General features: G+C 37.8%; 4 protein-coding genes and 1 long non-coding RNA gene across 7 annotated transcripts in view; 4 read left to right on the top strand and 1 right to left on the bottom strand.

The window, feature by feature from the left end:
- The window catches only part of rbm27 (RNA binding motif protein 27), a 17,555-nt gene extending 990 nt beyond the window's left edge, over positions 1–16,565 (top strand). The window contains exons 2-21 of one of the 2 annotated variants that reach the window (XM_042008516.1): positions 1,409–1,527; positions 3,063–3,187; positions 3,344–3,423; positions 4,280–4,479; positions 4,881–5,195; positions 6,166–6,393; positions 8,866–9,048; positions 9,708–9,854; positions 10,021–10,174; positions 10,654–10,801; positions 11,054–11,287; positions 11,409–11,543; positions 12,014–12,139; positions 12,300–12,374; positions 12,481–12,657; positions 12,868–12,972; positions 14,788–15,015; positions 15,112–15,195; positions 15,297–15,416; positions 16,096–16,565. In XM_042008516.1, the coding sequence (XP_041864450.1) occupies positions 1,409–1,527; positions 3,063–3,187; positions 3,344–3,423; positions 4,280–4,479; positions 4,881–5,195; positions 6,166–6,393; positions 8,866–9,048; positions 9,708–9,854; positions 10,021–10,174; positions 10,654–10,801; positions 11,054–11,287; positions 11,409–11,543; positions 12,014–12,139; positions 12,300–12,374; positions 12,481–12,657; positions 12,868–12,972; positions 14,788–15,015; positions 15,112–15,195; positions 15,297–15,416; positions 16,096–16,191 (3,079 nt within the window). In that variant the 3' untranslated portion in view covers positions 16,192–16,565. The remainder of the gene's footprint in view (positions 1–1,408; positions 1,528–3,062; positions 3,188–3,343; positions 3,424–4,279; positions 4,480–4,880; positions 5,196–6,165; positions 6,394–8,865; positions 9,049–9,707; positions 9,855–10,020; positions 10,175–10,653; positions 10,802–11,053; positions 11,288–11,408; positions 11,544–12,013; positions 12,140–12,299; positions 12,375–12,480; positions 12,658–12,867; positions 12,973–14,787; positions 15,016–15,111; positions 15,196–15,296; positions 15,417–16,095) is intronic. The other variant, XM_042008515.1, reaches the window with a different exon arrangement.
- A 6,167-nt stretch (positions 16,566–22,732) lies between these two features.
- pou4f3 (POU class 4 homeobox 3) lies at positions 22,733–25,254 on the top strand. Its single transcript, XM_042008576.1, has 2 exons — positions 22,733–23,027; positions 23,397–25,254. Exons 1-2 carry the CDS (start codon positions 22,905–22,907, stop codon positions 24,339–24,341), a joined length of 1,068 nt encoding a protein of 355 aa, XP_041864510.1. The 5' UTR covers positions 22,733–22,904; the 3' UTR covers positions 24,342–25,254.
- Positions 25,255–39,666: 14,412 nt separating this feature from the next.
- rad50 (RAD50 homolog, double strand break repair protein) lies at positions 39,667–73,738 on the bottom strand. 2 transcript variants are annotated; one of them, XM_042008445.1, is made up of 30 exons: positions 73,634–73,738; positions 72,218–72,355; positions 71,981–72,064; positions 71,526–71,677; positions 71,222–71,407; positions 70,855–71,059; positions 70,181–70,309; positions 69,828–69,993; positions 69,343–69,401; positions 68,992–69,126; positions 67,703–67,909; positions 66,757–66,939; positions 66,394–66,551; positions 66,106–66,281; positions 65,631–65,868; positions 64,301–64,490; positions 62,828–62,954; positions 60,224–60,417; positions 59,526–59,636; positions 59,219–59,311; positions 58,898–59,011; positions 58,347–58,474; positions 58,002–58,103; positions 56,590–56,712; positions 50,345–50,430; positions 50,087–50,229; positions 49,758–49,891; positions 40,069–41,213; positions 39,887–39,934; positions 39,667–39,780 (listed from the first exon to the last, which is right to left on the bottom strand). In XM_042008445.1, the coding sequence occupies exons 2-28, from the start codon at positions 72,344–72,346 to the stop codon at positions 41,027–41,029; spliced, it is 3,939 nt and encodes a 1,312-aa protein (XP_041864379.1). In that variant the 5' UTR covers positions 72,347–72,355; positions 73,634–73,738; the 3' UTR covers positions 39,667–39,780; positions 39,887–39,934; positions 40,069–41,026. The 2 variants fall into 2 exon arrangements, with proteins under 2 accessions (XP_041864379.1, XP_041864378.1); XM_042008444.1 differs by lacking the exons at positions 39,667–39,780; positions 39,887–39,934; positions 40,069–41,213 and adding an exon at positions 44,863–45,558.
- A 9,271-nt stretch (positions 73,739–83,009) lies between these two features.
- LOC121654620 lies at positions 83,010–96,972 on the top strand. Its single transcript, XR_006012977.1, has 3 exons — positions 83,010–83,154; positions 84,994–84,996; positions 96,962–96,972. It is a non-coding gene; the product is annotated as an uncharacterized LOC121654620 (long non-coding RNA).
- Positions 96,973–103,542: 6,570 nt separating this feature from the next.
- drd1b (dopamine receptor D1b) lies at positions 103,543–110,367 on the top strand. Its single transcript, XM_042009287.1, has one exon. It carries the CDS (start codon positions 105,068–105,070, stop codon positions 106,457–106,459), a length of 1,392 nt encoding a protein of 463 aa, XP_041865221.1. The 5' UTR covers positions 103,543–105,067; the 3' UTR covers positions 106,460–110,367.
- Positions 110,368–144,179: the final 33,812 nt, after the last annotated feature.

The following is a 144,179-nucleotide window of genomic DNA, read 5'->3' as shown; positions in this document are numbered from 1 at the left end:
AAATAGAATGCAATAAATAGCAATAAGATAAGTTAAATAAAACAATATAAACAAGCATTGCACACAGTAGAGGTGGTACAGATTCCCAGTTCACCATTGCACGTATACGTTTTTTTGTTATATGACGTGCTGTTGAAAGTATACTTGAACGCTTGTCATTATTTCCTAACTTTTATAGACGTTCTTACAGATTATTGACAGTGTGAAGTGTTTTATTCAGATTGCCATCGACAGGTTTCATGCACTTTGATCATAAGTTTTGTGAATTTGTATTAGGGCTGGGCGATATGGCCTAAAAATAAAATCTCCAATTTTTTTTATAACCAAATCCGATTTCCGATTTTAATCGATTTTTTTCTTTTCTTTTACAAAACATAAATAAACTTATTAAAAACATTTATTTGTTTATATAGGTGAATGCCAGCAAAAATAAAGCATATAATGTCATAGCTTTTCCACCATATACATGACTTCATATCTTATATAGAAATACACAATGCATCCGTGATCTCTTTCCATCTGGATCATTATCATACAGCATCCACTTCAGAAATAATTCCCCTGATGAAGGTTGTCTCTTAACTAGGGTTTGTGGGTTAAGTTGACTTCTCCATCTCATAGCGAGCAGCATTTCTCACTTCAGTTATACGCACAGCTAAATCCCAGGCGTGAGTGAAGGGTCGCTTCACTGAAAATCTGTCAGACAAACACCATTCTGGTGTGGAGGGAGGACTAAGTCTGCTGCTAACTAACTATGGGAGAAAAAAATCACAATTTTCATTAAAATAAATCTCCAGAAATAGAAAATTCGATTCTCGATTTTATCGATTAATCATCCAGCTTTAATTTGTATTTTTTTTAATGATTCTTTTAATTCCTAATCAGGTGTTGTTAGCCGTGTAGAATAACAGTAAATATCAGTATATTCTGACACTGTTGTTGTTTTAGGTCAAATGAAAAGTTATTTAGTTATTTATAATCAGGCTTTGAGCTCTTGAGAAAGCTATAATTTGATTGTTTATAGTCTCATTTGCTGGCTGACAGGATTATTAGTTGAGCTGCATTATATAATTACTTATTGCTGTGTTAGTGAACAGTGTTATACTTAGTATAAAATGGGAAACTTGAAGAAAAAAATGGAAAAATCTGTGGATTGTATTAGCGTACTTGTCAGGCTTTACATCTATCAGCAGATGTTTGCTGTTCACGTGTGTGTGTGTAGCTGAATACAGCTGGGACATGGTGTTTTGCAGTCAGTTCAACTATATATCTGGAATTTGCTGTTTGTATCCCCTTTTTCAGCTAGAGTTGCTTAACAAACACTCCCTTCCTTTTTTTGGTGTTATATTTATGTGATAAAGTCATATTGGTAAGCTGAAAATAAGGATACATTTATTTTAACCTGCAGATGTGATGCTGATCCCTCTGCATTAGCCAACTACGTGGTGGCTCTTGTGAAGAAGGACAAACCAGAGAAGGAGCTGAGGGCACTTTGTGCTGATCAGCTTGATGTCTTCCTACAAAAGGGTAAGATGTCACAAAAACAAAGTGATGATGAATCATAGTAGAGTTCTTTTAAAAGAATTTGAAGCATACAGGTTTTCATTTTACCTACTTTTTAACCCAATCTACCCTTTATTTAACAGATTCCAAGTAACCTCATAGAATGAAGTTGCTCAGATTGAGCAAAAACAGTGTTTTGAAGTTGTACAACAAAAACTAGTTCAAGTAATGTGTGTCACCAAGAGATAGTCGCACTTAGCCGGTCTGACGTTCAATGAAATTCACATTCTACAGGATATCATGTTAAATTAGTTCAAGGTCTCTGTCCGGAAAGGCTGGTTAAATATTTAGAAATGCAGAAAGTGGCCAAACATTTAGTTTGCTCCGTATATCGGGTAGATTGAGTTTATCATCATTATTACAGTAAACTGTTAAATCACATTCCTAATCTCCTTTTTTTTATCCTGATTGCCATGTTCACAAGTCAAACATTTCACATGCGCTGTTAATTATTTAATCAGTAACTACTAAATATTAATAATTTATTAGAGGGTAAATTGGATCAAATGTTGTAAAAAAAAAAAAAAAAAAACAGGCAAAATGTGTGTTGGAATTTTCTTACAGCTCTGCTCTCATATTACACGAGCTACATAGTGGATTCTACTTTATGATTTCATTCATGCTGACACTTTTCATTTAAAAAGTTTGAATGAAATTAAAACTGATCAACCAAAATGTTGACTGGGGTCTTTGTCGGACTTGTTTTGCTGACAGATCCCTCCTTGAAGTAAAACCAGGTATCCATAGTTCTATAACCTTCCAGGTTTTGCTTCATGATTTTTCCTGGTGAATAAATGTAGTCTTTATTTGTACCAGGAAACCTGATGTCTAGCAGGATGCTAATATCTGTAGTCCACAAATTATTTTAAATCTCACTGAAGTGCTTGTCAAGATCTACAGACTTTAAGTTAAGATAATATTCACCTTTTATATTCCCACTTGTACATTCAGCAGCAGCCACATGTCTCCAAATCCTCTATAATTGTAAGAAACTATGATCTGCTGTATGTTATCAGCAGTTACCACATGTGTATCCTCACTATGACCAGCAGAGGGTGTGTTACAGAATATAAAAGTAGTCATACAACCTGGTAAATTCAACATGTTGTAGCTTGTGATGAGTTGCGCTCTCTGTCCTTTGCACACTCAAACTTTATTTATGCATTTCAGCCTTGGTAGCACAGTAACGTGTGTGCAGGGTTTTATTAACGTGATAATCGATACCGCTCTGTGACTGTTTTGAGAACTAATTTAACCCTATTAACAGATACTGATTGAAGTCAGTTTTCACCAGTACCAGACAAAACATCCTCCAGCTTTGCACCAGATGTTTTCAGTTGTATTAACAGTTTAAACGGAAATCTATAGACCAGGATTTAGTCTTTTTTATGGTTTTTATCATAATACATTTTCTCCAAACAGGTTTTCCCTGTTTTACGTTGTGCTGCTCCTTTGTGCATCATGGATTAGCTCACACATGGTTATTTTTGCCCTTGCAGAGACGATTGGATTTGTAGATAAACTTTTTGAATGCCTGACAACTAAGAACTACTTGGGAAATCCTGCCAAGGAGGCTCCTAAAGAGGAAGTGAAACCACCTGTAGTCAAGGTTGATGTTGTTGAGGTGAGAAATGTACTTGCTTGGTAACATGTTAACACATTTTAAAAGGATTTTTAACATTTTTTAAGAGGACAGTCTGTTTTCTTTGGATCAAAGCATTTGATTAATATTGTTATCTCTAAATCTTTTTATCAAATGCAATTGCTGTTTCCCCTCTAGGCTGAAACTCCAGAGGAGGAGAGAGAAAACAGGCGCAGGAGAAGTCCCCTGAGAAACCGCTCTGAATTCAACGAATCCAGGTATGGTCAGAGGTTTAAGGATTTGTTTAACCTCATCCTAGTGATTGAGGAAAATGAAGCGTCACCAGGCCTTTTTTTTTATGTTCGTTTGAAGAAAAATGTATTTACACAGTGTAGTTGTGTAGAGATCGCAACATGTTACTCCATATGCATGTTTAGTTTAAAGCTCACGAGTAATGTTTTTAGCTTGATGAAGACCCTGGTGTCCATGAGCATGTCCCTTGGCTATGATGCATCAAGGCTCAACAGAAAGGACATTGTAATAAGAGTTGAGGGTTTAAAGGTAATTCAAAAATAAGTCCTTTAAATAATATAATCATGTCATGCTCATTAGTTGTTTTGTTTCTCCTTAAAGCACAGACGCTGTCATGTGTTACTGACTTAATCCTTTGGACTTTTTTAGGGGTTTCTGCACTTCCTGCTGTTGTCTTTTTAATGGGAAATTAAATATTTTTTGTATCTGTTATTACTAGAAAGCAACCTCAAGATTATTGTTTTGGAGTAGATCAAAATTTAAAGGGTTTCATACTACACTCAGCTCATCTGCACTTGTAGAACTTGTGACATCTTGGCTAAAAGTGTTTCCTTTTTCAATACAGTGAAGTAGAAGTGCTATTTCAAAAACTAATTTCAAGATCTATAATAATACATGAACATAAATAGTACCCATGTTTCTGTTTTTGAATTCAAACGAGAAAATGCTTCATTATAGAAACTTTAAAACATGTTTAAGTGATTAAGGCTGATTTTTGTCTTCCCTGCTAGAAACCTGTTGAATGTGTCTGATGGACTGCTTTATTTAAAACAAGCACACAGATAGGAATGCAAATGTTTCTTCTTACTTATCACCCGACAGGAACCGTGATGACAGGAGGCGAGATGAGCGTAAGCGCCGTGACTTTGAGCGGCACGGGAAAGGCTGCGGCGACTCCCATCGTGAGCGCCACGAGCGCCGCAGGGGCAGCCCCCGCGGGAGGAGCTACAGCAGAAGTCGCAGCAGGAGCAGGAGCGGCAGCCGAGGAAAGAGCAGGGACAGGGAACACAGAGGAGGCAGAGGTGAGAAAGTTTTCCAAGCAGCCAATAAGAACAGCACAGGGGAACAGACCCAGGTGTGTCGGAGCTGCTGTAGTGTAGTAAGTGATGCAGGAGCACTGCTGATAACAACCTGCATGTTAGCTGCTTTGGATTGTTTAAAGGAGGATCTGAATGTGGCGGATTGTATTGTTTTCTTTCAATTATTGGTCAGTGTTGTCAGAAATTAAGGAACAATGTGGACAGCTTTGCAGTCGCATCACTGGGGATTCAGCAATATGGGCTGGAATTGGCTTCATTATCCTCAAGGTTAATCTGTCACCAAAAACAGCAGTTGTTATTCTGCTTCTGGTATTAAACTTTATGGTAAATCTACTTGGTTCTCTTTTAAAAAAAAAAAAAATCTCTAAACTTGTCTTAAACAGAGTTCAAGTCAAAGTTTGAGGTGGAACGAAAGGATACAGACAGCTACAGCTCCTCTGCCACATCCAGCTCCCAACAGCAGCACTCATCACCTCTCCTGCCTCTTCCTACACTTCCACACCCGTTTCCCCCCTCTTCCTCATCATCAGTTGGAGTCTCAGGAGCCGGAGCAGTTCCGATCGCAACAGCGGCTCACCTGCCTGACAGCACTACGGACAGCTGGTCTGGCTACTACGCCGCTCAGAGGCAAGATGGCGTCAGCAAGCCGTTTAGCAACAAGAGTGCTTCACTAAAGCAGCGTTGCAGGGATTATGACGGTAGGAGCGGCATTTATCTTTTCCTCTTTCATTTGACTCCTGCTCCCTTATCACTGTTTTCTCTTTCTCAGAGCTGCTTATCTGTTGTGGCTTAACAGCATTTTACACTTTAGTATTATGGAGACGTTATTTCTGCATATTAAAAATAGGAGACATCACAGTGATTTTTTTTTTTTCTTTTTTTCCTTTAAAATTTTTTTTCCTTCAGTTTTTCCCGTCAATTTGTCTTGTATTGTCTCATTCTAGCTCGTCAGTTGTTGGTTTTGTCCTGTGTTGTCTTTCTCATATTTTTACACTTAGGTTGGAACCCCCCTTAATGTACATAACACCTGCTATTTTATTTTATCTATCCATTTTTTGTAAATGTATTCATTTTGCAAAAAGGCGTCAATATTAAACGAAAAGATTGAAATTAAAGTTGTTGAATAAAGTTTTGAAAGGAAAAAGAAGTTTAATATTGACAGTAAGTGTTGCTCATAATTTTCCAGTTAATGACACGGTCATTGTCGCTTTTTTTTTCTCTCCCCATGAGGAGTTTAGTGCTTTGTGGAGTCTCATTACTAATGACCACTGTTTAGCACTCTGTCCCGTGTCCCCTGTGAAAAACAGCAAAACAAATAGGCCTCTTCTACATTAAGACACAAGAGAGTTTAAACATAACCCGGTGTCCCTGAAGTGCACTGCTGTCACGGTGCTCAGACGCAGCCGTTAGGGACCCAGTGTCTTAATGAGACTGTAGGTACACACATGAACTGCTCCGTGTGTCTTACCTGCTTTAAACATTGATACTTGCTCATCTGGTTCATTTCTTTTCTTTTTTATTTTGTGCTATGTTGCTTTTATTCATGATAGTTTTGCATCATGTATTATAACTGGTGAAAAAGTACTGAATTCTCAGTCTTCAGTGACAGGTGTGTTTGGTGTCTGAAAATTATTTATGTGTTTACTTTTATTTCTGCCCTGCAAACAGAAAAAGGATTTTGTGTCCGCGGTGACCTTTGTCCCTTCGATCACGGCAGTGACCCCCTCATTGTCGATGACGTCAGTCTACCCAACATGATTCCTTTCCCGCCCCCACCGGTTATGCCTCCCACTGGCCTGCCCATGCCCCCAATCACTGAGCCACCCCCTTCCCTCAGGATGCCATCGTTGCCCCCCTACGGACAGCCGCCACCACCAGGCGTCTTCCCGATGACGGGTGAGTATTATTGTTTTAGGAAATGTGCAAAATGTTTACAGGTGAAAAACGACAGTTCACTTACTTGTTTTCTTTTTTTTTTTTTATTATAATTTATTCTGGGCTTATTTTGTTACATGATTTAAGGGCGTGCTCATTTGTGGCACAGTTGCTTTGTTCCTGACGCGAGTATGGTTGTCCTCACTTCCCTGCAAGCCTTCGCTCACAACGTGCTCAATGTTATAAGCGCTAGCTATGATGATGTCATCACAATGTCACTTTCTGGGTTAAAGAAAAGAACACAATAGAACAATCGGCTTTGTTATTCTTTTTAGAAGGGGGTTTATTTCAAGGTAAATTAACTACCTAAGTGAGCCATTTGCGTGGGTCCACATATAGCAGCTGATGTATTTGTGCCATCATTATTTCTTTCTTTTTTTTTTCTTACTATCATGTTTTTAAATGGTGTGAAGTGAGAACCCTCTGAGCTTTGAAACTGCAGTAAAAGTTTGGTTTGATGGGAGCTAGAGCACCATTTGGGATAAATATAAAACCTTAAAAGGCAAATAGAAGAAGACCGTACACATTTAGACAATTTTAAAGTAGTTGCCTGTAGTGCAGCCATTGCCTCACCTGAGGCCATTGGATCCTCTCTCCCAGATGAAAACATGTTTGTCTTGAAGAATTTTGGCCACTGACGGCCACCGTCTGTCCACAAATGTGCTTGGCATTTGAGGTCTTTTCTCTGCCCAGCTTCACCACCACCATTACACGCTGTACCTTCATTACAACCACTAAACTAGAAACAAATGGCCTTAATATAAAAGGGAGCATAAAATTGGCCTCTAGAGTAGGGCTGTTCGATTATGGGAAAAATGATAATCACGATTACTGTGGTAATGCCGACTAGTTTCTTTCCACCAGGTCCCCATAGCTATTGTTTATCTCAGACCAGCAGCTATGTTCCGCCTGGTGTGATCTGGAAAAAATAGTCTGGAGACATTGTGTTTTCACGTTGAAATCCGCGTCAATAAAATGTAGCGCGACATTTCTATACAGCTCTGGTGCGGCTTTACCACAGGTTTGTAGCGGTGGTGAAACATCGGACTGTCACCACGTCTTTCACAACACTCTCACTACACTCATCATACAGGGAAGAAAGAGACAGTCCACTAAAATGGTGTTGAGATGGCAGTGATACCGTTTGTCCAAAGTGTTGATGAGTTTCTTAAATCCCGGATTGTTCACTGTGTTAATTGAGAAAAAAGTTCTGTTTGTTTATAACGTTTGTCTCTCTGTGACTCTGGGAGCTGGTGGATTATTTAGTTGCGACTCAAAAAAATTGAACATTTTTCTATTTTTTTTGTGTTGCGTCGCAAGCCCCCTTGTGCACGTTTGTGTGCACGAACGCAACATTTTACATGCACGACTGTCGCCTGTTGCTTGGCTGGAGGAGGGCAGAGATTTTCGCTTCCTCGCGTAAGTTTACATAGAAAATGATGGAGAAGGAGCGACGCCGCCTCCCGTGTGTCCAGGTGTCTGCAACTCCTTCTGAATAAAACTAAAGCGGTCGGGGCTGTGGGAGGAGTCTGCAGCAAAGCGCTGCAATGACAGCTGCACTCGATTTGAAAACAGCACAAATCGAAGGACAAAAAATAATCGGACCATTTCATTTTTATGATCGTTGAAAACCCAGATCGTAATTGCGATTAAAATTCGATTAATTGCCCAGCCCTACTCTAGAGCAATTCTAAAAGATCAGATGGTCTAAGTTCAGATTTATACTGTTTCAGAGAGATGGTGCAGGAGATGAAGTGACATACCCATCATACCTAGCGTCTGCTTGTAAAAGCCTGTGGAAGCTGTATCATGATCTGGGGTTGCTTCAGGTAGTCAAGTTCAATGTTATTTGCACCTAAAAATTAGGCCGTGAGACTACCTGGATTTACTGAATGACCAGAGGTTTCCATTAGTAGCTCTTTATTTCTTTCCTAATGGCACAGGGATATTCCAAGATGACAGTGGGAGGATCCACTGGGCTCAAACAATGAAATGGCTGCTCAAGGAGCATGCAACATCATTTTTATACATGGATTGGCCACCACAGAGTCTAGACTTCAACTCCATGGAGAATTTCAGGACTTGCCATATTGTTCTGATTCTCCCACCATCAATTCAAGGCCTTCAAGAAAAATGAATGCAGTTTTGGATGGAATTAAATATGATATTGCATTTATATATATATATATATATATATATATATATATATATATATAAATATATATGTATCTTTTTTGTTTTTTTTTCCATGTTACTTTATTGATGTTCTGAACTTTAACCTTTATTATGGACCTGTGTTTCAGTTCAATACCACTTTCCCAGTCATATTAAAGCCCTCTTTGTTGAATAAGTAATCAGATTACAGGAAAGTCTAACTGTCTGTCATGAGCGTGTTGAACCTGAGACATTAGCTTGGGCTTGTGTCTCCCTCAGGACCCCCACTCATACCAACCAGTGGGATCGAAACCCCTAACCACCAACCTACAATCACTTCTTCCCCCCCTGTCGGACCGCCTGGTGTGGGGCTGCCACCTACTCTTCCTCCTCCTCCTCCTCCTCAGCCTCCCGCTTCATCTTCATCTGTGTCTCTTCGCCCCCAATATGTCCAGTCTGAATGTAAGGAGAGATGCTTTTCCTTTTCAGATTGGGGCTGTGTGTTTTGAAGGAGACATGAGCGTTTTTCTTTTTTTAAATTCATAAAATGTGTCTTTTACTGTTTTTTTATGTTTTGTTTTTAGTAATGGCTTTGTTGCTTTTTACAGACTGTTATGTAAGCTGTGTTTGTGCTTTGTGTCGTTTTAAGCTGGGTGTGCAGTTTGTGATGGACATGGGTGCAGTAACAATAGTTTTCCAGAGGGTAGTGCTGTTTAATAACCTCAGTGTTTCTGAGGAGTTGATGAAAACTCTGTCCCTTTCTAGGTTCATACGCTAAAGTATTTCTCTATTATTCTGCTCATGGATAGTTTTATAAAAACTTCTGGCCTAATTCAGACAATGTGTGTTTGTCATGAGGGGCTTCATTTTGTACTTTGCTTCTGTGTTACAGTAAGCGGCAGCTAAGTGTCATGTCATTTTATTTTGTCATTTGTGTTTTCTGTTAAGTTTCTTGAATCTTTTGTGTGTCTTTTATTTTTTTATATCAATAAATATTTAATTGTATCATGGATTTGAGCTGTATTTAACATGTCACAGGCAGCTTTAATTTTAATAGACACCATTTGAGACTTATGGGAATAATTTCGTATTCCATTTCTTTGTGTGTTTTATACATTTAGATAACTACGATCCAGAAGGCTACAACCCAGAATCTCCAGGCCTGACTGCCCCAGGTCATAATTCATATCGTCAGTTCATTCCTCGGGTTCAGACCCAGCGCTCCAATCTCATCGGCCTCACTTCCAATGAAGGGCAAGGCTCCAGAGGTAACGGCTATTTCCTTCTCAGTGCTCTTTTATTTCTAAACCTGAACCTTGTAATGGTTTTTGTCAATGGGAAATTTTCATTTAAAGAGAACACATTTACCAGCCCTCCTTACTCATAATTTTCTCTTTTTTTTCATACTGTATTCCTGTCTTGTGTATTTTATAGCTGCAAACATAGTAATCCAGACGGAGCCTGCCGCTGTAGTCAGCACTCCTGGAAGCAACGTGTCCCGTTTCAACACAGAACAGGACAGCAGGAAGAGAGCCATGGGACCCGGTATTACTGAGGGACCAGCAGCCAAAAAGCCCTGGATGGAGAAGTAAGAAGTCGTAAAATCATGCGAGAAATTAAAGTAAAGTGCTTTAATGAAACATTGTAAACTGTATTCTGTATAGCAGTTTTTGTTTTTTTTGGTAGATGTTTGACTAAATTAGCCATTTGAAACATGATCAAATTGGGGCCTGGCTCCATTTCCTAGTACTGCTAAAAGAGCTTTGTTTCAAACCAGGGTGACTCGGGTCAGCAACCTATCTTTTGTCTCGGCTGTAGGAAGCAGGCCCACACACACACACACACACCCCATAACTAGGTTGTTGGTCCATTGCAAACGCTCTACTTGTAATCCAACCTGCATGTAAGGCGGGTTGTAATAACTTTTCTCTATAGGTCTAACAATAATTATTTAAAGCCCTAAATGATGATAATAAAGGCAGAAACTTGGCATGTTGCTTAACGTCTGCGTTCCTTAATTCTTTTCAAACTAAAGTTCTCAACATTATAATCTTCCTGTTGTTTTAGGTCGAGCTTTAACAATCAGCATAATTTTCCCAAGAGGAATCACTATGTGAACACAAAGTTGGAGGTGCGCAAAATCCCACGGGACCTCAACAACATCACCAAGCTCAACGAGCATTTCAGCAAGTTTGGAACCATCGTCAATATTCAGGTGACGTGCATCATCTTTGTTACGGAGATCATTTTCACAGGTGTTAACCAGTAGGTAAGAAGCAGAGACATTGGAGTTGAAACGTGTTATAAATGAAAAGAAAAATGTAAATACAGAATCTTACCACATGTAACAATATCAGTGAGTGGTGTTTTTTTTTTCTTTCATAAATAAAACACATGATGTTAAACTCTGCATTAGAATTTATTAATTCACATAGATGCAGCTCACCTGTAGACTCTCTCTATCCAGGTGGCATTTGGAGGAGATCCAGAGGCAGCATTGATCCAGTACACAAAGAACGAAGAAGCCAGACGGGCCATATCCAGCACAGAGGCGGTGCTTAACAACCGTTTTATCAGAGTGTACTGGCACCGTGAGCTAGGCACCAACACTTCAGGTCTTCAGCAGCAGGAGCCGAGCCCAGGGAACCAGGCAGCAGGGTCGGTTCCAGGCCAGGGGCTGCAGCACAGCAACATGCACAAGGTGAGAACAAAGAGCAGAAGCATGCAGAAATCATTTGTTTACTGCTGAAACTACAGCCTATTCTTTTATATTTTAAATCCTTCATTCAGTTTAATCATTTTATTTCTTTCCTTATCTGTAGGGAGTCAAGCAGCACAATCCAGCTGCTTATGTGTTCAACAAGACTGTACCCAAGCATCACCTGAATGCAGCTGTCGTCGGCCCCACAAACACAGCAAAGACAGACGGCCTGAATCCAAACTCCGACGCTGTCACCGTATGTTTTAGTCTTTTTCTTCCAACAGAATACAGAAAGTCTTCCAATTCTTAGGTTTTTGTTGGTTAAGACAACAAAAATGAATGTCTCCATGAGACAGTGGTGCTCTGGGATACATGTGAATATCAACATAGTGATGTGTTCTTAGTGGATAATTTAAGAAGTCTGCCTTCAGGGCTTTTTGCAGGAAAGCCTGGCAAAGAGAAGCCAGATGAGGTAGTATGAAAATTGGCAAGGCAGTTAAACGGATGATCACAGGGATTGTTTTTGTTTTTATTATTGATACTGTCCGTGTGCTACACCCCACTAACATTAAAGTTGAACTGCGTTTGCCAGCTAATGTTGCATTGATTCATGAACTGCTTGTAGTAAACAATGGATTTGAATCAAGGTGTGCTCCTGTTTGCAGTCGTGTTTTAATCCATTGCATATGTCATTATTCTTTTATCGTGTGTGTGTGTGACTTTTAGGCAGCGGCTACACCAACAAACACCCAGAAGATCCCCTACACTTCCACACCTCTCATGTCATCCTCAAAGAGCCTTGGGAAAACAGGAAAAGCACTGGAGGCACAGGAAGCTCTAAAGAAGAAACAGGCATGCTTTTAAATTTCCTTCCATAATTTGACTGCTACAGGAAAACCACTACTTTCTCTTAGGGGCTTCCAGGGAGAGGTGGAATTCATTAAATGTCTACCAATAGCAAATAGTGAGTTTTTTGATTACATGTCCTTCTTTGTTTCTTTTTCCTGTTTAGGAGGCATTAAAACTCCAACAAGACATGAGAAAGAAGAAGCAAGAGATGTTAAAGACGCAGATTGAGTGTCAGAAAGTAAGAACTGTTCTACTCTGTACTTTCTCACCCCTCCCCTCCCCTCCCCCTCCACACACACCTTCTTACCTCTGACTGTTTTTTTTTCTTCTTCTTCTTCCTTCAGGCGCTGATAAATCGTCTGGAGAAGAATCGAGGTATGAAACGCGAGGAAAGAGCCAACATCATGAAAACCTTAAAGGAGCTAACGGAGAAGATTACCCAGCTGCAGAATGAAATGAATCCTGCCTCCCAGGTCTCAGGTGGAAAAGCCAACCACAGCCAGCCCAAAACAAAGACTGATGTAAGTTGAAAAAAAAATGAGAGAATGCTCCGACTTTCCTTTGTTTATATGCTCATTAATTTATTTAAGACTAAAAGTGCATATATTGGCTTGGTAGATTTTCATAAATGCTAAATTTCACTTTTACATTTTTCATTGACTGACTCTTTGGGATAAAAGGGGTTCAACAGTTAAATTTGAATGTCTGTTTTATACCTCAAATATTACCAGGCCCAGAAGGAACTGCTGGATGCTGAGCTGGACTTTCACAAAAAGATGAGCTCTGGAGAGGATACAACAGACCTGAAGAGAAAACTGGGTCAGCTGCAGGTTGAGGTAAAATACACTGTAACCAAAATCCTTAATCTGAATATTAACCGTCAAAGTCCTGTCTCCATAACAATAGAGTGACTTGCATTCACATGCAGAATTAATGATCCGAAAAAGTCATTGGCGCGGCTACAACCCACGTCTGCGTGCACACACACTTGCAGAGGCTGGGTGACAACATTGTGCAATGTCAGCGCTTTTCGTGAGAGTTGAATTTGAGGATGTGATACCAAGAAATGTCTCGGAGGAAGTTTACAGATAAGATTGCCATCATGGTCTGCTCTGCAGTGATGAGAAGGAAAGAAATGGCATCTGCACACATGACGACAGTTACCAGTAAATTAATGAATAAAACAAAAGATTAATTCCAGAAAAGTGGAGATGACGACGTATTAAAAGTTGAGTTTTAATTCACTCAGTCAGGTTCATGTTTTATCAGGGCTGAATTGCTAATTAGCATTTATGCTACTAATCAGACAATAACTTTAATAAACATTTCTTCACTGTAAATGAGTTTGAACTGTAATGGATCCAAATAAACGATGATTGCATTATAATTTTCCATAATGTTAGGACATATTTTTAGCCTGAGTGTTGGATCGATGGTCCAGTGCTTCTCTGATACATGAGCTAAATGTTCTATTTGGATTAGAACATCTTAGAATAATGCTCCAGTGTTTCAGCATTCAGCTGCAGTTTGCTATCATTTTTGAAGACACCTCTGTGCTGCTCTTGGGATGACCCACTAGTGGGAAAACGTTGCATCCAATGACATGATTTTTCAAATTATCAATCAGAGCAGATGGGGCTTTTCAGGAGTTGCTTTTATAGGATATATGTACATTTTAAATGTATTAAATAGTAAAATGTTTGGATTATTGCTTAGAAACAAAGTTGATAGTTTGACTAAATGAGTTTTTCTGTTCAAGCATTACCACAACTTTTCCCATCTCAAGTTAACAGATTGGTTTCTTTATTTTAACCATTTTCTATACACTGTTCACAACAGTGACAACATGATGAGAAAAGCACGTGGAAAACGAAAATGATGTAAATTCTGTATTTGTGTCTTAGTTTATTCAAAGTTGACACCATTTACTTTGACAACTTTTGCACATTTTCCCCTCCAAACTCACCGTAAACATACGCAGGAACTCTGTTACTCTGTCCTATAATCAGGATAACAACATGGTGAAAACCTGGTGTGTTATTTTTTTCCACTCCCCTCTTTCACCCCCAGGGTTCTTAATTAGCTTGTTGTTAAAAATGCACACACCCTGCCTGCCTCCCCCCCACCCATCCAAACACAGCCTTCCTTCTGCACATTACACTGCAGCCACTTAAGCAAGCCCAGAGGGGCAGCCGCTAACGAAGCCAAATCAGACACGAGTCCTTACACTGATGGAGCCCCGTCTCATTAAAGTTTGACGTGCCGGTCTGCGTTAGAAAGTTGCAGAATCACAATTAAAGGCAGAAGTGAGGGAGGAAGAAGGGAGGCGAGAGTGGCGGTGAAGCTGAAATTGCTGAAGAGTTGTTGCTTTAAAAATGAAGGAGTGACAACTAATGGTAACGAAGAGTGTCGGAGCGTAGAGACGAGAGTTCAACATGTAGAAAATGTTTCAGCGCTGCAGAAGGGACATTATTTGAGGCTGTGTGGCTTTTTTTCTTTTTTTTTTTTGTGTAGATGATAGACAGCATCAACACATCGAATCACAAAGTCCTTTTTTTAACCAGGTGTTGTATTCATGTCTGTGCATATTGAAGAAAATCAGCATCCCATCAGTTTGTGTGTGACATTTAAACCTATGGTTCCTGCTTTAGGCCACACGGTTGGGTTTGATCCGGCCTCCGGGGGGCCGAGGTCGTGGCCGGGGGAAGATGGCATCGGAGCCCGGCATAATGCCCGCAGGCCGTGGCAGGAGCCGCAGCCGGGACATGGTGGCTCGTGGCGGAGTCGTAAACCGCATGGTGGTAGACCACAGACCCAGAGCCCTCACTATTTTAGGAGTCACGCCGGAGGAGAAGGAGGAGCTGATGCCGCACTTCGTGGTGAGGACAAAACAGCAGGAATGTTCTTTGTAAACATGTTAAGATTTTGGGTCTTTAAGCTGAACCGTTTTATCTTTAATACTGTTTTGTTTTTAGAAATTTGGTGAGATTGAAGAACTCCGCGACCAAGACACCAACAGTGTCATCATGACTTTTAAGACAAGAAGCGAAGCAGAGAATGTGAGCTTTACCTATTTTTTTGTTCATGTTCAATCCTGCTTACACACCTTACTTTTGTTAGTTTTAATAAAAACTATAAGCTCTCCTGGTTTTGTTTGCAGGCAGCCAATCAGGGAGCTAAGTTCAAGGGTCGTGTTCTACAGATTTCCTGGTACAAGCCCAAGACGCCTTCTGTTACAACAGAGCCAGAGGAGGAAGAGGCTAAAGATGAGGATATCACGGTACAACACCTCACACACACATTCACCGGTTCTGGACCAGGAGACTTAGTTAGACTTCAGCATTTACCAACATATAGTCAGGAAGGGACGTTGGCGCAAGTTGAATTAGTAACTTTGGGAAGTTTTAGTTATGTGTACAGATTTTTACTTGTGCATTTCTTTCCAGTGCTTGTAAATATTTCACTGCAGCTCCCAATGGAAGATCAGGGTCAGCCTCTCAGTACTAAGAGCATCTCAGCCCCAGGAGTAAAACAGTGAGGTGAAAACCCCATACTGTAGTTTCATGTAGCAGTCTTAAATGAAGTCTTAAATCATGGCTTGAGGGCCAGTACCATCAATTTGATACGCTTTGGTCTTTTTAAAAGAAGGATGTGAAGTGTTTACGTACGATGAGAATATTTGGTGATTCCTTCTACCGACCCACTCAAACACTTGAGGTCCTCATAGTCTTTAGTTAATCAGCTTGTGTAAAAGTCAGGGGTTTCAGTAATGAAATATCTCCTGCAGTCTGTGATGCTGTCATTTATGTCTCAGTACCAGATGTTACATAAACGTATCAGACAGCAGCAAACACGCATGGCTTTAAATTCAGATGATTTCAGTCACAGTCTACAGGAATGGTCTGTAAACCAGAAAAGCACAAAGTTTAATACTCAGTTGGTGTCTTTCATCTGAACAGAAGGAAGCAAGCTCTTATTTGGGGGGAGAGGATGAGGAGGAAGAAGAGGATGATGACGAAGATGATGAAAACGAGAGCCGATCTTGGAGGCGATAAAAAGACTTTCTGTTCTCCAGCAAATTTTTTTTTCTCTTTACATAGAAAGGAACTCACTTTTTTTTCTTTACAGTGATTTTTAGACTTTAATCAAAGGAAAAACATCTACTTTAACCGACTCAGAAACGAAAAAGTTTCGAGGGTCGGTTGTTTTTGTGTCCCTTAACGAAACAATTGTTTAAAACATCTCACTTTTGCTGAGAAAGCTAAATGTTAAGTTCTCATAGATAGAAAAATCTATGGAAGTTTTAGAGTGCTTACCAGATGATTAATATCAGTAATGCACAACATTTGTGTCTACTGTGAATAGGTATTTTTAAACATATTGTATTTAATTTTTTTTTTCTCACCTGTTTTTGTTTTTTTTTTTTTTTTTTTTTTTTTTTTTTAAAATCTCGTCCTTGGTTCGGGGACAGCCATTCCATCACCAGTAAAACGTTCTCTGTTGCTTCCAGAGAGAGATTTATTTATTTTTTCACTGCATCGATGAGCTGTGCTGTACCTTCGTTGGCAGAGAATGGCATGGATTTTATGTGTATGTCAGCCCTGAGATGTTAAAGGATCCCCATATTTTTGATAGTGGCTCCGTACATGGGTTGGATTTCCCAGATGAACAGAACCACCCATCCCCCACACCAAAAAAACAACAAGTGATGTAATCATACCATGACCATACTAGAGCCAGTACAGATACAGAAGGATACTGATGCAATCCATTAACTCAAAACAATGTTTACAAATTGCCGTGTCCATCAGATACAGTTTTGTAGCATATATTTAAATTTCCCCACTTTTTTTTTTTTATTTTTTTTTTCTTGGTGTCCAGTGCCACTCTTTGTGAACACACACCCTGTATCTCCATTTGTGGTCTCCATTTTAAGAGTGTAACATCTTCACTTGTTCTATTTTGTCACATGGTCATGCAAGAAGCCTGACGGGAAAAAGATCAGATCACCCATTTAAAAAAAAAAAAAAAAGTGACGTCCATAGACAGGTGTTTGAATGTAATACTGAATAGCTGATTTGATTTCTATATATTATTATTATTTGCCTTACACAGCCTCAGCGGACTGCTGAGTTTTTACAGGATTTCTGATTTGTAAATTTTGTAAATGCTTGAAGAGATATTACCGTTTAACTTCTTATTTTGTTTGTTTTGAATTTTCCTTCCTTTCATGTAAATGACATGTTTGTATCAGGTTGAAGAGGTCAAGCATGAGTGCTTAACTCCTTATTCAAAAGAAATTTGGATTTCACATTCAACAGTCCACCTCGTTATGTCACTAAACTTCTCATTTTTTTCATTTAGAGCTGCTTGGAATTGTGGGAAAAACTCTGTTTAAAGATGCAGGGCCATGGCGTCTCGCCACTTTGATTTTTCTTAAGTGCAGCTCTGCCTCAGTCTGAATATTGAGTCTTTGATGAGAACAAACTGCGTTCTTTGCATATGCTGTATTTAAGTCAGAGCAAGAAGAGCCAAACCATTAAAATAAGGATGGAAATGTGCTTTAGGAAGGACGTTGAACACACAATTGCTTCATCGGAACTCAGTCCAGCTAATATCCAGTAAAGTCAGAATGAAGCCAAAACAAGGGAGAGATAACTTGTTAGTCTGTAGCTCAGACGTCCAGGCAGTGAACACACACACTGTATGTGAATGCAGTTAGTACAGACTGACTCTCTAACACACACTGGCACCACATACAGAAGGTTGAAACATGTCTTTGTCCCCTCCATCACTGTCAGTCAAAATCAAGGCTGGTGTGTTCCCCTTGGGATTTTTTTTTTTGAGGTCATGGACAGGTTTGAGAGACGAACCTACAGTGGCAGGTTTCTTGCTTGTGTGAGGATTCAGAGTGTGTGTGTGTCCCACATTTTTGTACTATCCTGTGTAAGCTACTATCACATAATACTAGTGTAAAAAATGTAAAATGTTTATTGGATAATAGTTTTGGATTTGTTACTGTTTATATTTGCAGGATGTGGATGTATTTTCTTCATGTATTTTGTTTGTAAAAATGGATTTCTAATTTACTAGCATGTTTGCTTTTGCCAATAAAGATGGAGGAATGAGGTGCTTGTAATATCAAAAAGACAAGAGAAAAAAAAGATTGGAGAGGGGGGAAGAAGCTGAATATAATTGACTAAAATGACAAGAAAATTGGCAAAAAAAAAAAAAAAAAAAAAAAAAAAAGCAAGCAAAAGCATTCCAGAGAATACTACCCTTAAAATCTTGTGTGGTCTCCTTCATTTTGCGGTTTGTAGTATATTTTACATACTCAAGTATTAGTATTATACTTCCGATATTTCCAGTATTAACTATATTATATATATAGAGAGAGAGGCTGCAACCTCTACTGGTTTTAGTTTTTGACATGTAAACTCTATAAAGTCTCACTCAACAAATAAAAAATGTGTGGGCTAAGACTGCAATCTAGTAAAATATCAATGAAAAGAGATTTTCTTTTCACTTTGGGAAGTCAAGTGAAAACACTCAGACTCTTAAGCTTAATGCAAGAACATCCAACCCTCCCCAGGAGGTGAGATTTTAATATGAAGCTTCAACATCACAATGCACCGTTCCATGTCACATGGCAATCCTATGATGGAACGTTAAGATGTGTTGAAAGGTTTGGCCATAAAAATAGGATATATTTGTACAATAAGACTTATGTCCCGTTTCTTTTAGGCTTTTTAAAGCTTTAATCAGTGTCGCAATTACTAAAGACGTGTCACTGTTGTCACTATAAAGGGAAACTGGAGACAGTGGCACCATTTTATTTTCTTTCTCATGTACGACTGAATATAATTGACATAAATGACAAGAAAATTGGCAAAAAAAAAAGATCTAACATGTGTACTAATAAATTATACTTGACATTTTTACTAATAAAAAATCTGAATGACTGGGGGTAATAGTGCGGAAATAAACCCATGCATCATTATTCAGTACTACAGCACAATACTGCCCTAGTATTTGATAATGGTGCTTAGGATTTTTTAAGACAATTAATATTACTTATTTTTATTTAGTTATTTACTGAAAGGTTTATTTAAAGTGGACATTGATAAAAAAAAAAAATAATCAAAAGGTAAAAATGTGCCAGAATTACTCAAAAGACTTTTACCTCTGTCGTCCATCAGAATTCTGAAAATAAAAATATATAAAACATACACCAAAATAAGAAATCTATAGATTAGCCTAAAACATACAATCACATGTCATGCAAACAGTAATAGAAAACAATAAAGTACCCGTTGGGTAGTATTGTGTTCAAATGATGTGCAGTTCTAGGTAAGGCAAGGCAAATTTATTTGTATAGCATGATTCATCAACAGGGTGATTCAAAGTGCTTTACAGAATGCAAGAAGCATAATTTAACATTAAAAAGCAGGAAAAAAAGAAAAGAAAAAGAACTTTGGATAAAAACAATATTTAAACGATCAAGTTTAAAATGAAAGCTTAAAGGAAACGGATGCAGCTTTAGATGTTTTAATAAATAAAAATGATTGAAATGCAGCAGAGAACAGGTGGGTCTTTAACTTGGATTTAAATAAACTGAGTGTTTCCGCTGATAAGCTAATAAGACCCGAGCATTATGACAGTTTTTTCTAATAATATCAGAGAAAAAGGACTTCCTCAGTTGTAAATTATAAGAGTGAAGTTTCTCTTTATACATGTCACACTGAATCTGAACCTGTTTCCATTGGTACTGTAATGGAAACAAGTAGTTTGTCCATATTTGCGTCTTCTAAATTGAACCATACAGTTCCCTTTTACTGATTGAGCTGATGAGTTCATCTTAATAAACTGTCCAAGAACAAAAGGAACAAGATCGTTCAGAATTTTGTACATTAGACAGCAGCTTGTGTACTTAATCAGATTGTTTAAACTTAACTCAATGAAATTTTGGTTTGAGCCTTAAATTATAGTATGTTATCAATCAGCACTCCAAGATACTTAAACTCAGACACCACTTGCACTTTTTCACCATCAACAATTATGTCAGGCATCCAGATTGTACTTCAAAAAAATCATTGGTGTATTCAGTGCAGACAAACTGACAAGGAATCGATCTAATCTGAGAAAAGTTGGGCCAACAACATAGAAACATCAGGTGCGTACGTTGGTCTTTAAACTGGTCTACAGTGGACCACCAGGTGGTTCAGGGGCAATTGTCACACCAGTTATTTCTAAACAAAAAACACAGTAACTCATTAAATTAATCAGAGCTCTTAAAATAGTGATATAGTTCTTAAGAAATTTTGTGTCAAAATAGCTGCTGATCTTAGGCTACAGTGTAACCAGCAAGTCAGTTTTTAAGCTTACTGATGTTTCTAGAAGATTTTAGTAATATTCTTCCTTCTTCCTTGTTTAAACAGATTACGTTCCCTTTATCATTTTTACAGAAACAGAATAAATGAGCTCATGAAGACTTAAGAATCTTCTTAATGTGTCAACAGTCATAGATATAGGCAGATAGATATTCACATGCATAACCTTCTGGTGATTGTGACACATTTTTGGGGCACAACAAACACATTTAGCCAAGTCACTCATTCAGCAGAAACATTAATTAAGTTGAACCTTGTTGTTACGGTGACTTTTCAATGATGTATAATACAACACCTGCTGATATTAATAAAAGGAGAGTCATAATTGATCAAACACATTTTTAAAGAACTTTTTTGTGCTACGTTGCTTATATTATTTTGTAACCAAAATACTAAAAATTGATTTGCTGTAATTTTAAATTTGGCATCAACTAAACTCTGGGCGGAAGAAGAAAAATAAAACCTTTTAAAAAAAGCTATTTTGTACATTCATTTTTTTTTTGTTTGATGAAGTGATCCTGCTTCTCCTTCACAGCAGTCAGAGAGAGAACCTTACTGAGCATGTGCAGAGTGAAAAGCTTAAATTTAGCTTGTTTCATATTGTAGAAAATGAGGGCACTACAGTTACAGACCTTCTTATATGAAAGATAAACTGTGTTGCAATCACATATATGCATCTGAGTGCAATTGTACACACACACACACACACACACTATATATATATATATATATATATATATATATATATATATATATATTATGTTATGGTGCTTTTTTTCTAAAAATAACTTATCAAAGTGAAAAATGCTCTGACAGACAGAGTGAAGCTGCAGCTGTTGGCCAGACGGGACAGTGAAAAGAGGAAAGCTGGCTACAGATTTGGCACCAAATATGCCAGCACATTTCATAATACATCAGATTCAGTCTTCAGGATATGAAAAGGACAGAGCTGACAGAGCTGTAAACAATGACCACTAAATGAATAAATTGCCTATATAAATGACTAAATAAATGGTCCAAGCAATATAACAGCTATTTAAAGAGTTAGATCAAAGGGGAAAGGGGACTTCAAAAAATGGATTAATAGTTGTATTCTAACTGGACTCATAATTTGCAGCATTCCAACTAGATCTGAGGCAACTGAAGTGATTATGTGGAAACTTAAAGTCTGGATAATGAGGGTGGTCTTTCACTGATGTTACATGCAAATATATATGAAGATACTGTATAATATGTTTATATTCACAGGCTGAAGAGAAATTGAGCTATTTGACCTGGTAATGTTGTTGAAATATGGGAAAGTTTAAACACATATTATTACTCAAAGCAGTTGTTATTTGTCTTGAGGCATTCCTGCAGAGAATCTCTATAAAGGCATCAGTCTATGTTATGCTATATGGATGCAAGATGAACAAATCCAGAGGAAAATTCAAGAGATCTTTTCCTCATCTTTCCTCCTGAAGGACTCCAACGTTGGCTGCAACAGGTTTGCATGGCGAGAAAAGACTTTGGCTGTTTTAATCTGTGTAATGAATAAGAACATGCCACCATGGTAATGTATGCCTGTGACTGTGCTGCTGAATTATTTAGAGTCTAGGGAACCAGAGAGGAGGCCTGCAGGATCGGATAGACCCGTTGTGTCATCAGCCCGCCTCTGCCCGCATGGCTCCTCTTTCGGGGCGTCCACCCGGGCTTCATGAGTTTTAGCCAGACGGCCATATGAGAAGTCTGGTAAAGCAGCACTGAGGAAGGGTGTACACATGGGAGGAGTACAGGCCAAGGCCGTCAGGTCAGCTTGTTGGCAAGCTGCAAGAAGAAGACAGAGATGGTAGAACCTAAAATACAGTATTTTTCGTTTAAATCATCCATCCATCAACCGTTTGACGCAGGGGATATAGAGATGCTGCGCTGTCCATGGTGCTGAAACACATAAGCATCAGCTTGACGTGCTTTGCAGTTTATAAGAGATTAGTTAAAGTTTTCTTATGATAAAAATGATGCATGAAGCTGATTTTAGCTTATACATGTTGTGGCTGAAAAATATTTCAAAGAAAAAGAAGACCAAACCAATCATTTCACACCAATTAACAACTTCTTCCTTCTAATAATATTACAAGAAATTAGATTTCGATGCTTGTGCTCGTAGGCCTCACGTTTGCAGCCTTGTAAGTTGAGCATAGGAGGTGGGACAGGAGGAGGAGGGGGGAGACTGAAAGAGGAGGAGGAGGAGGGGAGGAAGAGGGACAGAGGGGTGCCGGGAGGCACTGCCGACTGTGTAGAGCTCAGTCTGGTGAAGGAGAGCAGAGGAGCTGTGTAGCTGTCCGCTCCCCGGCTTTCATGTCAGGGGCCACGCTGCTTGCCAGGTGCTTGCGAGGAGGATGATGATGACCATGAACGGCAAACAGCACTTCTCCATGCACCCGGCCTTGCACGAGCCCAAGTATCCCGGCCTGCACTCAGGCTCGGAGGGCATGCGCAGAGTCTGTCTGCCCGCCCCACAGGTACGTTCAGGTTGGGGGGAGAATGGCTGAAGTGTACTGGGTGAGAGGAGGGGAATAATATCACACTGGAAAATGCCTGTAAAGTTGATTTGACAGGACTTTGTTCTACCCGCTATCTCTCCCCTTCGTTCATCTTTCTGTCTGTCCCCCCTCCTCCACCCTCTCCTCCCCCTCCCAACCTCCCCCTCTCTCATCCACATGTCTATTCAAGCAATGCTCTTGCTTTCATATTAATTTTTATGACCTGCGCTTTGAGGAGGGTTCTCTCCTCTCCTCGGCGCTGCTTGCCTTTGGAAAATGTTTTTTAGATCTTGAGAGCTGCCTGACAGAATTCCCCACTGACTCCAGTATGCGCACTCTTGCTTGCAGCTGCAGGGCAATATATTCGGAGGCTTTGATGAGAGCCTGCTGGCACGGGCAGAGGCTCTGGCGGCTGCTGACAGCATTGTCTCTCACGGCAAGAGTCACCCATTCAAACCAGACGTGACTTACCATACCATGAGCAGTGTCCCCTGCACTTCAACCTCCTCTTCTTCCTCTACCACCGTGCCCATCTCCCACGTTCCTTCTACCATCGCCTCTCACCACCACCACCACCACCACCACCACCTCGGACAGACCCTGGAGGCCGGGGACCTTCTGGACCACCTCTCCACCAGCCTGGCCGTGACCGGGATGGGTGCTCCGGAGCCTCCAGGGATGACCACGCCGGCGCACCACCACCAGCACAGTCACCACCATCTCCAGACCATGGGGCAGCTGCACCAGGCGATGGCCACGATGGCCCACCCTCACTCCCTATCAGTGCACGGCGGCATGGCGTGCGTCAACGACGTGGAGTCGGATCCAAGGGAGCTGGAAGCCTTCGCCGAGAGGTTCAAACAGAGGAGGATCAAACTCGGGGTGACCCAGGCGGACGTCGGGTCAGCGCTGGCTAACCTCAAGATCCCTGGAGTGGGGTCCTTGAGCCAGAGCACAATCTGCAGGTTTGAGTCCCTCACCTTGTCCCATAACAACATGATTGCGCTAAAGCCTGTTCTCCAGGCCTGGCTGGAGGAAGCCGAGGCTGCGTACCGAGAGAAAAGCAGCAAGCCGGACCTTTTCAACGGGAACGACAGGAAAAGAAAGCGCACCTCCATCGCCGCGCCGGAGAAGCGCTCTTTGGAGGCTTACTTTGCCATTCAGCCTCGACCCTCCTCGGAAAAAATTGCAGCCATCGCCGAGAAACTGGACCTGAAAAAGAATGTGGTTCGAGTATGGTTTTGCAACCAGCGGCAAAAACAGAAACGAATGAAATACTCTGCGGTGCACTGAGTTTTACACATCATGAATAAAATAGCCTACTACATTTTTGATCGAGTGATTAATAATAACCTCAGTAGCCTAACTTACAGGGATTTATCAACAGCTCTTCACGTCTAAACTTGGATCATTTCCAAAAAAAAAAAAAAAAGATAAAAAAGAGACTGACTTCCTTCAGTTTTTAATTTCGTGTCATTCATTCTATATCGCTGCACTTTTTTCGATTTTTATGTCAATATGGAAATGACAAAGTGTTATAGATCTGTGGAAAGGATTATTTTGATGTTGTTGATTATGTATCTTGCACACTAAATGAATTTCAGTAAATTCACACTAACAGTTTGTCACATTCAGGGATTTTTTTAAAATCTGTAAATTAAAGTTTACAGATTTATGCTTTATGGAGGACTTCACGTGATGTTATAGGAAGTTTTAAGGATGATTATTTATGAGATTCTAGTTTTCTTTCTGTAACACTGACTGAGATCAGATGTTCTCCACATCGTCGCAGACATCCACCATCATATGTTCAACTGTAGCTTCACTTTTTTAAAAACCTTTACAGGGATGTGAGCTCAAGGAAAACGAAATGTTAAAAAAAAATCACTTTTTTATCAATTTTTTTGCGAATGAATCTGCTCTTTTGTGAACTTTGTGGTCGTGATTTACGCACCAAAATGAGTATTTACAGCAAGTCTTTCACAAGGTAAAACACTTTGAGTCTGTTTATCTTGAATTATTTAGACATTGAAATGACACCGTCTTATACTGGGCACATCTATGTGGCTGTGGCAGCTGCTATATTTTACTATTTTGATGTGAAAATGTTTTGAAGAATTGCAGGTCAGCATTATATATTTATTATATAGCCTAGCTATATATCCTACAGTAGAATATGTCTATCACCTAATCTAAGTATTTATTTATTTTTCCCCTCACTTTTGTTTTCACTTGAAAAATGTGTGAAATTTAAACTGAATAAATTATTGGTTATTTTCTAACATTTATCTGGAGCGGCTGTATTTTTGTGCTATACTGAAATAATCTCGAGGCTGCGGTACAAAGGCCTGCATGAGGCGCATTACTAAATGAAAAAAAATTAGCGCATCCTGGTGATAACGATCTTGTAAACATGTTGTTTTATGGACTGTTTTATTTAAAGATTCCAAAACCTCTGGTGCAATGAAATATGTATTCTCGTATATAATACAAAGATAACAAAAAAAAAGAAAAAAAAAAAAAAAAAAGAAGAGAGGACCTCAATCATCACACTGATTTTCACACCGTGCAGCAACGAAAGTGTGTCTTTTACACGCTGCTAATGGCCCCCATTCCTCCTAATTAGTGCAGTTTCAATTATGGATGCTTTCGTGTTACAGGGTTATGTCGCGCATGTGGTTTTGAAATTATTAAGTAATGATGATGCAATATTAATTATATGTTGGTAGAAGTAAGGCGGAGGAGCTGGGAACTCTGGCGATTCCTGGGCCAAGTTGGATGCACCACATGTTGACCTAAGAGATACGAAAAAAAAACTTTTTTTTCTCCTTATTTTGTCTAAGGAGGCACACATTTGTCAACTGTCTGTTCCAATAGTATCTCTCTACTAAATCACCATTTAAAATTTTGATTCGACTAGATCACAAGATCACTCCATTTAAAATAGTTTATTTTTAGTTTATAGTTTTTTTTCCACACACACACACACACACACACACACACACACACACACACACACACACACACACACACACACACACACACACACACACACACATATATATAGGCTATATATAATTATTATTATTCACGGTGCTGCATATTTAAACTAACTTTTCCGGCATATTCTGCACATCATATCTATGCATGTCATGCTCCCTGAGTGTATTTTTTACAGCATGAAATGACAATGACTATATATATATATATATATATATATATATATATATATATATAAATGGACAAGTTTAATCGTGTGAGACTAAGCGCTTTGCGTAAATTAACAAGGATAAAAAGGAAGAAAAAGACTGTTTTCTCAACCGACCGCCACTATTGTTAATAAAAGATAAATTATAATAATAATTAAAAAATTAATTAATTAATTTTGAATTGGAAAAAAGAGAGATAGAAAGAGAGCGCGCGCGAGGCCTCCACCGGAAGCCTCCACAGCCAACGTGACCTGCAGTCGTGTGATTTTTTTTCCCTGTGAGACTTTAGGCCGGTTGTTGCTGCGGGATCGATATTTGCAGCTTTCCGCGGAAACGCGGTGGCTCTCATGCATATTCTCTTTGATGATGAGGCGTGATTTAATTACGTGGTGCTGACGGGGGTTTTTGTAAAGGGAACTGCAAACGCTAATTGTTCCACCACTGATGCATCTCCTTGTAAATTATACCACTTCTTCAACTGGACCTTCGGTTATTAGAGAAATAAACAGTTAAAAAGATTAAAAGCTCGTTTTTCTGGCCTAAATGTTTGCTTTGGCGGTGTGAATAATTGATCCTTGTAATAGGCTGTATTGATATCATAACGTCCTGGCTCGGCGGTAAGTTGAGCTGAAGGCCTGGAAGCGGTAGTGGCATGTGGAGACTGAGGGCACTTCAATTATTCAGCAGCAGCTGAAAGGTGTGTTGCTGTTTCTCATGCAATAATCGGGGTATTTTAAGGGGACAGTGTGTGTCTTATCTGGGCGAGACAACCCATTTAGAATCAACCCACCATTCACAGTTAAAACAAATGAATATGGACTGTATCCAACACCAAAGAGAGGAAATTAGGAAAAAAGTAACAGAGTTAAAGATACGATAAATGTAAGAAAGAGAGAGGAGAAATTGTGTTTACTAGAGATGTTTTCATGCAAGGAAGACCATTTTTGACAGAATGAGGATGGAAGCTCTGTTTAATTGCTGAAGAATGCTTGCACTTTTACAGCGAACACACATTTATACACACACACACACACACATGCAGTAGTGGCTGTCATCCATGGGAACAGACTGAGGGAATGTGAGGGGAGGGATGGGAGCCAAGACACCCCAAGCTCAATAATTTATTGGATGCCAGTAGCAACAAATGAGAATGTGACCAGAGCGAAGGAAGACAGCAACCTCTCTATTAGTCACCTTCGGTTATCATCAGAAGCCAAACCAGCGTAGGACCAACCTATACTGCTGGATTCAACACACACACCTGCATGCAGCATGTACGCGGTTACACACACACACACACACACACACACACACACACACACACTGAGATCAGGTTACTCTGTAGAAACTTGAGGCCAAGGTGAATGATATCTTTTAAAGGTATAGAAGGAGATGCTATCTCCCCTTCTCTTTGCATATCTGTTCCTATTCTCAACACACGTGTTTCTGTTTTCAGATGATTTAAAACTAAACGTTTGCTTGGGTTACTTTATTTCTCGACCTTTTGAAATTTAATAGACACACCTATATATATACTTGTTATCTTACAATTTAAAACCTTTAAAAGTTCAGATTCTTATCCAGTACCATTAGGGATGCACCTGAAATTTTAAGTACATTTTTATAACAGATATTTAAACACAAAGTTGTCCTATATCCCTGCAGGAATGTTCCTGGACTTGAGGAGCAATTGGGAAAGTTAGATATTGTCACTTTGGTCATTTAGACAAACCTGTGGTTGTATTTTTTTTAACCTTTTTTTGTGACGTTATAGACTAAATCAAGTAAATAAGCATGTGTAGTAGGTCTGGTACTATTGGGAATTATGTCATCATATTCTGATGTCAGTGTATTTAAAGCAAAGGACTGACATATGCTGCTTTGCTTAAACCTCATATTCAATGAATCTACTTCAAATATACCTAAAAAAAAAATAAAATAAAATCAATAACTCACATGATCAACTACGTCAGTTTGCAGAGTTGATGCAACTCTGCAAACTGATGTGGCAACTTCAGAGATGGGAGACGTTCAGTCTGTGCTTGAGGTCAAGCTGTCTGCACACTGTCACAGTGCATTGAGCAAATGCTACTGAGATAAGCACACACACGTCAAGATGGTCACACAGGGACCACCAAAGAGATAATTGTCTATACTCAAGTATACATTAAGTGCTTCAGCTATTTACTTTGGCTTTTTATTTTCTCCCACTGAGCGGTGCTATGCCGTACATTTGTGTTCCACTTCCTAAAAGACAAAACGAGAGCACGAAATGAGAAAGACAAAGGATTGGTGTAGCCTTCGTAGATTAGAGACACTTACAGAAAAGTCACTTATATGTACTTGCTTAATTCATTCAGCGGGTCCGAAGAACAGTATTATACACCCCATTCATTATTCAAGTCCTCTCCATTATCAAAGCACCCAGAGAAATAAGACTAACCCAGCCAGAAATAACTCACTGTGGCGTGATTTTTTTTTTCTCCCTACAAAGCACTTAGCTGGTCAGGTGCAGGCCTGCGCACAAACGCAGATGAGATGTATATGTAGATGTAATCACCACAGTCTGCCGAACATAATAATCCTCTCCAAGAAAATGTGGCAAACGGAAAGGAGGACGAGAAAACAGAAAATTTTATTTCTTTATTTATTTACTTTTTGAGAAGGCATGAGCTGGAGAACAGAAGAAGGGAGTGGTTGCATCCAGAAAGAAAACAAGAAGTTGGCAGGAAACGCTGAAGGAAGTGAAATGAGAAAGGTGAGGGTTAAAAGAAGTTGGAGGGAAGAACTTAAAACAGATGAAGTAGCATGAGAAAAGAAAGATGGACAACAGGTAAAATAACAGGAATCATAAGAGAAATGATGAGTTAGATGGAAGCAAAAAGTAAAAAGAAAGAAAGAAATTCCAAATCTCTGACTGACGTGTCTGTTATTCTGACTGTCTGGATTTAGTTCTTTTCATTTCCAGGTTGATCACGTCAAGGTGAGTGCATCTGGGGTTGTCTGACACTAAACCCCTGTGACAGCAGGAGCACCCGGAGGACCCACTACAGAGAGGACCAGCAGGCACAAGGAGGCTACGAACTCCTGCAGAGCGGAGAATTCATCCCATTCAAAGTCCTGTCCATTTAGATTCTGAAGGCCTGCTCATTAGCTTTTAACACCACATGTTTTATTTATACTCTTTAATTTGTGCGCAGGGCAAACAGCAGTGTGGTTTTTACATCAAATCGCTGCCTTTCCATCATATGTTTCTGCTCCCCTCTGTGCACATTGGGTGGAGGAAACAGAGCTGCAGTACCAAACTGTGTGATTTTGTGTAACATTAATCTTAACGGTGATCAACAGTTCGGTGTTGTCATCCTGCATCACCCTAGATACCGTAGGCTGATGGAGGGCACATGGGAAAATAACAATGGTAGCTCCACTGTCTGTGTAGTCTTGTCCCCCCTCCCCTCACAGGGTTATGCCTTTGAAGACAGACATGAAAACTGAGCCAGGACACAGTCAAGCCCCAGAAGGAGGTCCCCTAGCAGATGCAGCCACCCTCCTCCCCCCTGTCTCCTCCCACTGGCCACAGGCCCTGAAGACAGCCCCGAGGCTAATCGACCTGGAAAACAATGAAATAGTAGCAACGGCAGCCAGCTCTGAGTCACGTGTGTGTGAACAGATCAAGGAAAAGAACATATCAAAATGATTTCTATAAAGCCACATAAATACAAGTAATGACACAGAATCTGCTTGTACACACTTAAAAGATTTACATGTAACACGGGCTTACACAAACCTGGTCACAGAACAAAGATTTAGCTCTTGTTGTGAGATGTTTGACACCATTTATTGAATGAATAACATCATGAGCTAAATCCCATCAGATCAGCTTGGAAACCAAAGCAAGAACATATCAAAGTCAAACCTCACTGTATTGTTTATGTTGCACACTAATTATATAGATTCATATATAAGGCCTTTACAAAACACTGATGGCAGAATTTTTAAGGCTACAGTTTTTCATACTTAGTCACATCCTTGGATGCACATCAAGAAGACCGAGGGAAGTGAAATGTACAATTTCTGGATGGTTTAATCAGAAACATGCCACCCTAAATTTGAAGAGTGTGTTCTAAAATAATAATAAAAATAAACTATTTTATCAACATGTTTTATGTCAGGATTTGCAAAGAAGACTGAAAATAATTAAATCCAATGATAAAAGAAATGAATGTCCATAAATTAGTAATACATTAGCAAAGACATAACCAAAACTCCACCATACAAGAAATCCAAGGAGCTTCAGACTAAACTAGAGCACTCTGTGGGTGTTTTAGTCTTAGTCTGATTACTGAGAGAAAGGCACAAACATTTTTTGGCTAAGCTGCAGTTTTCCTGGGATAACATCCTCAGGAACAGTAAGTTTACGTTAAGTTTTAGGAAATAACTAATTATTACAACTATAGGGAGGTGGGGGGGCATGCATCTGGCCTTGGCCTTGAACTATATAGCTGCTATGGACAGGTGAAGCTCTTTGCAGAGTATCAGTTTATCTAGAGGACACCAAATAAAAACCAGATGGAGATTAAGATGAAAATGGAGAAAAATGGATATTCAGCGCATGTTCACTTTTTGTTTCCTTTAATTTTTTTCACAATATTAAAATCAGTCGGTTTTCTTGAGGATGGATTTTACATTTTAAAGGAACTTTGTGTGATAATTGAAAAACATTTTTTAAATCATTGTCTTTTAGAATGTGACTCTTGTAGAGACCATCATGTGTCGCTGTTGAAAGAGGAAGCCACCTCAAATCAGTTCGCTTATACGCCATGAGTTGTGTGTTCTCAGCTTAGGGAGTGTGATTAAATTAAGCTAGTTAGGAAAAACACAGAGAAACGAACGTTATTTCTGAATAACCTGAAAAGCTGAGCTGAAAATATTGGAAAGTAATCTCATGAATGATTTTGTCAAGTTATTTCCTAGGAATCTGTTTTGGTGGGCCAAATTGAACTAAGACAGTGGCACACAATAATGGTTCGAAGCAGAATCATAATCAGTTCTGACCCATACCGATAAAACCATTGAAAATCATCTTTGTGAGGGTGTGGGTCTATTTTCATGTGGCTTTCTGTTTCGATTTCCTTTTTTTTTTTTTTTTTGGTTTCTGGATTTCCTGTTTCAGTTGTATCTGTTTAGATTCAAGCCACCCACTGCACCTTCACTTCTGAGAAAATAATCTTCATAATCAGTCCGTCCTGAGTTGCTTACCTGTTATCTTGCCACTCTGCATGCAACATCTTCACTGTTTCCCCCATCATGGGCAAATCCTCTACAGCCCCAGCAACTTCCATTATTCAAAGCACCTTGCACATAATTTCTTCCCTCAGTCACCTGGTTGTCAGTTGCAGATTTTGGGTCCTGCCTTCTGTATAAAACCATAAGATATTGCTGCAAGTCCTGTAACAAATAACCCATCTGCAGATAAAAAAGATCTCTCAGAAGAACTTAATATCAACTTGTGGCTCTTAACTCTGAAGGAACAAGTGGATCCAGCAATACCCCCACTGCTTAAAAAAGGTGCCATATGGCCTTGCTGAAACATAGAGGACTATCATCAGGACTGTTTCTAAGAGTAAAAAAAAAAAACACGTTATCACCCATCTGTCAGAATTACGCTGGTAAATGACGCATGATGACTTTTGCCACAGCTCTGTATGGGCGTTTATGGTTGTTGCATTACAGAACTCTCATCCATGTTTATAAAAAATTGTGCATTGCAACTGGTGACATTTCTGGCTTGTGTATCAATTTTCCTATGGAAACACATCTAAGCTGTAATTATCACTGAAGCTCCTCCCATCTGTGCCACATTTCACGTTGATCTCCTGTTATCAAAAACATCTGCTGATACTCATCATTTTAATGCATGCCACAGACCATACGGGAAACTTGAGTGGAAGCATTTGTAGGTGTTTCTCACACGTGAGGTTTTTATGTTATTAGTCACCATGCGTTAGTCGACAAACATTAGTCACTTGTGGTTAAAATGGTCAAACAGTTACACAGAATTAAGTATTATGGGGCAAACAACCACAAATGTGATGTCCATGTTTGTTTATGCCAGGCCACAGGAGGTTAAGTATCAACAATTTCATAAAAATGTACACACAATGTGATATAATGCATGAGGATTTATTTATTTGTCCATAAGTAGGCTTCAGTAAATACATCTGCTGAAACTGGCTTCCTTCTGAGCACATGGAATATTAAACATTGAAATGTGCAGCTTTAACTGTATTTTGATGATGACACTTCTGCAGTCCTGCTCAGGAATATAAAATTTGTGAATGCATGACTTTTAATTTTAAAAATGGACTTTTAGATGTAGACACTGTTGATTCTTTAACTTATTCAAAGGCTATTTGTAGCGTCACACGTTCTACTGGAAGATGATCAAACAGTGAAGTGACTAATTAATCATACTGAGATTTATCTGCACCCAAGTAAAACTAATCTTAAGAGTTTTTGTTCTTTGAAGTCCTTCAAAAGAAGCACAGAAGGTTACAGAAAGTATCGGGAATATTCCAACAGTTCTATAAAAAGCACTGTTGAAAAGGAGAGTGATTCTCTTTATTAAGTAATGAGGGAGCCACGGTTCAGTAGCGCACATACACACAGCTGAATGCCACACGGAGAACTAACCACCACCAAGAGCAAGCCTCCCCAAAGCTCTCACATTGCATCAAGTCACTGAGTGACGGGTACATTGTCCGAGGCAAGGGGGAAAAGAGTGGTGAAACATGTTTCTCTCAGAGAGGGAACCAGCTCACCACAGCCAGAAAGAGCAACTACATAAATGTATTTCTGGGCTGCCACGATTAGCTTAGTGCACTGCACGAAGAGAGGATTCTTTGGAAGTTCGTTGTGGGCTGAATGATTTACAGAAGCATCAATATTTGAGTGATCATTTGAACTTCTAAACGTTTCTGTATTGCTATTCCAAGACCCATCAGTGCTTCTGCACACAAATAATAAATAGTAGTTCCCTCTGGTCCAATTGAAAAGTAAATAACCAGCAGATGGTCTACCACAATTTGAAGTGTTGTGTAAAGCTTCTTGATCTTCCTTCATTTTAAGATCATCTTGGTTTAACATATTTATAAAATGTATTCAGTTTGACTGCTACATAGAAATAAGCTGAAACAGATTTGAACACAAAGCCATATTTCCTTCCTCAGACTGACGAATCACTGAGTTTGCTCTCACTACCCGTCTGCTGTTGCACGGCACAATCATATATCCAATTCTGATGAGGATTTAATCTCTGGTACGATTGTTTCTAGTTTATCCAGAGCCACAGTTATAACGCTATTAAGTTTGGGTTCGTGTGTGGTACATTCTTTTATTCATAATCAAGAAATAAACACACAAGCAAACCATAAACTACCAGTAAGGACACTGAAGTCATGCCATTGTCAAGATTTTGAATGATTATTTTAACACACCAACTCCTGCCCTTCACTGTCAGATTGTTCTTGTTGTTGCCTTCACAGATTATGGATGTGGATTCAGGTCTGGTCCACAGTTGGGTCCATCCAATATGTTGATGTTATTTTGCAGACTACTTAATAATGCTCTTAATATAGTTCTCATAATTCTGTTTACATAGAAAATACTGACTGAGAAGTTAGCTGAAATACACTTTCAAAGCAGCTTGTTCACAACACAAAGCTGAATTGAAAGCTTTTCAATTTTTTAAAAATGATCTTTTAGATTTCTTTTATGAATTTGTAATGTAAGACATTTAAATAATTGGAGCCCTGTGTGCAGATTAATCTATTAATCTCACATCCAACCACAGAGTTGTTGACTAAAAGCTTTCATGCAAGCTCAGTGTAGAAACTGCTAAAATTTTAAGGATGATCTCAGTTTACTCCGTTCATCTTGGACAGTGTTTATAAAAAGACTATATGAGCGTTTTGGAGGAAGAGGTACCATAATACATACATGTAAACAGCAACACACTCTGTAACAACATATTAAGGCAACTTTTATTTCAGTTTCTGTTTTTCATTTTCAAAGAACTTTTTGTTAATTTAGATTTAAGTTAGAGTAGAAAAAAAAGTAAAAAATAAAAAAAAAAATATGTACATTTTCTGCCGAGTCAACAGAACAGAAACAACAACACCAAACATAGCAACAGGATTTAACTTTTAAATTCTGCATCACAGTCAGATGGGAGCACAATCTTAAAATCAGACTAACCCACAAGGTGCTCCCTGAACTCCTCATTTTTTTTACATTTACGTGAAAACACATTTTTTTATCTATCTAGTTTATATCTAGTTAACGTTTCAGATTTTTAACCTGGTTACATGGTTATAATTTCTAAACAATGTAAATACACAAGAAGCGTAAATGTTTTGTACATTTAGTAACACCACCACACATTAATCATAACTCATATAAATTGATTTTAAAAACAGCATAAAACTTCTGTGAAATGAAACTGTGCTTTTCTTAATACTGATTTAGCCACAGAAACATTTCCTGTGGTTTGAAAGTTGATAATCAAATACGACATTTCAGAGCTCAGAGTTAAAACTCAGCTCAGTGAGTCTGAACTCACCCGTCATATCGACAAAAGTTCATACGATTAAAGATTTTTAATGTGGAAAACAAAAATGTATAGAATATTTGTTCATTTTAGCCTTTTTATAATGAATAACACCATTTATCAAGTAATTAAATGCTTATAATGACCAAAACAGAGATAACACATACAGAATATATGGGAAAGATTACAGGGTTGAATGTTGTTGACATATACAGATGTACAAACATACTTATCAAATTTGAATTAGCAAGTAAAATTCAAAATTCAGTGATGCATTGTGAAAAGTTCAGAAAAGCAAAGGATAACATGGAGTATGTGTTTTTACCAAAGTTAGCACACAATCTGAATTTTTATGTAAACAGTGACTTCTGTTCTGATAGAAGACATCAACTGAGCAGATAAAAGTAAATAACATGCGTCTTGTAAATAATTAAACTTAATAAACTGTACTGTCTGTATTTGCTACACAATTAAAACAACCAAACAACCAGAGAGTAAGATCTGAAAGAGGCTTCCTATTTTCTGATTCGTTCACATTCTTCAATACCTCATCAGTTTATCTAAAACACACAAAGTTCAGAACATAAACATTCACTGAAAATGCTAAATTTGTTACACTACTCACTACTTCACAGCTACTCATCAGCTTTCAAAAGGCACAGTGCGGTAGCATGATAAAGCAACAATAAGAGGGCTTTATAACATATACCTCTTTTTTTTAACTTGGTAAATATAAACTGAAACTTCTACTTTTGTTTCAAGTGGTGCATAGCTCACGTGCCTCCAAAAGCTTCATGTCTACATGTGCGCTTGTGTTCCAGTGATGGTGAATAAAGATCTACTTTGCAGCAGAAAACATCCTATTGGAAAGATGAGCTAGATTAATGAATAGCAACATTTCTAAGTAAAAGTATAGGTCTATTTTAAAGACCACTGTACTCACATTACACCCAGCTTCAGCTTGATCTGTCACATCCTCCACAAAGTAGTCCTGCATCACAGAATAAATACATTAAATAAATATAGACCAACAGTCTTAATAGAATAATGCCTAATAAGCTGTTTTAGAAACAGCATGCTTACCAGCCGCTGTGCTTGACAGATGAGCTCTTACCAGAGAGAGACTTGTGTTGTATTTTGAAGCTGTGGCAATTACATAGTTGAGAGGTTGTTCTTTAGGACTGACAATAGCTGGGCTCACCAGCTGAAGCACAACAGTAACCAGAAAAAGTGTTGACTTATTGACTTCTCAGGAAGATCCTTTCTCGAGAAGCTGTTGAAATGCTTGACTGCTCCCTTAACAGCCTGTATTTTGAATTAAAGGCTTGACTAAAAGTACAAAAGTTATATCTGGTTTGCCCATGTCTCCACCATGTTTCCCTCATCACAAAAACAAATGTAGTCACACTGTGTGAGATGAGATGGAGCTGTAGTAGTTGATGAGCAAAGTTATGAGTTATTTAGGTTAGTAGGTGAACTAGTTAAAAAAATAGGTAAACAAAAACATCTGTAACAAGCAAAGATTTCAACAACAGCATTTGTGTTTTAAAGTCGTCAGGGGCAGAATAAGTAATTCTATCAGACAGTGGAAAGTTGTCTGACAGCTAATGTGATAGTTGCCTTACCAACAAATGTATTTCTAAAGGAGTAAATAACATTGTGGGGATAACTGACAACAATGTAAGAATGAATCTTTGTGTTAAGCTCATATAACCTCTAGCTTGCTCTGCTTGGTATGAGGGGGGGAGAAGCAGCTGGTGACTTGTGGGAGGAGATATCAAGCCATGTCCTTAGTTGAATTCTGTGTACTTCTGCTTCTGAAGCAACTGGAGGAACAGTGTTTGTCATTTTCCATGAGACCAAATCATACTGAGGCCACTGCTGTGCAACATAGGTGTGGTCCAACTGAAACAAACCATAAGACAAAGACAGCTTTGCCTGGAAAGTACACAAAATTACAGAAAGTACCAATGTGACAAATCATCATGTGATGTATTATATATGGAGTATAAAAGTTTGTGACACCCAGCATTTATGAGTATAAACTGTTGTCATTTAGGGACAGACAGGAAAATGAGCTATAGAATAAACAGAAATATCCAGGGATGACTCAACCTCAGATTATGTGTCAGAGCCGGTTACCTTGGCAACGCGAAATAGTCAACTCGGTCGCTTCTTGTGACAAACTTAGGATTTTAACGGTAAAAAACAACATTAATGTATTAACAATTGATTTAAAATTTATTTCTATAAGTGCTCATGGTATAAGCCGGATAATGCCCTTCGAGGTGTCCATTATCATTAATTAATGAACAATAGGGGGGCAGTTGCTTCCTCGACCGGGTGTTATCCCTTACTTAACTTATGTTAAGAAAAAGAAAAAGAAGAAGAAGAAGAAAAAAAGGGTATATATGGGTCACAAAAAAAGCTGCTACAGCTATTCTGGTTTAAAACATGAAAGTGAACACATAAAAGTAAATAAATGCAACATTTTCAATTTTTTGGACCACAGTAAAACTTAGCAAGTGTATTGTATATATTTACTACACAATAAAACAATCAGCTGTATAACAAAAACAGGGGGAAAAAACAAAAAACAAAAAACAAAAAAAACAAAAACAATAGATCTATGAAATAAACTAGATATCCTAAAAAAAAGAGTATGCTGTCAAATACTTTTCTCCCAACCCCTTTTGACCTGTCCTCATAAAGAGACTGGACACAACTAATCGTTAGCATATTAGCATAATTGTCAAAATCGAATTTTAATCAATATTTTAAATAAATGCCTAAGTCATATTTTTTGGGTTTTTTTTTTAGGCAATGATGCAGAGTCAATCAGCAATTTTAAGAGAGTTAGACAGATATCATAATTTAGCCAAAATATGACTTGGTCAATTACACTATGAGGCTAATAATATTAAACGGTTGTTCTTTTACAGCATGTCCTCACATAACTCCACTTGATATGCAGAGTTTAGAGGTGACATTCAACACCCAAATTGCTTAAGCCATGACTTTGTCAACTTTTTTAGTCATGGTAAACTATTTTTGGTCAGCACATGATGGCAGTATGCCACAAAAAACACTGCTGAAGGGCTACATGAACACAAAAATAGCCTCATGACATGGCAGAAAATGGTTTGGCCCTCTACATTTTCCCAGCTGAAGAGTTTGCTAAATGTGTGTGATGTAGGGCAAAATAATAAGATGAAAAGATTATTTAGATGAAACATGGTAATTTATAGACCTACTACAATCCAGGTTTTAAAATATTAAAGGAAAGTAAGAGTGAATTATTGCAATCTGAAGCCTTGACCCTACGATACTGTGTGTTTATCAGATTTAATAATCCTGTTGCCAACTGCTCCTGAACTACAGACAGTCAGCACATTTTAACCCCTTGATAATGTATAACACTGTTAATCTGATGCTGTTTCAAGACCTACAACCTAAACTGTGCTTTCCTCAATACTGAGAAACATTTGTCTATGATCTAGCCACAAAAAGAAGAGAACAAGAGTCCTGCAAATGATTGATAACAATGACACACCGGGGATGTTTTTAAGTTAACACTCAAGTCTGAGCACATGTGTAACATCTTTGCATGTTCTCTCCATGCATGCATGGTTTTCTTCAGGTACTTCAAGCTTCCTCCCATCGTCCACAAATATGCATGTTATGTTAAATAGTAATTCTCAACTGACCCCAATAGGAATGAGTTTATGTTCATGTGGTTGTTTGTTTCACTGGGATCTGTTTTATCCCTCTGATGGACTGGTGAAAGCCCACCCATAAAGCCACGATCAGAGGATGAGGTATAGTTTCAACAGAATTCATAACCTGTGGTTTTTAAATGACTTTAGATTTGTTCAAGGCATATCTCAGTAAAGACACAAATATTCAATTAACTGACTTTTTCAAACAGCATTGTTAAAATTCATTAACAGATAAAAATAAACACGACGACAACAACTGCCTGTTGATGCTGCACAGCAGGCCACGGAGAAGAAAAATTCCCATTCAAGTTCCATTCATGGGCAGTAAGATTTATTTTTCAGTAAACAGTCGTTCCATTGCTGTGAGAAAATATTACAATAAATATTTAACTCAAATAAAGACATTAAACACCATTGACTTATGTTCAATAAAATAAAATAGATAAATATGTGGGTCACAAGGAAAAGCTGCCATTCTGGTATAAAACATGAAAGTAAACACATAAAAGTTAATAAATGCAATATTTTCAATATATTTGACCACAGTAAAACTTAGCAAGTGTATTGTATATATTTGCTACACAATAAAACAATCAGCTGTATAACAAAAACAGGAAAAAACCACCAATAGAACAATAAAGTAAACTACAGCGTTGGTTATTCTAACTTAAATCATACTGCCCTGTGATCGTATAGAAAATGAAAGTTCTGCTGACTGACCTGCAGAAAGTCATGGATAAAGAAAAAAACCTTAAGAAAGTTGTCAAATAATGGCTGGTTACTTTTATGAGGGGGATATAGAGGTTGTTTTTAACCCCCCTTTGAAATTGGTGAGCCTACTACACTTAACAAGATTGTCCAGCAAATCTGGAAGAAGCCTGCGTTTGTCTGATTTCTTCACATTCTTCAGCGCCTCGACACATTTTATCTGGAACACAATACATCAAGTTCAGAACATAAACATTGATTGATAATGCTAAATTTGTTACACTACCTGGCAGCTGCTTTACAGCTCGGAGTGTGAAAGTGTGAGCTAGTAATCTTATAACTTTTAAAGGAATTTTTTTAAAATAAAATCTCACCTCTGTTTCATTGATGAACACATTGAGGTTTCGCAAAACCTTCATGTCTCCACGATCTTTTGTGTTTTTGTGGTGGTCATTCAAGATCTGCTGGACTTTGCAGTAGAAAGTACCCTATTGGGAAGATGAAGATTATTTAATAATGTTTATGCATAGAAAAATTCTACATGAAAATGCAGATGTTGCATATAGCAGCAGTTTTAAAGACAACTCTACTCACATTGCATCCAGCGTCTGCCAGATCCGTCACATCCTCCACAAAGAAGTCCTGCAACACAGAAAAAATACATTAGATAACTAAATACTTTTAAGATGACAAGTTGTATTATCACAAAGCATCAATAAGCTGCTGCAGAAATAGCATGTTAACCATCAGCTGTACTCATCAGATGAGTTTCTTACCTGGTAGAGGCTTCTGTTGTAATTTGTAGCCTCATCAATAACGTGGTTGAGGGCATTATTCGTAGGAGCTGGGCAGACCAGGTGAGCAACAGCAGAGACCAGAAGAAGTACTAGCATCTCCATACTTGCTTATTGTTGGGCGACTCCTCAGGAAAAATATTTTCAAGAAGCCTCTGAAATGCTTGACTGCTTAATTTTCAGCTTTCAGTTTGCTTTGAAAACACGGACTGAGAGCACCGAATTTATACCTGCTTTGATCACGCCTCCACCGTGTTTCCTCCTTTACAAAAACCAATTGCTGTCACAGCCTATGTGAGATAAGAGAATGGTGGTTGATGAGAAAAAAAAAAAAAAAATCTGCTGGTTTTCTCTGAAATAGTTGGGTTGGTTGCTGTAATGATTTAAAAAATGGTGACAAGCAAAAATTCCAGTTAAGACCAAAACTTCTGAGTTTCAGAAGAAATTTATTAACAGAAATGATGAAACAAGGAAGTCTAAACAAAAACTATTTCTTTATTGCTCCTGTTAATCTTTGGTTACTGTCAGAATTATAAATGCATAATAATTTTAAATCAATGCAGTTTTTTGTTTCATGTATGTGCACAGAACTGGATAACCAATTCAACCACATCAGGCTGAAGCTACTCATGTCATAAACATAGATCCTTTCCTCTGCTGTCAGTTTGGGTTCTCAGGCACTGGAATGACTTTTTTTTTGGTAAAAGCAGAAAACCAGTTATCAGTTATTAATGTTAGGGTTAATGAAGAGTGATATCCTAAAGTAACAAAAAAGAAAAATGAAACAGAAAACCCCACATCCTGCAATGTGGCATCAATATTTAGTAATATCTTAATTGTAGCCAATTAAAGATCTGAGTTTAATTTCTAAAGAGTTAAACTGTCCAAGCACATTCAAACATAAAGCAGAGCTGCATTTCTAAAGGCGTGTACAGTCACTTCAGTGGAGATAGGATGAGAGGGAGGAGATGCTGCACTTTGTGATTTCGGAGTTCTGGTCCTGATTCTTCCGGATCCGGTAGAAGTGCTCGATGTAACTGGACCGGCCCAGCAGCTCCACAAAGTCTTCATCGTGTGTGATGATGAGCAGCTGGAAGTTACGCTGACGAGAGCGACTCTTGATTATTCTGGAGAGAAGAGTGAGGAGACAAATTCACAACTCATGTGGTTCACACTGTAATGTGTAATAAGAAGATGCAGAATAATGAAACTTGTAAAAAGTAAACTACTATTATTTATCTAGTATGTAGAATATTTAACTGTATCATGTCAGGTGGTCTAAACTGGTTGTAATTAATCTCATCTTTCATGCTTTTATTGTAAATTGTTCTGTTCAATCTGGAAAGAGGAAGAATAAAAATGGAAAAGCACTAAAAAAAAAAGTTACTTGCCAAAGCCCAGTTCTTTTTCACAGCTCTTTTTAATGTCTTGCTATGGGATACACCCCTCTGTGTATTCCTCAGAAGCATTTATCACAATATAACAGTCCTGTTTAGTTGGTGATTGTCGTGCCCTTGTCATATTATCTTTAAGTAGTTTGTGCTATGACACACTTTTAATTAAGATAAGAACCTATTCTTACTTTGCCCAGCAAGGAGGGTCCTGCATGAACAAACCTTTAAACAGAACCCAGGATGCAGCCAGGCCCCAAGTGGAGTTAGCACGCAGGCCTGTAAGTATGTACTAAAACAATCAAACCCACAATCTAATGAGAAAGCTGTTACTTTTCAACAGGTCTGTCCACAAGGGGTTTTTCCCATGAAGCAAAGAGTTGGTCTCTCCTCTCAACCCCTTTAGTCCTGTCCACATAAAGAGACTGGACACAACTAATCGTTAGCATATTAGCATTTTTGTCGAAGTTGCACTCTAATTAATATTTTAAATAATTGCCTAAGTCATATTTTTTGTTTCTTTAGGCAATGATGCAGAATCAATCAGTAATATTAGGAGAGGACAGTTAGATATAATAATTTTGCCAAAATATGACTTGGTCAATTACACTATGAGGCTAATAATATTAAACGGTTGTTCTTTTACAGCATGTCCTCACATAACTCCACTTGATATGCAGAGTTTAGAGGTGACATTCAACACCCAAATTGCTTAAGCCATGACTTTGTCAACTTTTTTAGTCATGGTAAACTATTTTTGGTCAGCACATGATGGCAGTATGCCACAAAAAACACTGCTGAAGGGCTACATGAACACAAAAATAGCCTCATGACATGGCAGAAAATGGTATGGCCCTCAACATTTTCCCAGCTGAAGAGTTTGCTAAATGTGTGTGATGTAGGGCAAAATAATAAGATGAAAAGATTATTTAGATGAAAAATGGACATTTATTGAAATACTACAATCCTGGTTTGGTGGGTGGAAAAATGTGGCATTTTGTACAACTGTAGATTATTAAATAAAAGCAAGAGTGAATTATTGCAATCTGAAGCCTTGACCCTACGATACTGTGTGTTTATCAGATTTAATAATCCTGTTGCCAACTGCTCCTGAACTACAGATAGTCAGCACATTTTAACCCCTTGATAATGTATAACACTTAATCTGATGCTGTTTCAAGACCTACAACCTAAACTATGCTTTCCTCAATACTGAGAAACATTTGTCTATGATCTAGCCACAAAAAGAAGAGAACAAGAGTCCTGCACATGATTGATAACAATGACACACCGGGGATGTTTTTAAGTTAACACTCAAGTCCGAGCACATGTGTGACATCTTTGCATGTTCTCTCCATGCATGCATGGTTTTCTTCAGGTACTTCAAGCTTCCTCCCATCGTCCACAAATATGCATGTTATGTTAAATAGTAATTCTCAACTGACCCCAATAGGAATGAGTTTATGTTCATGTGGGTGTTTGTCTCACTGGGATCTGTTTTATCCCTCTGATGGACTGGTGAAAGCCCACCCATAAAGCCACGATCAGAGGATGAGGTATAGTTTCAACAGAATTCATAACCTGTGGTTTTTAAATGACTCTTTAGATTTGTTCAAGGCATATCTCAGTAAAGACGCTAATATTAAATTAACTGACTTTTTCAAACAGCATTGTTAAAATTCATTAACAGATAAAAATAAACATGACGACAACAACTGCCTGTTGATGCTGCACAGCAGGCCACGGAGAAGAAAAATTCCCATTCAAGTTCCATTCATGGGCAGTAAGATTTATTTTTCAGTAAACAGTCGTTCCATTGCTGTGAGAAAATATTACAATAAATATTTAACTCAAATAAAGACATTAAACACCATTGACTTATGTTCAATAAAATAAAATAGATAAATATGTGGGTCACAAGGAAATGCTGCCATTCTGGTATAAAACATGAAAGTAAACACATAAAAGTTAATAAATGCAATATTTTCAATATATTTGACCACAGTAAAACTTAGCAAGTGTATTGTATATATTTGCTACACAATAAAACAATCAGCTGTATAACAAAAACAGGAAAAAACCACCAATAGAACAATAAAGTAAACTACAGCGTTGGTTATTCTAACTTAAATCATACTGCCCTGTGATCGTATAGAAAATGAAAGTTCTGCTGACTGACCTGCAGAAAGTCATGGATAAAGAAAAAACCTTAAGAAAGTTGTCAAATAATGACTGGTTACTTTTATGAGGGGGATATAGAGGTTGTTTTTAACCCCCCTTTGAAATTGGTGAGCCTACTACACTTAACAAGATTGTCCAGCAAATCTGGAAGAAGCCTGCGTTTGTCTGATTTCTTCACATTCTTCAGCGCCTCGACACATTTTATCTGGAACACAATACATCAAGTTCAGAACATAAACATTGATTGATAATGCTAAATTTGTTACACTACCTGGCAGCTGCTTTACAGCTCGGAGTGTGAAAGTGTGAGCTAGTGATCTTATACCTTTCTAAGGAATTGTTTTAAAATAAAATCTCACCTCTGTTTCATTGATGAACACATTGAGGTTTCGCAAAACCTTCATGTCTCCACGATCTTTTGTGTTTTTGTGGTGGTCATTCAAGATCTGCTGGACTTTGCAGTAGAAAGTACCCTATTGGGAAGATGAGGATTATTTAATAATGTGTATGCATAGAAAAATTCTACATGAAAATGCAGATGTTGCATATAGCAGCAGTTTTAAAGACAACTCTACTCACATTGCATCCAGCGTCTGCCAGATCCGTCACATCCTCCACAAAGAAGTCCTGCAACACAGAAAATATACATTACATAACTAAATACTTTTAAGATGACAAGTTGTATTATCACAAAGCATCAATAAGCTGCTGCAGAAATAGCATGTTAACCATCAGCTGTACTCATCAGATGAGTTTCTTACCTGGTAGAGGCTTCTGTTGTAATTTGTAGCCTCATCAATAACGTGGTTGAGGGCATTATTTGCAGGAGCTGGGTAGACCAGGTGAGCCACAGCAGAGACCAGAAGAAGTACTAGCATCTCCATACTTGCTGATTGTTGGGTGACTCCTCAGGAAAAATATTTTCAAGAAGCCTCTGAAATGCTTGACTGCTTAATTTTCAGCTTTCAGTTTGCTTTGAAAACACGGACTGAGAGCACCGAATTTATACCTGCTTTGATCACGCCTCCACCGTGTTTCCTCCTTTACAAAAACCAATTGCTGTCGCAAACTATGTGAGATAAGAGAATTGTGGTTGATGAGCCCCCCCCCAAAAAATCTGTTGGTTTTCTCTGAAATAGTTGGGTTGGTTGCTGTAATGATTTAAAAAATGATGAGAAGCAAAAATTCCAGTTAAGACAAAAACTGATATTCAGAAGAAATTTATTAACAGAAATGATGAAACAAGGAAGTCTAAACAAAAACCATTCCTTTATTGCTCCCGTTAATCTTTGGTTAATGTCAGAATTAAATGCAGAATATTTTTAAATCAATGCAGTTTTTTGTTTCATGTATGTGCACAGAACTGGATAACCAATTCAACCACATCAGGCTGAAGCTACTCATGTCATAAACATAGATCCTATCCTCTGCTGTCAGTTTGGGTTCTCAGGCACTGGAATGACTTTTTTTTTGGTAAAAGCAGAAAACCAGTTATCAGTTATTAATGTTAGGGTTAATGAAGAGTGATATCCTAAAGTAACAAAAAAGAAAAATGAAACAGAAAACCCCACATCCTGCAATGTGGCATCAATATTTAGTAATATCTTAATTGTAGCCAATTAAAGATCTGAGTTTAATTTCTAAAGAGTTAAACTGTCCAAGCACATTCAAACATAAAGCAGAGCTGCATTTCTAAAGGCGTGTACAGTCACTTCAGTGGAGATAGGATGAGAGGGAGGAGATGCTGCACTTTGTGATTTCGGAGTTCTGGTCCTGATTCTTCCGGATCCGGTAGAAGTGCTCGATGTAACTGGACCGGCCCAGCAGCTCCACAAAGTCTTCATCGTGTGTGATGATGAGCAGCTGGAAGTTACGCTGACGAGAGCGACTCTTAATTATTCTGGAGAGAAGAGTGAGGAGACAAATTCACAACTCATGTGGTTCACACTGTAATGTGTAATAAGAAGATGCAGAATAATGAAACTTGTAAAAAGTAAACTACTATTATTTATCTAGTATGTAGAATATTTAACTGTATCATGTCAGGTGGTCTAAACTGGTTGTAATTAATCTCATCTTTCATGATTTTATTGTAAATTGTTCTGTTCAATCTAGAAAGAGGAAGAATAAAAATGGAAAAGCACCAAAAAAAAAAAGTTACTTGCCAAAGCCCAGTTCTTTTTCACGGCTCTTTTTAATGTCTTGCTATGGGATACACCCCTCTGTGTATTCCTCAGAAGCATTTATCACAATATAACAATCCTGTTTAGTTGGTGATTGTCGTGCCCTTGTCATATTATCTTTAAGTAGTTTGTGCTATGACACACTTTTAATTAAGATAAGAACCTATTCTTACTTTGCCCAGCAAGGAGGGTCCTGCATGAACAAACCTTTAAACAGAACCCAGGATGCAGCCAAGCCCCAAGTGGAGTTAGCACGCAGGCCTGTAAGTATGTACTAAAACAATCAAACCCACGATCTAATGAGAAAGCTGCTACTTTTCAACAGGTCTGTTCACAAGGGGTTTTTCCCATGAAGCAAAGAGTTGGTCTCTCCTCTCAACCCCTTTTGTCCTGTCCACATAAATAGACTGGACACAACTAATCGTTAGCATATTAGCGTAATTGTCAAAATTCAATTTTAATCAATATTTTAAATAATTGCCTAAGTCATATTCATTTATTTATTTATTTTTCAGGCAATGTTGCAGAGTCAATCAGCGATATTAGGAGAGGACAGTTACATATATACTGTTGTGGACAAAATTGTTGGTACCCTTCGGTTAATGAAAGAAAAACTCACAATGGCCACAGAAATAACTTGAATCTGACAAAAGTAATAATAAATAAAAATTCAGTCAGATGTTGCTTTTCAACCATGCTTCAAAAGAATTATTTAAAAAAGATAAACTCATGAAACAGGGCTGGACAAAAATGATGGTACCCCTAGAAAAGACTGAAAATAATGTGACCAAAGGGACATGTTAATCCAAAGTGTGTCCATTAATTTGCATCACAGGTGTCTACAATCTTGTAACCAGTCAGTATGACTATATATAGGGCTACAGGTAGCCACTGTGGTGTTTGGTGACATGGTGTGTACCACACTAAACATGGACCAGAGGAAGCAAAGGGAAGAGTTGTCTCAGGAGATTAGAAAGAAAATTATAGACAAGCATGTTAAAGGTAAAGGCTATAAAAACATCTTCAAGCAGCTTGATGTTACTGTGACTACAGTTGCACATATTATTCAGAAATTTAAGATCCAAGGGGAACCTCCCTGGAGATGGCTGCAGGAGGAAAATTGATGACAAATCAAAGACGGATAATACAAATGGTAACAAAAGAGCCCAGAAAAACTTCTAAAGAGATTAAAGGTGAACTTCAAGCTCAAGGAACATCAGTGTCAGATCGCACCATCCGTCGTTGTTTGAGCCAAAGTGGACTTAATGGGAGACGACTAAGGAGGACACCATTGTTGAAAACAAATCAATAAAAAGCCAAACTACATGTTGACAAGCCACAAAGCTTCTGGGTGAATATCATATGGATAGATCAGCTCTACGTTTACAGAGGGAAAAATGAAGCATATGAAGAAAAGAACACCGTCCCTACTGTAAAACATGGAGGAGGCTCTGTTATGTTCTGGGGCTGCTTTGCTGCATCTGGCACAGGGTGCCTTGAATCTGTGCAGGTACAATGAAATCTCAAGACTATCAAGAGATTCTAGAGAGAAATGTGCTGGCCGGTGTCAGAAAGCTTGGTCTCAGTCGCAGGTCATGGGTTTTGCAAAAAGATAATGACCCAAAACACAGCTAAAAACACCCAAGAATGGCTGAAAACACTGGACTATTCTAAAGTGGCTTTCTATGAGCCCTGACCTAAATCCTATTGAGCATCTTTGGAAGGAGCTGAAAAATGCCATCTGTAAATTCAAACCTGAGACAACTGGAGCAGTTTGCTTATGAGGAGTTGGCCAAAATACCTGCTGAGAGGTGCAGAAGACTCATTGACAGTTACAGGAATCGTTTTATTGCAGTGATTGCCCCAAAAGGTTGTGCAACAAAATATTAAGTTAAGGGTACCATCATTGTTGTCCAGGTCTGTTTCATGAGTTTATTTTTTTTAAATAATTCTGTTGAAGCATGGTTGAAAAGCAATGTCTGACTTTCATTGGTTAAATTTCACAGAATTTTTATTTATTATTACTTTTGTCAGATTCAAGTTATTTCTGTGACCATTGTGAGTTTTTCTTTCATTAATCGAAGGGTACCAACAATTTTGTCCACGTGTAATTTAGCCAAAATATGACTTGGTCAATTACACTGTGAGGCTAACAATATGCAGCTGTTGTTCTTTTACACCATGTCCTCACATAACTACTTGGTATGCAGAGCTGACGTTCAACACCCTGACTGCTTAAGACATGATTTTGTTAACTTTTTATTAGTCATGACAGACTATTAATGGTCAGATTATGATAGCAGTATGGCACAAAAAAATTGTGGGTGCAGATGGGCTACAACTAATGGATCCATTAAGGTTATTTCAGACTTTGCCATGTTCTCAAAATCTAGGGAGGAAGCCTTTTGTATTTAAATTTTACCACTGAAGAGACAGTCCTTTCGCAAGACCAAAGGCACCTCCAGCAGTTTCAGAAAACAGGAGTAGATGTTTTGTTCCATTGTGGCGTGGGGTCATATCTGGTGGTATCCTTTAATACAACAGGCTGAGGTTTGTTTAGCCTGGATGCAGCGCACTTACACACTACCTGCATGTCCATGCTTTTAACGGGAGAAGCTGGTGGCTCTCCCTGCGACGCCGAAATTGTGTTAGGCATTGCAACCTAAGCAGAAGGAATGGAAATTTTGTTCTCATCTTTGTCTTTCTTGGATGAGAGGCTTGGCGGTTTTCTCTTCATCCTCCTCATAACTTGTGGGCAAGTAAGTCTTTGCTTGAAAAGCTAGCTTGGCATGCAAACCTTCGTCAAAGACAGTTGGCCGTATTTAAGCCCAAAGCAAGTGTCTGTGGTGTCTTTCCACCCAGATCCCAGTAGCTATTGCTTTTCTCAGACCAGCAGCTATGTTCTGCCTGGTGTGATCTGGAAAAAATGAGTCTGGAGACATTTCGTTTTCACGTTGAAATCTGCGTCAATAAAATGTAGTGGCATTTATATACGGCTCTATGGTGCAACTTGACCACAGCAGCGGTGGCGAAACATTGGACTATAGCCACGTCCTTCACAACACCCTCACCACACTCATCATGCAGGCCAAGGAGAGACACTCCACTAACATGGTGATGACATGGCAGTGATACCATTTGTCCAAAGTGTTGATGAGTTTCTTAAATCCTGGGTTGTTCACTGTGTTAACTGAGCACTGGTCTTTGATGAGAAAAAAAAAAGTTATGTTTGTTTATAAAGTTTGTTATCGCTTAGTGTCTCTGAGAGCTGGTGGATTATTTAGTCGTGACTCTTCAGTCTAACTTGAGAGGTGCTGGCATCTCGTGTTGAATAAAACCGAAGCAGTTGGGGCTGTGGGAGGAGTAAACTGAGATGGAGCAAAAAAATTGGATAATTTTTTATGATAGTTGAAAACACAGATCATAATTGAGATTAAAATTCAGATTTGGAGAAATGGAGAGTAGCATCCATGTTTGCTAGCTGAAATGCTAGCTAAAAGAGAATCTGCATTTGCTTTAAGGGTAAACAAACGCAGTATTTGCTGGTGCACTAAAACATGGGAAATAAACCTTGTGGTATAATGCTTCTTACTATGGCAAAGACCAAGAGCAGAGCAGCTATCGTCAGGCTAAGTATTGTTAACTGGAAAGACGTAATGGGACAAATGCTTCAGAAGAATGTGCAGAAGGGTGTAGTTAACATGACACAGTGGTAGGTAGAGAACGCATTAGGTCCGTAAGTCTGAGAAATGTCAAATACTGTGGCATCTTGGTTGAAAATACATAAAACCATGAGCACTTTTATTTTCTGATCTGAGTAGTGTTCTCCCCACAATCTACTGCACCATATATTAACATAAAAGCAACCTGATAGCATTGCTAATGCAAAAGCAATTTGCTAAAACAATGTACTGACTCTACAAGGGCGTGTGCCAGTGACTCAATGTTCTCTCTGTCCAGGTTGGTGGTGGGCTCATCCAAGGCCAGGATCCCACAGTTCAGACAAAATGTCTCTGCCAGAGCGAGGCGGATGATCAGGGATGCCAACACCTGGACATATATGACCACAGTTAGGGAGAAAAAAAAAAAAACAAAGTAAAAAAAGTGGAATATACATAACAAATGTAACACCTACATTAACTTAAGGTATCTGCCCATAATGCAGGGAAAAATTCAGTTTTACTTTATACATAAAATACTTTTATTCAGTGCCAGCATCTATATATTTATACTTTTCTTTGGCACCTTTTGACCAGCACTGCAGCGTCCTCTCATGTCCAAAGCTGTGTCTCCTTTCACCATAACTACTCTGTAGTTGTAAACCCGCCGCCTGACTCCAGCAGATGAATTTTCATCAACATCAGACCTGATTTCCACATACTCTATATCTGCACCAGAGACCAGAGACAAAAAAAAGGCTGAACAAGGGAGGAATGAGAAGAACAATGTACAAATTCTGCTAAATATATATACCAGTACATATTGTTTTAAATTGAGATGCACCTTGACCCCTGTAGGTGCTGCGCCACAGGTCTCTGATAATCTTATTAATCTCATCCATCTTCATGCTGTGGAACTTCATGATGGTTCTGTGAAAGTGAAAAAGAAAACAAAAACAAAAGTTCAAGTCCAATACTGGACAAGATGCTATTTTCATCCAGAAAACAACTTCTAATAAGCTTTACTTTTGTTAAATATTTATAAAAAATAAAAAAACAACAAAAAGGCCAAAGGCCATATTAAAACTAAAGTTTTAAGGCATGCATGCATTTGGGTATGCACAAATGCAAAAATGCAAACAGCATCAAGCTGACATAAATAGATAGTTATCTATAAGTTTTATGTAGGTCAAGCTGGTTTGTTGCTGCATATGTAGCTTTAATGGCTTCCAATTTTTTAAAACTTGGTTAAAAAATGAAAACAAACTTTTTTTCCACAAAATCGGTTTCATATTTGTATATGATATGTTGATATAGGCGATTTGTGGACAGCAAACTGTATGCTGCTTTCCTGCATACCAAGAAATATTTTGTCTAAGATCTAGCTTGCTAATGAGAAACAAATGTGGTTTGAAAACACCAGAGTGATGATACAATATGCAGGGTTTCCTGAAAAGACCATATATAGATAATTAAGCATCATGAAGAAAAGATGAAAGGGCACAGGAACAAGAGCAACCTTTATCTATCCATCAGACCTACTGTGACTGTTGAATTTAACTGCTTACTTGACAGATGTAAAGAATGACTACTGACTACCAGTGCGGCATGCGTTCTATAAAACAAAAAGATATAACATGACATGGTTGGATTTCATTTGAGCCTATGAAAAGTTTTCATTTGTATTGAAATACAAATGAATGTTGGTTTGGGGTACTGAAGCATAACATTTTTACAGTGGAGGCAATAGAAAGTTAAAACCCAGTTTCTCTTTTGTGCAAACATTTCTTAAGATATAAAGCTTTAGCAATCCTAGATGAATGGGCCAACATTGCCGCGTATTTAGCAGTTCTCAGTGTGTCTAGTGGTGGAGCAACACTTCAAATTGCAGTGATACAATTTGATATTACATGTGTTGCATGAGCTATCTATACACATATATATACACACACACACACATATACATACATATACATACATATATATATATATATATATATATATATATACATACATATACATACATATATATATATATATATACATACATATACATACATATATATATATATATATATACATACATATACATACATATATATATATATATATATACATACATATACATACATATATATATATATATATATACATACATATACATACATATATATATACATATATATATATATATATATATATATATATATATATATATATATATATATATATATATATATACATACATATATATATATATATATATATATATATATATACATACATATATACACACACACACTGTATTTTCTGGACTATAAATAGCTCTGGAGTATAAGTTGAATCAGTCATAACATGAATTATAAAAAACAAGCAAACAAACAAAAAAAAAAATTTCAAACAAAAAAAAAAAATATTTAAGTTGCACAAGACTATAACTTTACTTTATTAAAAAATTATCTCACAAAATCTAAGACCAAGAAAAACATTTAATCTGGAAAGGCAAATTATTCAACTGCACAATAGCACACTGAGCAACAGGCTGAATATGTGTGTCCGGTATGTTAACGTAACACCAGGGTTTCCTCCAAGGCTTTTATAAACAGCATGGAAGAACTGATCTTCTTATTACACTTAATGAACAGCTGATTGAGGTGCTGAGAAAGTAGGAAAATGTAGACATCGCATTTGGCATTTAAAGACACAGACGCTGCCACATGCACAACCACAAATATGAAATTACTGGGTTAATTGTTCATTGCAAATAAAGACACAGACAGCCCGCATCACACATTAGCAAGTCTATATCAACACACTGGCTGATTCTGCAAGGAAATGTAAAAGTAAGAGAGAAAAAGAAAGAGAGAAAGGGACAGAGCAAGATTTAAAAAAAACAACAGTCAACATAGGACTGACGTTTAACTAACTGGAGAGAGCTCACAGTACAGGTAGGATGCAAGATGGATGCCTAATCTTTAAGGAATATTCTAAAAGAAAAACAATAATGGAGAAACATTAAAGAGACAAGTCCTGCTGAAAAATGCATCATAAAAATCTATAAAGGATAGGGTGAGGAGAAGACTATAAGCCATCTCTACAATATTTCTGTAACCCTAACATTGAACAATATACTACAGACAGTGGTTTTATTGTATATGGAAATGAAAACAAACATGTACTGAAGCATGTTTCGGTTTCTCTGTGCCCAGGGTGCAGTTTAGGGTTAAGAGTGTTGCTCAGGTGCCCACAGGTGCTTTCACCCAAACACAGTTATGACACATTCATGTGCACTGGCTACGTTCTCAAGTCTCAGAACATCAGAGCTTTCTTGCAAACGGGCCCGTATTTACACCAGTTAAATCTGTACTAAAGTAGGAGGACTTTACTACATGGAGGTAAAACATGAACAGCTTGGAAATTTGGTCCTGAGAATTCATGGTTACATTGTCAGACACGAACTTGTGAAAACTTCTTACGGAAATTTAAAATTGGTTGCCAGGCAACATAACGTAGTGACATTAACGATTCATTCGTTTTTTTTTTTTTTTTTAAACTTGTCCTGTCCAGCATTGTAGCAAACAGAATGATGGTCTACCTGCTGTGTTAAGCAGAACAAATTTGCTCTGTCAAGAGGAGCTTTTTGGCATAAGGCTCCTCTTGATAATCTCCTTTCTTTATTTCTTTATTTTTATAAATATATTGTTTTATCTTTATTTATTTAGTATTATAGAATTAGTGTAACCTTGCTGGACCTGACTGGAGGGGACAGAAGAAAGAAGAAAAAAAAAGGCGGTAATGGAGAGAAATAAAAAGGAAAGGGGGGAAAAAAAAGGAAGTAGAGACGAAGATACAGTGGATAGAAGCAACGGCGCTTCAATCCAACCTAACACCAGACAACCAGCTACACAGCGACAATCTGCTACACCTGTACAGAAACAAAACAGAAAATTTCTTACAGCTTTCACAGGCAAACTAAGCTAACAGTCATTAGGAGTCTTAAAAAAATAACCAAGACAACAACAAGATGAATCACAACAACAACCAAAGTACCAAAGACACACCCATAAAATAAATAAATAAATAAAAAACCCTACGGAGGCCAGAGGCAGACTAGGGAGGCCCAGAGACCTGAGCGATCAGGCGCAATCCCTGTGTATGAACCCAAGCCACCCCACCACTAAGACTACCACGGACTCAGCCCGAGGACGGCAGAGGAAGGTTCCAGCCTGAAAAGATCTTGAATACAGACGGTGACCCAGATCACCCCCAAAATGTAATCACTTCTTCCTTTATTCCATTTCTGACATTTCCCGAAAAGGGACAGTAAAGTTTCTTACACACTGTACCTCTACGCTAACAGCTTAAGCTATTGAAACAGGGAATTAGCAACTGTTCTGTACTGTCTGCAACCTTACTGTAGACCTAGTAAGTCATTTATTTAACAAACATACTGTTCGTACACTGGCCTGAATTTTCACACAAAATCACTTTACAACTCTCAGACGTTCTCAGCCACATCAGTCTTTTCTTGGTTTTTACCCTATTACGCACATACATTGGTTTGCTGATTCATTTCAATTTTTTGTTCACTGTCAAATCACAAAATCTTACCAAGAAAATATTTTCTGCGTATTCAGACAGAAACTGTGTCATGGATACATAATTTGTCAAAGGGGTGCTAAGGCCGGTTTTCAATCATGATAACACAGCAGAAGGATGGTTTAAACAACCCACAAGTCTGAGTAAATGATTCTCATGCTTTCCTCTCCGATATTATCTTAAGTGTTGAACATACACTTCCTCAAAGAAACACTTTCTCCAAAGTTTAGACAACTTTCAAAATTGTAAATTAATCTTTGAACAAAATATAGCTTGATTGCATGGGTTTAAAATGAAAACTATTTAAAAGTTTAATTAATGTTTCCTTTAAATTTCTTAAACATTAATCTAATAATAGCTAAAACAAAAATAAAATACAAAAGTCTAAACAAAAAAAATCATATCTCCTATTGGGCCAAAGGCCAGTGACTAAAAGTGAGTTTTAAGATGCATTTTAAAATTGGACAACCAAGATGCCGTTCTGATGTTGAACGCAGATTCTTCTACATTTTAAGAGCATCAATAAAAAAACTCCAAGCACTGGCTGCACGACTGAGGAGATACACAAGCTGTAGCGACTATCTGGTCCTATCCTTTATTAGTCGCTCTGGGTACGGGGATCCTGGTTATAACACGCTTCAATGAAACACTGTCCAGACGATAAGGTATGTTCGGGTTAGCTCCCACTTATTGCATAAGAGAAATGGTTACTTGTATTCCAGAATGGCGGTATACGGCAGCAGGTGGAAAAGATAAAGATGGAGGTCGAGCTGTGATGACAAACAGGTAAGATATATGTCCAGGCATTAAGTTGTTTAGCGTTCCTCTTAGCGTTGCTCTCAGCCTACCCAAGCACACCGTGCTCTGTCGTCTCCACGCCTATATGCCCTTCCCCTCCAGCCCGCCACCAATAGTGGAGGGGAATCCAGGTCACCTGTGCCGTTCTCAATATAAACAAATACCACCACCATGATGAGCTTGGACCAAATAAGGAAGAGAAATAATGGCTCCTACACAAGCGAAATAGATGCCAGGAAAAATAAACCAGCTAAAGTGTACTAATACCACACATGCTAACCCACCAAGGCTGGACACTAACCAGTACTGGAAAAGCATGTGGGAGAAGGAGGCATCACATAACAGTGAAGCACAGCGGTCAAAAGAACTAAGAGTGGCCCACAGCTCTCTCTTGGAACAAGGTCCAGTTACTATCACAGTGGCAAATATCCAGCAAAGAATCTCAGGTATGTAGAACTGGTCAGCACCTGGTCTGGACATGATCCATGCCTACTGGCTAAAGATGCTAACTTCAATCTGTTAGCGCCTAGCGGCAAAAATTACCCACTGCCGAGGGATGGGTTACTAAGGGACGGACAGTCCTTAGAGCTGGGTATAATCACTAATTTCCTAATTCGATTTGATTCAATTCACAACAGCCTATTTTGATTAGATTCTGATTAAATCCAATCCAATTCGATATCGATTCATTTACAGTCAATTGTGTAACACCGCCTATTTATTTTTATATTAAAGACATTCAACTATTTTTATAAAACACTGAGTGCATTTACTTGGCAATAGAAATCAGTTATCTGAGAGTAATCAGATTACTGTAATAATATATATATATATATATCACCCCTGCCCCTATTTAATAAAAATAATGTGAAAGTACATTGAATACCACAACCACTTGTCAATCCCTTGCATGTTGTCAATTTTATTTATGAGTCATAACTTCTGTCATTTTAATGCATGATGACTAAGGCTTGCTGCAGGGGCAGACTAACGGCAAAATGACTCATCCAACGCTCTGTTATTATGATTTCATTTACACAAAAGGCTATCACTTTGAAGGTGAAAAATGTATAAATTGTGAAACAAAAAGGCAGGACAATGCATACAGTACTATTTCAGCCAACAGAAAACTCGTTGACACCGTAATGACTGAACAAATGTTTTTATTCTGAATTATTTGTGACGTGGAAGTTCTGACATCACTTCCCACTAATGTTGCTGCCGATGAAAGGTCTAAAAACTTTGTGGTTTAGGCTTAGTAAGCAAGACAACCAACATGTCTCATACCAGGAAAAGCACTAAAGATACTGAGATCGTTTGTGTATGCACTAAGCAGCCTTTTTTATTTTATTGAATAGTAAAATAATTATTCTAGGTGACATCAACATTTAATTATGCTTCAATTCAGACTCAACAAAATTTCTATTGAAATGACATATGAGTAACCAGTTTGTTTGATATAGTAAACCAATGTCTTACTTTTAGAGTTAAAATTTAAAGATAATTCAATTTGAATCAATTCAAATTTTATTAATCAATTTTTGTATATATTTCTTTTTCCATTGAAAACAGTGATCCTACTCTAGCGTGACATTCCTTTAGAATGACCACTTTTAATTTTTCTCAACTTTAAAGTGGGATGTAGAACTGACCAACCACAAAGTGCATACATAACTTTGGGTTAAAACTTACTGATCAAGAGCTTTGTAGTAGAGATCCAGGTCTTTTATGACCAATTCTGTTGTCCTCATTGTGATCATCTTGTTTTTGTAGCGTTCGTCTGCTTTTTCATACTGCTCCTCCCGCATTTCTTTTCTGTAAGGGATACATTTAAAATCAATCTTAATTTCAATTGAATGGCGACAGGCAAATATCTTTGCACATAATCCATAACTTGCTTGGTTATTATAAAAAGGGCATACATTGCTCAATTTGGCCCACAACCTAGAGCAGTGTTCCTAATTTGGGTTCTGTGCCCCTTTAAAGACTCATTAGTGCTGTATGCAAAAGACAAATACAAAGCATTTCATCCATCTTCTCTTCTCGTTTACGTGTGTAACTTGGTCCATTTTTGATACCCTTGCAAATCTGTTCCCTAATGCAGCAAATGGAGTAGTACCACTGGAAACTATGGGGGCAGTGTTCAAGACGTATAGTTGATGTGCAATCCACAAAGAAGAAGTGGCTACGATGTATTTAGTGGACGCGCAGACTACCACTGTCGACTGCGCCGCCTCCTTTTACGCCTCTTTCTAAGAATTATTATGAACTTATCCACCAACGCCATGTTTGTTATTGTATGAATCTGACGTTGGAACTCTGAGGTGAACTCTGAACTCTGACCTGCCCTCTGATGGATATACTGGCTAACACCCGTGACAACAAAAGGGAGTCATGAACTTATGAGAGCAGTGAAGTTTGAAACGAACATTCTTTTTTTTGTATGTAAAGGGAGCATAAATGGGCCTTAAGAAGAACATTACAGATCACAGGGGGTGCAAGGAGTTTTTAGTGCACAGAGGCTGTCAAAACTGGATTTGTATGTGTATAAAATCATAACATATTTGATGTATTATCAAAAGTCTATTATTATAAAACATATATTTGTGTTACAGACTGAGGTATTGTTGTTTTGTATATGGGTAAATGCTTGTGTTGTTTATTGACCTGGAGCAAATGAAAGAATTCGTGAAAGAGTGTGTCTGCAACTGTACTGGTGAGATAATTTCAGGTTATTCTCCCATCTTGTGCTATTTATCTGTCAGACTGTCTTTAGCTCCCTGTACAAAAAATAAATAAATAAAAAAGACAGAAACCTCTGACAGGCTGTGATCAAACATTTCACATCACTCCAAGACAGAGATAAGCAACTTTTGGTGGCAGCTTTTTTTTTTTCTTCTTCTTTTTTTTTTTTTTTTACATAACAGGAAAACCTGCTAGTTGATGAACATGATAGTTCTGCTGCCACTAAAGTTTTGGATATGTTCTTTTCGTGTTTCGTGTCAATGCAAGCTTGGTGAATGCATATCAGTCTTGGATTGTTGTGATAATTAATATTTCAGCTGATATCAGGCCAGCTCTCTTAACATTTGTACATTTATCACCTGTAATGTAGTATCTCTTCCTCAAAACCTTTCTGGCGTCCCAGTGCAATACTGCGGTTCTTCTTCAAATCCTCCAACTTGCGTTCTACTTCGCGGCGTTCTCTGAAAATAAATAGATAAATATAAACCTAATTTGGTGAAAAATTCATGCCTCTTCCTGTAGCTTCTAATTTCACAAACAGCTTTACCATGCATAACTGTTACACATTAAAATATGATGGGGAGATTAAAAAGATGTGGGCTATCTTGAACAGTTCGCTCAGCACGCATTGTGCGGCTTAGTTTCTCGGGACTAAAATCAGATTAATTTGGCTTGAAAACATGATAACAGAGCAAAGCTCTTACTGGCGTAGCTGCAAGACTTGCATGTTGCCCATGTCTTTCATGAGAGTTTCGTGTTTGGCTGCAACTTCCTTCAACTCCTCAACACGCTTTCTCAGGGTCAGATTATCCTGTAACCAGCGCTCTTGGACCTTTGAAATATATTTAAAAAAATGTAAATATCTTAATATCTTTACCTTTTAAGATTTATCAGAATGATAACTTAATCTAACATGAAGCTTTAGACTTGCAGGCACAGAGAGACAAGTAAAAATAAAGTTTCACACAGAAAGGCCACAAGCCAGATCCAATCCAGAAATGTTATTTGACAACAATGCTAAAAGTATCACTACTGTACTGTCTGGTATCATACTAAGAACTTGCAGCAAACAAATATCTAAATTTATCTAAACATTCACACTATTCTTTCTGTCGGAGAAAAGGAAGACAGTTTTTTTTGTTATCTGTTCACCGGGGGTTTTGAAAATGAAAAGGTTTTCTTTAAACCAGGTCTTACAGCTGTGAATTTAACTAAAATCTTTGAGTTCCAAAAGCTACTGATAACTGTGAATGACCTTTTGAGTGTCAATGTCCTGACGGATGTTTCCCATCTCCTTATTAATCCGCTCTCTGTGCTTCTCTGCTTCATGGAGCTGAGTGTTGGTCTCTTGAAGCTCTGACTCTTTTTGCTGAAGCAATGACAAACAGCTGATCAATGCACTCAAAATGAAGAAGTAAAAATGATTATGAGGCTTTTATTGTACAACATATATAGATGAGAAAAATAATGTCTTTCAAAGAACAACAAAAGTTAAGGTGTTCATGAAGATATTTAAAACGTTTAAATCAACATTCTGCCACAAATGAACCAAGCACAACACTCGTTAAAATAGTACCTCTTTGTATTCTTCTTTTCCTTCAGTAATATATTTAGTGATGTCTCGTTCCAATGTGGTGATTGTCTTTACTTTCTCTTTAATGGCATTAATCTGTAAATAAAGTTATACCAGTGACTTCACTGAGGCGGCATACAATCAAAGATATTTTACAGCATAAACATTAGTGGAAATATTATAACAGTATTGATTCTTTGACTTCACATAACATAAATTTGTTGAAACCGTTGAGTCTTCTTAAAATACAATGTCATGGGCAGGGGGGAATTTTAAGAGCAGAGTGAGAAAGAAACAAATATGCACCAACCTTTTCCTGCCCTTCTTCCTGCCTCTGCCTCTTGCGTTCCATCAGCTCTTGTTTCTCCAGCTGCAGCTTCTCCAGAGCAGTAGACAGAGGTGAAAGTTGTTCCTTTGCCTCCTAAATAATCAAAACATGGAAGGAGAAGTAAATAACATGGAATACAAAATGTCATTTCCTTTAACCTTGCAAACACAAAGACACAGTAAGATTTTAGGATATTAATGGAAACAGATTAACATTAGTGTGTGGGAGTGTTGGTTGTGGGAAGGTGTGTGTGAAAGCTAGAGTGGACAAACTAATGAGTGCACAAACAAAGGAAAAGGAGTGCTGCAGGTGAGCGGGCTGGCGCGAGCAGAGAGCACGCAGGTGTGAAAGGCCTGGTATTTAATCCCAAGCGGGCCACGCCCCCGCCAGGTAGCGAGGGAGGACTGGAGCAGCAGACTGGCCACCTGAGAAGAGGAGGACAGAGGCGGAGAAAGGAGGAGGCAGAGCAGGAGACAGAGCTGGAAGCAAAAGTTAAAGCCCCCAGAGACGGACAAAATACAGCCTGCTCTGGGGTTGTCACAGTGATCATATTATTACACACACACACACACACACACACACACACACACACACACACACACACACACACACACACACACACACACACACACACACAAAAGGAATCCCTTTAAAAAAAAACATGACAAAAGAAAAGTTACCCTGATGTCCCTGGTTAAGGCCTGTATCTCTGTGGTGAACTCAACACACTGCTCTTCCAGTTGCTGCTGCTTTTGCATATCACTGCTGAGTTGGAGCTTTTCTGCTCTCGTCTCATTTACTGCACTTTTTAGCATCTGAATCTGATCCTGCTGGTCCTGGATCAGCTTACGTTTCAGCTCCATTTTGCTGGATGCTGGAAAGGAGCAAAACAAAAAATGAAGTCAAAGAACTTATAATCTGTATTAGCAAACCCATGGTTGAATTAAGGTCGCAGAATTGATCACTCTCTGTTAAGGCTGGGTAATATGGTCTATAACTGATATCACAACTTCAACCTGATACACAACTTATAAATAATAATAATAATAAATTGGATTTAAACTGCCCGTTATATCGCAAGATCTCAAAGGGCTACAGGCTGAAGAAAGAAAAAAAAATGAAAAAAACTTTTTTTAAAGTAAACACCTTTTAAAGATATCAAATATAAGTTGTCTAAGAGAGGGAGCCACATCTTTTGTTAAAAAGAAATATCTTAAAATCTTTTTAAAAACAATCAGTGGATTGTGGTGCCCTCAGGGTGTCAGGGAGGGTGTTCCACAAAAGGCTTGGGTCTGTGAAGGTGGTTTTGAGTGAGTGGAGTGGAGAGGATGTGTTGTGTTTTGTGGGGTGAGGAGCTCTTTGTGGTGGTGTGTGTATATATATTGTGTTATGAGAATGTACCCCCCCACCCCCTCCTTTTGGGGTTTGGAAATGTTCTGGAGGTGATAGAATGAGGTCTTGCAGAGGTGGTTGATGTGGGATTCAAAGGTAAGTTGAAGGTCTGTTTTTACACCAACATTTGTGACTACTGACAAGAGAAGATATTAGAGCCAGAGAAGGAGATACTGGTTATGAGTGACAATTTGGTCTGGTGAGGACTGCCCACCAGGATAGCTTCAGTTTTGGAGCTGTTGAGCTGGAGGAAATTGTGCTCCATCCAAAGCTTTATCTCCTCCTGACACATGGTGAGCTGTGACGGGGATGACAATGATGATGATGAAGCTAGAGCTGCAGCTGTGGCACTGATGTGGAGCTGAGTGTCACCATCAAAACAATGAAAAGAAAAACCATGGTGGCTGATGACCTGTTCAAGGGGGATGAGGCAGAGAATGAAGAGGATGGGGCCAAGGACTAGATGACTGTGTGTTGGTTTGAGGTGGAGTGACTCAGGGAGATTTATTCTATTCTATGTGTGAGGTATGACTTGAACGAACTAAGGGCAGTTATCAGTGAGTCCAGATGTTTTGAAATTTTCTCTAAAACACTGTAAATGTTGACTTTAACATTATCATGCATAAAAAGACACCAGTAGGATTTAAGTGAACTCTGTTACTTCATTGTAATTTTTCCCTTTTAACAAACTTTTCATTTGAATCCGGGACCTGCACTCAAACTATTAATAAGTGTTTCCCAAAACATTATATTAGGGGGTGCTCCAACCCCACCAACAGCAACCCCCTAGTATGTAAAACTTCTCGGGGTCAAGTATATTTCATATACCACCCAGCCCTACTCTCAAATAGTTGGCTTCATGACCTAGACCAAGCTTTTAAGCACAGTCCACACAAGAACTGCATTTTGACTGCAATAACTTTTTCTAGGCAAGAGCCAGGGATCTTTGGACAGTCCCCTCCTCAACCTCCTCCATTTTGACCATAAATGGGACAGAGTTCTGAGGAAAGAATTTTCACTTAGAAACAGTCCAGTAGGAAACTAGGGTGGCCCTAGGGTGGTACTAATAAAATTAGCCTGAAGTTTAAATGCGGGTGTTACACCACCGAACATTTATGACTGGATGAGTATTCCCGCTGTTTTATTTCTGCCTTTCTGTCTTAGTCATTTCAGATCAGACCCCAAGAATTTAATTGGCTTATGAAGTATAAAGCTGAATTTATACTCGCATGGTGTCTGCGTACAGTAGGGCCAACGCTGGTGAAATGTTCTCGAGTACTCAAGCGTAGGGTTAGGGTGTTGAGTTGCTTTTTTTCCCCCTCTGTTATTGCACAAATTCAGCGAGAAGCTTCAGAAATCCGGAAACACATAATCACAAACTTACCAATCACAAGAGAGCACTTCCCCATAATCGTGGTGCAAGCAGGGGTGCAGGTCAGATCTATAAGAAGTGCATATCGAGCCTCTGTGTAGCTATCCGACAGAACCGACCTTACGCAGACTCAGCACACGTGTAAATTCAGCTCAAGTCCTTGACATGTTATGTGCATCAGGCAGAGTGTATGCACAGCAGAAACTGGCTGTACACTTTCTCACAACAGAGACTCTTGTGCGGGGTTGGAGTGTGTGGATGCAACATGAAAGCTAAAACTAAACTGTTCTAAAACTAAGGTGTCAAAGAAAAATTTACTAGATCACTTTGGTTATTATTGAAATGAGTTGGCTGCACTTGATTGTGGATCAGTACAGATTTAGGATGTCACCTACTGAACCGGACTCTCCCATCAGCATAATTTCTGATTGTAGCCACACATTAGCAAGTCTTAGTAAACAAATATCCAAGAAAAAAGCCTCTTGATTTTGGTGGATGTTTGTGAATGGTGACGTCTTACTTGTGTCAAGTCTGTGCTGAGTTTCTTGCTTCTCCTGACTAACTTGCTGGATAGTTCTGGTCAGGTCTACCCCCTGGAGTTTGGCTGTCTGTTGAGCTATTTTCCTCTCCACCTCTTTAAGATCCATCTGGAAAAAATAAGCACAGAGGCAAAAAGAAAAACATGAGAAGACGCACATTAAATGCAAGGCCAAAGAAACACCAGCAAAACAAAAATCTTCACAATTTTTGCTTTTTTGAAAATCTGATGTTATAAGAAGCAAATAGAGAAAAGAATTGTGGAAATTTGGGGCCTTAAAGGCTGAATAATTGGGATTTTTTCCTTAAAATTTTTTTTTTAAACATTCTCATTTGCTGGGAGGGATAAACGGAAGCTTCCCTACAAACAATCTGTCTCCTACATCAACAATGTCTTTGTCAAGTTTTTCTCCTTCAAAATAAGAGTTCCGTGCCGGAATAACTTGGGTGCACCGTGTTGCTCTTTCCAACTTCCTGGTTCCTTAACCAATCATATGCGATTCCCGACGGTGGCTTAACAACAACAAGGCAGCATTTGGTATTTTATGTTGGCAAAAGAGCAGCAGCGTGCAGGTATGGAAGCTAGTTAAAGAAGCAGACCACAAATAGTTTCAGAAAAACCTAAAAAGCCTCGGCATCCTGATAAAAAAGCAAAGGAACAATAATGGAATAAAACGAGGATCAATATTGGAGAATCTTTTGAAAGGTGGAGAAGTCTGAGCTGGCAAAGTTTCTCCTCGACAGGTAAGCACAGGAATTTTGTTTAAATTAACCAAAAATTAATCTTGATTTACAAAGATTTTAGTCTAATTTATTTATCGGCACTCATTAAGTTGTGTGAGTGTATGGATGTATTAGTGGAGGATATTGGTGGCCTGTTAGTTTACAACAACAAATGTAATGATGTTTGGACCAAGTGAATACTGTGTTTGTCCTTATAAACTTATGAAATTACTATCAAATTAATTAAAGTGAGACTAAGGGAAAACTGCCGCTACGTGGCATTTGTTGATTAATGTAGCTTTTGTTTACACTCTATTTTATGCTAACGTAAATTAGCGCTAGCATACCACCTTACTGTGTGTGTGAATCATCTTCGCTCGTCATCATGATGTTTGCTGGCGCTATGTTCTCCGTCCATTGATTGTATAAAAGAACCGTCCGCTCACAAACCGGCGACCTACGTGTAACTCTCCGAGGGGGAGGACGGGAGGGGGGGATCAATGCTCTCCGTGTTTTTCTTTTCGACTGCAGTTCTGATTTGAAACACTAGGTGTGTCAATGCTACTTATTTTGCCTTTAAATGTCATAAACAAAATAAATTAGATGGGGTTCAGTAGTTTAATAATGACCTTCCTGCCTCCATCAGAAATGGAAGTTCAAGAGTGAGTACTGGCTGTCTTTATCAGAAATAGTGGACATAGCTGGTCAGAAGATGCAGAGAGGAGGAAGGTACCAGGTATCTGTCCATCAGAGATATGTCCTGAAGACAGGCCTTGGCTGTTTCTTCCTCAGACATCAAGACACCGAGCAGAGTCTCCTGCTCTTCCACATCTGTCTTGAGTCTCTCAATTTCTCTGTTAACACTCTGCAGACGGTTTCTCAACTCAGGCAGCTCCTTTTCTTGTAACTGTACAATGGACTCTCTGAAAGACATTAAAGACAAAATAATAAATGCATTTTAAGCAGAGAACAAGGGGTCTGTTATGTTAATAAAAAAACATATCCAAAAACCTCTCTTCTTCTTGAACACCATATTTCTCACATTAACTAATAAAAAGTTTAGACATATAAGTCTTTCTTAAAATAAATATAAACAGTGGCTGCTGGAACATTGCTCAGCTTTGACGTTCTGCTCAGCTCAACACCAGATGAAATGAGGTGACCCAGATCATACAAGAATTTTAGCTCCATCTAGTGGAACAGATTTCACAAAACCAGATGTGTGTAAAAGTTAGGGAAATTAAGACAAGAAAATACCCTAATCCTGGTTCATATGAAGCATTATTATTAGACTTATTTTAAATCTATTAGGAAGGATATTTATATTGGTGTTGAGCGGCTGTCATGTGGACAAATTCGCACATCTTCTCCCAAACTACTGAAGCATTAGCAAAAGAGTGTATTTGTGCTGAGAATTAATTACACACGGGTTGTCTCTATAAATTAAGCAACTTCTAAGGCAGTTGGTTGAACTGGGTTTTATTTAGGGGATTCACAGTCCAAGGGGCTGAATACAAATGTAGATCGCACTTCAGAATTTATATTTCTAACAACTTGAAAACGATGTATTCATTTGCTTTCCACCTCACAATAATAAAAATACTTTGTGTTTGTCTGTCAAATAAAATCCCAATAAAATACATTAAAGTTCTGGTTATAATGTGCCAAAGTGTGGAAAAGTTTCAATTTATTTAACTTATTTTATTATACTTTATTAATCCCAGCTGGGAAATTCTTCCTCTGCATTACCCATCCTAGTTGCTAGGAGCGCTGGGCTGCCAGATTCCAGCGCCCAGGGAGCAGCTGGGGGTTAAGGGCCTTGCTCAGGGGTCCACAGTGGTTTACCTTAGTTGCCAGCCCAGGGAACCCAGGTTCTCCAGACCCAATCCCAACTCTGTAACCACAAGGCTACCACTGCCTCAGGCAATCTACACTGGCAGATTCAAGGCATTAAAACTTTCAAACACTGTGACATGTACATATTTGAACCAATGTGACATCTCTTCATAGGCCCACTCACCAGCTTTAATCTTGCCTAACAAAAAAGACAGGAATACAAATACCTGACAGGTCTGAGAGTCATCATCTCATCTCTTTTCCTTTCCTTCCTTTTCAGGTCCTGCTCTGTGTTTTTCAGTTTGTCCGGCACCAGACGTAGTTTGGACTGCATGTCGCTGATAACTTCCTGCAGATCAGACTCAGAGGGAAACGTTCGTTGGCACACAGGACAGCAGGGCTCCCTCTCTTCTGTCAGCTGACTGATGAACTGGGTGTAAACTGCTGTGGCTCCTGCTAACATAGCTATACCAGGACAAGTTGACAAGGAGAACACAAAAGCAATCAATCATTATTACTACTAGGGGGAATTTAATGTACGAGTATTTGTCCAAAATTATGATGGTAACAGGTTCTAAGTACCTCTTCACTGAACCTTAAGTTCAACAATCATCCATTTTTGAAAAAGGTCTATTTTAAGTTTAAATTAAACAACAAACATGTTACAGAAGCTCCATCTCCTTTCTTTTTCTGACCATTTACCTCTTTGCTTGGATATCTTCTCCAGGTCTTCTTGTAGTTTTCCAAGGTCCTGCTCTAGCTCTTGACTTCCGCACACGTTGAAGAACTTCTCTTGGTCATTGGCTAGCTGCTGCTCCTTCTTACGCAGCTCAGCGGCAATATGGCTTTTATTCTGCTCACTTGATGCCAAGTCCTTACTAAGATTTACGAAAACAAAAACTTAACAGTGCCCATTGCCAGAAACAAACATATTCTTTAAGATCTTTATTGCAAAGTGCAGCTATTCTGATATAAACATGTTTTACTAACTTGAGTTTTGCAAGTTTGTCCCTGGTGCCATTGATTTCTTTAGACTTGGAGTAAATCCAGTCCTCAAGCTCTCTCTTGTTGGGAAAATGGCCGAGGAGGGACACAAGATCCTCACCATGACGAGATTTGATCTTCCGAACCTGCTCCTCTTTTTCTGTCTGGATGAACAACAGAAGAAAAACAAGAGGGAAGACAACAGAGAAAAGACAGACAACAGGACGTGTCAGAGAGAAGAAATAATAAAACAAAGTTAGATTCACATGCAGTTTAACTTTAGAGAACAAGATGATGACATTAGGTAGGAAAAGCAGTACAGTAATGTGTTTCTGTAAAAGTTTCATAGCATTCTGAGATAATCCATACCTTATCCTTTTTCAACATGTCCATCTGTGTGCGGGCAGTTGTGTGTGTGTTGAGGATTTGCATTTCTTGGTCGAGCTGTCTCTGTGTGCGGTCAAGCTCAGTCTTTTCTCTCTGGAGTTCCTCAATCTCAGTCTTCAGCTCGTCCACGTTGGAGCTCTCTGCTGCACTCTGCAACTCACGCTCCTGAAAAAGCAACACACACACATGCACACACACAAACAGCATTCTGCTCAGCATATATCAACATTGAAATACATGTTATTTAAGGAAAATCCCAGCAAATGTAAGGCTTCTTACACCTGTTAGTAAAATGCATCCGATCACTGTTGAACACGTATAAAGTACAGGGGTAAATACACTTCGGAAGCACTGAGATCAGATCATTCATTCAGATCCTGTCTGGCATACAGGTGACCACAGTCTTCCAGTGAAGACACAAATGTATTCTGGGCCACACTGAAGGTCTGCCTATGCACCACACATGCCTCAATATGGTTTAGTCAAGTCTGATGTTTAGGAAAAACAACAGAGAAAAGGAAGCAGAACCTACTGAGTAGGTGCTCCATGTACACATGTTAAAGCTACAGGTTTCAATTCCAAAACTGTCATCCTTTGCTGTATGTCATCACCCTATGCTGAAATACACGTGATTGAAACAGGTTAAACTGGGTAATGACTAATTATATTTCCATAAGATTTTTAATATTACTAAATGCAACTATGGATTTAGCAGTATAATCTGACCTACTACTGGTTGTGTGCAACACTGTCAGCATGTTTATGTTGATGTGTATGAGTGGGACAGTGGCATCCAATTACAAGTAGTCACATGAAATACATATAGACACACATTTTAATACAAAGCATAAACTGTTGCACTAAGAGCTTCCTCTAGTTATCAGCACACCCACAATGTATAAAATAGCCAGTGTGTGTGTGTTCTCACCGCTTTAGCCAATTCACTTTCCAGTTGTTGCAGCCGGGTAGATGAACCCTCGAGTCTCTGCAGATCTGCCCTGACGCTTCTCAGTTCTTGCTGCTTCTTTCCCTGCATGTCTCTCTTCAACTCCACTGTTCTCTCCAGACCAGTCTTCTTATCCCTCATTTCATCAATAGACTGCTGCTTCTGCTGCTCCTTTTCGTGCAGATCAGCCTATATGGACAAAATAATGAGTATATAAGTAAATTCTTATGAATATGAACACCATCTTTATCAGCGGTTCTTCAGGCTGATGTAGAATTTTAAAAGCAACTTAGATAATGTGATATGGTAACTTGTGAAAAAGCCCAGAAACTTCTGAGTTATAAAGAAGATGTATTTTGTCTGGAAGTTTGTTTTTTTTATCCCCAAATTCACAGGGTGTTTTGAGATGAAAAGTAATAATTGCAGATGCATGTGTTAGGCTCCAGACTGTGAATAATTAGCCACTGAGGCTATTTTTGAAGACAGTCAAGATAAATTATAGAAACAAACCACCATCACATTTTGTAGAAGAACTGGGGGGATTCATTGGTTGTGTCGGAATGTGTTGGTGAGATTTTCATCACTCATAATAAGCAGGGTGGAGACAAACATGCTCATGCTATGATCAACCTGTGTGTGGTCAGTAATTACTTTTTTCATCCATTTGGCAAAATGGATGAGATTTTTATGGGAAAGACCTTCAAGGCTTTGATGTTTGCTAAGAAGTATGCAAACGTGATGCATAACCAATAGACTGCTTGTAAGCTACTAAACTCTGCTGTAAGCAGCATACTCTATGTTTGCCTAGTATTTATTAGATTCTTGCTTTCAAGCATAGTGCGTGCTCAGAAGTAAGAATCTGGTAACTTATCTTTAGAAGCTTACACAACAACTTTCAATTCAGCTTGTCACATTAAAAAAAAAGCCACTATCAGATCTTTTAAACATCCAAAAAGAATAAGAAAGAACTAATCAGTAATTCACTAGAAAGACGCTCAACAAAATGATTAAAGATTCCATTTATTTGTCCTTGATAGTAAGAGTGATATATCAACCTTATTACCGAAATTAAATGCAACACATTTATATCTTTTATATCTTTACTGCATTACTGATAAATGTTTTGGTCATAAATACATTTACAAAAATGGTAATGTGCAGTATTATTTTAAAGGGTGGTATTAAGATTAATGAATTCATTTATACATTTCTTTTTAAAAACCGCTTGAGTAGTTATTTGTGTGTTTTAGTTTAAATAGAGCGTCTCTTACCATAACCTGACTGAGTGTCTCTTTTTCCTGCTCCAGTCTCTGTGTGACATGTTGATGGAAACTCTCAAGCTGCAGAGAGGTGAATGGCGGTCGGTCGTATCCCTCCATGTCCAGGTAGGATGATAAAGAGCGAACCTGTGAGACAGAAGGGACATAAGAGAAGGAAACTTTTTTTTTCTGATGTTACACATGAAATAAATGAAAGGAAGATCATCTACTCTCTTACATCACATGGCATTCATTACGACATTCAGTGAAAACAACTTGATGTCAAAAGCGTAAACGACAGGAGTACTTGTAGTAGTAAAGTACAACTGTGGTCTTTATTTACTTTTTCTTTCGCCATCTCACCTGAGAATCACGATTTTTTATGCTCTGGGTGTGGCGATCAGCTTCCAGCTGCAGACGACCTGAGGGAAAAATAAGGTGATTCATTTAAAAATCATTTTATAAAACCATTTTATCTCACCTTTTCTTATTGAAGGATAAGCCTTTAGGACAACATATCGCCATTCCCAATCTGTTCGGATATTGATATTCTGCCAGCACAGCAAAAAATATATAATTACCATAAAAGCAAAGCAAAACGCAGGGGGAAAAAAAAAGAAGGGTGGAGTATCTTCACTTGTTTTTAACTTTCTAACATCCATCTCTTTTCACTAAATTTGCACCAACTTGGCATATTAAATTCTAAAAGCTATGAAATTAAATATTAAATGGTTTTCTCCAGTTTCAACAGAGAAGTCTTCTGTCACCTGTTAATATACGTTTCATTTATCAAATCATTAAAAAGAAATCAATTTTTGTTAATGATTTAAAATGAACATTTTTTATACCTTGCTCTACCAAGAGATCAGCCTTGTTTCTGTTGAGTCTCTGATATTCTCTACCAGCTCTCTCCAGCTCCTTCTGGCAGTCTGTCAGCCTCCGCTCCTTCTCTCTTACATTTCTCTGGTGGTTCTGGTAAATGTCCTGCAGCTCCTCGTCTGAACCCTCGAACACCTGCAAGACACACGGTTCACTGGCTCAGAGTGGCTCTGAAATTCAATAAATATAGCTTAGCAAAGTAAAACAGTGGAATAAGTCAAATGCAGGTCTGAAATCATTTCTAATTTAAGTCTTTATTTCATTTAATTTTAAAAAGGTAAAAGTCAGATGTGTTGACATGAATTATATACATTTGCTTTACCTTTTCCATTGTTTCTTCCAGCTCTCTATTGTCTTCTTCCATTTGTTTCTTCCTGCTGTCTAAGGCCTTTATGTCATTGTCCAGCTTCATCACTTTCCCAAGCTTCATGTCAATATCCATGAGTCGATTCTGAAAATGTTTAGGAAAATTCAGTAATAAGGATTGCTAATACATTCACATGTTTTCACACGCGATAAAAAAAAAAAGAATATTTATTTTTTATACTGATACTTATATTGTTTATACTGAGATAGCCTGTACTGACTTAAAAGTATCTTTTCTTTTTGCATTTTGCACAACTGTATTTTTGTTATGGACATTGAAAAGTATTTTTTCATTCATTTGTTTCAATAGCATTTAATTTAATAGACAATCAACTGTTTTAATGCACATGTGCTGCTGATTCCTAATAAAAGTGCATTTTGTACACAAGGCTTTAAATTAAAACATTCTCTTGTGTTGCTTGACTAAAAAAATTATACCAAGACGTATATTCTGTTTCAGGTATAAAGAAAGAAAACGTCCAGATATGAAATTTGGTTCATATGGAACAGTCCTAATTGCTTATTTACCAGTGATGTCTCAGTTTCTGAGGTTTAGTTAAGCACACAGTACAAAATTATTCATGGAAGCAACAAAGCCATCGTAAAGATAAACATACACCATTAACCCACCTCAAGTGGATCTATCTGGTTCTCTATCTGCTGGATGCTGTTTTTTGAGGCAGCCAGCTGAGCCTCTTTCATTTCTACAGTCTCTCTAATCTGCTGAGCCTTCTCCTTGTTCTGCTTCAGGTACCGTAGCTCCACCTGACATTCTTTGACTGTCTGGCTTTGTTTGAGACGCAGCTGACGCATTGTCTCCAGAGCTTTGATGTACCTGGGTAGAAGACAAAACAGAGAAGCAGACTATTTTGGCATTGTGTGCATAGCGTGTTATTTTCATTTAGGTTTGAGTTGAATTTAGATTACACTGAGCTAAGGTTTTACTACGGCATTAAAGAAAAAAAAAAAAAAACAAGAAAGAATGTGTTGGATTCACTTTGTAGCTGCGAAGATGGAGTCAAACTTGTCTTTGAGTGCTTTCCCCTCACTAAGTGGCCAGTTTGACTCTTCTTGGTGACAGAAGATGACATTATTCAGCACAGGCTTTGATACACCCAATGAAGAAATCATCTCCCGGTCAAGCTCTCCACACTTAGAAGACAAGCTCACATTTTTTCCGTCTCTGGAAAAAACATAAAAGCAGTCAAAAATTGTGACAAAGGTTTCATGTAACCTTAATATTAAATCCCCACATTTTATGCTACGCTTTAACATTACAGAAAATAGTAAAAGTGGCTTACTTTATTCTGCTAATGACCTGCTCTAAGCTTTTAAAGGAGTAGTTTTTTGCTTTCTGAGTACAGGACATGGAGCGTTGGATGGCGACTTTCTCTCCATTGACATCTGAGAACAAGAGTTTAATCTGAGCCCTCACGTCTGTCTCATGGGCATCCTGTAAATGTAAAGGATCACTTTAATAAAAGTTCACACATTACCACAACAGTCTTTATCTCACAATAGTCTGAGCTTTAGGCTTGGGTAGGGACAAATTTTACATAGTACATGTATTAAATAAATACTAAAAAATTTTAATACTATAGTGCTTTAGAGACAGAAATTAGCTTAATCTTTTTTTAAACTGGTTTAAAACTCTTTAAGATTTTCACACAAGTGTAGATGAGTTATGTTTCACATTGTCATTAAAATGATCTTAAATTTAAATATGTACATTTAGTTATGTGTTTAAAGAACTAACCTTTGGATCATGAACAAAAGCACCTCCTTTAGATCCAGGTGGAAGTTCTCCTGATGTTGCATACTTCAGGCATTCAATAATAGTCTGAAAAATATAAGTATTATTATACAAGAATGAATACAGCTAGCAGAATTTTTTTTTTGTGAAATGTTTATTTTTTTATTCAAACTGTGATTCAGTGGTCATTTGTAAAGTACAAAAATTCCAAATTTAGCTTTAATTTGAATGCTTTCATACCGTTTTTCCTGCTCCGTTTGGTCCTACCAGAACAGTTAAAGGAGTAAAGAATGTGATTATTTGTTTGTCTTTATCCTCAATCCCGAAGCTCCTCACCCCCAAGATGCTCATTTTATCTATCTTTGACATGTTTGTTTTCTGAAAGAGAAAAGAGAGGAATGCACAAGCCTAAAGAAAAAATGTGATAAAAATAAATAAAAGAAAACTGTGCAAATTCTATTTACCATGACATTAGTCAAAGAACACTGCATAACAGTAAAGTTTGATATTGCTGATTATTAAAATCAGTCACAGGGGTTTTATTGTATGAGCAAACAGTATCATATGACTTGCTGAGTTCAGTATTTGGTGTCTGTTCTTTCTTCCCAGAAGTTGTAAATCTGCACTGCTAAAAATTTTAGCTACATTTGTGATTAGTAGTTATACCATGCCAACTTGACGAAAAGTAAATAAAACTGTTTACTGTTTTGTGATCAGTTTTAAGCTGTGGTTCATCTTGCTCAGTAATAATTTTGCAAACTACAAGTCATTTACATCCACCAATCCGCACAGAATAATGCACTCACTGTATGCATAAACATTAGATGACCGAGTAGTGCCCTGCTTAAAAATAATAATTACATTACATACAGAGTACCACAGATTGTGGGAAGAATCTTTCAATTTTCTGGCAGGGGTCATGGTAAATGATTTTCAGTATATCTTGAACCAATAAAGTGCAAAAAGCTTATCTTTACTGATAAAAGCCAAGTAATTTCTGCCTTTACTTCTCAAGCATTTACTCAGTTACAATTTTGAATATTCATATTAAGTCCTTTTCTTTTTTGACAGTTTTTTAAATATATTTGGAAACATTTTCCAAATGGTTCAAACCTCGTTTTTGTACCCTCTTAGAAAACATTGCACATTCAATGTGTACATTTTAAAACGATGTGTTAAACCACTTTATGCTAAAGCTCCCCCTCATTACACAAACCGGCATGTGTAAAGACAATTAAATACGGAGCGGAGGGGGTGGAATAAAGATATGAGACATTAAGCTAGCTAACTTTTTAATAGGCGTTTATTACGAGTTGAATACGAATATCAGGGTAATTTAGTTTCCATTTCAAACCACGTTGTAAATATGTACTAAATCTTACTTTTGATTAGGTTCACAAACTTGATATCGATTAGGGGATACTTAAGCCTTACATGCTTGTGCTCAAAGCCTTTAGTTATATCTAAAAAGCTACTGGTATTTAGTGTTAACCACCGTGCTAGCTAACGACTTAGTTTGGCTGTCATGCTACATTGCGGTATTTAATAGTCAACGTTTGACTGACAGATGGGGTGAACTGCCACTAAGTCATACAGTCATGACTTTTGTTCAAAGGAATGATGTACAACGGTTCATGTGTTCCCTACTCAACTTACCTCGGACAGTGCTTGCACTGTTGCGGTTCACTACTGCTACACGAGACACTACCGTTTTCGCGCTGTTAGGGAAAGTGACGTTAAAGCAACAGCTCACTTCCGGTGGAGAGAGCTCGACTCTGTTGTTGATATCTAACGGCTTTTTACTTGTAATTAATATTCACACCGAGACTCTTAATTAATATTGGAACATATTTTATTTATTTTCATTTTGAGTGTTATATTATATAATATAAAAAATGTTGGTTGTGTACCATTACAGTCCTTATTTTATTGTTCAGTGCTGTTGCATTTCATTACCATATTCTGAATTCTGTAATTTTGCATTGTTGCAAACCACTAGTCTGGTGGAATAAGCCAGTCAAAAGGGCAACCTGTGTGTTTCCTGAATACAGCCGCTCCAACATTCTGAAGATCCCATATCTCCTTTTTAGACTGAAACACATCAAAGCAACTCTTGAGTCTTCAAATTTTTGCACTTCTTTCATTGTAGCCAGTTCTCCCTCAAGATGCTCCGTCACCGCCTGACTCGTCAGATGAACATGTCTGGTGGCACCCTAGTGATGGTTTTGTGGCAGTTTGCCAAATAACAGTAAACCCACACAGTAAAGCTGGTCCCCCACTCAGAACCTGGACTAAGGTGGGGCCAAATACTCAACACTGTTGTCATTGAATTCTTGGGGCTCCACACATTTCCAATAGTGTTCATCACCTATTTATAATGAAATATCAAGTTTAATGGGTTTGTTGTTACAGTGTTAAAATCCTTAAATGCAACTTTTGGATGTTCTTTGGCACATATTTCACTATCCTTCTACTACTTCTACTTAATAATTTGTTATTTTCATTTAAAACAATTTAACATAGTTCCAATACAGAAGATTTAACTGTGTGCTGCAGTCTGGATTACATTTACAGAATAATGCAGCACATAAATTAATAAATGCATTTTTGAGAAGTATAAAGCTGACTAGACACATGAAAAATAAAACAAACACTACTTGCACACAATGCAAAATAGTATCCATCAATGCAGCTTAATAGTGCATTATCCAGATTTCTTGTTTATAATTTCTTTTACTTAAGATTATTAGCTTGACAGTTAAACTAAAGTGAACACAACTTTAATTTAATCTTGTCCAAGTGAGCTGCACAAACTGGAGGGCCCGTGTAAGGAGTTCTGTGTTGGTCGACCACTGTCATTGCAAACTCTCGACGTTGTCAATGCTCTGTAGTGATTCACTGTTGGTTAGCCCTTAGGGGACCCCTTTAAGGCAAGGGACCTCAACACCTATACACATAGATAATTAAATATTACATAAATGACTGTGTTTTATTTTCCAGTATTAACATAACACATGGAAAAAATGGCCCTATTTAGTGAGCTTTTTTTTTTTTTATATTGCATTGAGCTATTTAAGTGACACTATCATCCTTCCATCCATCCATCCATCCATCCTTCCATCCATCCATCCATCCATCCATCCATCCATCCATCCATCCATCCATCCATCATCCATCCATCCATCCATTTTCTGCCACTTATTCAGGGTCGGGTCGTGGGGGCAGCTGCCTAAGCAGAGAAGCCCAGACCTCCCTCTCTCAGGCCACATTAACCTCACCAGCTTGTCTGGGGGGATCCCGAGGTGTTCCCAGGCCAGCTGAGAGATGTAGTTGTTCCAGCGTGTCCTGGGTCTTCCCTGAGGCATTCTACTCTACTCTGAGCCCCTCCCGGATCTCTGAGCTTCTCACCCTATCTCACTGCATCTTAATACAATCAATAAATGAATTCATGTTGTGAAAACTTTGAATTTAATTTCAAGAACACGGTTACTATGACATACTGTGATAAAATAATCAGTCTGTCATTGCAGAGATTCTTTTTATCCTGAAAAGGAGGATTTCCTTATTACACACCTTATTACATATCAGATTGTAGTATTTATTGTTTAAACAGTTGCTCAACCTCAGAAACCAAGGTTTCCTCTTCCACTGCCTCTGAGCTTCTAAAGTCTATAAGGGGGATCTAGAAGCTGGTTTTGTATTGGGTGTTTTGGGCTTTTTTACTTCCTCTCACTCAGGATTTCTCTGGTGAAATTCAGCTGGGTCCAGTATTTGTTTCTCTAGTTCAGCCCTGGCCACAAGATGTACTTGAGATGCTAAGACACCTAAATGAAACAAGTTACTGCGTCTGCCTAAATAACACCACGCATACATACTAAACACACATGTGATGTAAAATGTTATAAATATCAATGTGGTAATTGGATGTTGCCAAGCAACAGAGTATTGTAATCATTTGTAATCAACCAGAAGTTGAGTGGAAAAGCTGTGAAGGCATGTTGTATGGAGCCACTGTGTATTTACAGATGATAATACATTTGAATATTTTTTTCAGAAGCTACACAGAACTAAAACTATTCATCTCTAAAGCTGATTCCATCAAGGTGTTCCAATTTATTTTGCAAAAGAAATGAAACCTGATCTACAAGCCTACAGCACCAGTTATTGAACTTGGTATCTTCTTCTTTATCATTACATACAATTCCTCTTCCTCACCCTTCCATGGGCTTGAGCTCTGCAGCTGTCTCGATGGATCCTTATGCAGGGACAAGGATCTCATAGGCCTTTCTTTTGTACTATAGGGTAGGTATCACTTATTTTTGACCAATCCCAAGTTTTTTCTTTCATCTAGATGTAATTTGCCTAGTGTAAAATATCTGAAATGGTTTTTTTTGTCTCTCTGTGTTTTTCTTTCTTATTTTCTTTTGGAAATTTTGTAATGTTTTAGATCCTGTTAGAACCTGGTAATTTGGCACTGAGTACATATTAGCTGAGATTTTTCTAATACAGGGATGATGGCTATTTACAATATACTTAGTGTATAGTTTGTGTATGTCACCATTATTGATGATGCCCCTTTAACACCCACATATCTCACTGTAAACTTATTTGTCTTTCTTTTTTTCATCTCACACATATAAAGCATATTTTCAGACTGATCCCAGACCATGCTGCTATACAACCATCCAGCATTATTCAGGTTGGTAGTCTCATCTCAAAACATTTACCACAAGAGGACAGTGTTTGCAGTGAAACCTCAGATCACACCATACTTATCTCATTGGTCTGAACCACTTTCATTATAACTGATGCTGTAATAGCTCTCATGAGGGTGTTGACCCACCCCTCTTTCTCTCAACCATTAAGATAAAAAGCCTATTTTCAGTCTGCACATGTCAATTATTTTTTTTTCTGTTTTCCTAAAACCTAAACCACATTCTCTGAACCAAATGCTTAGTGGCCTGAACATGTTTACTGAGTTAATCACTCTTTTGGAAAAACCCTAAATAACTTATACCTAGTTAAACTCAGATCTCATTTACATGTTTTGCAAAAACAGCAACCCAAATTCACTCACTAAAAGGGATTTTGCATTGTGATGCACTTGTAATGCATTGTGGCAAACAGATGACAGGAGGTAAACACAGTTATAGCACAGATGCCATTGCTTGCACAGAGCAACTCAGAATTGTTCTCATGTCGCTAATGAGGTGTTGACTCTAATGTAAGCCAATTCATAGTGAGCAGGCAGCATGGCCGAGGTGAAGGTTGAAACTAAATATAGATGGAAATGATCTGAGAGGAAGGCAGGGGTGAATGGCACAAGTTGACTATGTGAAAGAGCAAGACCAAGAAAATTACCATCAGATGAAATTTTAGGATTGAATAACAAGGATAGAAGCAGGACAATGAGTATCAACCAATGACAACAGCTTTCATGTGTCAACAATAATCAACTGTGCAGGTATTTTTCATGTATTTTCATCTATTTTGATTTTTCAAAACTTAATTGTCTCAATGCATGTGTTATTATCTCATTTATTGAACGGAAAAACTGATGCATGCTTGTGGAAGGACGTTTATATCCACAGAGTAAGGGGCTGTCATTGGTGACTCTTGGAAATCTTCAACAAAAAGCAAACAATTAAAAAAACCTGTTAAAGAACTTGCAAATTTTAGACAAAAAGAATATTGTCAACCTTTCCACCAGTGACTGTGTCCTCCAGAGTAGCAGAACGTGCACAAAACAAGTTGCCATAGTATCCTCTCGGTATAATTCCATGATCTAATATCTTATTTTATGCAAACAAACATTACTGTTGTGAAGATGCATGAGGTGCACAGTGTATAAATCAAGAATGAATGCACTTCTCCACAGCAGAGCACTTACACAGAGTATTTGAACTGGAATCTGAGCACACTGTTTTACTGACATTGCTGTTTCGACAGAAAGAAATGGGGGAGCCCATAATGGCCAACAAGCTATTAATAAAGAAAAAATAAAAGAGAAGAAAAGAGATGGTCGGCATAGTGGCAATATTAGACACCTGGCAGCCACAAGTATTCATAAGGCTCTTAACTGGTGATAAATGACCAACATAACATCAAATATTTACATTCCTTGTCTTGTTTGTGCATTAACAACAAAGCTCATGCTTTTCACTAACAGCAGCCATTACATCATGGATCTATGCCCCTCATCCATGAGAATTACACTACATAGCGGTTTAGAGTTTACGACAGCGACTTTATGTCATGGATAATCCTCCACAGGCCATGGAAAACCCATGGTTACACTTTTATTTTGTCTCAAGAAGGCTGAATCCAACACACCACAATGTTTTTCCTTCTTGCCTGAGTAAAGAAAATAATGCTCAGGGTAAATATTGACTGTTAACAGGTAAATCTATGTGCCATAATTTGCTGTGCATATATTAAATTCAACACTTTATTAGTTTTATCATGTGTTATGTAATGTTTTTTTTTTTGTTGTTGTTTGTTTTGAAAACGAAAAACGGAAACTTTTTTCTTTCACTTGTGTCTTTTTTTTAACTATTCCACTTTCTTTATGTACTGTGCCATAAATGTGTAGCTTTTAATTTGACTGGCTCTTGAACCTTAGTAGCGTGGCTTCGAGTTTGCCTGAGGAGTCAGGGGGTTTGTGAGTGTGGCTTGAAAACTGGGTATTGAGAGAGGAAAGAGAAATGCATCTTAGCAGCTGGAAAAAATAGTAACAGAAAAGACCTCAAGCCCAGTTATAAAAAGTCTACAACAAGCTGTCTGCACAGTTTGCTAGAGAATGAGAAAATAAACTTTCCTTCAGATTCCTGTATTAAAGCAAAGCTGAATAGAGAGGGCATGTGTGCCAGAACGTAATACTCGTGAGACCCCAGAGAAAATGTGTGCATCTGTGTGTACAGTATGCGTGGAAGCAGAGAGGAAGGCGAGAATGAATCCAGTTGGAATAAAGGGAAGAGGATATTTTTAACCTGTGTGTGGGATTGAAGAACATCATGCTTCCACCAGGACCTGCAGGCCTGGTGTTCCCCACCTATTGTGAACCCCTCCCCACCCCCACCCCAAAATAAAACATCATCTCATGAATCTCCCTGTACTCTCCTCCCTGAAGGAATGCTGCACACATACACACACACACTTGCATCCCCACAAACTGCTTCCTGCTGTCGGCCCAGTGATTCAGTCCGTCTGCTTTATCGGCCCACTGACTCATTGTGCCTCAGTCGGTTCAGCTCATGGCCTTGTTTCTATTTTCATTCCGTCCTTACAAGAAAATGTCATGACCTTGTGTCTTGTGTTGATATCTGTCTGTGTGTTATTATACATGTTGATGCCTAAACCTAATCCCTGCAAGCCCACTGTCACCCTCCCTATCAAAATGGTTTATAAAACTGGTTTACTTTACATTTCTGTTAAACACACACACAGTCTTAAAAATTTAAAAGGAGAGCGAGCAACAGTAGAGGAGAAATGTGGAAAAGAGAAGGGCCACAAAGAAAAGGAGGTTTGATGGGTCGCAGTCATATGAAAAAACAGTTGCTATATTTTTCCTCTGAATAAATAAACGAGATGTTTTGGACTTTCCGCCCTCAGCAGTCGCAGAAGCCAAACTGACAGTCATACCTTTCTCTGAACTGTCTGCTTTTTGACATTTGATGATGTCCTCACACAAAAATTGCACAGCCAATATTTTCTTTTAAATCCTTAGAGACTGCTTGGATGGCAAATCTGCTTTGCTGCTGCTCGCTCACTGGAAAGCTTCTTGAGAAAAAAGAGTTGATTTAAAAGACGAAAAGCTCATTGATTCGAAAGTGCATCAGAGCTTTTTCTTGGTCTGCTGCGTGTGATGGAATGAAATTATATGTTTGTTCCATTTTATATATATCACAATATCATAATCAACTTGTCCAAAGGAAAAAAAATAAAAAATAAAAAATAAAAGCAACAGTCTTAGAAATCATTTTACAGGTTGATTGGATAGGCTTTAGTTTCTACCCCAATGAGCAGGTCTCTGGGTCCATTTTGGCCAGTGGCCTTAAGAGGGTTCTCACTTTAAAAAATATAGACTACGAATTTCTCAAAAGTAACAACTTCTCCTCAAAATTACCAGCATATGGTTCATTTTCATCCATGCACTTCTTAACATGCAGTGGGTTATTGACCAAAATCACTTCACAAATCAAAGTGGACCAGAGACCAGAGAGAGGTTGCTGCTGGTCTGTATTTCAGAATAACCAAATAAGTTACTGAAGTCAAAGAACCTGTGAGTAGGGGAAATAAATTAAATGTACATAGTTTCACGTACTTTGCAAAACAATAGAATGTTTACATAAGAGCCTGCCAAATGAGGGCTAAAACTATGATATGCATGTTTTTCCTACTTTTCTGACATGGGTGCCCCAGTTATTAATTACTGAACATGATGTGTCAGGTAGTATTTCATGAATGAAATGTTATCATTAGTACCTGTGCCACGCAATGCTGCCACGCTTATCAGTGATGGGAATAATGAATCATGTGAAGCACTTCCACTGAGGAGGACATGGAGCCACAACATCCAAGGAGCCTGAGATTAGTGTTGATAATTATTCTGTTAGTAATTTATTCCAGGAGTTTTCATTTCATTCATTAGTCAGATCTAATAATTAGTTTTATTATTGTGAATCAACATGCAGACAAATTTGAAGTTCAGTTAAAGGAAACAAAAAATTTACATAAAAAAGAAGTAATAGAATAATTATTTTCCTGAGGAATTAGTTATCTTTATAATGATGTAACGCCATTACTGAGTTACTTTTTGAGAAAAGTAACTACTAACTATAATTAATTACTTTTTTAAAGTAATGTGCACCTGCCTCTTCATAGGTCTCTGCACAGGCCTGGATACTAGTGCTTTTTGTTAGGAGCTTGTTTTTTTATTTTACACTTAGAGTGACGTTTGGGCTGTTTGACTTCACATTTAATTAGGTGCTCTGGGCTTTTCAGTGAAGGCTCTGAAATGTCTTGGAACATTCCCTCTTTCTCCTGGAAGTGAAAGTCTTCCTGTTTTTAACACAGCACGTCCCACACAATCAACATTTGTCAAAATGAGTTTGAGTTTTCGGTGAGGATTCTGTCTTTTCCAAAAATCATCTAGATTTCAGGTCAGGAGTGAGAGAAAAAAAAAAAAAAAAAAAGAGAGAGAGAGAGAGAGAAAGATAAAAAAAAAGGAAGAGACAGCTTTATATTTTACTTTGTAACTATAATAAAATGATCCAGTTTCAACTTGACATTACTAAGAAATATTACCAAAGAGACCTAATGAATTGATCTAATGATTGAAAGATATGGCTGTTCTGTTAAGAGGTTTTACAATGAGACCTGAGCTTCAGTTTGACTCTGGTTAGAGATTTCTTCTAGCTATTTGGGGTAGGAACCAATGACTAGAAATGTAGGCTTTGTAACTATACACATTTGTATTTTATTATACACATTCTATTATATATGATGTAGATATAAATATACTTTTAAATTGAAAAACAAAGTCTCTTCTGACACCACCAAATGGCAGTGTAAGTGTTCAACAGGTTCCACAGAATTTAGTATTATGGTGAAGACAACCAAATATGTGATGTCCTTGTAAGAAGACGCTAGGACTCAGGAGGAGTTGTGTTGTAGCCCTTCCTTTTTACACACTCTTTGGAACTCACTAATTTGGACCAAAATATTCCTCTGGCATAGTGGGAACTTTTTATTTTTACTTTAAGTATGCCCCTCAATAAAGACTCCACACCTTGTCTTCATGAATGGATACACATTTTTTCATTCAGTTTATGTATATATATATATATATATATATATATATATATATATATATAAAACCAAGCCCTGACCTTCTGCACATCTTTTTCCTTCATTTGTTTATTTATTTTAATGGATGACTATTCAATGATAAAAAGCAATGAATGTTGCTGAATATACAGAGAGGACATTGCCAGATTGTCCTTCACTGAATCTACTTTTGCCAACAAAGAAAGTAGGTGTTGGTGGCTAATAAAATCATACATATAACTTTGATGTCTTGTCCAAAATAATAAAAATAAAAGACAATTGAGATTTTGACACCTTCTTGGAACGTCTATAGTGTTTATACTTTTTACAAATAGCCACCCGGAATGTAGGAAAAAGACTCTCACCCAGGAGTATTGCCAGACATAATGATCTACATGGGGCAGCAGGCTTCGTTCCTAATGACCTGCTGTGTTTGTGCAATGACATTCTCTTCCATCTACATCCCTTTGCTAAGATGACTGTTACTGTTGCTTCCAAAATAACTGCTGCAGAAATGCCAAATAATAGAAACAATATGATTAAAGAATTAATGACAAAATTAATGACAAAAAAAACCTCACACGTGAAGATAAAAAAAAAAAAATCAGTTTTGATCGTATTGTGTGTGGTGTGCTCTGAAAATGTAATCACAGAACAACACACACATAACAGTGCTGTCCCACAACTGATCTGGAATCTAGTCCTCCGAGCCGGATAAACGTCGAAACGTAGAAGAAGAACCATAGCAGCAACCAGCAAAAACCGAAAAAGAAGAAACATAGTAACAATTGGAAAACACAGCACACAGCATGGAAGAGGACATACAGGACGAGGGAATGATGGTGGTCTTGGGAATATTGTTAACAGAAAAAGCCAGAACTGAAAAAAGTAACAGATTGGAGACGATATGAACACAGGCTGTGTCCGAATGTGCACCCTACTCCCTACATAGTGCCCTATATAGGGCTCACGCCATTTTGTAGGGGTGTCAGAATGTCCAGAAAGAAAAAAGTAGGGCACTCAAAATTACCCACAATGCATCTTGAAAAGTAGTGAGCATCGATGGTCACTAGACGGGCTAATATAGACAACAATGCATTGCGAGCAGAAGCTCAACATGGCGCAAGGAGGCGAAAAAAACGAGCGGTGCGAAATGACCTATAAGCAAACAAACAAAAAATAAAATACAGCATAAGGAATAAAAATAAAAATATTTACACACAACTTTGGATTGGATTTGGAATGACATCTTGACGCGGGTTGTGGTTGCCGTGGTGACGGCAGTAGTCACGTGATTTGCGGCGACGAAGAAATTAGGCAGCTCCGTGTCTGAATCGCCAAGAGAATGAGTCACTATGTAGTGTACTATATAGTGCAGCCCTATGTAGTGAACGAGGGGTTAGGGAGTAGGGTGGACATTCGGACACAGCCACAGACCTTATTTACTTCCTTATTCCCCAGCCAGCTCGCTCTCTGATTGGCTACATTCCGTATCGCGTCACCATCCAAGCAGTCAGAATGCACGAGTCATCGGCGTTCCTCAGAAATCGGCACTGAAATATTAAACATGTTCAATGATCCCAATTGTCGGCTACAACCCGTTTCGGAGCAGATTATCGGGTAACACACCACAGACCAAATTATGATTGGACAGGGAAATCTCACGATGATCGGATGTTTGCCGTCTGAGGTCGGGAAGAGACCAAATCAGGACAAAAACAGCCCAAAAAGTTTTATGTATGTACCAGGCTTAATGTAAACAAACTAGAGAGAGCGGGTTTACAAAAATAAGGAGTTTTCTATCTGGCAGTGACAAATGAAAAATAAAATAAAACAGGAAGAGTAGCATAAAGAAGAGAGCAAGACCGCGGTAAGTAGTGCAAATAATCCAGAAGCTGATTTAGCTCAGAGCAGCTCAGTCTGTCCTTGTGATGACTACCCTAGTGTCACCAGGTTGAAAGTAAAAACAGATAACTTAGATAATATCAAATTAAAGCTGCTTAGTTCATATTAAATGTAAACTAAAAATGCAAAATTATAGAATTATTAGGCGAGAAATCTGATATGCCCTACTAAAGTTTATAGATAAAAGTTATTTTAAGCAAGTGGTGATTCTATTTTATTTTCCATATCTTGTCATCTTTATCCTTCTGAAAACTATTGCTACTACTAATACTGCTGTATTAGCTGCAAATGCAATCCGAAAGGCTCATAATGCAGGTCTCAGCACATAGTTTAATCTTCTGTATTGAAACTACATTAAATCATATTGCCCCAGTTATTTAAATGAAAATAGTAAATAATTATGTAAAAAGTATAAGTGAAAGTCATCAAAGAACATTTAAAAGCTGAAGAATTTGATGCTGTAACAACACATTTTAAAGATAACATTAACATGTTCTTGTCATTGTTAGACTATATTATAATAAAAGGGAAATTAATTCTGCTTGGGGCCCCCCAGAGACCCAAGAATCGCCTCTGCATATAATAATATATGGACTAAAATACACAGCTCAAAAAATAAAGAGAACATTTAGTCATTACCATAAAATGAGAAGCAATTATCTGGACAACTCCTTTAACGGAGTGGTGACCATTTTCTTGTCTTCATCCTTTCTGGCTGATTTTTGGTTGTGTTTGCATTTTACCAGTGCCCTCACCACTAGAAGTAACATGAGGTGGTGTTTCAGCTAGAGCAGCTCATCCAGGATGCCACATCAATCCACACTGTGGCAAGAAGGTTTCACTATTTCTCCCAGCACAGTGTGAAAAGTGATGATACGAGAAGACAGACCAGTATACCAGGAGGTGTGGAGGGAGAAGTAGGAGGACCACAACCCAGCAGCAGCAACATGCTTATTTATGCAAGGAGGAACAGGAGGAGCACTGCCAGAGCCCTACAAAATGACCTTCAGCAGGTCACTAATGTTTCTGCTCAAACTGTGACAAACAGACTCCATGAGAGTGGTATGAGGTCCACAAGTGGGGCCTGTGCTAACAGCCCAACGCTCTGCATCCTGATTGGCATTTATCAGAGAAAACCAGGATTGGCAGATTCACCACGGGCACCCTAAGCTCTCACAGATGAGAACAGGTTCACATTGAGCACATGTGCCACGCATGAGTGAGTCTGGAGATGCCGAATATTCTGCTGTCTGCAACATCATCCAGCATGACCGGTTTGGCAGTGGGTCCATCACGGTCCAGGGAGGCATATCCTTGGAAGGCACACAGACCTTCATGTGCTATAGAGGTATCCTGGATGCCATTAGGTACCGGGAAGAGATCCTTAGACCCATTGTGAGACCATTTGCTGCTGCAGTGGGACCTGGCTTACTTCTGATGCATAACAATGCTCTGTCTCATATGGCTGGAGTGTGTCAGCAGTTCCTGCATGACAAAGGCATTGATGCTATGGACTGGTCTGCCCGTTCACCAGACCTAAATCCAGTTGAGCACCTCTGGCACATCATGTCTCATTCCATCCGCTGCAGCCACATCGCTCCACATGTTGTCCAGGGGTTGACTGATGCCCTGATCCACGTCTGATCCCTCAGGAGAACATCTGTCATCACATCAGGAGCAAGCCCTGAGATGCTGAAGGGAGTGCATACAGGCATGTGGAGGCCACACACACTACTGAACCTCATTTTGAATTGTCTTGAAGAATTTCCATAGAAGTTGGGTCAGCCTGTGATCTGATCTTTCTACTTTTATTTAGAGTATGACTGTAAATCCAGACCTTCATGGGTTAATGATTTTGATTTCCTTTGATGATTGTTTTGTGACATAATGAATGAAGATTTTTTAACCAGAATATTTCATTTTTCAAGATCTAAGATGTGTTATTTAAGTGTTCCTTTATTATGTTTCATCCATCAATCAGCTGCATTTCCTCTTTGCAGTGATAACCAGCCTTTAATCATATTGGGATATGCACTGTGTGTTATTCCCTTATTTTCTCCTTTCCTGCTTGTTGTGTGCTGTCAAATAACCACCTAAATGTTTTAAAAGTAAGACAAAATTATGAGAATAATACAAGACAATATACTATAATATCTGTAACATAAATCTATTATTTTACACACAGTCTGTTTTATCTTTTCACACAAACTCAAGTTGGTCAGCACAGAAATTGTGAATCACAGTCATATTCTTGTAGTTACTGCAGCGTGATTATTGTGTAAACACTACGCTGCTCCAATGTTTTGCAGTCACGTGGAGACGCCCAAATGTGACAGATGTGATTGTGAGGCAGAATTTCAGCCAAAATGTTTCTGATTCTGAACAAACTGAAGCTGTTTAAGTCCTCCTCTATTCTTATGAATGATATTTGTTTTATCTGCATGGTTCTTGTTTTTGTTTGATTCAGTTCATGAGTGGCATAAAAAACAGCAGCTACTCTACACTAAAACTGTGACCAGTCTAAAGTCTGGGGTGCTGATATCACAAAAAATGGTTATTTTAGTGCACTTATGTATCCAAATTAGCCTTAGTTTGAATAAATGAAATACAGAAATAGATCAAATTTCATCTCAAGAAAAAGAAGGTTTACCTTTTAATACTACTGTGGCTGTTGAGAAACAGCACTTTTAACTCTAGACACCTTGTACAAAAGTAATTTTTATGCTTTAGAGAAAGCATGGAAGATCTGATCCATCTCATTCCTCTGCTACCTTGCTGCTTCCTTCTTTCCCATGCTGCCAAACCTTGCACATTCATCGTAACATCATTGCTGTTGTTGGTCTTCCTGCTTCTTTCATACCCAGTCAGTCTGTTTCCCATTCTTTAAAGATCTTACTTCTGCTGTTATTCCCTATACAAAATATGTTGTGCATCCCACCTCCTCAACAACTCCACCTTCTGCATTTCCCAAAATGGTGCCTCATCACAAGTCTACTTCCTCATAGTCCGCTACCAGCATCTAGACTCCTGGGGGACCTTGGCTATCATTCATCACCTCATGTTCTGCATTGATGAAGCTTCAGAGTCTAACTACCAAACTTTATTCTAATCATTTGTAGACTAAACTTAATTCTAATTGTTGTATACCAATAAATATGTGTCAAGCTTTCATTTTATCTCTCTTTATTGAATAGTATTTGTACGTTGTGTCTGTGTCTGCAGGAGCAGCTGTGTCTCATCATAAGAAACAACTTCCTTTTCTTCCATGCAAAATTGTTAAAGAGTAATTTCCATTCCATAAGATATTATGGCCACTAAAAATGCTCTGGAAATAAGAAATCAACTGTGTGATGAAAAGATATTGAAAGAGGGTATGGACAAAGACAAGAGACGAGTGAAGAGAAATATACAGCTGCAGATAAAGTTGACAGGAGGAAACAGTGGATTACCCATTCACATTCATTGACCAAAGCTTTTGGAGTAATGTAATGGAAAATTTACACATAACCCTTATAGTTTGTATTCTACACTTTGCATTGTTAAAGCTTTGGCTTATGTTTTACTCAGGGAGGAGAATGACTGTGTACCCAGAGAAGGATTTAGTGAGCTCCCCTTCCCCCTTTTCTTTTCTTCCTTGTACCAGGCCATGAGGGGTTTACTACAATGACCTTCGACCTCGATGTTATCAGCTCATGCTCTGCCTCTATATTAACCAAGCACACATGTACCTCCCCAGACTCGTGCAGCCAAAGCTTCTTTGACTGTGTGATCTCATTGCTGATCAGCTCTTAATTAAATACTTTATTTAATTCTCACTCAGTGTGTGATCTTTGATAAATAAAATTCCACTACAGTAATCCTTTATTCTTTATTTTAAAGAGTATATTGAACAGTAAATGATGTAAAACATGCCACTGATTTCCGACAGCAAAACATATCCTAGTAGTTTTATTTAATCTGTGTATATCAAATAAGTTATTTGAATTCAAACAAGGTAAAATTTAAAAGCAATAACTTTTTCTCGGTTCATTTTGTTCTGCAGAGCAAAAACAAAGCTCCTCTCATTCAGCTCCTTATCAGCATGACGACTCCATGCCCTTGAAGGTGTATCCACATCAGGTAACTTCCTAATCATGAGGACAAATGAATTTCATTTATTTGGCAAAAAGCAATTGTGGGAAGGTGAAGATTTAATGAGTCTGGCGGACATGAACAAGCGAGAACAGTAAAGACAAATTATGCAAAATAGATTCTGTTAGTGGTCGAAAGTAAATCATGGCATCGTCCTTCCTGTGTCTTAATGTCTAATTTGTCTTCTTTTGCTTTTTCTTTTTTTCCCCCCCTTTTTCCTTTTCTTTTAAATGACTAAGGGCATTGCAAACAGAACAATCTAAAACCCACACATTTGGTAGAGAGTAACACAGCTAACCTCTCCACCAAGAAGTGCTGTTACTAAGAAGATATAAGGGAGGCTGATGAAGCCCCATGGATAAGTGGACATCTTCATTTTGGCTGAAGTGTTAATGACCAGTTTATGTTTGCGACCCTCAGACTTGACAGGAAAGGGAAAGCAATCAAACCTGGAGGTGGGAGAGGGGAAGGTCTTCAGATAACCCTCCTCCACTTTTAATGATGCAAAATTACTCAAGAAAAACACACAAGCACAGCTCTCTTTCAGCCTTTGTGGCAGGATACCCTCCTGCAGAGTGGCAGCCTGCAGACAAAGATGGAATAGGTGAAACGAACCAGGTTGCGCTTTGTTCTGGAATTGTAATTGGACATAAATTGGTCTCCTACTGCTGAGAAACTGTGGTGTCAGGAGGCAAACGGGATCACTAACAGAACAACCACAACATATAGGAGTGGAATAGGAGAGGAAGGGAGACAGAGGTAGAAATACAGACAACACAAGGAAACAGGAAATCTGTTGTGACACCATAATTCTGAACATATTACATATTATAGAACAATTCTCTATTTTTTCATATCTCTAAAAACTATTTAAACATATCTTATGATTTAAGATTTTTGAAAGCTGATCGTTGCATTCAGTTATTTTCTATAAACTGTCTAAACTGAGTAATAGAGATCTAAATGTGCTTAATAATGATAACTTGACTATTAAAAACATACATGATTTTGCTGCTTCTTATAGTTACAAGTTTAAACTTTTTATGAATGTAAATTATTGTTTTTAAGACGACCTACAGCAGTGCCCTTGATGCTGCTTTGCTGACAACGCAGCTCAAAGTAAACCGAAAATTATATTTTCATTTGAATTCGTTTTAGAAAAAATATATTTGGTTTGCTTGTAAGATATCAGTATTGCTATAGCCACCATTTTCCTTAATTCATTCTCATAGCTGTTATGTTTGGGTTGGGTATCACAACTGGCAAGATTAAGCCATTAAAAATGCAGCATGAAAAGGGATCTTTTGACTCTGAAGCACAAAAATAAATCTTATTTATTAAATATTTAGAAAAAAGACACTGTATTCATTGTTTTATTTGAAATTATTTATAAGGGTGAATTTGATCCAACTGCTGAAATATTGAATATATTGCCCTTTAGGGCCACCCAATACTTATATGCCTACACGCCATATTTTATGTGGAAATGTCTCATAGTTTGTGCACTATTTTGAAGAATATTTTTATCACAACACACAACCATATGACAGAAGAGCCAATGCTGATGAAATGACCATAACAGTGTGGTGAATCTCAATTCTTACATATAAAAAAAAGGCTGTGAAAAGATGAGAAAGGATGTATTGAGCAGTTGCTCCAGGGCCCATGAGTAGTGTAATCTCTCAGCCTATTGTCTGTCTCATCTTATATCATCAGAGAGCTCTTTTCTATGCTTTGGTGCAGCTTGTATTATGATGGAGAAGGAACTGGTGTGTGAAATCAGAAGAGGAAAGGCAAGATACTCAAGGACAAAAAGCAATTATCAATCAAGAGAATTAAATGTCCCTTACTAATTGTGTTTAATTAATTAAGATTGTTCATTCAGTAACCTTTTACTCCTTATCAGCACAAAAGAGAACATGGATGACACTGTTTAGTGTCAATTTTCTTCATATTGTGTGCTTGAAAATGCTCTTAGTTTCACTATTAAGGATCACTATGAGTTTTACTGTTGATTTTCTTTACTTTGATTTCACCAAACATGTTTACCTCTGCTTACAATACTTGAATATGTTCTTCTCCACATATTTCCACCTCAAAGATGAGGCTTCAGCACTTAAACATTTTCCTAGAAAGTTTTATTTCAACTTTGCACATTCTAAACAGTTTTACAACCTTCAGTAATCACCTTAATTGCTTTGTTTGCTTGATGCAGACCAATAACTTAAACCTTCTGAAACAAACATCTTTCAGCAACCTCAGAATGTGTCAGTTCTTTTTCTTTTTTTCTTTTTCCTTTTTTGTTCGATAAGTAATGTTATATATATGAACAAATATGTGTCTGTTTAGCTAAAACAATCTTTCACAGAACTCACATTTCCCTTCTTTGAGTCATAGCAGTGTAATAACATGTGTCTGTAAGTTGGTGTCCAGTCAGGTTTTGGTCCCCATCGTCAAACTAAATACAAGAGCACACAAAAGGAAGTGCACACACATACTCACGCCTACTGTACTGTCAACATCTATCGCAGATGTAGAATTGAAAACATAATTTAAACTGTGTTTTACTGACAGATTCTGTTTGATCTGCAGATATTTAAAAAGAGGTGTGATGTTAATGCTTTGAATGATTTTAATTCAGATAAATGTTATTAAGTATAAAAGTAATAAAACTGGTAATTCAAATATTTTTTTTTATTTTCCCTGAACTTAAATAAGTGTATATAACCCCCCCCCCCCAAAAAAACAAACAAACAAACAAACAAAAAAAAAAAACTAACTAATTTACCAGTACAAACTAACATCCCAAAATGCAGAAAATGTGGTGCAGCTAAGACTTGACTCAGATGTAGATATCAGATATAGATATACAGATTAATCTGCCAGACCTCCTTTCATTTCTGTTTTTGCACTGATGCATTAAATTATGTCTGGCTCTCACTATTTCTCTTCTATTTAATAATTACTTAATGATGGAGTGTTTAACTCGAGCACTAAGCGTGTTATTTCTAGTTCAATTAACTGTAGTTACTCAACTGATCACAATAATCACTTAAAACTAAGAATATATGAGCTTGTAACACTAACACTGAGCATGATGATGCATTTCTTTGTGATTTCCCATAAAACCCATACCGATTTTTCAGTCATTTTTATCTTTTTTCTGTCTACTGCTCAACTCAGTCTTACTCACTGTTCAGGCATTGACAGCCCATGAAGATTTATTAAAGACATCTACTCCTGGATCTTCTGTGATGGCCAGAAAAGTGACAGCAGCACTGATGAAAGTCTGGCTTTCACAGCAGTGGATGAAAACAGCAGTATTCATGTTTGTTTGAGACATGTTTTGATCTTGGAGCCCAGCTGGGTTTGCAGCCCTGGAACTCAGTTTAGAGCAAAAAAGGAAACAATATGTATTAAAGAAAGAACAAATTCAAGCTGACAAGTCTAAACAGAACCAACTGCAAATTAAAATGCTTAATTTGCTAAATAAGTAAATAAATTTAAAACTAATTTATATACATTATACAGCAAGAATATAAGTGTGCACTATACATGAAAAGTGAAGGCACTCCTTCATGTGGTCACTGACACAGGGTAACATCTGCATTGAAACCAAATTTATTACATCTGTTTTTGTTTTGGTATAATTGAACAAATGGGTTTATAAAACGACTGCTTATCTGCATCATGACTTCAAATGGAAAAAATCAGCAAAAGAATAAAAAAAATAGTAGTTGTTAGTTTTAACAAAGAAAGGAAGCAATACATGATGCCTGGTGACCAAATGAGTCATCTAACAGTAATCAGGAGCAGTAATCAGGATGTATGTAGCACCACTAAACAGAGCTACTGTGATCAGTCTCCAGAAATGACACCACAAACAATGCACCAACTGGCACAAACTAGTTTTGAAAGGCACACTGGCAAATGCTTCAGACTTGTCACAAGAGTTAGCAATGGAACTTGAGTTTATGTGACGGCTCAGGCAGTGCACCCTGCATGTCAACCTGAGGAAAAAATACCTTGCTTGCTCCTCAGCACAAAACTGCCAAATAAACTGCAAAGCTACTTTGAAGAATATCATTAAAAAAAACTAAAGAAAAACAAAAGCTGATGTGTATAGGGAGTATATTCTTTAGCGAGATGAAGCCAAGATACATTTTTCCTCAAGTCCAGCATATTTAGCCTGAACTTTGCCAGAGATCCTGCAAAGGTGCAGTTCGTAGAGAAACCAACGGGTAAAAATAAGTAGATGAATAAGTGAAAAAGGTTTTGGGGAGATGCAGTTACTAGATAACCCTATGAATTTGACAGGATATGGAAACATTTTCTGACAAGTAGATTACCAGTCAGTGTAGGTGTTTGGCAGAGGAAAACTGTTCCTGGATGATAATGAGCCAAAGCGTGCTGCAGAATTCACAGATGTGTCGCCTGACTTTAAATGAATCCCTGCACTCACCACAACCCAGCAAAGAGTAACTGAAAATGTCTGAAATATATTAGAGCATCTCTACAGAAATGTGTACAGCTCTGGTTTGTCCTGAGGAGGATTGAGTCTGTCAACAAAAATGTCATTATTGAAAATAAAATGCCTGAATCTCGGTAATGAAAAAGTGAAACTGTTGTAGCGAAATCACATTGAATCCCCTAAAGAAAAAAATGCATTGGCCCATGTTATATGTATTAGACAACCACTGAGACTTATGCTGTACTGAACTGTGTAAAACAATTTTTCATTGATTCTTCTATTAGGATTTTTGCAGAAGGTTTGAAATCAATGCTGCATCTTTTTAAAGCAACTAAAAAAAACAACATATTTTAGAGTGCTCTATTCCCTTAAGTTATGAAAACAGCTCTATACACCTGCCTAAAACTAGTCAGTTGAGCTGCCTATGGGGTTAGAACACTGACAGCTCACACTGATGCTGACAATAATATTAGACGTTAAAAAAAAAAAACTTAACTTGAAATACAACCTAAGCGCCGTCCTTGAAACCCGCCTCTCTTCGCCAGAACAGTGACAGGGTTGAAACTAAAGATCAATTTTCTCAAAGCCACATGTTTGTTTTAGCATCAATATTTGTCAGTATTCTGAACCCATAGATACCTAGCTGTTAATCTAGCACACCTAGCCATAAAATGAAACACTTTATTTATAGGCCTACAAACCCTTTAAAACAACAAATTAGTAATGTAAAATTAAAAAAAACAATACAGAGTACAAAGAAAAGACATGTAAAAAAAAACAAAACAAACAAAACAAACAATAAAAAAACAACAACAAAAAAACAAAAAATCAAAAAAAAAAAAAAAAAAACAAAACAAGGAAAGCAAGAAGCAAAACTGATCTGCTAATGGTCATTTAGACATTCAGATATGCATCTTCCCTGAATGTCAGAATTAACTTGAATGGTTTACTGAAATTGCAGACAACTTTTGAGATAAACAAAAAACTGGATCTATTTTTTTTATTTTTTTTTATGATAACAACAGGGGAAACATGGTATTGCAGGGGATGGAGGGGGAATACGCCAACTCAGAGAATTAAATTTATAGTAAGTAGACTCCACCAGTTAGGTTTTTGGCCACACCACAGCACTGAAGCTACTCTAGTTAGGGTCTTTAATGACATTCGCTTGAGCACAGATAATGGAAATATTTCAGTCCTGGTACTACTGGATCTCAGTGCTGCATTTGACACGGTTGACCATAACATCTTACTAGACCGGCTGAAAAACTGGGTTGGACTTTCTGGCACTGCATTTAAATGGTTTGAGTCCTATTTAAAAGACAGGGATTACTTTGCGTCTATAGGAAACTATGAATCTGCGAGAACCAAAATAACCTGTGAAAAACACAAAATATGTTAACACAGTTATGCTGATGACACACAAATCTATACAACCATCTCACCAGGAGACTACCATTCGATCCAAACTCTGATCAACTGCATTGATCAAATAAAAGATTGGATGTGCCAGAACTTCCTTCAGTTAAATGAAGACAAAACTAAAAAAATAGTTTGTGGGGCGAAGATAGATTAAAAATCAGTACTCAGCTTCAAACAGCAAAGTTAAAGACTAACAACCATGCCAGAAATCTGGGAGTTGTCATGGACTCAGACCTGAATTATATATATATATTATATATAAAATTATATATATATTATATTAAGAGAGTTGTGAAGTCACTTAAAGAACATATTGAGGATTAAAGGACTGATGACTCAGCAGGGTTTAGAAAAACTTGTCCATGCATTTATCTTTAGTAGGCAGCTGCAGTTAGTCCAGAACGCTACCGTTTGAGTCCTCACTAAGACCAAGAAAGTAGGTCACAGCTCCAGTCCTCAGATCTTTACACTGGCTTCCTGTCTGTCAAAGAATTTACCTCAAAACCCTGCTGTTAGTTTACAAAGCACTGAATGGTTTAGGACCAAAATACATTCAGGTTTGTTATGAACCAACCAGATCCCTCATCAGGTCATCAGGGTCAGGTCTACTTTCTGTTTCCAGAGTCAGAACTAAACGTGGAGAGGCAGCGTTCAGCTCTCAGAAAACTGCCAGTCTGCTGAAACTCTCAGCAGTTTTAAATCAGGGTTAAAAACTTTTTTTATTTGCTACCTGTTATCAAAACAACTGTTAATTCCTGACACTGAAACTTTTTTCTTGCATTTTATCTAATTTATTTTAGCTTTTTCTTTCTGTTTTTATTTCATTTCTTTTATTTCTTTTAAGGTTTGTTTGTACTGTAATTTAGTTGTTGTTGCTTCCTGCACCCTGCTAATGCTTTTAGTGTTTAATGAAATCTGCTATACAAATAAAATTGCCTTGCTTTGATGGTACACACTACATGCACGTAAACAGTGGACTGATTTTATGAACAGCCAGTACTAAACTGTAAAGCTTATAGGGCTTCATACCTACTCAGAGCACCAGAGTTGGAGGCGCTATGATGAGTAGATCATTAGTGGATTGATTCTGTGTAGAGCTTTGGTGCTCAAGTTAAGGATACCTACTAAAACTCACTTCACTTTTCACCTTATAGCTAGCCCCAGTTTATCACAGCCAGATGAAGTCTCCATCTGCCTCTATGATTCTGTTACTTTTTTGGTTTATCAGAGTACAAAGTCATACATTTAACTTTTTTTTCCTAGCCTATAATTCAACTTTACAGTACTCAGTTACTAAGAAGTGAAACAACTATTTGACATTTACGTGGTAGCGAACAGGGTTGTCCTCACTTCCATGGTATTCTGCATATTCTTTTATAAATCTAGTATTGTTACACATATGCAAAATCATCTAAATCTTATCAAACAAGTGATGGATTTATTACATCAGATGCCACAGAACAAGTTGACTCACTATTATTCTCTCTTTCTCCTTCTGAGACCCTTGGAGCCAGAAATGACACAATCCAAGGAAATTCTACTATTATATTACACTATCATGCAGGGAACTAATCTTTTGAAAGGTTATTCTTAATCACTAAGCCATGTCCGATTTACATTTTCCACAAAATAACTAACCAGGGTTTGTTTTCTTTCTCTTTCCAGCGCTCACTGCTTGTTATCCCTTAGGGCTGCATTTTCCCAGAAACTCTTGGTGACAACAGATTTCATATAGACCTACTTTAGTTTACCAGAGGCCACATTGCGAAATCCTCCTTTTAATTTAACATATTAAGCTTGTCAAGCAGTGAAAGCTTCAACAGAATAAGGTTTTAAGCTGCTACGGTCATCATTGTCTCAATGATTCCTTGTTTCAAACACATCGCATGTCTGTCCGCTTCATTAGTGCTGCTATACTGTACATCAAGAAATCGCTACTAAATCAAAACATGCAGTTCATGGAGGTCAAACTTCTCACTTCTTGTGATCAGTTCTATACCAGATTATAACCTGCGCTGACTTGGACTTAAAACAGTGTGCTTTTAAGCTGAGCTGCAAAGTCTTCTTGATAAAAAAAGGATGCAGCATTTTGTGAGGAGTGTTATGGAAAGCCATACAATATATGGCATGTGTGTAAGTTCAACAAAGAAAAGGAGAGACAGATAAAATGGGGCAAATAAAAAGCAAATCCATTCCCACAAGCAATGAGAATTGATAAAATGTAAATTCACAAGAAGGCCGTGTAATTTTTAATCTCCAAACAGATGCCAGTTTCCTGCCGTGCTCACTCAGCAAAACCAAGACACAAATGCTTTATCCTTGCTGTCTATGCATAATCCTTTCAACTTTACCAACATATGGCATGCCCCAAGACATCGCTCAGACAGTCTGACTCTGCACATACCAATCTGCACTTAAGAAGTCAGAGTGGACTGAACCTTACAGATAATTTTTTTTTCTCCTATAGCTTTTTTCCACAAAAATATATTTTGTACTTGTTTACTGCACTCTTGTTAAAACTGCATTCAAAGCCCAACATACAGGAATTTTTTTCTAATTTGTTTCTTATATGATAGCTATCTACATAAAATGTAAAAGGTTAGAAAATAGCCACCAACACTCAATACTTTTCTTTTTTTTAACTATTTGAAAAAAAAGAACATGTGCCAGAATTAATCTCAACTAGCATCTAATCTTCAACCACTTGTGTGGCCATGGGGCAACAAACGTTTACTTGGCTTTAGGAATTATGTTGAAAGCAGATGTCATAGTTGCAGATTGTACACCGTCACCTCCTTGTACTGACCTCAGGATATACATCATTATCTGGCACACAAGGGTGAAATTGTGTTTATTTATTTTATTTTTTTTCCAGCCTTGAGAACAGTTCAACAGATCAGAAACATAATTATGTGGGACAATTTTTAGAAAAAGGGGTTGCTGTTGAATTTTGGGTTAGGGTTTTCATGCTGTATCTCAGACTGTGAGGGATGGTAGTTCACTTATTGCTGGACATGCAAATTGGACGCCACAATTAATTAAGTATGATGTAGATCCAATAAAAAGCAGATAGGGTAAAAAAAGTAGGGACAGCTGGAGCAGAGCCAATGCAAGCCTTTTAAACAAATACATGCAAGCACAAGTCTTCCTTTGAAACGTTTTCCTTTTTTAAAACGTATTAAATTTGCTTTTACTCACAGTTTGGTTAAGAGTAGGCTTTTGCTAAGAGCTAGAAAAGCAGTCAGTCGATTCAGTCTAACTGAACTTGGAATTTAGGAAATAGCCACACGGACACATATGGACTCTTCTTCATATACATGAATCTCCAACCCTTCTACAGGCTTGTGTTGTCAGCTTGCCTGAAGCAAAACTTGTCACTCTGGTAACCACACAGGCTGCTCTGACAGACAGATGTGACGGGAACACAACTTAACATGCTTCAGTCAATGAAGGACAAGCTTTTCTCTTTGCACGGCACCACCATGGCTTTCAAATACATTATGCATCTCCTACATGTAATGTGGAGACTGGAAGTTGTGCTTATTTGACATATTTCTGCGATACTGCCTTGTTTTATGAAACTGTGTTTGAAGTTAAATGATTTATGCATGTTTCTTTTTTATTTTATATTTTAATATTGTATTTTGCACAGAGCCAGTATAATAAGGGACTATAGGGAACATATTGTATGATTTAGCGTCCTCACAAAGCTAGAAATAGGAACATGTGTACAGAGCAGCGTGCTTAGAGATTAACGTTTAGCGTGACTGGTGCTCCACTTCTTTATTAACCTACTTTAACAAATTAAACTGCTGACAGATGGCCCTAATATCAGCTGCCGTGAGTGTTTTGATCTATAAATGAAGAGATGAGAGTGAACAAGCCTTGGGACAGGAGAAGAAATGACGACAGGTGTGTGTACCACTGGAAATTGCCTGCCGTGTGCACTAAAGAGATTACAGAAGTACCCCAATTATATAACTTCAAGAAAGTCAAAGTAGTTTATTTACTTATTTGAAACTTAAAACTGTTAAATGTCATGTTTTCTTATGAAATTGTATCTTGCAAAACACACTAATGAATCAAGTATCCTTTAATAGTTACAACTATTAAAAAGATTGCTTTGTTTCCTCCTTTGAACTTGGCATCTCTTTATTTTTACATGCTGTCGCCTCTGTCCCAAGTATCTTTTAACTAGTGTAAGTAAAAATCCTTTTAGCACTGTGGGATTTAAAGCAAAACTGTAATTAAGTGCCTGGTGGCTCATTAAGATCAGTAAAGGGGCATAGTTGGCCTCCTGCTGCATAATTTGCTGTCATACACTTTAAAACACACACATACACAAACCCAGTATTGTTGGTTGAAGGCTGAAGACGTTGCCTCAGATTTTCACCATGAGGATAATTATGAAGTAATAGTTGAGTGTAATTATAGCGATTGTATGTGAGTCAGTTGGTCAGTCTCAGTGGTGGGACTGGGACATGTTTCCTGCATGCTGGGTGTCAGGATGTCCACAGCAGCAGCCTGGGACCTGCATGTCACAATGCCAAACACTATTTAGATAAGAGCAAAGAGAGAAGGAGAGAGTGAGTGACAGAGAGACAGTGTGCAATCTCCAGAACGGGTCTCTATTTCATTCTATTTCATTTTCATTTATTTATTTTTTTATTGAGGGATGTCATATTCGTAGCTTATTCTACCCTCTTTTCTCTCGCTTCTCTCAACTGTAATTTATGAATACACAGTGCTTTCCCGTAATATTAGGAAATAATGATTTAGTCATGTTTTTAAATTCAATTCCGGTTTCTATTTTTACTGAAAATAATCTAACTCTGGCCATCTATCTAAAAAGAGACTCACATTTCAAGTGATGTCATTATCCCCATGCAGATTAGATTTCTTGTACTACAAAGAGCAACCAATGTAATCACCTCACTGCAAAATCCTTTTTCAGACATGAAACAGTCAGCAACAACCTTTCTGTCTTTCAGATATTTATCCTTATTACAATGCAGCTCTGCATAGTTCTGATCTAACATACTGACAGCGAGCCATGCTTTAAACCAACCCAGTCTTTAATCAAAATGTGAAATTATCATGGAAATGTAATAAAAAAAAGTACTTCTTTTATTGCTTCTAAACTCCATAGACGAAGGAAGTATTCCGACATTCTGTGAAATAGCTGCGTACTGACTCACATTAATCCACACTTGTAGGTCTGAGGGGGTGAACCATGACGGTCAAGCCTGTTCATTACTATTAGAAATGAATGTTATGAGGTCTGACATAATAAGATTAGAGGTGTAGAAAGTGACCATGGTGTTCATTCAGATACAAAACCACCATGTTCAGATGCTGTTAGATTAACGAATAGCAGCGCACGCATGTTTTGGTTTTATAAATTTTTCTTACAGGTGTTAGTCATACTGTACATGCATTTTTCCCCTCAGAATTTTAAACATTAATTAGTGGAAAAACAGTAAAAAACGTTTGCTGCCATTAACTTTATTAAACTGGCATACAAACAACTTCATGTGCTCAGTATTAGAATATTAGAATAACTGACTGTAGCTTAATAAATAAAAAGTAAATGTAAAAAAAGGCTATGATTTGTGGATTCTTTTAGCTCTGTAAATGTACTGTATTAATATTCAAATGGAGGCAGGGCACCTCATACACAGGAAAATCTCTTGTATTAGTTGTTTAATTACAGGAAATGGAATGAAGGAATGAAAGAATGAAGGCCATTTTTCATCTATGTGGTGCTGATAATGCAACTTGGCCTTACATCCCCTCTGGCAGTAGTTATCCATTATGTCAGCAAATACAAACATATAGCTTATGTGTGTGTGTGCTGTTTCTCTTCAATATTCAAATGAATTACAAAATCAAAATGCTTCTTTGATCCATACCCTACAGATTTATACCCCCTACAATCTTGAATATTTGCAATTTCCATAGAGGCTTGACTGACTGAATCCCTGCCTGTGGTAATATTCTAAATTTGATGTGGATTTAAGCAAAAATCCTTGAAAATTAAAGCATTGCACTCACCCTTCCAAAGAGATCAACATTGACCAAACAGTGAGAAACCTTTGTGGACAGATTATAGAATATTTTCTCCAGTTTATTTCCTGTCAGAATAACCAAGCAGCAAATAAGTCATCATCAACCTCCTGTTGGGAAGCTGTTTTATTCAGTGTTATGAAAAATGAGTAAATTTACAGTTTTTAATTTAATTTATACAAGTAATTATTTGCTCATGGCATAGAAAAACAGAATGTTTATTTAAATATATTATATTTATTTTAATATTGGTTTTATAACTCAAGGGCAACTTTCTTTATATTTACTTCTACTTCATACCTCTACTTTTTCCTATGTAAAAATAAACACAGGAATTTAAAATGAATTATCTACAAGCAATAAAAATTTACCGGTTCTAATGACAGTGTAGGCAAGTTAGAATAGAACTTTATTTGTCATTGCAACAAGTGCAACAACATTACAAAGTAAGTGCAAAACAGAATAATAATAATAAAACAACACAGAATAATTGCAACAATCATAATAAATAAGACAAATTACAACGTATAGTAAATAAGATGAAACAGAGTAAAACTAATAAAATAAAATGAAGTAAAATTATACAGAGTATAATGTATCTTATAGAATATAGTTATTGCAATATCTTCTCATTTAAATAAGGCGCAGGTGTTAAATAAGATAAGATAAGATAAGATAAGATAAGATAAGATAAGACAAGATAAGATAAGATAAGATAAGATAAGATAAGACAAGACAAGACAAGATAAGATAAGATAAGATAAGATAAGATAAGATAAGAAAAGATAAGATAAGATAAGATAAGATAAGATAAGATAAGATAAGATAAGACAAGACAAGACAAGACAAGACAAGATAAGATAAGATAAGATAAGATAAGAAAAGATAAGATAAGATAAGATAAGACAAGACAAGACAAGATAAGATAAGATAAGATAAGATAAGATAAGAAAAGATAAGATAAGATAAGATAAGATAAGATAAGATAAGATAGGATAGGATAGGATAAGATAAGATAAGATAAGATAAGACAAGACAAGACAAGACAGGACAGGACAGGACAAGACAAGACAAGACAAGACAAGACAAGACAAGACAAGATAAGATAAGACAAGACAAGACAAGACAAGACAAGACAAGACAGGACAGGACAGGACAGGACAGGACAGGACAGGATAGGATAAGATAAGATAAGATAAGACAAGACAAGACAAGACAAGACAAGACAAGACAAGACAGGATAAGATAAGATAAGATAAGATAAGATAAGACAAGACAAGATAAGATAAGATAAGATAAGATAAGATAAGATGAGATAAGATGTACTTTAATAATCCCGAAGGAAATTCTGAAATGCAAAAGTTCATGTCAAATCTTGTGCCAAGACATAACCCAGGCAACCAACAAAACCACATGTGGAAAGCATGTTAGTCTCCAAGGCAGTTTTAGATCCTAAAGTAAAGGAACAGTAAGTAAAACTCAAGGAATGACAAAACAAAACAAACAAACAAAAAAACAATTTTAACAAAATGAAGAACAAACAGATGGTGTATTTTGGATATGAGTATCACATTCAGAAATGTCCATTTTTGCATCTCCCTCTTACCTCTTTTAAGGAGATGGTTAGACATGTATTAAGCCAGTTGTTCAGGGAGTGTCTTCATCATTTCCACTACATACGCTGGAAAATTCTTCTCTCCACAATTGTTTCAGCACAAATAAATGAAAGTCTGATATGGATGTTGGCTCCATTTGCTGTTGGAGTACAATGGGGTATAGCCACATGGCTTTTGTTGTATTTTTGATCATAAGAACTATTTTATGCCGTGTAAAAGGTCTGCAAAGCCATGAAGTCATAGATCAGGACCGAATAGGAGGTATTCTCTCCCAGGACGTTGCTGCTGAGCTGGTCTGCTGACACTCTAGGATTTCTTTCCTAAAGCACATTTGGATAAATCCGGACTAATGGGTAGTGCAGAAAACGCCTCAAACAAAGAATGAGCAGATGCCATGTGCTCCACCATTTGAGACCAATCAGAGCAGACTGATCCTTTCAGGAGGAGTGGTTTAAAAGAGCTAAAAGGTTAAATGGAGTATTTCAGGCTGAAGGTAACATAGGTGCTGCAGCAACACGTAGAATGGGAAAATATAGCTCATTTTCACACTGAAGCATATAAACTTTTGCAAGCAGACTCCAAAATAATAGTATGAACCTTTAATTAAGCAATTTTGGCTCTTTAAAGCTGGCAGGTGAACTTGTTTATCAGAGATCGTTAGCTTTCCAATTAATTCTATAAAATACTTATTTTATCATATTTATTCTACATAACTCTATTCTTTTTTTCATACTGTTTGCTTTTTAGAGCAGACATAAATTACCCTGCATGGCTGGTTGTGTGTACGTGTGTATGTGTGTCCGTGAGTGAGAGTGAATGAGCAAAACCAAGTGTGTTTGTATGTAACGTGGTCTTGTTTTGAACTTTGTCAGCTGCACGCACACCCCGGTTCAGTGCTACAGGGAAACGTGGGCGTTATGTCTGCCAGGCCTCTTACACTTGGCTTGTCTACATGCATTACTCACACACATACACACACTCACAAACACAAATACATTTGTATACTTTTGCAAAAGCACACATGCACTTACAGACACGCAAAGTCATACATGCACACAAGCATGACTAAAGCCACACAGACACACACAGAGAAACAGAGTCCATTGAGGATTTCAGCTTGCTAAATAGTTAATATTCAAAATAGCCTGGCCTGCCAGGCAACCAGTGGCACGATAGCTTAGCAGTAGCTACTGTAATTCACTTTCACCTCCCTGTCTCATGTTGGTGGGTTTGAATGTGCCACTGACTCATACACAGTCCATAAACCCAAGGGGACATTACATTGCCCTTCAATAATTTGAGTTACACTAATCCTAAACCAAGTCTCCATAATAGAATTTAACAATTCCTATCATGGAGACTTCCTTTTTGTCCCCATGAGAGTCTACCACTACATACAATCAGTAGGAATATCTGTCTCTCTGAATTTATGGGTCTCCCTGCTGAAATGACTCATTTAATGTAGACTTTGTTATGATTTCTAGGTTGATACTAATGCTTCAGTACAGTCTGTCAGAGTCCACATCCTCCTGCCATTTTTCATCCAGCAGATGGCCTCCTTGTGCCTCTTGTGCCTGCTGGCAACAAGTTCAACTTGGGTTGTATTTTCACCTCCATTTTTAGCTCAGTTTTTGATTCTGCACCTTTTTGACAGTGATATGTGATGTAATTGACGTACAAGTAAACAAGGAAATGCCATCATTATTTAGAGTGTAAATAACTCAGAATGGAGCTTATAGTAAAGCCAATAAAACTGGAAGATGAGTCACTGATATAAGACTCCAATTCAGGATTTGATTTGAGACTGAGATTCACATCATTCAAATAACAAAAAAAAAAAAAAAAGTTTTTCGTCTCTGCGTAGTTTTGGTCATTTCATGAGTTCGAAATTTTGACAGAAATCTGAGTCATAAAGGGCTCATTAATGATTTAAGGACTTAACCCTTTTAAAAACATTAGGCTGTAAAGGATAAATTTGCGCGGCTTTACCCTTGCATGGAGCAGTTGTGGCAAGAGACCGTGGCGCACAGCAGCAGGCAGCAGCTGAGTGGAGAGAGAGGGGCGCGTGTGAATACGCGCTTGGAGAGATCAGAGTCATTCCCGTCACTCTCCGCCGGCCATTCAGACTCACATCATAGTATAACTTAACTGAATATTGAACAACAAAGGATGGGTTGAAAATGCATATTTATATATAAACAAGTGAATACTCGCGCAACACCTGAAAAGGGACACGGACAGCGTGACAGACTTCCCATGGAAGAAAGCACAGAGAGGCTGAGCTCTTTCTGCACTTTGTATCAAGACACGAACTGGATGTAAGCTTGGATTTTGCAAACGGTGTTTAAATGTTTTGGTTGTTTTTTTTTTTCTGAGCCAAAGGTTTTTAAGCCAGTTCAAGTCGCCCCGGAGCGAACATCCAAGCAGCGAGGCGCACGCTGTCAATAAAAGACTGAGGGCGAAAAAATAAACTGCACCTCCGTTTCAAGGACGCCAACACGAGGATCGGACTGCCAAAGATAATTTAGGTGGGTGGCCAGGATGTTTTTTTTTTTTTTTTTTTTTTTTGATGGAGGGAGCGGTGGCTGTGTTGCATTAACACAAATGGACACCGAACTAACCCAAAAGAAAACGCATGTGGATTACAGCAACATATCAGCGTGAACATGAAATGATACGTTTTTTCTAATTAATCTGTAATTTATTAAGTTTCCATCTACTTTCAACAAATGGATTGTTAGGACATCTGAATGAGGGATTTTTTTTTTCTTATATTTTTATTTTTTGGTTCGGCGCTCAGTTGGAAATACTGGCTGGAAAGTGTGCCATTTACTAAAATAGAGCTGCATTCAAAGAAAAATAATATTAATAAAAACACACACACACACACAGACACACACACACACATATATATATATAGATATATATAAAGATATATATCTATATATATACATATTATAAAAGAAAGCATTCTAGCAGCAGGGGAGGATCCGCATCAATACAGGGACCAATATAATCACAGGGACACGCCTCGAAGATCATTAAACAAATCAGATAAACACATCGAGAAACCCATCAATAGAGGTTATTGATGAGGTGGTATATAAGGCTAATGATTGGCCAAACCTCTTTTGACTTAAAAGCTCAGCAACATTATGTTGTGGAACCTCTGCTGAACGCTTGATAGTTGCAGCATCCAAAGAGAGGGGAAAAAGTAAGAACTTTTTTTAAGATCATTATTACTTTTGCTTCCGACTGTTTTTATGAGGACAGTGCTGACTGGAAGAACAAATGCAAACAACAGCTGGATTATTCTTCTCCCTTTACAAATTAGAATGTCGACTGTCTGTGCTGCTGCTACAGGAATCTATGAACCTTTTCAATTTGGGAGCGAAATTTCTGAAGAAAATTTTTAAGATATTTATAGCAGCACTTGAACAAAAATGGTGGTCGTGAAGAGGATCCAATGGATGACCCAGTCAATAGGAGAGCTGGTGCCGAGACAGTTTACCTCTACACCAGTGACTCTGTCCGTCTAAAACTCTCTGTTTCAGAGGCACAGCTGCTACAGGCTGGGGATGTGATGGGGTGACTGCTGACATTCCCCTCACCCACCCCCTCTCTCGCTGTATTAGCACCGTAAGATAAACAATGGATCAGAATTTCTCAACAGTACGAGATGGCAAGCAGCTATCCTCAGAGAGAGACTCGTCTAAACGTGTTCTGACGGGATGCTTCCTCTCCCTGCTCATCTTCACCACGCTGCTGGGCAACACCCTCGTGTGTGCTGCCGTCACCAAGTTCCGGCACCTGAGGTCGAAGGTCACCAACTTCTTTGTCATCTCGCTGGCCATCTCTGACCTTCTAGTTGCTATTTTGGTCATGCCATGGAAGGCAGCCACAGAAATTGTGGGGTTTTGGCCATTTGGAGCATTCTGCAATGTTTGGGTGGCTTTTGACATAATGTGTTCCACTGCCTCCATATTGAACCTGTGTGTGATTAGCGTCGATCGTTACTGGGCCATCTCGAGCCCATTCCGCTATGAACGCAAGATGACCCCTAAAGTGGCATGTCTGATGATCAGTGTAGCATGGACCCTATCCGTCCTTATCTCATTCATCCCTGTTCAGCTTAACTGGCACAAAGCGCAGACCACCAGCTATGCGGAGCTGAATGGGACGTACCCCAACGGTCTGCCTCCTGACAACTGTGACTCCAGCCTTAACAGGACCTACGCCATCTCATCCTCCCTCATCAGCTTCTACATCCCAGTGGCGATAATGATCGTAACGTACACCAGGATCTACCGTATTGCCCAAAAGCAGATTAGGAGAATATCTGCCCTGGAGCGGGCAGCAGAGAGTGCCAAAAACCGCCACAGCAGCATGGGGAATAGTTCAAACATAGAGAGTGAGAGCTCATTTAAAATGTCATTCAAACGAGAAACCAAAGTCTTAAAGACGTTGTCAGTTATCATGGGTGTGTTCGTGTGCTGCTGGTTGCCCTTCTTCATTCTGAACTGCATGGTTCCATTCTGTGAACCTCACTTGCCAGATGGGTCCACAGACTTCCCCTGTATCAGCTCCACCACTTTCGATGTGTTTGTGTGGTTTGGCTGGGCAAACTCCTCACTTAATCCTATCATCTATGCCTTCAATGCCGACTTCCGCAAGGCCTTTTCCATCCTCCTGGGTTGCCACCGGCTCTGTCCGGGGAGCAATGCCATCGAGATTGTCAGCATTAACAACAACATGGGTGCCCCTACCTCAAACCCCAACAGTCAGTATCAGCCCAAGAGCCACATCCCAAAGGAGGGTAACAATTCAGCCAGCTATGTCATTCCCCACAGCATCTTGTGTCAGGAGGAGGAATTCCAGAAGAAAGATGGATATGGAGGGGAGATCGAGGTGGGAATGGTAAACAACACCGTAGAGAAACCCTCCCCAGCCATCTCTGGAAATTTAGACAGTGATACTGAGGTCACACTGGAAAAGATCAATCCCATAACACAAAATGGGCAGCATAAAACCATGTCATGTTGAGAAAATGGCGGCTCAAAGATGGATCAGAGTACAATGAAGCTTGTACGAGAAAAATCTTACGCAGGAGAATAGAAAAACAAAACTCAGAGACAACGTCTCTAAAAACATGCCTGACAGGGAACCAGTAATGGGACCTTCAGACTGTCGAACATCCACATGGAAAAATCTTCAGAATGTTTTAAAGTAAAGGCACTTTATCCTGAATATAACTATCTGCAAAATACTTTCAGCATTTATTGATGAAATTGCTACGTTTGATGATAAATGTTGAAAACTTGTATAATAAAGCAGAACACCAGTGCACATGTATTCATCTTTTCAATACTCACAAAGATGTATACATTTGCATGTGTATACTGTACAGTACTACTCCGGAAGAACTTAAACACAGTATATACAGTGGAGGAAAGTGTAGTATTAGTCAAATATCATGTAGTTAGGTGATTTGTATGTGTTTCATGAAGGAGAGAACAATGTGGCTAAATTGGTGCAGTAAAATTAGCTGCATTTTGCAATTATTTTGCTTCAGTACATTTGTAATGACACCTGTATTGCAGTGGTGATCCATTCTATTTAAAATGACCTCAAAAGCCCAAGTGACAATGCTCTGAGTAAAGCTAAAATAAGTAAATGGGGGAGAAGAGTTTAATTTTTTTGTATAAATATTGATCTTTTACCTCCCACCCCACTATAATCCCGCAGGTCTTCTTTGTTCAGAGGTTCAGTTTATGTGTATGTTAAAGAGAGAAAGACAGGGAAATGGAGAAAGTCACTGCTATGGTTTGCTTTCTATTCCCGTATCAAGTTTCTGATTGATCCACAGTCAACTGGGACTTAACAGACTGTCTTGTTTGAACTTTCCTCCATTTCTTCTCCCAGCTCCTGGCTTCATCTCATTTCCTGCCACTCAGCAGCAAATCTCTCCACTCTCCTGTCCTCTCTGTTTCCCTGTTCGCCTTTCCTCACTCTGCAAATCCCCTTTCTCTTTCATTACAAGCTCCCTCCTTCTTTCCATTTTCTCTGTCAACGGGGTCCATTGCACCTGCACTATACCTCCCTTTAATATTTATCTTTCTGTCCGCACCCTCCCCACCATCTCCTTTGGCAGTCCTCCATTTTAAGTCCTTCCTCTGCTCTCTTAATGTAGGGATCATCATTCTCATCTTGGCAAATGCAACCAGTTAATAATTTAAGATTAAATAAAGGAAAAGGAATTCATAGAGACAAAATGAAACTCCTTGTGTCGAGGATGCCGAGCAGCAGGTTCACTCAGCCGGAATACAAGTGACACTTAGTGACCTTTTGCAAACTTGCAGATATCAGATTTTGTAAATTGCTCACGCTGGGAGCCATACTGTGCTGTAGTAGCAATGTGGAGCATGCGGTGTGACAGTCGCTCTCTTTGCAGACGTGGAGTCACAGACAAGACACCACAATAAGGATTACCCCTCCCCGAGGTATCGGACACATTTTCCGTCTTGGCACAGCTGCATTTTGAAAATGAAAAACACCAAAAAAGATTATGATCACAAGTGGTGCAATTCAAATTAAATCATGTTAGTTCTCATTACAGAATGCTACTCTTATGCAACTATTGATTCAATGCGTCATATTTGCATATTTGTAATATCTCATGCAATTTCCCATTTTATGGCTGATTTAATCTAAACCTTTACAATATCAAACACTAGCTAAAGTGAGCTACTTTAAGAGAATATACTAATCATACCCGAACAACAACAACAACAAAAAAGATAAATAGTAGGACTTACGCTTTTAGAAATTACATAACAGTGCTGATTCTAAAAAATATTAAGGATAATGTAAGCTACTGTTAATGCAGTGTTAAATGATATAAGCCAGAATTTATTGTCACTTTCATGTAGGTGGATTTTAAGTGACATATATTTAGTGTGGCATACATCTCTCTAAGTCTGATATAATTAGCTCTCAAGATGCTACATGCCAAGTCTTTCTGTTCATTTTGGTGTTGCTGGGAACAGTGCATGCCGTGTTCAGTGCATATTGTTTGTGTTTGCAAAGCCGTGGAACTGTTGCACATTGGAGAAAGGAAGAGCCCATCCAATAGAAAGCAATTGGTCTTGAATGAAGCATTTGATTTTCCTGCGCTGGAAAATCCAATGCTATCTAGATGGCAGCAAAGCGGGGGGGAAGCTTTTGGCTCAATATGCGGCTTGGCCCATTACAAAAGCACCTCATTGTCCTTTTAGCCTCCCCGCAACCTCCCACATGCTGCTCCATCAGTCTGGACTTTAATGTTCGTGAAGTGCAATTTGGATTAGCACACTTTTCTTATGATTTCATTTAATGTTGCAAGTGCTCAAGCTTAAAAGTGCCACATGCTGTTACTTCCCTCTTTACACTCTGCCATGTCTTTTCTTTTATTTTTATTTTTTACAAATACTCAGCCATATCAGCTCAACCACCCTCCTTTCTCACTGTGCAACAGTTCTTCTAAATTTACTCCATAATTATTTCCAAACACATGCCAGCACAAAGATGCGATAAAACATGAAGTGTGTATAATCTGTCAGGCTCGGACATGAAAGGAAACTGCCTCGGGGAAGACTGCCCCTCCATCCTCCCCTGCCCTGAACTCCCCACACCTCCGTCCTCCTCTTTCTCTTTCTCTTTCTCTTTTGTCTTCGCTGCCTCTGTCGACCTGACGTACATTCTCAATGTTAACACAGATTGAATTTATTATTAAACAGACAGAGCCCACTGTTTCCTTACAGTAATCTGTCAAAGTGCTGAATCGGAGCTACACTGAGTCACTTTGCTATTAATTATACTGTTAATGTGTTTTTTTTTTTGTTTGTTTTTGCCAAAATTCTTACTTCTGGCTGAATGTGGCTGTATTGTAGCATATGCTGTAATTTAACCAGTGTGTGGGAAGCTGACATTGAGGGGGGGTGGGTTACAGATTAATCTGCCATTTTTTGTGACATCATTGGGATCCACAGGTTTACCAGATGTTTTTCATAAATGCTGTTTATATACATTTATAGAAACCTCCAGCTGAGAGTTGACATGATCTTTGCTGTATTCTGCCTCCATGTAACCCTTCCCCCTCCCCACTCCCCAAGCCTTCACCTTGTCAACTCGGTGAGTCATCTTTGCAGCTGCCACTGCTTTGATTTTGGAGAAGGGGCAATGTTAGGCAAAAAAAGTCACAATAGCAAAATGTTTTGTTTGGATATGAAGACTTTCCTCCAGGCTGCCCTATGAGCTCCTTTGGGGCACGATGGTGACAGTACATGTTCTCTCAATCAGCGTAGTAACATGAAGTATGACGACTTAAACAAATCTGACATTGCAGAATTCCTTCGCCTCATTTTCCTTCGATGAGTGAACCAGCAGATGTAGGTCTGAGCAACATTCCCAGGCGTTGGGGTTGTGGAGCCATTTTAATGATGATGTTTCACCTCATTCAACTATCTAGAGCAATGACAGAGTCCCTACCTCAACCTCAATTCAGTGACAGAGCTTCATATAGGTGAAAAAAGTCAATGGCAGTATTATGGGTTAGGGAGTGCAGGGATATAGTATTGTATAATGATGTTAAAAATGTAGTCGTGATGAACACAAGTGCTTTTTATCTTTCAGAGTCCTTAATGTGTGTAGCAGACTTATGCTGTATGTTTTCTCCAGTGTGGGATTAAAATCTACAGTAAGATGCAACAGTCACTGACTGTTTATGTATTCATTTATTTACATGTTTCTGGTGTTCATCCATGAAAGTGATGTCAAAGTATATAACCTGCAGAATTATTTAGGTTACAGTTTGTACAAAACAAAACAAAACAAAAAAAAAATAAGAAAAAAAAATAAGAAACAAGGAAAAATGTACTCTTCTTGTACAATAAACATGTATGTATGTTTTTTTTCCCATGTGTCTTTTTGTTGCATTGTGCTTGCTTAAGAGAGGTGTTTAGATGTGAGAGGGTAGTGTACCTTTGATTCTCAGTGGGTATTGGAAGATTATGCCACTGCAGAGGATCAATTGGAATTGATTTTGAACAGTGACGCATATTTTTTTCCAGCTGCCTGAGCGTGGTGTCCTCAATGTGTTCCTGCCTTTGCCCTGCATTTACATAACCTGACGGCCACTTGACAGTTGACACGTCCTCTTCCTCTATGACTTCCTCCACCTCGTTTGTGGCGAATGTCTGAATGTCATTACAAATCAGGGTTTGTAATGTGCAAAATAATCAACAGCCTGAACTTTTAATGTTGTGCCTCTATAGAGTGAAACAACAACAACTCTTCCAACTCTGCTTCTATGTCTCTTATCTTGCACAGTTGGAAGCTGTTTCATCAACATTTAACCCCAAGGCAGAATTTAATATAAATCAGTATGACTTACTTAGGAAGTCTTGACAAACCCATGACCTCTGAGTTAAACTGTCTGACAGAATTATTCGTCAAGGCAATGTTTCATAAATCTGGTGGAGTGACAGAGGTAGAAGTCAATTGTGAGACTTCTTTGCTGTCGCTCAGCATATGCATCAAGTAAAGATGAGAACATTAATAACTGGGCATGTACTCCAGATGTATGAAGAAAGATAAATACTGGTTTGAAAATCAAATCCCTTTTTAAAATAATTTGGTTGTGTTATGATAGACGGTTGAGGCTGAGAGTAGTTTGTTGAGAAGCAAAGCAGGATGTACCGCTTCTGTGATGAGGTGAGCAGCACTAAAAGTAGTTTCCAGGAAGCAAATAAAGAATGAATGAGGTACTGACTCCTATATATATGAACAACTGAATTTTTTACAATGTAAAATGATTGATAGATTGCTAATATGTTCTTCCTAATAACTGATTACATCACAGATAACTAAAATATGACATATGAAATTTCGCAGTAAACATGACAAACATGAGTCACAGGTAAGGTTGCCATGGTGACGTCAGGTGAACCATTCTTAGACTGAAAGTGTACTCATATTTAACCAAAACCACTGAAGAAAAAATATAACTCTTAGCTTATTTGTGTAACTCAAAGTTATGGTGATGAACATTTCCCATGTCCATCAATTCATCAAATTTAAATTCACTTTTAGTCCATTTCAGGGATTGTAGGGGCTGGAGCTGTCCTAGCTGTTTATTTCTGATGTTTTAACAAAAACAGCTACAGAGACAGCAGATTCTTTATTATTTTTTAACATTTTCTCCCGCTCAGCTTCACAATAATGTAAAGTTTGTCTATTCATGTAAATTATTTTCAATAAATATTCATCTTTTGGAAACCTTGTACTAATTTGAAAAAGTCAGCAATAATTCCACAACCAGACAGATCATTTTGGCGTTTGAGCATCGTCATCTCATGGCAATACATACAAATAGCATGGCACTTTAGCAAGGCAAGGTAGGCTAAATTTGTATAGCACATTTCATGTACAAGACACCTCAAAGTGCTTTTGGGCACTTTCAGTGTGTCAATTATTGGCATTTACATGTTATTCTGAACAATTAAAATACCGATAAATGATTGGGATTGGGGTAAAAGAACAAGTTAGTCATCATTTTGCATTACATAATAAAAAAAAATATATACAAAACTATAAAAATGGATGCAAACATATGACATAATGTAAAATGGGCTGCATTTGTATCACATCTATATGACAAAGCAATAATTCCTTGCTAAAGTTTGCAGAAGGTGTTTTTGCTGCAAAGGTATATGTTGTATATCTGTATATAAAGTACCTGTTTCACGTGATTTAAATGAAGGAGTCACTCAGCAAAACTTGATAAGCTGTTGGAGCTATTTAATTTCATTCATGTTTGTTGCAGCAGGGAAACATGTAAAACCTGCAGGACAGCAACCTTTTAAGATGAAAGTTTCCCACCACTGCTTCACAGCAATCCCATCAACGATTAATCACTAGAAAGCAGATCCTTTATTTATGACTCATAATGATTTTTCTTTTCTGTTTCTGTGCAGTTACACTATAATGGATGAGCTATTACCGAACCCTTCAGTGTCCCTAAAGAACTTGGGTGTAGTTAAGTCAAGAATCTTAATGCACTTCTTGAGTGTGGAAAAGCACTTTTGTTGTTCAGTTCAGTTTGTTGGCTGTTGATTGGGGACATGAAAAAAGTACTTGATAAAATCCATTTACTGATATTCCTGAGCTAAACATCACTTAATGACTGAGTAATAAATAACACAGATTCTGTTCTGTAGCAACTCAAATTTATTTAGGCCTATTATAAATTCTACTTTAGAGAAAATACCATTGAACTATTCATTAATTATAAAATAGTTTCTGATTTGTTTCATCTGTCGTTTCTTCATAAATTAACCATTAATATAATTATAGAATATGTAATAATTTTTTTTTAACTTTATTGCCTTAGAATGCAAGAATCACAGGCAATTAACAGAACATATTAACAAGCATTAACACGTGTTGAGATTTGGCTCATCCTAGTAGGTACAAAAAAGACAGTAGGCATATGCAGAATGGGGGAAATACACAACATACATTCAAATACAAAACAAGTATTAATCAAAAAGAGTAGACACTCTCGACCATCTTTTTGAAAAAATATCCATTTTCAGTTGTAGCTGGGCAGTCAGACATTCCATCAAATAAACCTGTTTTAATTTTTAATTTTTCTTTGTTTGTTTCTTTCTTTTGCCAGTTAAATGTTCAAATGTTATGCAATACAATAAAAGAAGAAACAAAAAACATTTTATATATTTGAATACGAACATAACTGCAAGTTAAAATTTAAAGCTGAGACTTTAAAGCTTTATCTTTGGCCCCACTGCTTCATTCTTCACATTCACTTTCAGATTAGTTGCATGTTATGAGCGCTTTCAGTTACTGTGTCTACCACTGCAAAGAACCTGTGGAAGATTTTCATTCCAAACTGAATTTCCTGCGTATTTACTATGCTCAGTTATTATTCTTGACCTTTACCGGGGCCTTTCATAGAATTTACACAATCCTGTTAGCTGTCAGTCAAAATGGTCAAGAGACATTTCCAGAAACTTAGTTGAAGACTTACAGTCCAACGACTGAAGCACTCAGATCTAATTTTTGTTGAGAATTGCCGCAATCTATAAAACATGGACCCATGAGACAACCCTTTTATTTTCAACCAGCAAGAAAGTCCTCATTTTAGAAGCAATAAGTGCTCTGAGTTCATTAAACAAGGCTTTTTTTTTTTTTTTTTTAGGGGTATTCTTCTTCTGGTGGAGGCTGGAGATTAAATTTATTCAGCAACACCTTAAATCCCCAAAAAACTTTGGCTTTCATCAGAGCTGATAGAACATGTAGAGACAGGCCTAAATAAAAGAAAGATTTATAATGGTATTTGAAGGCTTACACATTTCCCCAGTGAACTTCTTAGTGTCTTAGCCCAGCAGGAGGCTGCAGCAGAGTTAACTAAAGCTTTCATTCAGGTTATACGGCAATGCATGATGTGAAACGACATATCAATAAGAGGTAAACTAAAAAAAGAAAAAAAAGCAGATGAAAAGATTTGGTTTCACATTTCAGCACTTCTGACACAGTGGCACCATCCACCCTTTTTATTTACATTTAACCTGATTCTGCCTGAGAGGGTGTAATGGACAGGAGTGGGGTCACAGCGAAAATACAGTCAAGGTTAATGATAGACTGCAGGCAGCAAAATGCAACATTGTGCTGTGGTCCTGTGTGTGTGTGTGTGTGTTGGCTTATGTGTGTGTGTGCATGCATGCGTAGTGCTGTAATGTGCTTATGTAATGACACCATCACTCATTTAGCTCCTTTGCCCAGTTGCAACTTATCAGAATCGACAGGCAGCATCCTTTCTGAAACCCAAAGCCACACACGATCCCTTGTAAATCTGATGGACATGGAGGAAAGAATTTTAATAAACCTGAGATTTTAAATATTTTTAATGATGTTTGTCTCAGTGTAGACATTAGCAATTACCAGGGTTTAAATAGCTAAACGTGTGCACAAAGCATTCTTTGCTTATAATGAATTATTCTGATCCTCAAATTGTAAAATGAGGTGCCTCAGATGAATACAAGTCAAATCTTTGTGTAAACATGAGCCACACTCTTGGCACTTGGTTATGTTGGGTGGAGCAACCAGAGGATTAGCAGCAGATTAAATGCTCATTCTATTCGTCCCATTCCTTTCAACACTCTCTTGCTCATATAATTTTGATTCAACTTGTGACTTGCTGAACCTTTACTGTTACAAGCTGTTGTATGCAGTAGTGAAGATCAGATTAAGTCTATGGGAAATGCAGTTGCTTCTACAGTTAAATTCAGGACTGCTAAATACAATACAATCCTTTCAGGACTTTATTTTTTCATCTAAGTGGTGTATGAGAACTGTTTGTGTGCGTATAAAAAGCTTAAGTGGGTCAAGGAAGAGCTTTTCCAAACTAACACATATAGTAAAAATTACAAATCCAACACAGTAAAAATTGGTAGGGCATGAATGTCTGTTGCTCTATAAGTGCAGACATCCTATTTATTGACAAATGAGTGGATGAAGGGAGTAAAAATAAATTTATTGAAAGTTCACTGTAATGCTGCACATGAAACAAGTATTTAAACAGTGTCAGTGACCATATAAGAATAATGGATTTGATTTATATAAAGCTTTTCAAAGCACCCAAAGCACTTAACATTGAATCCATTTACTCCATGGTCAGCTGATCTGAGCCAGACTGACCAATGCAACTGTTACTGCGACCCCCACCAGTAGCTTTTAAACAACTGCCATTACTTATTCATGAGTTGATTGACTTATGACTGTTAAAAGTGTAGTTTTCAGTGGGTTTCAACTCATTGTCTACTCTATGATAGTCAGTGGCATAACAGCATCTTCTACAATGAGCAAATCAGCCCTGTGCAGTAGTGTGTTGTCACAAAGAAAAGTGTCTTTTAAAAATGATATCATCATGCATTACATGTGGAAGTTGAATGAGAGACAGTGGGCGGTCATTGAAGGCAAGGCAGTTTATTTGTATAGCACATTTCATGTACATGACAATTCAAAGTGCTTTATATAAACAAAAGCATTACAGATATTTAGAAATAGTAAAAGGCAGCAACAAATAGCAAGAATCACAATAAAACAGTACGTTTAAAAGTTACCATGCAGAATTCATGCATAGGCGTGTGAGAAAAGAAATGTTTTTAACCAGGATTTAAAAATGTCTACATTTGGTGAAAGTTTAATCTCCACTGGCAGTTTGTTCCACTTGTTTGCAGCATAACAGCTAAATGCTGCTTCTCCATGTTTAGTCCATGTTGTATATTGAACATATATGTTATCATATAGATAGAGGCTCAACAAGCACCAAAATAATGTTTCAGAACAAATTTGGAACAATGTTCAATGGCGTTATTTATTCCATTTATCTCTTTGCAGCAAAACTCGTCTCCCAAAGACTTCCTAACACCATACGAAACAATTAGAAGCTGCACTAAATAATGAAAAGTAAAAGTAGGAAACTTTGGGCAGCACAGATACTAATTTATTGTGTTGCTTATGTTGCTTATCCATTAATGTGACTGCAGCATTTCAGACTTGGGCCTGGTTAAAAATGTGAAAATTAGTGAATGTTGTCAAGCCCGACCTTGTGAAATTATCATTATAAATGGTCAGAAAAGGCACTGATGATGTTCATTTAGGCAATATGCTAGCACATTGGGATGGTGAATGTGGAGGATGGTCATATTATTCCATCAAATGTGACTGACATATAATAAATGCCTTTCAAGCCATAGAATATGAAATGCCATTGCCAATGCCAATTCATTGGGTTTTGAAAGGAAAACAAAACTGTGGAATGAAGAAAATGACATCTGTGCTTTTGCTGTATTCTTTTGATTCTTCTTTTAGTGACAGCATATAAAGTATGATTAAATGTAGTCTCTGATATAACAGCTTACTTGGTTTACAAAAAGAAGGAAGTTACTGATTTTTGTCCACAAATGGCCAATTAATTAACCTCAGTTCCTTAGAGTAAGAAAGATTTAATTAATTTGACATCATTTGACAAATAAAGAAATCTGTGTTAATTAGACTGTGATGGAGAAGTTGTCAACTTTTACACTAATTTTTCCTGCCATATTTGTTTCACAGAGGTGCTAGCAGGCGACATGTTTCTCTATGAGTCCTCAGAGACATCCAAGGCCTCTACGTCCTGCTACTTTTGATTATGTTTAAGATTCATGATATTTGTACCATACTTGTCTCCCACTCACTCCCATGGGATTTGGATCTTATTTTGTTCATGCTGTTTTATCTTTTTGTTTAATTCAATTTAGCTGAGTATCCATTTAAAGAACCGTGTCCTTGAACTTCGTCTTTACCTCTGTTGTTTTTCATCTGCAAGGAAGTTTTCAGAGAAGTGTTTTTGACAGCTTCTTCACTTATCGCTCAACTTGCTCTGTTCAGAGAAGCTGGGGGATTTGATCACTTGATAGCATCTACCTGACTTTTATGCTACCTTAAAAAAACATAGCTGGATGACACTGCAATGGTTTATAATAAATCACGCTGAAATATCACAAATATTTCAGGATCTGAGAGTCAAACTGATCTTACTTTCAGGCACCATCACAACCTTGTTTTCAATTGTATTGATTCAGGTAAAATCAGTGATTTTCCTTTGAAAGCCTTAAACAAAGGACATAATCTGTCACTGTTCATAAGCTGAAGTCATGGTTTGGGAGCGTCTACCTGTCCCTTTAACACATCTTGCTATTGCAATTTTTTTTTCTTTTTTGCATGCAGTTTTCAGACTCTTCAAAATTCCACCTTACTAAGTTTATTCAGTTGAATTCTGTCTATACAAAGGTTTTATGAAGTTGAGTGTAATTTGATTGAGCTGGTAGAACATGCAGGTAGGCAGGTTGAAGTTCTGTTGGTATCTTATTTTTCACACCTTTGAGCATTTAGTCACAACAAATTCTATCAAGAAACCTCTTATATCATCAGCGTAAAAAACACATTTGTCAGGGCAACCGTACAAGTCACAGCTCTGGCTGTTAAAAATAACTCGCTAACTTTAACACCTGCTTAGTTCTATGGATGAAATTAACTCTTCTTAATTACATATAACACATAATCTTAAAATAAAGTTAAAGTTAAATAAAATTCATAAAATAAACCAGAAGTGGTTTGTTGCACATTTGCAACAACAGTCATGAAGTCAAAGCCTGAATACTACCCAAACACTCCCTTTCTCACATCCATTCTCCATTGTTTATTAAACATGACCTCGCCTTTCTTCTTCATCCTCCTTCTCACTTTTATCAAACTCCTTTTTTTCTTGTGTCAAACCAGGGAAGTGACTCTACATCCTTCTACTGTAAATGTTTTATCTTAAAAAATAAAATGAAATAAAATAAAAAAATAAAGAAGGAAAAAAATCAATCTATGCATTTCCATTATCTCATTAACAACACTTTAGGAATAGGAAATAGAACCACTATAGCCTTAAGTTAGATATTCTTGAAGACAGTTTAGATAAACGGATGATTCCTATGTTCATTTCCCATGCCCATTTTAATATTTTGTAGGTCACAGGAGAACTGGGACATATCCATCTTATAAGGCTAGAGGTGGGATCAACCTGGTCAGGTCATTAGTTCACTAATGGGCTAAGTTATTCATGTCAGTAATGTCATATTAGATAAAGATACATTGAATCATACTGGTTATATTGCTCACGTGCAGGCAGAAATGTGGTGGAGTGAACACTTAGATAAGTTCCCTGCGTGAGTGAATCAGTAAGATGATGCTGGACATGAAAATACCTTTTTAGGTGTTTGCAGCAAAACCGACCCACTGACTAAATTAGTACTGACCTAACCAAATCACCTGGAATTCATTGCTTTGCATGCTGTGCACAACTCATGCCTCTGCAAAAAATGATTTTATGAATTTTCATGTCACTTTAGAAAAAAAAAAAAAAAATAATTAAATTAAATTAAAGTAAAATAAAATAAAATAAAATAAAATAAAATAAAATAAAATTAAATTACATTAAATTAAAATAAAATAAATAAAGAAAAAAAGAAACAGAAAGGCAGAAGGAAGCACTTTGTCTCAATAAAATGAGAAGAAAAGTTTTAAATGTTTCATTCATGAACAGATTCTTCGGTCTTTGTGCATATACTCACACACTGAGTCTGGTAAGTAATCAGGCCCAAGTTCCTTTCAGTTTCCCATTATCACACAGTCTTAATAGGAAGTCTTTCAAATTCCAAAAATCAACATTTCTTCTTAGCTTAACCAGCCTTGTTTCAGTGGTGATGAGAGGTTTTAGTCTTTAATTGCTCTGATACTTAATAAAATACATCACAACAGAAAAGCTGCACACTTTCAAAGTATTTCATGTGATATTAAATGAAAAGGTTGGGGCTTGCTACAGGGCTCTAAAATAGCCACACACAGGGAAATAAAAGGGCGAAAATAAACAATAATTAAAAAGGAATTAAGCCATTAATAAATATGCGTGGTACAAATGTTAAATAGAACAAAGTCTTCATGATATAAAACTGTTTAGCGAGCAGAGGCAATGCCTTGCATTAACACCTGCATCTAAATTATGGGCCCTGTCACCATCGTTTTAATTTACTGGCTCTGCAAGTCATTGTGCTGATATCAATTTCAGTACAGTTTCTCCTTGTTCTGAATTTTGCAATAGTCAGCATGGACTTGTGCCCACCACTGTGTGCTTGAAGAGTAACGGCAGACCATGAGTCAACATCAGGCTTCAAAAAATCAAAGAGAGGAAGCAAAGATGGAAAACTTTGTAAGACAAGCAGGAAGTATTTGTTACTGCACACCATATAATTATCACACGATCAAGGTCATCCTCTTACCTAAACAATAAATATTACAGTTAAACATTAGATCATTGTTTAGTTACTATTTTCTCAGAATGGTAGAGTGGTGCTTATAAAGTTTATAAATTTAGCTGGATTTTTGTTGCTGTGATCGGATGAAGGGAACCCAGTTTTTTCAGTGGAGAAATTCAGGAAACATGATGATTGTTATTCTCCTTCAGAATGGTGAACCAAGTAAGAGCACCCAGGAACAGAACATGTAATAGTTTGCAAAGTCACCCAAAAAGAACCCAGAGTAATGTCTTTGCAACAAAATATGCTAATATTTGTGTTTGAGAGAACCCTGAATATTGGTGTGTGTGTGTGTGAAAAGGCTGCTGTTTGTATGACAATCAAAATGTGTATTTCATATTTCATTTTTTTATATAGCAAGAATAAAGAAGGTTAGCGTTTAACATTTTTAAAATCACACCAGAAGCACTCAGAGAGTGCAGACCTCCGCCAAGCCATTGTAAGTTTTACTTTGCAAAGGCAAGTTCATTTGTGACGCACAATTTAACGACAGGGGGATTCAAAGTGCTTTACAGAGACACTGAAAAATCAGAAAATAAGAAGTATAATTTAAAATTAAAAACAAAAGAGAAAGGAAAAAGAAAGGACATTTGATAAAAACAGTATTAAAACATGATCAAGTTTAAAAATTGAAATGCAGCAGAGAACAGGTGAGTCTTTGGCTTGGATTTAAATAAACTGAGTGTTTCAGCTGATCTGAGGCTTTCTGGGAGTTTGTTCCAGACATGTGGAGCATGGAAGCTTCTCCATGTCTGAAGAAACTGGATCCAGGTCACTGATGTATTTTAGTCTTAAACCATTTAAAGCTTCATAGACCAGCAGCAGAACTTTAAAGTCTATTCTCTGACGAACAGGCAGCCAGTGTAAAGACCTCAGAGCTGGACTGATGTGGTCCACTTTCTTGGTCTTAGTGAGGACTGGAGCAGCAGAGTTCTGAAAAAGTTGCAGGTGTCTAATTGATTTTTTAGGTACAACCTGTAAAAATACTGTTACAATAATCAAGCTGACTAAAGAGGAAAGCATGGACTAGTTTTTCCAGGTCCTGCTGAGACATCAGATCTTTTACCCTTGATATTTTTTTAAGGTGATAGTAGGCTGATTTTGTAATTCCTTTAATGTGTTTTTCAAAGTTTAGGTCTGAGTTCATGAGTACACCCAGATTTCTGGCCTGGTTGGTGGTTTTTAGGTGTATAGACTGAAGCTCTGTGGTGACCTTCAATTGTTTCTCTTTGGCGCCAAAGACAATCGCCTCAGTTTTGTTTTTGTTTAACTAAAGAAAGTTTCGTTTTTGTCAGTGTTTTGACCATTATTTTTTGAGCTAGAAGCTCTGGTAAAATAATCCCTATCTTCCAATAGTAAAGAATCCTTTAAAAAATTTCCTGGATCCAGGTGGTGATCCGGATCAACTCCAAAATTTAATCACTTGTTCCTTATTTCATTTCTGAAATTTCCTGAAAAATGTAATTAAAATCCGTTCATAACTCTTTAAGATATGTTGCTAACAGGCAGACAGACCATCGCCGCTAAATGCATGACCTTTGCCTTGGCAGATGTAAAAATGACAGCGGAATTATTATAGGTATCAGCATCTGTAAACCCTAACCCTAACCAAGCATGCTGTCTCTAGTCTTAGAAACTTGAGACAGCCTAAAAATATTTTGTTCTCAATTCTTTAACTGTGTAATCATTAATTACTTTTAGCACTTATGTTAAAATGTGGTAGTTTTATATCCTATTTATGGAGAAACACTGCAAATTCCTCAGAAAAGCTTCTGTACCACTGTACTGTATATTCAGAATAGATGCTGTCATGCATGTGGGAGCAGTTGTTTGTGATAAACATCCCCTCAACAAAACCATTACAGATTTCCTCAGCTCTATTCATCTCTGTTTTTCTTTACCAGCCCAAATCCCAGCTGTTTTGATACCCTCTCACCTATTTTATTAGTTTTATTTATGGCCACAGCAGGCACCGTTTTTCTGTAATAAAGCTATAAAAATCCACTTCTTCATCAGCTTAGCACCAAACAGCAGAAAGCACAGGTGGTGTTGAACTGTAAAAAGCAAAACATTTCCCTCTGGATTTGATGAAAACCACTTCATATTGGACTTTGTCAAATGGTCAAAACCTAAACGGTGACCAATTTGTTCAGTAAATTTCAGGATTCTGATGGTTAGCAAGCTCCATAGCTGGTGTGTACAAGCAGTGTTTAGATCAGGGGTGCCCAAGTTCGGTCCTCGAGATCTACCATCCTGCAACTTTCAGATGCAACCCTTCTCCAACACACTTGAATCAGATGTCATCTGCATGTCATTCAGCTCTGCAGAGGCCTGGTAATGAGCCAGTCATTTGATTCAGGTGGGTTGGAGAAGGGTTGCATCTGAAAGTTGCAGGATGGTAGATCTTGAGGACCGGACTTGGGCACCCCTAGCTTAGATCTTCAAAAACAAAGAGGAGCCAGTTGCAAGTTTGTTCATGCTGTTAATTCTAATACAGGCCTTCTTCTCTTCTACCATTAATCACTGCATGTGTTGACCCTCTGCTGTGCCTCTTCCAGTTGAGAAGCTGGCATCTGTCCTCCTCTGTGTGTCTCACTCACTGCCACCATAATTACACCGTGAAAAAGAGGGCTCAGGACTGCCACAGAGCTTCCTGCTGAGTGCTCTGTCAGGATCTCAAGATCTCATATTCATGTCTGGTGAAGTGCCTTCCAGCTGAATTAAAGATGAGGGCTGTCTCATTCTCAATTAAATGATACGGTTGTACGTGTCTTAACTCTTTTTTTGTGGGTATATGGCCGCTGCAAAGACTGTAAGCCTTTCTTAATCAGGTTCATAGAATGCAGCTTTCAAAATTCATAAGGTGAGTCATCACGAACTTTAAATCAGTTTGGGTGTCTGACTTTCACAGAAGTTGGTGAGGTGAAGATGACGTGAGACTATCAACTTCTTCATAATGAAGCATAAATATGAGGCAGAAGAGCAAATTTAACTCTCCTTTCATTCAATGGCAGAATTTCTGATAGTTTCCATTAAAAATTCTAGTGGAAATAGATTTCATGCCATGGTTTTGTGGTTTTATCATTCATTTTGTAAGTTCATCATTTTGTTTGTTTTTGTTTCCACAATCTACTTTCTGCCCAGCTTTCCTGTATGCTGCATCCTTTGATCCTCCTCACTCCTTTACTAACCTGATTCACTCCTCTAATCTACTTCTTAGGGACACACTATATCCCTGTCAGTGTCAGACAAAGTCTCTGTATTACATACAAACTATTTTTACTATGTTTACAGATTAGAAATGAATAAATCTACTTGTATTATTTTTTCATTATTTATTATTTCTGTACGTACTGTACATGTTCAGAGGGCAGAGCTGAGGAAACTGGTCCACCTGCCCCTTGATGTCCTAAGAGCCTTGTTGCCCACATTTTGTCCAGTTTTGAAGGTCTGCTTGCTGATGTTGATAAAACGTGAATAAGTTGTTATAATATTGCTATAGATGTAATCATATATGAAATATACTAGACTTCTGGCTCGTCAGTGCAGGTAGTTTTGTAAAATGTGAGTCAGATTTTCAGGAAAGAAAAAAATATTAATTACTGGATTTTCATGCAGTTTAAGGCAGAGCTTCATCTGATGGAAAGTCTAAATACTTTGTGGGATCTATTAGCATCTATTAGTATAGTATAAAAAGTTATCTGTAGCTGTGTGAAGGGAAGGTTATAAGCAGGTATTTTGTCAAGCTTTCAGGACAAATGGGACAAAATTCTCCACAATTTTCACAAGAAATACTTATCAGTCATCAGTAAACAGTACGTTTACTGGTGCATGCTTTACTTTAAAGTAGTTGCTTCTCCTTATTTTACAAAGTATAAAACAGTATAAAACATTGTATATCTAAGATGCTCAGTGCATCCTTTCTCTTTTGCAGATTTGTGTTATACCAACAGGAAGTAAGTACTTCCACCCCTGCCTTAGCCAGACTATTGTTTTTAAAGGTTAAGTTATGTATCTGTGCAATTTAACACTCAATAAGCATACTCTCTTGCATCAAGCAGACAGTAACTTACAAACAAAATGCATGCACCAATTAATTTATGTTAATTTTATGTTAATTTATATTATGTTTATGTTATTATGCACTCCTGGATCAGGACTCAAATGGGGGAGACAATCTGTGGCCCCAGCAAAGTTTTGGAAAGGTATTAAAATCTAATTGCATTATATTTTCCTCTCTGCTAGTTAATTTTTTCGGGGTTTGACAAGTACATTTTCAAATCATGCATTGTGTGGTTGGTAAGAAATTAGACTTAACTGTTGACAATAGACTTGTTTTTCCAGAAAAAAATCAGGTTCTTCTAATTATGGGTTACTAAAATGTAACTAATAGTTGCTGTATGGCAGCTCAAAATCTTGTTCCTTATGCTCCCTTTTTGGATTGTGTCCAGGAAAGTTATAATACAAGGCAGTGATAATGATGTGATTTTATACATATAAAAATATGCACATGCCTTGTGTTGATCTGTCTTCTGCTCTGTGAGTGCTGACTGTGTGACTGTGCACAGCTGCTGCTATTTCTCTGCTTCTGAACAGTGCTGTGTTTGCTGTCTTCTGTGCTACACTGAGCACCTGTTTTCTCTTTACCTCCCTGTTTGTGATGCAATTCATACCCAACCCTCTGGAGGCTCAGCTGATGTGCCCTGTTTTGGATAATACAAAATGTTATGAAAAATCAGCTACGTTTTTTATTGCCGGGTTTGTTTTCAGGGTGAAGTGGGCCCAAATGCAGGCTTGGGGACTCAGAATTGGCTACCTTTATTTACCTAAATACAACCAAAAGCTCTAAAATGGAAGGGTGTCTGGAATCAGGAAAGGAAGGCAAAAACAAAACTTGACTTGGTAAGTAGAACTTATGAACAGACAAACAGGAACAAACAAAGGAAACCTGAGACTTCAGCATCTGAGGGAGGAAATGACTAATGCAATGCAGGTGTGTGTATGCAGAAACAAAACCAGGAATTAAACCAGAATGAGAACAAAACTATTATTATTACTATGTTCACAGATTAGAAATGAATAAAAGTGGCAGTTGTTAACCCAACCCAGTACTTAGATTAGCTTATTTAGATTGTAATTCCAGCCTTTCCTGCAAACAAGAATTTGTTGCTTATAAACTTTTGTCCTTTTACTAAAGTCACCAAGCCTAATGTCCTCTGCGTGCTGCATACTCAATACAAACTACCGCACATTTTTACTAAAATAAATTCTTGCATATATTAGTCTCCCTTGTTATATTAATTGAAAACTTAATACTGTGTTCATTGCATTATTACCCTCAAGATGCGTTTCTTCCTGAGAAGTCCTGGACTCCCTTTGGGCAAAGGGTTTGAGAGAAGCTATAGTTGTTAGGGGCTATGCCAGGCCAGAAACTGAATAAAACAAAGAGATTAATAACTATATTAATAAACTAACAGGAAACAACAAGAGACATTTCCATAATAATCCAAATGGCTTGTTTGCACCTTAAGGCAAAGTCACAAAATATATATTTAAGGATGTTTTTCACTGGCCAGACTACAGTTTTTTTTTTTTTTTTTTTTTTTTTTTTTCTGGAGAGAGGGGCTGGAAGAGTTCAAATCCCCAGCCTGGTTATTAAAATAAAATTGTTGACATTATGTTTCTGTGAAAAACAGATAAATATTTTGGACCAAATGCCTTTTACGTCAACTTTTCCATTTTCCACATACTTTCCCACCATAAACTCTTATATATTAAAGCTGTGTTTTCTCATCACAGTCCCAGAATTTTACAACAGGCTGTCACTATACAACAGTTTAGGTCCCTCAGTTGCAAGCTGCAATGTAAAATTATACAGCAGATAAGTTAATATGTAAATACATTAATCAGGGTTAAAATGGAACATTTAATGAAAATAAGTAACTGATTTTTATTCATAGCTATTTCTTTCAGTTATCAGTCGTTAACTACCAGCATCAACAGCAGGGTCGAGATTCACAGAAAATGTTTAGGGTATACCTTTTCCTCACTATAAACTGGATAAATGTGTGTCGAGAATGAGAAAACATTTTGCAGTGATGATCATAATAATCAGTGTAAGCCTGAAATGGTCAAGTGAAAATAGAGAAGAAAGGAAAAGACAATAAACTTTTACAAGAACCAAACAATTTGACAGAACTTACTACTTCATATAAATTAGTCTGTTTTGCTACAAACTTATTTTTCTCATTTATTTAAATTATTTTTAACCTATTATTCATATATAACTGTTAGTTACTGGAAATGTGTATGAGCATGAAACTTCTCTAAACCAATCTTTATAAACTTATTGAAAATGGGCACATTATCCCTTCACATATACACACAGTCCTTGTGTCGTGGGTGGAAGCAGGACATGGCAGAATTATGATTATTTTATATTACTGATTTTGTTTTACTGTGTTTGAAGTGTGTGAAGACTCACAAGGAATTTCACATAAGGGATGTGAGTCTGATTGGGCTGCAGAGTAAGCCTGATTACTGTGGACTCCAGTAATTATTGACTGCATCAGGTAGCAATCAAGCCCTCTGTAGATATAAGGAAGACTCAGCCAACAACAAGCAGAGAGGAGAAAGGAGGACAAAGGACCCAAAGCCATGTGGAGCAAGAGAGCCAACTTGGTACCATGTGGAGACCTAGCTCGAGCCTGTTGGCTGTCCCACTGGTGTTGGTCTGGAAGAAGGATGGGTTGTGGCAGTTTTGCATGGACTACTGCAAGCTCAATGCCGTCACCCACAAAGATGCATTCCCGCTCTCCCGGATAGAGGAGTCGTTGACGGGGTTGATGCAGTCTAGGTGGTATTCAACACTTGACTTGGCCAGTGGGTATTGACAAGCCCAAGTCGACCCCTGCGACAAGGAGAAGACTGCCTTCGCAACACCCATGGGTCTGTACCAGTAGGAGCGAGGGGACGTGCGTTACCTTGGCCACATTGTGGGGCAGCAGGGTGTCGCAGTGGACCCGACACCCTGCCATGCGTGAGCATACCATGCGTATGCCAGTCGTAGTCTCCATCCAGCGGAGTGGTAGAGTTGCTTGCCTTGACGTGGGCTGTTACAGAGAAATTCAAAGACTATCTCTGGGGAGCATCGTTCACGTTGTACACCAATAATCGACCCTTGACCCATTTGCAGACGGCCAGTTTGGGTGCAACAGAGCAGAGGTAAGTGGCCCAGCTGGTGAAGTACACGTTTGAGTTGTGTCACAGACCTGGCTCCGCAAACCAGAATGCTGAACACAGTCTCTAGGTTACCACCTTCATTTCCTCCTAGGGAGAGCGGAGCAGCGGAGTCCGCCACCACAGGGAAATCCCCTGCAGTCTGACGTCATCCCAGGGATCCCACAGTGGGAGTGGAGTAGGACTGGAAACTTGTGGGGATATACCCTAGTGCCGGGTATTGGGACTCCCTTGTTTGTTTTGGTTTATTTTGGACTTCCCCGACCAGCACAAGTTTTTTTGTTTTTATTAGAAAATTCTTTTTTTTTTCTTTTGTGTTAACGGTTTTGACCTGCTGCCTGGAGTTTGGCTGCTGCAAAAGGGGAGGGCACTCTCAATGGCTCCCGCTGGTAGTGACATCTGCCTACCGGTAGTGTGGGGCATTTTAATAGGTTTTGTGTTGTGTGTTGTTGTTGTTTTTCAGGGCTGGGGTAGTTGGGGGAGTCAGCACCCTCTGGTGGCACCTAAGATCTGCCTTAGTTCCAGGTGGCCTAATGATTTTTATGTCTAAAAAGTATTATACCTTTTAAATGTCTCAGCGAATCCATTGCCCAGGAGGATCATCAACTGCGTCAGGCTGGGCCCCAGCTTCAGATCGAGCTGCTGGGACTCTACCCAGTGTGACACTTGTCATGGAATTACAGAGCTTTATGCATGTGGCTCCTGGTGTTCCAGATGGCCAGCCTAGCCCTCCTGATGAGTTAATTGTATTTCCATACCCTGCTGGTCTTAGCAAATTAGTCATATAATATATTATTTGAGAAACATGATTCATTAGTTCAATATATCACAACAACAAAGAGACCCACTGCTTTGTACAATGTATATTTTATCACGAGTAGAACAAAAACATTGCAATCTTGCCTTTTACATGGTTGCTTGGACCTCCTGCATGGGTTAAAACTCCACTCAAGAGTGTATACAAAGGGCTGCTTCATTACAGTAATAGTTTGAACAGGAAAACCTTACAAAATAAGTTGTTTTACATACTATGAATAAATAATCCATCCTGGAATCATGCCTATACTGTAGCTATAGATGTATTCAAATCAGTTAATGATGCATTTTCAAAATCCTTTTTTCTTCTTGACATGAGTTCTACATCTTTAGAAATCTTGGCAGACACAGCAAGGCCATGTTTAATTGCTGTGACAGCCAATTTTCTCTCTCCAAGTTCTCACTATGCATATTATGTCAGCTTCCCTTATATCCTGAAGCACAGGTCTCAGCAGGGGAGGAATAAAACAGGACTCAGGCTCAGCAGTCCCACTGTTAGTAAAGTTTCTCCTCCTCAAAGTGACTCTGCCTCAGTCATGCTGCACTATTCTCTGCCTTTGAAGACCAATATGTGGAATTGAAGTGTCCTTGAACAAAGCTTTATTTCATGCTGTATTTTAAATTTGAATTGATACTTTTTCCATCATCCTTTCAAAATTTTTTCATCTTTGTTCAAATGCTATGAAATGTAATAGTGTGTTGTAATCATGGTAAATATGTTTTCTGAAAAGTGGCATTAGACACAGTTTGCTTTCAGAGCTCTGTGGGCTACAACCAGTCACTACCCCAAAGAGGACATGCCTTTAACAACAACATCATGAATGGTTGCCATGATCCTGTACCCTTTGGGCTGTGTTTGATCACAGTTTGAGATGATTGCAATTCTCTGACACAGTTTTTTTTTTAACATTACCATATTTTTCAACCACACACAGGAGCACTGACAAGCTGCCAGCTGTTTTCAACACCTAGAAGTTTCCATTCTTATAGCCCAACTGCAGCATCATCTGTGAAAATGTGCACAACAGGGGTGGTGTTGACCCAATATTTTCCATTCTTGACCGTTTTTTAAAATGCTGACAGAGAAATCTGAAGGCCATTTGTCATTTTGACAGATTGCAATCGACACCTCTGACCACTTGGTAGAGAGTAAGCATACTAATTAGCTATTGTCTTTCTTGATGCATGACCTCGTTGGCTTCACTCAGAAAAATCACCATTACGGGTCACAGACCAGTGCAGCTGAACCACTGGTGCAGAAAGTCCTGCCAAAGCAATTGCTTGTGGGATTAGGAAACCCGTCGTTCAGAGAGTCTTTCCGACATCTGTTCATTTCATTTAAAGAAATGTTTTCTGATTTCAGAACTCTGGCTGAAGTGGCGCTTGTAATTCCAGTCTCCAGTATGGCAGCAGAGCACAGATTTAGCCTCCAGATCATCAAAACAGCCACAAGAAGTCATCTGTCTGAGGCAGAGTCCATAACCTCATGACAGTAGCATCTGCAGCAATCCGACTTGAGACATCTGATCATGCACAAGCAGGCGTGTCAAGCCCATGCAGACGAGGAGGAAGGTGTGAAACTGTGCATTCAATAAATTAATTGTTTATATGTAGCTACTGGAGCCACAGTTGGTGGTTTTTGATGTGTGATGGCACGGTGTGGCCACACCACCTAAAAATGAATGAAAATTAAATGCTATTGAATATGACATCATATAAAAATCTTAAAGTAATGGGTAAAAATAGATAGACAATAAAAATGTCTAACGCAATCTCCAGCATGCACCAACGTGTTATGTTCCCAATAGTCTCATGCAGGCATTTGATGATGTAGTGGGGGTTTGTGTTTTTTGTTGATCAGTGTAAAATGGGTTTTACAGCGCCTTTTGCACAAAGTAAGCCACTTGTTGGTGATATGAAGAGCTGAAAATTCAATTTGTAACATACTGTTATTACCCAAGTGTGTACTACTGTGTTCTTTGAAAACTTTTGTAGAACAGCAAGTAAAACAAAGTCTAAAATTTCTTTAACTTAAGATGAATAAAAATCCTGAATTTCATCAGCTCAGCTCCATGTGACAAAGTTAATTTCACTCTTAAATCTGATTCTACAGTCCCCCTACATACCCCGACCATCATGCCCTTCTACCTTTATGTTCAGTACAGTATCAAGACACCGTACTGAATATAAAGGTATTTATGTTAAGTCACTGACTAACTGACTGACTTTTTTTTTAAAAATGACTTAGTATCCATGCAGTAATGGATACTATTAAATAATAAGTAAATAATTGAATTTATATTCCTTTCCACTACAAGCATCAATAAATAGCTCGCGTAAATGTCTAGTCCCAAGAGGTTTAATGTTTCTTTAAAGAACTGTAGCACCAATACAGCATAATGTTTTGCACTTGAATGCAAAAAAAAGGTGCCCTTCACATTGCTGTCAGAGCACTTTTTTTTGTTTGATGATTTATTATCTCAAAGGCCTAAATTCTCAGCTGTGGCACTGGCCTATATTTGTAGGCCATCAGCATCTTACTACATCACAACTGTGGTTTATCTCTGTGAAATACATTTGCGCTGCATTTACATGGTAGACATGTTGTGACATCAGTAACTTTTTGTGATAAGTTATAACTAATTCAATTAAAACAAACAAAAAAATTAATGCAATTTATTGATGAACCAGTGAGACGTCACTTCACATTTAATATCGCAGATGATCTTACATTGAGCTGAATTAGCTACATTCAAAAATAAACTCGACCAAATGGACGGAAATAGCTTCTAAGTTTGGCTTTCTGAGATCACAGCTAACCAGCCAGCAGTGGTGTGTGAGTCATTTTGAAGTTTCTGAACCTCCAATATTTGCACAGGCTTTAAATTTGACACAGATGTTCCAGTTACAGGATCTACCAGCAACTCAGTGCACACCAGGGGGTTGCAGGGATGGAAGATAAACTCATTTTCTGGGACTGTTGTCCTGGAGACCTGTGTTCCAGTATTATGAGTCCGTCCCCCCGCCTCCATAGATGACAGTTTCACATAGTGACTTAATTCTACAACCACCTTTTTCTTCCCTATAACTGCTTGGTTTTCTGTAGTGATCACATCAGCCTCATTAAAGTATGTTTTATAGAAATGTAAAAACTAAAAACATTTTTTTTTGGCCACCAGACAGAGTTGGCTACAAATGCTACTTAGTTTATGCTGTGTTAAGCTCTAAAGAAGGTGTGACACTTCTCATGTCATTCCAGCAAACAGATTAGGTTTAAAATGACAGAGTCTTTGTCCAGAAGTGCTGAATGGTCGGGGTCTGGTATGGGAAAATCACCCAAATTTTGCTTTGATTAAATCTTGTGGATTTGATGTGATGTGAATGCAGTAGCAAATCAAACAAGTAGCTTGAACCTGAGTCCTCACGCCTCAAGTCCACCTCTCTAGCCACTAACCCACCAACTTAATTTTAACTTTGTCTTGTTTTGTGTTTCTTTTCTATTTTAACTTTAGTTAAACTGGAATTCCTCTACAAGCTATCACTGACTTTCCTATGGTGATTTCACCAGTGTTATTCTATTACCAATAATAATTTGGTTTTGTGACTTGTAGCTTCATCTACAATGTGAGCAAGCAAATGAAACCTATGACATTAAATTAAATGAAAAATACGTCATTTATCCCAGAGAGAAATTTTTATGTTGTTGTAGGTTTTTTAATTTTAATTTTTATTTATGTATTTTAATTTATTTATTTTTTTTAAATATCAACAATAAATTATTAGAACGTAGGGGAAGATAGTGACTTGCTCCAGAGGGTGATGACTTACTTACTTCCAGAAGCTTGTGCAGCATTCTTCTCTGGACAAACAGCTCCAGAGTTACCCCCAGCAGAGAACCAGCCTTCTTTATCAGTTTGATCAGTCTCCTTAAGTCTCTGATGCTGCTGCCCAGACAGATGGCTGCAAAGCTGATTGCACTTTCCTCAACAGACTTATAGAAGATATGCAATAGCTTGGTGCAGAGATTGGATGATCTTAGTCTCCTTAAGAAGTAGTCTGCTCTGTCACTTCTTGTAGATGTTTCTGTGTTGCATTTCCAGTCCTCTCTGTTTTCTAGCTCAGTGGTTCCCAACCTATTTTCTTTGAGGACCCTCTTCATGCAAATACTAAAAAGTTGTGGATCCCCTGCCCCACCCCGTGCTAAAACCGTGCTTGGTCTTGCTTTTATTAGCAACATTCTCACCATAAATACTGTATTCTGAGTCATGTCCTTCAATGAAGCCAAAGTTAAACAACGTGTAGCCTTTTTTGTTGTTTTAATAGCTCTGTGGTATTTCAGTATTGGTAAGTGCTCCACTACTGTACCTCCACCAGCTTATTGACCTCACAAAACCCCAGTAAATTGTGGCTTTATAGGTGTTTTTTTTTTACAGTGGCTTTTTTTTTTCTTTGATTAAGGATATACATGTTAAAATAGTGTATAACAAATTTTGATGACCCTCATTTATTCATTTTGGGAACTGGTTTAAAATGTTCATCTCATCTCTGTGTGGAGATTAATCACAATGGATATGAATGATCAAAGCCTCTGGGACACCCTGTGCTCTTTGGGGGTCCTGGACCCCAGGTTGTGAACCACCGGTCTAGCTGATATCACCTATATCAGCAATATCAGTGAATATCTTTTGTGATACAACAGTCTACTGAACAGATATTGACCATGCAGAGGGATGGCTAGATGGAGAGGTATACACACACTTGCTATCAAGATGGAGGAAGACAGACTCCTCTTATGGTCTATGCTGGCTCAGTGGACAACAGCTGTTGGAAATGTCTGAGAAAAAATGGGACAGAATGCCGTTAGTATTATCGAACTCTACAGAAAGATATTAATTTTCCTTAGGTAACAATAATTTGTGGTACATGTAAGAACACTTACGAAACACATTATACTGAATTAAACAGAATATATCAGCAGTGTCTTGACATGTCTTAATTCTAAGAGTAGCAATTTAGAAATAGGGAAATGGACAAAGGCAGAATATATTTGGGACAAACTTTAAATAAATCCATAAATAATGCTTGACGTGAAGATTGTTCATTTCACACACAGTTAAAAAATGGAAAAAAAAAAAACAACAAAAAAAAAAAACAAGAAGCTGGTATAGAATGCAAAATAGACAAAAGAGACTCATGAGATATGCAAGACCACAAGGGCATGTCAATGATTAGGACCATCTTTGCATATATGTCATTGATCTCTCTGTCTTTTATTGTCTGTGTTTTGATGCATGTGTTTGTTTACATGCAGCACTGGCGACTGCCTCAACCAGTGGGGTCCTTCTGTTACCACGCAGACTAAACCGTGATCCCCACAAGGAGTTTCCATTGTTTTTTTTTAAGTTTGCAAGTTAGAATTAGGTTAGGCCTTCGGTTGTAATGGATGGGCTGTTGGCTGATGGCTAACAGAATATGTTGTGTCACTGCATTGCCCAGATGGGGATATAAAAACAGGCATGTCAACTCAACCATGTTTGAAAGAAGGATGTAAAGTAGATGAATGACAGAAGAAAGAGGAGATTCATGGCTTTCTACCTACTAACATGATTATTTTGTCTGCTGTGTTTCAAACCCAGCACAATCCTGACTTTTTGATTGTTGCCTGTCTCTTCACACTCACATATTAGCATTGCTCATTTTTGCAGTTGTTGCACACTACTTAAGGGGACTTATCATCGGGTTACACAGGCAGAAACTGTGAAAGCACAACAGTTAAATTGTTTGATGGAGTTATCGTCAATAGACCCGTTGGCTGAAACAAGCGAAATTACTGTCAACAACACAGTGAAGAATATATAAGATACTGCAGGCTATTTCTAGGTTCATTAACCTCACACATAAGCAACATAGAGATGTGCACAAGATGATGATGTCCTGTAATAATCATATTTTGGAGAATTCAATGGAGTGTGGTACAGAGATAATGTAATGGTACTTCCTGTGATGTGTTTTGCAGAAAAGCTTGTAAATCTTAATCAATGTGGGCTTTATTCTTAAATCTTTCTTAAATCTAGTTACTCCCAAAACAATAGCAAGACAGACAGTGTGATGAAAAAGGAGAATAAGGCACATGTTTCAAAATGACTGCATTTGGAAAGACACTTAGATGGGTAGAGGCAGGGAAAGACAGATTTATAAAACCTCAGTTGTAAACAAACAGCTTTCAACCAAGGTTATCATGTGCTTCGATAGTGCGAAATGTCATGAGTCCACTTCAATGAAAGAAATCAACTGATCTATTTTGTGACCTTAGCACAGGCTGAGCTGTTTGATGGTTTCAGTAAAGGGTTGTCATTTCAGAAAGTGCCCCAAGATGTTATGTTAGATTCAAAAGGCAAATGCATGCCCCCAAAGGATCAAACTAAACAGTGTCCAAATGTCAAAGTCAAATTGCTGTGTGAACAAAAAGTTAGATATTTATATGGGAACTGTTGCTTTTCATTACCTCTTTTCATCTTTTTCTTCTTTTGTCATTGTAAGTTTGTGCAGTAGGGTGGCCGCCATTTTGTAAGCTTTACAATGAATGTCTGTAAATACTTTGATTGTAAACACCTTAGTCACACCATGTGGTTTAATGAATCAGTCCAGAGGGCATGGACTCATTTTGTATTGTATTCTTTCAATAAATATTTACTGACTGGCTTGGCAATCCATGGACCTCTGAAAAACATTTTATAAAATTTGCATGTACTAGATGGATGGATCCATCCACGTTTAGATTAGTTTTCCCAAATTTAATTGATCTTTTTTTTAAAAGTATATTTTATATTCCTTTATGTTTTCTGACCTCAAGGCTGATCCAAATAAATCCAGAACCTACTTTTGGACAAATAGACCCTGGTGCCACGCAGCTGCCCTTTCATTTACATCTTTATAATCTCTGCATGAAGTATTGTAAAGTATGGGAAAGTCAGGCACAGCTAAAATGATCCATTCCTTCATGTTGAAAGTGTTTGCAGACTGCGCTGAATAACCTGCTCTCATTGGTCAGTCAATGAAGCTCCTCGCTGGTTGGTTGTGGTGCCGTGTGACAGCAAACAAAATTGAACATTTTTCTATTTTCCTGTGTCGCATCACAAGCCCCCATGTGCACGTCTATGTGAACGGGCGCAACATTTCACATGCACAAATGTCACCTGTTGCTTGGTTGGAGCAGGCAAGCGATTTTCACCTCATTGTGCAAGTTCCATAGGAAATGAATGGAAAAGGAGTGATGTCGCCTTCTGTGTGTCGAGCCATTAGCTATTCAACCACAATTTACACAGCTAATGCCAAAATGTATTAATTTAGCTAGTTACCGAGTAACACACCATTGAGTTACAGTAACTGAGCTACTTTATTTAAAAAGTAATGCATTAGAGTATTAGTTACTGACAAAAGTAACAGTGCTGAGGGAATAGTAATGCGTTACTACCCAACACTGAAATTCAGTCACAGGTTTATTAATGACACTTGTTTGGCACTTTCATAATTAAACCATAAACCAAGAATATTTTTGCATTAAATAATTAAATCACCCACATGTGATTTGAACGTTGCTATGATATAAATAATCAATCTCAATATTATTATATTTATCCCATTAAATAAAATCCAGTAGCACAAACAGCAGCTCGGTCATACACTGCAGGTTACTAGTTCCTGTGTTTATGATATGTAGTATCAGTGAACTAAACTTACCCATATTTACATGTGTTGACTGTAATTTTTTATTACAAGACTTTGAGGTTTAGTGTCCATCGGTTTTATCAAATATCATGCTATTCTGAGCCATTCAAACCTGAGAAACTGCAAAAAAGGTTAAATGCAACAAAACTGAACAACAACTGCATTATAAATAATTTAGACTCTAGTCAAGTACTCCTATTTGTCTGTGCAATAATCAACACATAGAACTGCCCCCTGCTAGCAAATTTTATTTACCTTTTATGGGAGGTGACCTGCAGCTTGCACGGTGGTGTGGTGCTTAGTTGTGCAGTCTCACAGCAAGAAGGTTGCTGGTTTGAACTTCGGCTGGGGGGGAGGTTCGATCAGTGGTCTTAATTTAATTTAATTTAATTTAATTTAATTTAATTTAATTTAATTTAATTGCTGTTCTAAACATTTTAAGGTTGTCTTTTTATCAATTTTTGTCTTTCCCACAACATCCCTCTCCACGGTAACATCTATTACAACTGTATGTACCAGGTTGATTATGCAAATTAGATGATGACATCATTTTGCAACTTCTAGCGACTTTTAAGACAGCCAATAGCTACTTTTCTTACAGAGGAGATGTCAACAGTGATTGTATACTGACAGCAAAAGGTGTTTTAGCACCGATGTCTGCTGATAGTCATATAATGAGCTTACAGTCAGGTATTCAGATTATCTGTATGATTTTTATAAATTCCCAGCCTGTTTTCTGCCTTTTTTCTATCCAAGTAGGAAGTTAAACAGCTTTCTGTAAGGACCACTCATTTAGAGAAGAAAAACATAAACTTAATCAATTATTTTGAATAAGACTGTTCATTGCCTTGTTTTTTTCACTATTGACAGGGCCACTGTCCTGCAGGTTTTAGCTGTTTTCCTGCTTTAACACACCTGATTCAAATTAACATTAACTTGGGCCAGGTGAGTGCAAGAGAGAAAATGATTAAAATCTGCAGGACAGTGGTCCTCAGGAATTGGAGTTGAAGAACCCTTTCAACAGAAAAAAATGAAATGAGATTAATATTTTAAAAGATTTTTCAGTAAAGACAGACAATCAAAGAATGGAATAATGAATTACTGAATCACAACATGATCAAGTATTTATTACAGGTCATTAATACCAGGCATTAAACATGGGCAGTTTGAATCTGTAAAAACATCTACAAGCAGATTTATTTTCTTCCAAGTTACTTTAACAAATTTTTTTGAGACCAGCTCTGTTACATTCAACTAATTTACCATCTCATTTTAAACACAAGGAGCAGACTGAATGCCACCTTCCCCCCTTCAGTACAGGTGTTTGGATGGATAGAAGGAAGTAGTCCTGGCAGCAGATACATCTGAACTAATTCAGAGTACAGGCAGACTGACAATCGCTTCATGATTACATCAACAGTCCACAGGTAGAAAATGTAGAGCATGTGCCTCTTGCATGCAGGGAAAATTTGTGGTTAAGGGCTTTAAAAATTGTGATAATTCATAATTTTATGAAATTATTAAAATGAATAATTTTATTAATGTTTAATGGTGCTAAATCACTACATATGTAATCATTGATTACAGCTCTTTTTCGTGTAGGTGGATAAGATAAATAAATAAGCGCATAAGCAAATAAACAAACAAGCAAATAAATAAGTGAATAATCAGGTATAATGTTGAATTTTATAATGATTTCCACTAACAAGCATGGATGATGGCCTGTAATATTGAAATTTAATGTCATTTGCTGCTTTACGTGTGTTATTTTTGCCACCTATACCTACCTATCCAAACTCTTTACATATGACACATGATCAGAAATCAGTTTTCATCTCATGGGGTCCCCCTTAATCTTCTTTAATGCTCAGACCTGTTTTTAAAGGTGTATATGTCAATGATCCTTCTGCAGCAATACGTGTGCCAGGAAACACCACCAGGAACACTTTATTGTTAAAGTGAAGAATTCAAAATTCTTGTTTAATAATAATGGCAAGATGTTAAAATAAACTATTTATTTATTTATTTATTTATTTTTATTTATAAATAAAAAAATAAACTATTTATTTTTGTAAAAAATTCTTCAGTGTTGTCATCCCAACAGAGAAGAGCTTTGGGAACCCTGCCCTACCAAAACTGATGTTTTGCGGGTAGGCTATTCTGTTTTTTTCAAAACCAGTCATCAGTATGTGACAAGCTGGGAGTGGAAACAGATGACTGAACATACAATGTCTGTGTATTATGAGCATCACATGGAGTAATATTAGCAGCAGGTGGTGGAATTACAAAAATAACTTTTACGAGGAAAAATGCATTTCAGTCTGGTTTAAGTTGATTCTTCTGGATGCTGCCAATGCACCTTCAATCGGTTTATGGATTTTCTGCATGAGCCCAGTCAATCCCAGACTAGAGATAAGAGATCACATTTGTAGCTTAGCCCTACAGATACTGAACTAAACAGGAACTCAGTATCACATCACCAGTGTAGATTCGTTTATTCCAGGCTTTATAGAGCTACCATGCAGATAACACAAAGCATTATTTAGGTGGAAGTGATTAAGCTTGATTGATGAGGCTGTGGCTGTGAGGATTCTGGGTAAAGCAGAAAGGGCTGCTCTAGGCCAGAACAGACTTTGTCGTACTTGATCCAATTCTCACAGGAGAGATTATCCAACATTAATGATTGCATTAATGGGTCGAATTGCATTTCCTTTCACTGTGGGCTCATCAAAAGAGTTTTCACTGACACTGGCAATGGTGACTTCTCAGGGGAGGCTGGTTTGGTATCTTAAAGTTGAAAAGTTTTGTAAAGTCTCAGGTAAAAGAAAGTTTATGGGGAAAAAGTGTCTCAAAATTGCCAAGATAAAAAGAATGTCTCTGACAACACATCTTTCCCAGTAGCATCAATCATAAATATTTTTTATTCTACAAACATTTTAGTCTGAAAATTATTGATACTGTGTTACAACCTGAAATAGGGGTATGAAAGGGTGTAACAAAAGAACGTACAAATGGTGGACAGGTGGTAAAGATAACTAAAAGTATGTTTATTATATTGAACAAAAAGGAAGAGCACTGGCATAAGTGGCAACACAACTAGTGTTGGTGTTAGTGAAACTGCTGAAAGAAAGGCAAAACAGTTGATCCTAAACTAAAAATCCCACCAAATAAACAAAACACAAAGGTACTAGAAAAGGTAAGAAAAGTTTTGGCTTAAAGAGCAGCTAAACGAGCTGAGAACAATCAAAATCCAAACCAAAATCAAAACCGAGACTACTCCTAATCCTAGAACACAAAACACAGTCAGGTTTAACCCTGCTGGAAACACTAATCTAACCAAAGTTTACAAACTACTGAAGTTACCAAGAAATAGTCACACAAAATCACACAGTTGCCAAGCCACCACAAAACAGCTGAGACGAGTATTCTGTATAATCTACAGAATAATTTCTAAAACATCTTTCTTCATACAATTTGAGTTCTTCTTACAAGTTAATGGATATGCTAACAGTTTTATCAATGAAGAAATAAGACTATGAATATGCAACAATCCACAGTGTTCGAAAACTTATCTTCAAGAACTTAATAGTGTTTTCAAAGGTATTAATCTAACAAATTAATGTTTGTCTCACAATGTTGTAGCTGCATATAAAAAAAACTAAGATGGGCAATTTCATGTAAAAAACAAAAAGAGGCAAAAACAAAAAAAAAAAAAAAAAAAAAGATCTCTTTGGCCTTTGACCCAACATGAGAAATAATTTTATTATTATTTTTTGGCTTTTATGTATTCATATATAGTTTATATGTTGTCTTGTTTTTATTATTTTAAGCTTTGATCTTATTTTATATCGTCTTATGTTTTTTTAATTTATTTGATGTATTTTTAAATGTTTTATATATTCTCACTGTTCAGCACTTTGGTCAATACTTACTGTTTTAAAGTGCTTTATAAATAAAGTTGGCTTTGCTTGGGTTCTTCAGATGATGCCAGGATGTCTAATTGCTTTTTTATTATAATATAATTATTATTATTATTTTTAACAGAGGCACTTTATTGTTGAATTGACTTTAATTTGAACCAGTGCTTATATAGCCTGTCTAAAGGGTTTCACCATCCCACACCTTACTTTTAAAATAAACACTGGTGTAAGGCATGTTACTTTACAAAAAATGTAAAGTTTATCATTATGCTGAACATCTGACGCCACATATATATAGTGCATCAACATTTGATTTCTGATTTCTGATTGTGAGCTAACAGCAGTTTATTCCCTGCCTCTGATGTTACAGTACAAAACAATCAGTTGTATTTCTCTTCTGTGTCATTTTGTAGCAAAATAGGTTTAGTTCAAATGAAGCATAATGGTGTCAATTATTGAAATTGGATTTTTTTTGTGCGGAGCTACAGAGGTAACCTAAAACAACTCTATTGCTCTGTTATTCAAGTCTTTGGTTCAACTGTACAAAGATGGAATTGAAAACAAACATGCATGTTTTTTTAACCTTTATGACAGAACACATGACAGAAATAAAGGTGTGAACCAACAGTATTTTTATGCTGCCTCCTCCTTGCATTTGTAATATTGAGCTGTTGACTGTTTCAAAACTTTAAAAACCATGCAAACAGCATATTCCACTTTTTGAGTCACTTCTGCATAACACTAATGCCTGACCGGGACACAAATCCATTTCCAGTGGGAGCTACACAACACCCCCAGCTCAGACTCTGCAGGAAAATTAGTTAACTTCAGTACCAATTTTGAATTCTATGTAGTGTGTGTTTTGTTTTTTTTTTTTTTTTGTTTTTTTTGGAACTCAGACCTCAGCATTCACTTGAAAAGTAAAATAATTTGATTACATTTTATAAATCTAATAACTATTACTTGGAAATGTAGTTTGAGTTTTAATTCAAAATGATGAAATATAACACATTTAATGTAAAGCACACACATATAACATATAAACCAAAATAAATAATTATAGCTGTCAAAAATAACACGTTAATTGGCAGTAACTAATTTATGTAATAAATTGCGTTAATATTTTTAAAGCAATTAACGCAAGGGCGTCACAACAATACCAATACATCTGTCATTTCTCCGTTATGACGGCGGGACATAGGGTCTAGAGGCAAAATGGAAAAGACAAGCCTGTTACCTCTATACATGGATTTAAAGAATAAAAAGAACATTAATGGACACACTGGCATCAGCCCCACGTCGAAAGGGTTCCACGCCACAATTTTTCTTTTTCCTTTTCCTGCGTTCTGCACAAACGTGGTTGGTCTAGTGGCTCTCTGGTCTTCTCTGTGTCTGCTCCTCCTCTCTGTCTCCTCATGAATCATGACGGCTGACGGTGATCGGTGTATTTTGGCAAGAGCCTTCTCAAACACAGTAGCTGACTGGTGGTAGAAAGGATTTATACTATACTATTATTCTAGGGGTGGGTCTAGAAAAATTTTGAAGTTTAGCCAGATCATCAGTTTCATCAGAGTTTCCTCATTAAAATCAGCTGTTTAACTTCATTTGTCAACATTTGGTGGTTTTATGATTTTATTTTATAGATGGACAGATATTATCACCATGTGATAATGTGTAAATGGTTGATGAGATGACACTGTATGAATTCTGCTTTACGATCTAGAACATGGTAGAGATGATGGAGAACAACATATAGTAGTACATTACATGCTGCATTTACTGACCCTTGGACATCTGATGTTTACCGCAGGGTGGTGGCAGTAATGTGGCTGGGGAACTTCAGCTGCCCCTCAAGGTTTAGCAGCTAACAGTCTCTTGCAGAGGTCAGGATGCCTACATGTGTTCTTCTGCCTTCTCCCCAGCTCTGACAAAGGCAATGTTTCTCTTGGAGGGGTGGTACTGCTTTGTCCATGCAAGTCTTGAGCTGATGGCTTCAGCGATGGCCTGAAGGACTTGGTCCTCCAAAGTTATCGTCCTCTTTCGAGTGCCGCAGTGCAGCTGCTGAGAATGTGCAGCAGCTGCACTCTATGTTCAACCTGCACTCGCTTGGAACACAGAGGACCAGCTGGTGACTCTGCTATGCCCCATGCATGAAGATTAGATGGGCTTGGAAACATATGATAAACTGCCTGGATAAGGAATTTGATGCAGAGAAGCTCAACTTTTCAGACTTTTCAGGTCACCTTCCTTTTAACAGCATCCTCCCATCCTCCAAGCTCTCTATTGTTTCATCCCCACAGCCGTGCAAGATCTTGTCTCCTCCACTGCTTCTCTCACCTCCTCTTGTACAAGGTGCCGCCTGTCCTTCCCTCTAGTGCTTAGTTGGATAATTGGAAAGGAACCAACCCTGCACCGCCTTGTGTGACCACTCCCACAAGACTCCTGTGACACAGCATATCCACTGTGTCTTGGACAGCCTCCTCAGCCCTCCACGTCTTGCCAGTCTTCACGTGAATTCCAGCTTTAGCCACCTTTGGATCATTTTAGTTCCTGTACTGCAACACTTCTCTTGCCCCTGTCACTTTAAATTCTTCCTTCAAGGATTTCAAGGGCAGCAGTAGCTTGTTGTGGCCTGAAAAACGTTCAATACCCCCTGGTCTACATGGGTGATAATATTTGTCCGTTCCGACAGTTTACAATTCATGAAAAAGTAATAAAACCAGCAGATATTGATGGCTGTGCAAAGTAAAAGCCCCACTACCAAACTTTGGCAGACGTTCTTACAAAGGCCTTCCTGGCTACCCATAAAACATTTACTAGCGCCACTGCGAAGGACAATATAAATTGCCCCTTATATGCAAATGTGGTGAAATATGTTGCTTCATATGTGCTCAGTTTTTGTTTCATAACAGTTTTGCTGTTAGATTTCAATACACACACTTGCAATTCAAAGAATGTCGCTTTACAGACTTTTGGGCATTATTCCTCATCAGTTTTTTTCTGTGTTTTTCCCTCTTGTGACCTGGTATGCAAATTGGGAGGTGAGCAGTTATTTTCTAATGTCATTTTGCATCCGAGAGCTATGTTTGATGCACAAGGCTTTTATCTTGACTCTCAATTCTCTGTTCCATCCTCCATTTTCAATCTTGCTTCTCTACGCAATCACATATCTATGGGGAAAAGTAAAGAGACCTGATTTTGACCTAGACTGAGTTTTTGGTGACTTATAAGAACAACTTACACAACCTCAACTCCAACTTTATTGTAAATCTAACCACAAATAGAAAAATGCTCTGCCAAAAAATGTAAATATTTACATAATTGGAAATTGCTTTCTGTTCCCTTGCCGAAAACCTCCATTATATTACGGTGTAAACAGATTTGGGTTCCCACAATACGAGTCGTATTCATACATCCTCACGTGTGTGCATACCACTAAAATATCTTTCAACACCCTCTGTGTTCTCAGTAGTCTAGGTGCGATACTGAGGAATGCTGTTGACATACATACATGTATACTTAGAATATGATTTTTTCATTTCTGCATGGTACTCAAGATAAAGCACACAACCACATGCATACACACTTCAAAAATCTGTTTTGAGTAGAAGACATAATGTATATAGATATTAAAACATTTTACAGGCTTCACAATGTGTTTAAGTTCAAATGTATTGAAATAAATGTAATTTTCTTGCAGTAACATGTACTGCATGCATCCCATACTTAACCTACTTGGACATACTGTTAACGTGTCATGAACGTTGTGCTCATGATGATGATCAAGCTCTCACCACAGGGGGTTGATGCTCAGTCATGCAAGTTTAATTATGATTTTCTAGCAAAGTTACCAAAATAGCCTTGTTTTAATTGCATGGGTACAAATTGGATTGGATGATCCAGATCTTATCGAGTTTCTTGTGTATTTCTTTCTATTGAAATGTGTCCAAACAGTTGAGTGGTTTCGTTTAAATAAAGTAATTGGATATGTTTCAATGCATTAGTATGCTTGATGAACATGAAAGAAAAACAAAACAAAATGTTTTAACTACTTTAAGGAATAGATAGAAGAAAGTACACAGCAAAGCAAATTTGCAAGGTGCATTGACCATATTTATCATTAGTTTGTGTATAACTGCTGAAACGGTAGGTACTCTGGAAAGTGTAACTTCAGCATGTTGTATCAGCTGGTTTCTGTGACCTATTTTTCCAAGAACATTTGTGTTCCAGGTTAACACAAGTTGAAAATGGTCTGTTACCTTCCAAATGTAATTGGCTACTTTCAATAAATTAGCTAACACAGCTTGTTTATTTGTAAATGTTTTTAAAATGTAATTGCTTATTAAAAATGAAAACATATAGTTTGCTTTGTGGCTGCAGCAAGGAAAGCCAGTTGAATGTACCTACCAACTATGCACACTTGATCACTGTCATATAAATTGAATACTAGGGAATCATTAAACAGGTTTTATGAATCAGGGGTGGAGCTAGAGGGGTGGCCAGGGGGGCACTGGCCACCTCTGAAAACTGACTGGACAACCTAGGTACCACCTCAGGTGAATGACAGATCAATGGAGAAGCAGGACAAAAACGTCATTCCAGACATGCATGGACCACCAGTACCACTACACCAGTCTCAAGTAAATTTACATACAGTTTCCTAAATATTCATCCTTTAAAAATATTGAAATTCAGATGCACATTTCTAGAAGAGATTTTGTCCCAGTGCATGTAGAACTACTAATGTTGGGAAAAGTTAACTTAATGTTGGCCTGAAACTGTGCCATGAGATAAACTGGAGAAACAATGTCATATTTAATTTTCAGGAAGTGCATTTAGGGACTACACATCAGCTCAGTTAGTCAAAATAAATTATGAAGATGTTCAAAGAGTATCTGAGTTACTTAGCACTGACAAAGCTGATCCAGATGATACAGTATAGTTTAAACAGAAGGCTAACAAAGCTGGTAGTTGACTTTAAAGTAATCTGTCATGAACATGTGGAAAATTTAACATGTAACCAGTTTTACATATATTGTTTACGAATGCAAATGACAAAAAAGGGAGATGTTTCTGACTTTTTTGAAAAGAGGAAGGACA

The sequence above is a fragment of the Melanotaenia boesemani genome, chromosome 15 (assembly GCF_017639745.1).
Source record: "Melanotaenia boesemani isolate fMelBoe1 chromosome 15, fMelBoe1.pri, whole genome shotgun sequence".
Taxonomy (NCBI): Eukaryota; Metazoa; Chordata; class Actinopteri; order Atheriniformes; family Melanotaeniidae; genus Melanotaenia; species Melanotaenia boesemani.
This window is presented reverse-complemented; position numbering and strand designations above follow the sequence as displayed.

Bases quoted from the DNA above. Each gene is read 5' to 3' on its own strand.
- pou4f3 (XM_042008576.1), top strand. From the start codon at position 22,905: ATGATGATGACCATGAACGGCAAACAGCACTTCTCCATGCACCCGGCC. The intron at 23,028-23,396 runs GTACGTTCAGGT...TCTTGCTTGCAG, and splicing joins TCTGTCTGCCCGCCCCACAG to CTGCAGGGCAATATATTCGG.
- drd1b (XM_042009287.1), top strand. From the start codon at position 105,068: ATGGATCAGAATTTCTCAACAGTACGAGATGGCAAGCAGCTATCCTCA.
- rad50 (XM_042008445.1), bottom strand. From the start codon at position 72,346: ATGTCAAAGATAGATAAAATGAGCATCTTGGGGGTGAGGAGCTTCGGG. The intron at 50,431-56,589 runs GTAAGTTTTAAC...TCACTTTCACAG, and splicing joins TACTACAAAGCTCTTGATCA to AACCATCATGAAGTTCCACA. The intron at 50,230-50,344 runs GTGCATCTCAAT...TCTCTGGTGCAG, and splicing joins CAGCACCTACAGGGGTCAAG to ATATAGAGTATGTGGAAATC.